The 137496-nt window shown below is 55.3% G+C and overlaps 3 protein-coding genes across 8 annotated transcripts in view; 2 read left to right on the top strand and 1 right to left on the bottom strand.

The window, feature by feature from the left end:
• Positions 1 to 45745: 45745 nt before the first annotated feature.
• Positions 45746 to 114447, top strand: ATP2C1 (ATPase secretory pathway Ca2+ transporting 1). Of its 6 annotated transcripts, none has more exons than XM_068146372.1 (28): positions 45746 to 45835; positions 46369 to 46519; positions 68775 to 68885; positions 69741 to 69857; positions 73206 to 73295; positions 74981 to 75016; positions 76266 to 76327; positions 77188 to 77296; positions 79114 to 79269; positions 80731 to 80799; positions 85195 to 85270; positions 85725 to 85791; positions 87762 to 87886; positions 89722 to 89819; positions 91039 to 91134; positions 91222 to 91311; positions 92711 to 92815; positions 94975 to 95131; positions 97681 to 97851; positions 98575 to 98672; positions 102439 to 102489; positions 103230 to 103396; positions 106753 to 106821; positions 107939 to 108055; positions 109701 to 109848; positions 111629 to 111724; positions 112404 to 112545; positions 113614 to 114447. In XM_068146372.1, the coding sequence occupies exons 2-28, from the start codon at positions 46514 to 46516 to the stop codon at positions 113748 to 113750; spliced, it is 2766 nt and encodes a 921-aa protein (XP_068002473.1). In that variant the 5' UTR covers positions 45746 to 45835; positions 46369 to 46513; the 3' UTR covers positions 113751 to 114447. The 6 variants fall into 6 exon arrangements, with proteins under 6 accessions (XP_068002473.1, XP_068002478.1, XP_068002475.1 ...); XM_068146374.1 differs by having other exon boundaries at positions 45819 to 45835; positions 46445 to 46519; XM_068146373.1 differs by having other exon boundaries at positions 45825 to 45906.
• Positions 114448 to 117458: 3011 nt separating this feature from the next.
• ASTE1 (asteroid homolog 1) lies at positions 117459 to 124159 on the bottom strand. The gene is made up of 4 exons (XM_068146379.1): positions 122837 to 124159; positions 120898 to 121108; positions 119501 to 119696; positions 117459 to 118485 (listed from the first exon to the last, which is right to left on the bottom strand). Exons 1-4 carry the CDS (start codon positions 124115 to 124117, stop codon positions 118194 to 118196), a joined length of 1980 nt encoding a protein of 659 aa, XP_068002480.1. The 5' UTR covers positions 124118 to 124159; the 3' UTR covers positions 117459 to 118193.
• Positions 124160 to 130515: 6356 nt separating this feature from the next.
• NEK11 (NIMA related kinase 11) overlaps positions 130516 to 137496 on the top strand; it is a 21616-nt gene continuing 14635 nt past the window's right edge. Inside the window, exons 1-3 of the mRNA XM_068146370.1 lie at positions 130516 to 130685; positions 136234 to 136399; positions 136903 to 137021. Of these exons, the coding sequence (XP_068002471.1) occupies positions 130516 to 130685; positions 136234 to 136399; positions 136903 to 137021 (455 nt within the window). The remainder of the gene's footprint in view (positions 130686 to 136233; positions 136400 to 136902; positions 137022 to 137496) is intronic.

Genomic DNA, 137496 nt, shown 5'->3' with positions numbered 1-137496 from the left:
TTCTGCTTTAACAGCTCCCCCAAGCAGCTCTATGTGTTTAGGAGGCATTTCAGTGTTTTAAAAGGAACCAGGGTCTATTCCAGGAGCTCAGGCAGATCCCTTACCATTTCAGTGAGCACAGATTGCCAGGAGCTTATTCCAAAAGAGGAAGAAAATGGTTTTGCAGAACAACTTCTTTGTCCTTTTCTTTCCCCTCCTTTTTTTCTCTCTTCGTTTTGGTTGGAGTTTAGTTGGTTGGGTTTTTAAGACCAAGAACTGGGCTTGCTGTGGTTTTGAAGATCAGTGCAAAAGCCTAGCAAGATGCCATTATAGGCTGTTGTATATATGTTGTGGCTTGAATTGTTTCCCCCCTCAAAAAAAATCAGTCATTCACCCCCAGAATGGAGATTCACCCCCAGGAGTCAATCACCAGCCCAGCTCAGAGGTTTGGGAGCAAAATGAAGCCATATGTGCAAAAGGTGAACTGAACAGCAAAGTGTAAAGGGCAATAAACCCATCCTGGATATATTATTATGTTAACTGTCTTTAATGTGACATGAGGTAAAATATGATCTCATAGCAATAATCACAGAATCACCAAGGTTGGAAGAGACCTCAAAGATCATCGAGTCCAACCTGTCACCCAACACCTCATGACTAAACCATGGCACCAAGTGCCACATCCAATCCCCTCTTGAACAGCTCCAACACAACTCAACAACCCCAGAAACACTCCCTTAGACAAAGTCAGCTCTTCCCTCCCCGCCTTCTGTCTCGGTCTGGAGAGGGCAAGAGCCTCAGCTGTATTGAGTATTCCCCTGTTGTGAAATGAGAGGCACAAACCAGGCACAAACCATCAGCAGCTAGGCTATTGATTACACAAATAAAGTGGATGGATCAGAAGGGGAGAGAGAGAACAGAGAGAGAGAGAAGAGAGAGAGAGCATAGGAAAGGAATTATTTTACCACACCCCTCCCCCCCCGCAAGACAGTTTGAGTCTGTGGAGGAAAGGTGCTGCAGGAGATGTTGGGTCTGTAGAGGAGCTGTGGCTGAAGAAGAGATGTTGTCCTCTGGGCAGCCTCTTCAGCTCCAGGAGTTGCAGCAGGCAGAGCTTAGGACATGGAGAGAGGCTTCCTCTTGGTCTGCTTCTTCCAGGCTCCACGGGGATGTCTCTGTCACTTTTTTCTCTCCTTGTATTCTCTCTGTTTTCCTTCAGAGCAGCATTGCCCCAGGCTTTTCCTTCTCAGGGGCATTGTCCCTCTCCTGTGTTTGTCTTCTCCTGTGTTTTCCTTCTCCCCAGCCAGTAGTTGCTCAAGTGGTTAATGCAGCTTTAGGTCAGTTGGCCTCTGCCCATTTCCAGGACAGCTGCACTCCAGTGAGCAATCATTATCCTTTGCTGGGGCACATCTCAGTTCATGATACAGTCACAAGGTGATTTGCATCCAGGAATGGTCCTGATGGGTGGAGGTGATTGTGTATGCGTATTACCGAAGGTATGGATGGCTGTGGCCCAGGTCCATTGCTGTTCCCGAGAGTCATTCCAGTGGCTCTGCCCAATACCCATCAGCTATTGTCTGGGCAAGCAGCAAAGGTGATTTTTGTCTTTGTTGAATCACATCAGAAGAGACAAGATTTTAGTCTCTCACCCCTTCCCCCAGGGAGACTGTATGCAACCAGCTTGCTCCCTCTGCTCCCCTACATCCCCTTCTCCCTGGTACCTCACACACAAAACAAAGATTATCCCAGCAAGGCCACAGAGAGAAAGAGAGAGAAGATACAAGCAGAAGAAACAGTGAAGAGTGAGGAGAAAGAGAAAGAGAAAGAGAAAGAGAAAGAGAAAGAGAAAGAGAAAGACAAAGACAAAGACAAAGACAAAGACAAAGACAAAGAGAGAAAGAGAGAAAGAGAAAGAGAAAGAAAGGGAAAGAGGGAAAGAGAGAGAGAGAGGGGGGGAGAGGAAGAGAAACCACTCTCTGTGTTACAAAATGTAAGCCTCCCAGCACCCCAATGGGATGATCTGTGCCTATCTATCAGTATCATTCTGTCTCCAATCCCTAACATTGTTTGTCCTTCACTCAGAGTCTCTGGGAGCATTCCTGCTTGCAGTGACTGTGTAAGGTAGGTTCCAGCCCTGGCTGTACAGCCCATAGAATAGTATAGACAAGACTAGACTAGACTAGACTAGACCAGGTTGGAAAAGACCTTCAAGATCATTGTGTCCAACCTATCATCCAACACCACCTAAACAACTAACCCATGGCACCAAGCACCCCATCAAGTCTCCTCCTGAACACCTCCAGTGATGGTGACTCCACCACCTCCCCGGGCAGCACATCCCAATGGGCAATCACTCTCTCTGTGTAGAACTTCTTCCTGACATCCAACCTAAACCTCCCCTGGTGCAGCCTGAGACTGTGTCCTCTTGTTCTGGTGCTGGCTGCCTGGGAGAAGAGACCAACCCCCACCTGGCTACAACCTCCCTTCAGGGGATTGTAAAGAGCAAGAAGGTCTCCCCTGAGTCTTCTCTTCTCCAGGCTAAGCAGCCCCAGCTCCCTCAGCCTCTCCTCATAGGGCTTGTGTTGCAAACCCCTCACCTCATGCAAACCCCTCATTGCCCTGGGTCAAGGGTTGACATCACAATCAGTTTTTGCTTCCTCAGAAAGCAATGGAAGGCCAGAATCCATTCTCTGATTCCCCATGCCAGCTCCACAGGGCTTAATTCACTCCAAACCAAGTTGGGGCTGTGTGGTGGGTTGAGAGTCACACACACACATTAACTTTGCCAGGGCAGCTCAGCTGGAAGCCAGTGGAAGCTGCATTGACACTCTGCAATGGGGTGCAGTGAAGATGTGCAAATACCCAGGAGTTACAATCTTCACAGGCATTGACAAACAACACGAGGAGCCCCTGCTGAAGAGGACCAGGGAAACTGCCCCTCTGCTTCCCCCCACCTGCTGTCCAAAAGGGAGAGAGGAGCAGAGAAAAAGCTGCAGTTAGGCTTCACCAAAGCAGTGCAGCCAGGCTCAGGCAGAAGCAGATTCATCACCCTTCAGAGCACGAAGCCAGCAGAGGAGAGATCAGGAGAGGAAGGACTGCTTTGGTACAAGCACTCTTACAGCAGATTATCTCCCCAATGAAACTGTTCAGAACCAGCTCTGCTTTTCCTTTTCACACCCAGCAGTGATTTCTTTGCATTCTCCTACTTTTCTGCTCAAAATCTGTGTGAAAATTTTAAAGGCATAGCCTAAGACTCCCCCCAGCTGCTTTGGAGGGACCATGGAGCACCCCTGGAGGATTCCTCCTCTCAGTTGTTAATTTGAATGTAATCCAGGTCAGTGCTGAGCACTTCAGGCCAGCTCTGTGCTGCCTGACTGCTGTAAAACCAACTCTCTTCCCGGTGGTGATGGCAGCCTCAAACACTGAGTAGGGAGCAGAGGCAATTTTCCTTTCTTAAGCAGAAAGGCACAGGCAGAGCAGCACCACAGAGTTATTCTGTTCCTGGTGCATTTGCCCATGAGGAGAGCTGCAGGAATCCACAAAAATGCCTTTGCTCAGGAGGACAGCAGCAGAGAGTGAGAGCCTGCAGCACAGGAGGCCAAGGGCAGCCTGGGCTGCATCCAAAGCAGTGTGGCCAGAGCTGGAGAGAGGATCCTGCCCCTCTGCTCTGCTCTGGGGAGACCTCACCTGCAGGGCTGGGGCCAGCTCTGGAGCCCTCAACACAGGAAGGACCTGGACCTGATGGAGCTGGTCCAGATAGCCAGGTAAGAACTCTGATAACTAGAGAGAGCTGGGATCCTGGCTGCAACAGCAGCTGCAGTGTGAGAACATCCTCAGGATCAAGCTACACAGAGCATGTCTCTTAAAGTTAGTAGGTTAGCTTCAGCCTGGAGTCACTGCTCTGTCACCTCCTTCAGAATCAGTCAGCAGAGAAAGACACAGAACCAAGATTACCCTCAGAAGGTGGCCATGAGAATGCTCAAGGGGTTGGAGCAGCTCTGCTATGAGGCCAGGCTGAGGGAGCTGGGGGTGTTCAGCCTGGAGAAGAGAAGGCTCCAGGGAGACCTAAGAGCAGCCTGCCAGGACCTGAAGGAGCTACAAGAAGGCTGCAGAGGGACTGTTTGCAAAGGCCTGCAGGGACAGGACCAGGGGCAATGGCTTCAAAGTAGAGCAGAGCAGATTGAGATTGGATGTGAGGAACAAGTTCTGCAGCAGGAGGGTGGTGGAACACTGGCACAGGTTGCCCAGGGAGGTGGCTGAGGCTCCATGCCTGGAGATATTCAAGGTGAGGCTGGACAGGGCTCAGGGCAACCTGATCTAGCTGGGTCTGTGGAGGAAGGCTGCTGCAGCTGTGGCATGGAGGAGATGTTGGGTGTGGGGGGGAAGAGAGCTGCAGCTGTGCATGGAGGAGATGTTGGGTGTGGGGGGGAAGAGAGCTGCAGCTGTGCATGGAGGAGATGTTGGGTGTGTGGGGGAAGAGAGCTGCAGCTGTGCATGGAGGAGATGTTGGGTGTGGGGGGGAAGAGAGCTGCAGCTGTGCATGGAGGAGATGTTGGGTGTGGGGGGGAAGAGAGCTGCAGCTGTAGCATGGAGGAGATGTTGGGTGTGTGGAGGAAGAGAGCTGCAGCTGTGGCATGGAGGAGATGTTGGGTGTGTGGGGGAAGGCTGCTGCAGCTTTGGCATGGAGGAGATGCTGTCCTTAGCTGTGCTGTCCTCTGGGCAACCTCTTCAGCTCCATGAGTTGTGGCAGGCAGAACTTAGGACAGGGAGAGAGGGTTCCTGTTGGTCTGCTTCTTCCAGGCTCCATGGAGATGTCTCTGCCAATTTATGTATCTTGCAGAGAGGATGGAGAGCAGAGGCCTCTGCACATTATTTGCAGGGCAGCTGCAGTCTGTGAGCAATCTTCATCTGTGCACCTTCCAGAGAGTCCTTATGCAGTGGCTCTGCCCAATACCCATCAGCTATTGTCTGGGCAAGCAGCAAAGGTGATTTTATCTTTGCTGGGTCACATCAAGACAGACAAGATTTAGTCTCTCTCAGCTCTCTGCAGGGATTTCTTCTATTATCCAAACCCAGGATGCAATTTTCCCTGTGCTGTGCTGCCCAGAAGCAGGGTGCAGACAGCAAAGTCCAGTGTGAGTGCCTCTCCAGTTTAACCCTTGTGCCCTCTTCAGCCATCCCTGGGTGTTCCTCACAGCTGGGGGAAAACACAAAAGGAGTTTTCTTGCCCTGTTAGCAATCAGTTTCTGACTGCAGGAAGGGTTGAACAACTTGGCCTCTGAATTCATCACTTTATGGCATGTGGCACCTGAGCACAAACTTAGACAGACTTCATCCAAGCAGAGCCCATGGAGGAAACAGTTGAAACACAGTACCACAGTCTCACAGAATCACCAAGGTTGGAAGAGACCTCGAGGATCATCGAGTCCAAGCTGTCACCACAGACCTCATGACTAGACCATGGCACCAAGTGCCACATCCAATCCCCCCTTGAACACCTCCAGGGGTGGGGACTCCACCACCTCCCTGGGCAGCACATCCCAATGACGAACGACTCACTTGGTGAAGAACTTTCTCCTCACCTCCAGCCTAAACCTCCCCTGGCACAGCTTGAGACTGTGTCCTCTTGTTCTGGTGCTGGGTGCCTGGGAGAAGAGAGCAACCCCCACCTGGCTACAACCTCCCTTCAGGGAGTTGGAGAGAGCAATGAGGTCTCCCCTGAGCCTCCTCTTCTCCAGGCTAAGCAACCCCAGCTCCCTCAGCCTCTCCTCACAGGGCTGTGCTCCAGACCCCTCCCCAGCTTTGTTGCCCTTCTCTGGACACCTTCAAGTCTCTCAATGTCCTTCTTAAACTGAGGAGCCCAGAACTGGACACAGGACTCAAGGTGTGGCCTAACCAGTGCAGAGTACAGGGGCACTATGACCTCCCTGCTCCTGCTGGCCACACTCTTCCTGATGCAGGCCAGGATGCCATTGGCCTTCTTGGCCACCTGGGCACACTGCTGGCTCATGTTCAGGCAGCTGTCAATCAGCACCCCCCAGGTCCCTCTCTGTTTGGCAGCTCTCAGCCACTCTGACCCCAGCCTGTAGCACTGCCTGGGGTTGCTGTGGCCAAAGTGCAGCCCCTGACACTTGGACTTGTTGAATGCCATCCTGTTGGCCTCTGCCATCTGTCCAGTCGGTCGAGGTCCCTCTGCAGAGCCTTTCTACCCTCTAACTGACCAACATCTGCCCCCAGCTTGGTGTCATCTGCAAACTTGCTGATGATGGACTCAGTCCCTTCATCCAGATCATCAATGAAGACGTTAAAGAGGATGGGGAGTGCTGCTGATGTTGTCACTTCTCTTTCCACAAATGGTTTTAAATCACAGTTCAGAGGATATTAGGGGCCTCTGGACATCTTCCAGTCCAACCCCCTGCCAGAGCAGGAGCAGAGAATCCAGCACAGCTCACACAGGAACACATCCAGACAGGGCTGCAAAGGCTCCACAGAAGGAGACTCCACAACCTCTCTGGGCAGCCTGCTCCAGGCCTCTGGGACCCTCACAGTCAAGAAGTTCCTCCCCATGCTGAGCTGGAACCTCCTGTGCTGCAGTTTCCATCCATTGCCCTTTGTCCTACCCCAGGGCACAGTGAGCAGAGGCTGTCCCTGTCCCTTCCTTCCTGCCCCCAGCCCTCAGCTATTGATAGACATTGATCAGATCCCTCTCAGCCTTCTCCTTTCCAGACTGAACAGCCCCAGGGCTCTCAGCCTCTCCTCCCCAGGCAGTGCTGCAGTCCTTGCAGCATCCTTGTAGCCTCCCTTGGACTCTCTCCAGCAGATCCCTGTCCCTCCTGAGCTGGGGAGCCCAGAGCTGGATGCAATATTCAAGGTGAGGTCTCAGCAGGGCAGAATAGAGGGGGAGGAGAACCTCCTTCATTCTTGACTTAAATCAGGGATTTAAACTAAGCATTCACACTAATCACTCTCAAAGGAGCCTGTTCCAAAGCTGGCAGGCAGGCAGTGTTCACACAGGATTTGCTGCACACACTCCAAGCATTTGTTTGCACAGTGCTTTGTGGCAAATATAAAAGGGCAAATGCATGAATGAAACCAAACCAGGCTGCAGTGAAGAGCAGAACTGCTGTGCATCCCCTCAGCAGCCTGTCAGGGTGGGCACAGTCACCTCTCAGCTGGCATCTAGCACTTATTTGTGAACAAGAAATCACCTCTGATGTCTGCAAACAAGATCACAGAGTCACAGAGCTGTCAGGGCTGGAAGGGACCTCAAGGCTCAGACAGTCCCAACCCCCCTGCCATGGCCAGGGACACCTCACACCACAGCAGGTTGCTCACAGCCACCTCCAGCCTGGCTGCAAACACCTCCAGGCAGGAGGCTTCCACCACCTCCCTGGGCAACCTGTGCCAGGCTCTCACCACCCTCCTGGGCAACAACTTCTTCCTCACAGCCAATCTCAATCTCCCCACTTCTAGTTTTGCCTGCCTTGTGAGACGAAGGCTTCTTGCACATGCACAGGGGAGTTGATGCACAAACTGCTGAGCAGAGCACTTGGCCCTTACTCTCCAGCAGCTTTCCAGTCACTTGTGTGCTTGCCATTAGCTCCTGCAGCCCCTGTCACTGACAGGACTCACAGTCTCCACACTGGGACAAGCCATGTTTCATGCTGCTGTGGTTTGAGGCTGATTGCCTTTAAGCACCACCGAGTTGTGGACCTGCAGAAGGGGCTACAGAGTCCAGAGGTGCCCCAGGAAGTGTCATCTTTTGTTACTTCATTCCCATCTGTCCATCTGTCCTGCAGCTCTATGAAAATGGACACTTCTGTTTGTTCATAGTGTCATAGTATCAGTCAGGGCTGGAAGGGACCACAAGGATCATCTAGTTCCAACCCCCCTGCCATGGGCAGGGACACCCCACACTACATCAGGCTGCCCACAGCCTCAGCCAGCCTGGGCTTAAACACCTCCAGGGACAGGGCCCCAACCACCTCCCTGGACAACCCATTCCAGGGCTTCACCACTCTCATGGGGAAGAACTTCCTCCTCCCCTCCAGCCTGAATCTCCCCACCTCCAGCTTCATTCCATTCCCCCCTAGTCCTAGCACTGCCTGAGATCCTGAGCAGTCCCTCCCCAGCCTTCCTGTAGCCCCCTTCAGATACTGGAAGGCCACAATGAGGTCACCTGGGAGCCTTCTCTTCTCCAGACTGAACAGCCCCAGCTCCTTCAGTCTGTCCTCACAGGAGAGGTGCTCCAGCCCTCTGCTCATCCTCCTGGCCCTTCTCTGGACACCTTCCAGCACCTCCAGATCCCTCTTGGAATAGGGGCTCCAGAACTGGAGGCAGTACTCCAGGTGGGGTCTCCCCAGAGCTGAGCAGAGGGGGAGGAGAGGAGAGGAGAGGAGAGGAGAGGAGAGGAGAGGAGAGGAGAGGAGAGGAGAGGAGAGGAGAGGAGAGGAGAGGAGGAGAGGAGAGGAGAGGAGAGGAGAGGAAGAGGAGAGGAGAGGAGGAGGAGAGGAGAGGAGAGGAGAGGAGAGGAGAGGAGAGGAGAGGAAGAGGAGAGGAGAGGAGAGGAGAGGAGAGGAGAGGAGAGGAGAGGAGAGGAGAGGAGAGGAGAGGAGAGGAGAGGAGAGGAGAGGAGAGGAGAGGAGAGGAGAGGAGAGGAGAGGAGAGGAGAGAGGAGGAGAGGAGAGGAGAGGAGAGGAGAGGAGAGGAGAGGAGAGGAGAGGAGAGGAGAGGAGGAGAGGAGAGGAGAGGAGAGGAGAGGAGGAGGAGAGGAGAGGAGAGGAGAGGAGAGGGAGAGGAGAGGAGAGGAGAGGAGAGGAGAGGAGAGGAGAGGAGAGGAGAGGAAGAGGAGAGGAGAGGAGAGGAGAGGAGAGGAGAGGAGAGGAGAGGAGAGGAGAGAAACCAGTTTGGAAGAGACCTTCAAGTTCATTGTGTCCAACCTATCATCCAACACCACCTAATCAACTAAACCCATGGCACCAAGCACCCCATCAAGTCTCCTCCTGAAACACCTCTAGGGATGGTGACTCCACCACCTCCCTGGGCAGCACATCCCAATGGGCAATCACTCTCTCTGTATAGAACTTCTTCCTAACCTCCAGCCTAAACCTTCCCTGGCACAGCCTGAGACTGTGTCCTCTTGTTCTGGTGCTGCTTGCCTGGGAGAAGAGACCAACCTCTGCCTGTCTACAACCCCCCTTAAGGCAGTTGTAGAGAGCAATAAGGTCACCCCTGAGGCTCCTCTTCTCCAGGCTAAGCTACCCCCAAATCACCTCCCTTGCCCTGCTGGCCACACTTCTCCTGCTGCAGCCCAGGCTCTGGTTGGCTTTCTGGGCTGCAAGTGCACACTGAGAGCTCCTGGTGAGCTTCTCCTCCCCCAGCACCCCCAAGGGCTCTCTCCTCAGGGCTGCTTTCCAGCCAGTCCCTGCCCAGCCTGGATTTGTGCCTGGGATTTCCCTGGCCCAGCTGCAGGACCCTGCCCTTGGTCTTGTTGAACCTGAACCTGAACCTGTTCTGCCCCTTACCCTCCCTCCCTGCTCTCCTGTACATGTGGGGCCCTGCCTCTGGTTGTGTGGAGAAGGTTTGCAGCCTGGCTCTGGCCTTGGCCAAGCTAATTCTCAGCTGCATCACTGGGGCTTGGTATGGGGGGGTCGAGAGGAATGATGGGGAGGGGTGTTTGAGGCCTGGGGCTTTGGCCTGGGTTGGAGGGAGGCTGTGAGAAGCTTTGGCCTAGTGAGCATTTTTTGGGGTATTGTGGCCAGGGCTGGATATGGATTTGTGTATTTGCTGTGCTTTGTACTGTTGGATGTAGCTCATGGACACATCTGAACTTCCATTTAACCTTCCAATTCTTTCCAGTCCTGTGTGGAGCACTTTCCTTTATCTCCTTGGGGAAGGGTTAAAGAGCTTCTGTCTGCTCTGAAGCCAGAGACACACACTCCACCCTTCTCTCCTCTCCCTGCTTGCTCACTTCACCTGCTTCATTCTGAGACCTGCACAAAGACAAGCAGAAACTCACACATGTGAGTTGGTTATCTCTGTACTGGCACCAGCACTGCCCAATCCATTCATCAGCCACCTGGCTGAGGGCACACAGGGGCACTGGCAGCCAGTTTGCTGATGGCACCAAACTGGGAGCAGTGGTGACACCTCCTCAGGCTGTGCTGCCATCCAGCCAGACCTGGACAGGCTGAGAGCTGGGCAGGGGGGAAATGGAATGGAATCCAACAAGGCAAGGGGAGAGAGTCTGACATCTGGGAAAGAACAGCCCCAGGGACCAGGATAGGTTGGGGACTGAGCTGTTTGGAGAGTAGTGCAGAGGAGAGGGACCTGGGGGTCCTGCTGGACAGAAGGATGCCCATGAGCCAGACAACCTTGTGCCTGTAATGGCCTAACCTGCCTGCTGCCCTAACACAAAAGTGAGGGGAAGAGTAACACACACAACTCAGAGCTGAGATCAAGAGATGAGGTGAGAGTTTAATGTAAGATATCAAACTCACAGGTAGTAATCTGACTAATCTAATGATACAGCACATGATCACCATGGCTGAGCCTATTTGCAGAAGCAGCTCAGTGAGACAGGAAAAACCAGCATGAAACAGCAGCCCAAGGCCAGTGAGGCACCCCACACTCACACCCCTCACCAGCATGCCTGCAGAAAAGAGCCAGCACCCAGGAGCACAGCACCCAGGAGCACAGAACCCAGGAGCAGCAACTGGACCAGGGAGCCTCTCATGCTGCAGTCTGAACTTCAAGCCCCTGTGGTGGAACTTCAACCCACCACAGCCCCATCACACTTTGCTCCAGCCACCACTTTTCATTTTTGAAGCTGGCATGGCTGCAGCATGGTCTGGATAACAGCAGCAGGTTCAACTCAACCCATGGCAGTGGCCAAGAAGGCCAAAGGCATGCTGGGGTGCATTGGAAGGGCTGTGGGGAGTAGGTCAGAGAGGTTCTCTGCCCTGCTGAGGCCACTGCTGGAATATTGTGTCCAGTTCTGGGCCCCTCAGTTCCAGCAGGACCTCAGGGAACTGCTTGAGAGAGTCCAGCACAGAGGCACAGAGCTGCTGCAGGCAGTGGAACATCTCCCTGTGAGGCCAGGCTGAGGGAGCTGGGGCTTGGAGCTTGGAGCACAGGAGCCTGAGGGCTGCCCTCAGTGCTGGGGATAAAGATGTGCAGGGCTGGAGCCAGGCTCTGCTCAGGGATGGCCAAGGACAGCACAAGGGGCACTGGGGGCAAGCTGGAGCAGAGGAGGTGCCAGGGGAACAGAAGGTAAAACTTTGTCCCTGTGAGGGTGCTGGAGCCTGGAGCAGGCTGCCCAGAGAGGTTGTGGAGTCTCCTGCTCTGGAGCCTTTCCAACCCCACCTGGATGTGTTCTGTGTGAGCTGCCCTGGGTGATGCTGCTCTGGCAGGGGGGCTGGGCTGGGTGATCTCTGGAGGTCCCTTCCAGCCCCTAACACTCTGTGATTCTCTGTTCAGAGTCAATAGTCCCCAGGCAAAGCAGAGTGGGTTTCTGTTACCAAGCTCTGCCATGGCTTCTGCCTGGCACTTGTGGGAAGCTCCTCTGCTAAAACTTCATCAGGCAAAAAGGCTCTCAGTGCTTTGTGATCCTGTCACAGGAGCACAGCATTGCCTGGGCAGCTAAGAAGGGAACACCAGTGGCAAGGGAGCCATCAAATGGGCTACCTCTGGACCAGCGTGGGGGTCTGCTATTAATGAATGAAAACACTAGTTAAAGCTTGTATTAAACAACCCAGAGGATAAAGCAAAGCACATATTGATCCCATTGGTAGCTACAGAATGATTGATCAAGGGATTTCAGAGTAAGAGGCAAGTTTTTAAACAGGATGAGATCTTAATTTAGATGAATGTAAGCAATTGCACCAGAGGTGGTTCTCTGGCCAAGGGAAGGCTGCTGGTTAGAGACTGCTGGCTCAGAGAAGAGCTTTGGGGAGCAGGTAATGAATGGGGCACATATCCCAGTGCCATGGAGCTGTCAAAAGACAAATCTCTTGCCTGGCTGCACAGAGAGCAAAAGGGAGGTCATTTGTAGGGCAGTGGCCACAGAACCTGTTCTGTTTCCAGTGTGGCAATACAGGTGTAAAGCCTCCACCTGGTATCCATGTGAGAGAAACTCCTGGATTGGTACTTCAGGGTTGGATGGAAAAGAAATACAGTTTCTAATGGCAATGCAGAGATGAAAGAATCACAGAAGACATCTGGCTGGAAGAGACCTCCAGGCTCAGCCAGGCCAAACTCCACCCAGCACTGCAGGCTCAGCACCAAACCATGGCCCTAAGCACCAGCTCCACACACTGCTTCAACACCTCCAGGGATGGGGACTCCAGCACTGCCCTGGCCACAACATTCCAAGGCCTCAGAACCCTTCCAGGCAAGAAAGATTTCTTAGCATCCAGCCTGAACCTCCCCTGGGGCAGCTTGCAACCATTGCCTCTGCTCCTGGCCCTTGCCACCAAGGAGCAGAGGCTGTCCCCTCCTCACTGCAACCTCCCTGCAGGGAGCTGCAGAGAGCAATGACAGAGCTGTGCACAGCCTCTGAGAGGCACATGGCAGAGTGTGCTCCACTGACAGCCACCTCTCAGCTGTGTGGCACCTAATCAGGCACCCTGCACCCTGTCTGCTGAGAGAGCTGGCAGATGTGCTAGCTAGGCCGCTCTCCATCACTTTCCTCCAGCCCTGGCTCACTGGAGAGGTCCCAGGTGACTGAAACTGGCCAGTGTGGTCCCCATCCACAAGAAGGGTCGGATGGGGGAACCTGGAAACTCCAGGCCTGGAAGCCTGACCTCAGTGCCAGGGAAAGTGATGGAGCAGATTATCCTGGGGGGCAATAACTGCTCCTGAAGGATGGCCAAGGGCTCAGGCCCAGCCAGCATGGATTTAGGAAGGGCAGGTCCTGCCTCTCCAACCTGATCTCCTTCTATGCCCAGGTGACTGCCTGGTGGATGTGGGGCAGGCTGTGGATGTGGTCTGCCTGGACTGCAGCAAGGCCTTTGACACCATCCCCCACAGCAAACTGCTGGCCAAGCTGTCAGCCCCTGGCTTGGACAGCAGCACTCTGAGCTGGGTTAGGAACTGGCTGGAGGCTGAGCCCAGAGAGTGGTGGTGAATGGTGCCACAGCCAGCTGGCAGCCAGGCACCAGTGGTGTGCCCCAGGGATCAGTGCTGGGCCCTGTGCTCTTTAACCTCTTCATTGATGATCTGGATGAGGGGATTGAGTCAGGCATCAGCAAGTTTGCAGATGACACCAAGCTGGGAGCAGATGTTGGTCAGTTAGAGGGCTGAAGGGCTCTGCAGAGGGACCTCGACCGACTGGACAGCTGGGCAGAGGCCAACAGGATGGCATTCAACAAGTCCAAGTGCCAGGGGCTGCACTTTGGCCACAGCAACCCCATGCAGTGCTACAGGCTGGGGTCAGAGTGGCTGAGAGCTGCCAAACAGAGAGGGACCTGGGGGTGCTGATTGACAGCTGCCTGAACATGAGCCAGCAGTGTGCCCAGGTGGCCAGGAGGGCCAATGGCATCCTGGCCTGCATCAGGAACAGTGTGGCCAGCAGGAGCAGGGAAGTCATTGTGCCCCTGTACTCTCCTTTAATTAGGCCACACCTTGAGTCCTGTGTCCAGTTCTGGGCCCCTCAGTTTAAGAAGGACATTGAGAGACTTGAAGGTGTCCAGAGAAGGGCAACAAGGCTGGGGAGAGGCCTTGAGCACAGCCCTGTGAGGAGAGGCTGAGGGAGCTGGGGTTGCTTAGCCTGGAGAAGAGGAGGCTCAGGGGAGACCTCATTGCCCTCTACAACTACCTGAAGGGAGGCTGTAGCCAGGTGGGGGTTGGTCTCTTCTCCCAGGCAACCAGCACCAGAACAAGAGGACACAGTCTCAAGCTGTGCCAGGGGAGGTTTAGACTCGAGATGAGGAGAAAGTTCTTCACCAAGCGAGTCGTTCGTCATTGGAATGTGCTGCCCAGGGAGGTGGTGGAGTCACCACCCCTGGAGGTGTTCAAGAGGGGATTGGATGTGGCACTTGGTGCCATGGTCTAGTCATGAGGTCTGTGTTGATAGGTTGGACTTGATGATCCTCGAGGTCCTTTCCAACCTAAGTGATACTGTGTGATACTGTTGATGCTAACTTCTGAGGTATTTCTGCACGTGGCCAAATGCCTTGGGAAGGAGCTGCTCTGGTCATGGAGTGTGTGGCAATGTGACTGTGGAAGTCTCAGCCTTTATCTACCACATTAGCAACCTGCTCCTGAAAGCTACCAAACTGGATTAGCAGCACCTTCTGATGGTGGGGAAGGCTGCTGGACACGAGGAGTGTGACCAAGGACAGAAGTTTTGAACAATGAGGTCTGCTCTTGGCCTAGATGATGATGATGATGATGATGATGATGATGATGATGATGATGATGATGATGATGATGATGATGATGATTTTAGCTGTGATCTATCTTTTCCAAAAGTGATTTCACAGAATCCATCCAGTTGGAAGAGACCTCCAAGCTCATCCAGTCCAACCCTCCACCCAGCACTACTGAAGGGTCAACATGTCCCCAAGTGCTCAGTCCCCTAGACTGAAGGCTTCTCCAGGCTGAGCACCCCCAGCTCCCTCAGGCTGTTCCCATAGCAGAGCTGCTCCAACCCCCTGAGCATCTTCATGGCCTCCTCTGGACCCTCTCCATCAGGTGCAGGTCCTTCCTGTGTTGAGGACTCCAGAGCTGGCCCCAGCACTGCAGGTGAGGTCTCCCCAGAGCAGAGCAGAGGGGCAGGATCCTCTCTCTCCATCTCTGCCCACACTGCTTTGGATGCAGCCCAGGCTGCCCTTGGCCTCCTGTGCTGCAGTCTCACACTGCCTGCTCCTGCCCAGCTTCTCCCCCACCAGCACCCCCAAGCCCTTCTCCCCACGGCTGCTTTCTATCACTCCTCCCCCAGTCTGTATTGACAGTGAGGATTGTTCTGGCCCAGGTGCAGGACTCTGCCCTTGCTCTTGTTGAACCTCATGAGGTTCAGCTGGGTTCACCTCTGCAGCCTGTCCAGGTCCCTCTGGATGCCATCCTGTCCCTCTGGCACATCCACAGCACTACTCAGCTTGGTGCCATCTGCACACTGCTGATGGTGCCTCCACCCCACTGTTGCTGAAGTGCTGTGGGAGCTGCCAGGCTGCCCTTGGCTCTAGAACATGCTTTAGTTGCTGCTGCTGTTGATCCAGGCCGGGTGCCACGCCAGAGCTGAGGGGTTCAGGCTCTCCTGCTTGCTGTTTTCTGAACACACACCAGGTCATTATTTCAGTCTAAATTGGTTTTGTTCCTGGGTAACACCAAAGTGGTTTAACTTCTCTCTTTTCCTTTTGAATAATTCCTGGCATCAGAAGCCAGGAGACTTCTGTAAGAGACCCACAGGGCACCAGCAGTCTCTGCTCTTCCAGGTGTCAGAGTGGCTGCTGGGACACTTCTGGGCACATTGTTTTAATCCAAAGAAAACAGAATTTGTCACCAAGGCTCTTAAACTAAAACATTCTGCCATCTGATGTTGTAAGCTTCTCTTTGCTTCCCTTGGCTTGTTCCTGCCTCACAGTGGGGTGGAGGGAGGGAGGCAGAACATCAGTGGTAGAGACCTCTGAGTTACTCATCTCAGTACAAGCTCTTGTAGTTAAGGAAACCAGTGTAATGCTTCACTCTGCCATCTCTGCTTCACAGCATCACAGATCCCAGACTCACAGAGTGTCAGGGGTTGGAAGGGACCTCTGGACAGCTTCCAGTCCAACCTCCCTGCCAGAGCAGGAGCAGAGAATCCAGCACAGGTCACACAGGAACACATCCAGACAGGGCTGCAAAGGCTCCAGAGCAGGAGACTCCACAACCTCTCTGGGCAGCCTGCTCCAGGCCTCTGGGACCCTCACAGTCAAGAAGTTCCTCCTCATGCTGAGCTGGAACCTCCTGTGCTGCAGTTTCCATCCACTGCCCCTTGGCCTATCCCAGGGCACAGTGAGCAGAGGCTGTCCCTGTCCCTTCCTTCCTGAGCCCCAGCCCTCAGCTATTGATAGACATTGATCAGATCCCTCTCAGCCTTCTCCTCTCCAGACTGCACAGCCCCAGGGCTCTCAGCCTCTCCTCCCCAGGCAGTGCTGCAGTCCCTGCAGCATCCTCATAGCCCTCCCCTGGACTCTCTCCAGCAGATCCCTGTCCCTCCTGAACTGGGGAGCCCAGAGCTGGATGCAGTATTCCAGCTGAGGTCTCAGCAGGGCAGAGCAGAGGGGGAGGAGAACCTCCCTGGATCCCTAAGGCATTTAAGTGGCTGGTAAAAAACTGTAGGCTTGGGGACAGTGCAAGCAGCATAGGAGAGGAGGGTGCTGAGACCCTGGGCTTAGGCCAGCCTGACATGAGCCTGCTGAGAAATGGTTGATTGCTCTGGAAGAGCTTCATGCACTTCAGAGAAGGGCAGAGGAGTGCCTCCAGGCTGGCATCACTGCTCAGGGAATGGATCAAGCACCGGAGCTTAGCTAAATCAGAGATTACAGAGCAAACCTGGCCTGGTCTTTACAGCACCCACCCCAGCAGAGTGGAGCTTGATGCCTGCACCAACAGGTGAGTCCCTGTCCGTGCCTTCTGCCCTCAGCTTTGCTCCCCTTGCCCTTCTGCCCGCGGTGATCCTGGCCGTGCAAAGTGCCTGCCGTTGAAATCCTCCTGCTGTGCCAGCTGGCTGCTCTCCCTGACACTGCCCTGGCTCTACAGCCACAGCTGTGCTTGGCAACTGCCAGTGCCCCTCCTCTGCCTCTCAGATGGCCAGAGGCCCCCAGCGCCCGCAGATGTGGGAGAGCCCAGGAGCAGTGCTCGTGGCTCGGCAGGGCTCACGCTGCCAGCCAGGGCGGGCCGGGGGCTGTGTGCCGGAGGGGAACTGAAGTGAAGCTGGCAGATCACCTGCTGAGCAGGCCTGGGGCCATGCAGACTGATGGGCTGCAGTGCAAGCAGCACAGCAGTCCTTTAGGAGCACAAAGGGGATCTGCTGAAGGCAGGTTTCCAAGCATGAAGTGTCAGAATAGCTGCCTGTGTGGAGCCTCCAGACCCGAAGGGAAGGGGATGTGTGAGTGGGGTGGGGGGGAGCTCATGCTGCAAACAAACAGCACAGCTTGCCTTGGAGCCCTGCCTGCACCCTGCACAAGGTGGCTGGGGCAGTTTTCTGTGGGTTTGGGTAGACATGAGACCTGGGAGGGATGAATCCTGCCAAGCAGTCACTGTGCCCCACCACGTGGCTCACTTCCCACAAACACATGGAGTCACAGAATCAAGAAGGTTGGAAAAGGCCTCAGGGATCATCAAGTCCAACCTGTCACCTAACATCTAATGACTAGCTAAACCATGGCTCCAAGTGCCACCTCCAATCCCCTCTTGAACACCTCCAGGGACAGGGACTCCACCACCTCCCTGGGCAGCACATCCCAGTGGCCAAATTCTGCTCACAAGGTAAAGAAATTATTGCTATGGTGGTGGTTGTGGTGTGGCTGCTGTGGTTGTAGGTGGTTGGTGGTTGGTGGGTGGTAGTGGTGGTTGGTGGGTGGTAGTGGTGGTTGGTGGTGCTTGTTGTGGGGTTTTGGTGGTGTTTGGTGGTGGGTTTTGGTGGTGGTTGTAGGTGGTGGGTGAGGTGGCGGGAGGTGGTGGGTGGTGGTTGTTGTTGGGGGGGTGGTGGTGGGTGGAGGCTGTTGTTGGGTTTTGGTGATGGTGGTGGTTGGTGGTTGTTGTTGGGTGGTGGTGGTTGTTGGGGTTTGGTGGTGGTGGTGGTTGTTGGTTGTTGGGTGGTGGTGGTTGTTGTTGGGTGGTGGTGGTTGTTGGGTGGTGGTGGTGGGTGGTTGTTGGTTGTTGATTGTTGTTGGGAGGTGGTGGTGGGTGGTGGCTGTTGTTGGTGGGTGGTGGTTGGTGGTTGTTGTTGGGAGGTGGTGGTGGGTAGTGGCTGTTGGGGTTTGATGATGGTGGTTGTTGCGTGGTTGTTGTTGGGTGGTGGTGGTGGTGGGTGGTGGCTGTTGTTGGGGTTTGGTGATGGTGGTGGTTGGTGGTGGTGGTGGCTGTTGTTGGGGTTTGGTGGTGGTAGTTGGTGGTTGGTGGTTGTTATTGGGTGGTGGTGGTGGGTGGTGGGTGGTGGGTGGTGGTGGTGGTGGTTGTTGGGTGGTGGTGGTGGGTGGTTGTTGGTTGTTGATTGTTGTTGGGAGGTGGTGGTGGGTGGTGGCTGTTGTTGGTGGGTGGTGGTTGGTGGTTGTTGTTGGGAGGTGGTGGTGGGTAGTGGCTGTTGGGGTTTGATGATGGTGGTGGGTGGTGGGTGGTGGTTGTTGGTTGTTGTTGGGAGGTGGGGGTGGGTGGTGGCTGTCGGGGTTTGATGATGGTGGTGGTTGTTGTTGATGGTTGTTTGTTGGTTGTTGTTGGGAGGTGGTGGTGGGTGGTGGCTGTTGTTGGGGTTTGATGATGGTGGTTGTTGGTTGTTGTTGGGAGGTGGGGGTGGGTGGTGGCTGTTGTTGGGGTTTGATGATGGTGGTGGGTGGTGGTTGTTGGTTGTTGTTGGGAGGTGGGGGTGGGTGGTGGCTGTTGTTGGGGTTTGATGATGGTGGTGGGTGGTGGTTGTTGGTTGTTGTTGGGAGGTGGGGGTGGGTGGTGGCTGTCGTTGGGGTTTGATGGTAGTGGGTGGTGGTGGTGGTTGGTGGTTGTTGTTGGGAGGTGGTGGTGGGTGGTGGCTGTTGTTGGTGGGTGGTGGTTGGTGGTTGTTGTTGGGAGGTGGTGGTGGGTAGTGGCTGTTGGGGTTTGATGATGGTGGTTGTTGCGTGGTTGTTGTTGGGTGGTGGTGGTGGTGGGTGGTGGCTGTTGTTGGGGTTTGGTGATGGTGGTGGTTGGTGGTGGTGGTGGCTGTTGTTGGGGTTTGGTGGTGGTAGTTGGTGGTTGGTGGTTGTTATTGGGTGGTGGTGGTGGGTGGTGGGTGGTGGGTGGTGGTGGTGGTGGTTGTTGGGTGGTGGTGGTGGGTGGTTGTTGGTTGTTGATTGTTGTTGGGAGGTGGTGGTGGGTGGTGGCTGTTGTTGGTGGGTGGTGGTTGGTGGTTGTTGTTGGGAGGTGGTGGTGGGTAGTGGCTGTTGGGGTTTGATGATGGTGGTGGGTGGTGGGTGGTGGTTGTTGGTTGTTGTTGGGAGGTGGGGGTGGGTGGTGGCTGTCGGGGTTTGATGATGGTGGTGGTTGTTGTTGATGGTTGTTTGTTGGTTGTTGTTGGGAGGTGGTGGTGGGTGGTGGCTGTTGTTGGGGTTTGATGATGGTGGTTGTTGGTTGTTGTTGGGAGGTGGGGGTGGGTGGTGGCTGTTGTTGGGGTTTGATGATGGTGGTGGGTGGTGGTTGTTGGTTGTTGTTGGGAGGTGGGGGTGGGTGGTGGCTGTTGTTGGGGTTTGATGATGGTGGTGGGTGGTGGTTGTTGGTTGTTGTTGGGAGGTGGGGGTGGGTGGTGGCTGTCGTTGGGGTTTGATGGTAGTGGGTGGTGGTGGTGGTTGGTGGTTGTTGTTGGGAGGTGGTGGTGGGTGGTGGCTGTTGTTGGTGGGTGGTGGTTGGTGGTTGTTGTTGGGAGGTGGTGGTGGGTAGTGGCTGTTGGGGTTTGATGATGGTGGTTGTTGCGTGGTTGTTGTTGGGTGGTGGTGGTGGTGGGTGGTGGCTGTTGTTGGGGTTTGGTGATGGTGGTGGTTGGTGGTGGTGGTGGCTGTTGTTGGGGTTTGGTGGTGGTAGTTGGTGGTTGGTGGTTGTTATTGGGTGGTGGTGGTGGGTGGTGGGTGGTGGGTGGTGGTGGTGGTGGTTGTTGGGTGGTGGTGGTGGGTGGTTGTTGGTTGTTGATTGTTGTTGGGAGGTGGTGGTGGGTGGTGGCTGTTGTTGGTGGGTGGTGGTTGGTGGTTGTTGTTGGGAGGTGGTGGTGGGTAGTGGCTGTTGGGGTTTGATGATGGTGGTGGGTGGTGGGTGGTGGTTGTTGGTTGTTGTTGGGAGGTGGGGGTGGGTGGTGGCTGTCGGGGTTTGATGATGGTGGTGGTTGTTGTTGATGGTTGTTTGTTGGTTGTTGTTGGGAGGTGGTGGTGGGTGGTGGCTGTTGTTGGGGTTTGATGATGGTGGTTGTTGGTTGTTGTTGGGAGGTGGGGGTGGGTGGTGGCTGTTGTTGGGGTTTGATGATGGTGGTGGGTGGTGGTTGTTGGTTGTTGTTGGGAGGTGGGGGTGGGTGGTGGCTGTTGTTGGGGTTTGATGATGGTGGTGGGTGGTGGTTGTTGGTTGTTGTTGGGAGGTGGGGGTGGGTGGTGGCTGTCGTTGGGGTTTGATGGTAGTGGGTGGTGGTGGTGGTTGGTGGTTGTTGTTGGGAGGTGGTGGTGGGTGGTGGCTGTCGGGGTTTGATGATGGTGGTGGTTGTTGTTGATGGTTGTTTGTTGGTTGTTGTTGGGAGGTGGTGGTGGGTGGTGGCTGTTGTTGGGGTTTGATGATGGTGGTGGGTGGTGGTTGTTGGTTGTTGTTGGGAGGTGGGGGTGTGTGGTGGCTGTCGTTGGGGTTTGATGGTAGTGGTTGGTGGTGGTGGTTGGTGGTTGTTGTTGGGAGGTGGTGGTGGGTGGTTGGTGGTTGGTGGTTGTTGTTGGGAGGTGGTGGAGGGTGGTGGCTGTCGTTGGGGTTTAATGATGGTGGTGGTTGGTGGTGGTGGTTGGTGGTTGCTGGTTGTTGGTTGTTGTTGGGAGGTGGGGGTGGGTGGTGGCTGTTGTTGGGGTTTGATGATGGTGGTGGGTGGTGGTTGTTGGTTGTTGTTGGGTGGTGGTGGGTGGTGGCTGTTGTTGGGGTTTGATGATGGTGGTGGTTGGTGGTTGTTGGTTGTTGTTGCGTGGTGGTGGGTGGTGGCTGTTGTTGGGGTTTGGTGATGGTGGTGGTTGGTGGTTGTTGGTTGTTGTTGGGTGGGGGTGGGTGGTGGCTGTTGTTGGGGTTTGATGATGGTGGTGGTTGGTGGTTGTTGGTTGTTGTTGCGTGGTGGTGGGTGGTGGCTGTTGTTGGGGTTTGGTGATGGTGGTAGTTGTTGGTGGTTGTTGGTTGTTGTTATTTTTCCTCCCCCCGCTGTGACAGCCAGGAGGTTCCCCCATTAATGCAGCTGTGGCTGGTTAGCCTTTGGCAGCTGCACTGGATCACTTCAGGGCAAGGTCTGTAGCATTAAGCCAAGCTCTGAATAATTTATTGTGGAGAGAAAGATAACACAGCCTGAGCAGAGACTCTGAGCTCACCTCCAGTGGCTGTGGAGTTGTGCTGAGGACTGATGTGCTGGGTTACCCCCAGCCAGAGCCCTGCTTCCCCTGGGGGACAAAAGAAACCTGATCCAGGTGAACAGAGAAGGACTTGGTTGCCCCCTCCCAGCAGGAGGGGTCCCCTGGGTGGTCTCTTGCACTCTCCCTTCCTGTCCAGCAAGCCTATAAACAGGAGAACACTGCTGCCAGTTGCTCTTTCTTCTGCCTCTCCTGCTGGAGAGGACAGCAGCTGCAGCCAGGCTCCTGGCTCTGCCTAGTGGCCAGGCCTGGCCTCTCCCTGCTGCATCCACACTTCTCTAAAGGACTGAGATCCACACAGCCAGGTTGATGCAAGGCCAGCCAGGCTTGGGTTTGTGTATTTCCTATGCACCCTTATTCCTTACCCTTGTAACCCCTCCCTGGTACTGCTGTGTGTCTCACTTGTTAAAAGATTCACTTCCCTGACTTCCAAACCCACTCCAGGTTATTTTTTTGGTAGATTTACTTCCTTATTTTCCCTCCCTACCCTTTCCCCCCCCCTCTTTCTCTCCTTTTTCCTTACCAGGGACAAAGGAGGGGGGGGCAGGGGAGGAGTTCTCAGTTTGCTACCATCTGAGCTCTTAAGCTCCAGTTAAGGCTCAAACCACCTCAACTGAGTTGCATCTCTCAGCACTCAGCTCCTCTCCAGGACTTTGCTGCTTAAAAGATCAACCACAGAAAGGAGGGGAAAAAAAGCCCAACCAAACTTCCCCAACTCTAAAAAGCATAACTGTAGGATGAGAAGTGATGGAAATGTGCTTTGCTGCTTTTGCCACCCACCACAAAAGCCAGGCAAATGTTTACCCATCTTCTGCTGCTCAAAGGTGCAAAGCAGAGAAGGGCTCCCTGAAAGAGAAACACTGACAGGAAAGGAGTTTGAAGGTAAGACTCATGGAATTACAGAATCAGCCAGGTTGGAAAAGACCTCAGAGATCATCAAGTCCAACCTATTACCTAATCCCTAACACCCCCTGACAACTAAACCATGGCTCCAAGTGCCACATCCAATCCCCTCTTGAACACCTCCAGGGATGGGGACTCCACCACCTCCCTGGGAAGCACATTCCCATGGCCAATCTCTCTTCCTGGGAAGAACTTTCTCCTCACCTCCAGCCTAAACTTCCCCTGGCACAGCCTGAGACTGTGTCCTCTTGTTCTGGTGCTGGCTGCCTGGGAGAAGAGACCAACCTCTGCCTGGCTCCAACCTCCCTTCAGGGAGTTGCAGAGAGCAAGAAGGTCTCCCCTGAGCCTCCTCTTCTCCAGGCTAAGCAACCCCAGCTCCTTCAGCCTCTCCTCACAGGGCTGTGCTCCAGACCCCTCCCCAGCTTTGTTGCCCTTCTCTGGACACCTTCCAGCAGCTCAACATCTTTCCTAACCTGAGGGGCCCAGAACTGGACACAGGACTCAAGGTGTGGCCTAACCAGTGCAGTGTACAGGGGCACAATGACCTCCCTGCTCCTGCTGGCCACACTCTTCCTGATGCAGGCCAGGATGCCCTTGGCCTTCTTGGCCCCCTGGGCACACTGCGGGCTCATGTTCAGCCTACCATCAACCAGCACCCCCAGGTCCCTCTCTGCCTGGCTGCTCTCAGCCACTCTGACCCCAGCCTGTAGCACTGCCTGGAGTTGCTGTGGCCAATGTGCAGCACCTGGCACTTGGATGTGTTCAATCTCATGCCCTTGGACTCTGCCCATCTGCCCAGCCTGTCCACCCTCCTACCCTCTCTACCCTCCAGCAGATCAACTCCTGCCCCCAGCTTGGTGTCATCTGCAAGCTTACTGCTGATGGACTCAATGCCCTCATCCAGATCATCAATAAAGATATTGAACAGGCTGGGGCCCAGCACTGATCCCTGGGGGTGGACACCACTTGTGACTGGGATTTGAGGCAAAGGCTCCAACAGCAGGCTAAGCTGTATCTGAGCTTACATTGTTCTGCCCTGTAAGTGGTGCCTTGCAGCTTCAGTTTAGAAAGTGGGGAATGAAAGCAAGCATTAATCTGGCTGGAAGCCACAGAAGAGAGCTGTGCAAAAGGAAAGTGAAATCAGATACTGCAGTTGGTGAAACACAACTGGAGGAGGGGGTATGCTGGAAGCAGCACCTTCCTCACCTCCTCCCTGCAGCTCAGAAAGCCCTCAGAGGCTTTAGGCTTTGCTCCCTGTAGTGACAGGGGCAGGAGAAATCAGGACCTATTTGCTGTGGTTTGATTTGCTGCTGATGACTTTTTTTGTGTGGCAGAATGTTCCTAGCAGAGGTTAGAGCATGAGAACTCACAGCTCACAGGCTCACAGGGTGTTAGGGGTTGGAAGGGACCTCTGGAGAGCTTCCAGTCCAACCCCCTGCCAGAGCAGGAGCAGAGAATCCAGCACAGGTCACACAGGAACACATCCAGACAGGGCTGCAAAGGCTCCACAGAAGGAGACTCCACAACCTCTCTGGCAGCCTGCTCCAGGCCTCTGGGACCCTCACAGTGCAGAAGTTCTTCCTCATGCTGAGCTGGAACCTCCTGTGCTGCAGTTTCCATCCATTGCTCCTTGTCCTATCCCAGGGCACAGTGAGCAGAGGCTGTCCCTGTCCCTTCCTTCCTGACCCCCAGCCCTCAGCTATTGATAGGCATTGATCAGATCCCTCTCAGCCTTCTTCTCTCCAGACTGAACAGCCCCAGGGCTCTCAGCCTTTCAAATGTGCATTTGGCAGAGCTGCCTCTCAGTTCTCCCAGCTCAGGCTGCCCCCGTGGCTCTCACACAGTGGTGATGTGTTGTGGGCCGCCCTGGCTGCCTTGCCTGTCACCAGCTGCTCGGCAGGCAGGGACTGTGCAGCAGCCAGGCTGCTGGGCTGCAGGGAGAGGCAGTCACCATGCACTCGGATCTCCAGCTCCAGATGAGGAAGCCTCTAGGAGCAGTGAAAGAAGCTGCTCAGATGATGGATAGCCTGCTGCCTGAGTCTGTCTTCTGGGTCATAAAGCTTCCTCTCCATGCAGTCTGGAGGCTTGCTTCAACAGCAAAGGACAAGAGGACTAGAGGAAAGGTAGAAGCAAATGAATAAAGCCCTTCCATTGCCATGCTGTGGGTGACCAAGCTCTGTCTCAGGGGGGAGGGTCAGAAGTTGAGCTGGTGTTAGAATGTCAGTATCTAGGTGTGGTGGCCATGATTCAGCTTTGGAGAGCTCTGTGACTGAGCTTTTGCCCTGGGAATCAATCTCTGATGCTGAGGAAATCAGTGGATGCTTAAAGCAGTTGGGGGCTGAGCCTGTGAAGCTTTCAGTTGCCATTACCTGTCTGGGGATGCCAAAACCTGTACTTAACTGCTCTCAGCAGCTGGCTTCGGTGTGATTCCAGCTCATCTTCAGCTGCTCATCTTCATCCCAGCTGGCTGAAGCCATTCTTAGGCTTCCTTTTACTTTTCATCACCTTGAGCCTGCTTTGTGACATGAAGTGAGGTACATTTGAGCATATGAATTATTCCTGGGCATGTGCAGGAGACAAATCAGATTCCCCCTCCCAGCTCTGCTGTGGGCCATAAGCTCCATGCTCTGCTGTGCTCTGGGCTGCAGGGGCTTCACCTGCTGAGAGGTGCTCACTGCTGGGAGACCAGGAGCAGGGACTGGGCTGGATCTGAGCTCTGTGTGTGCAACAAAAGGCTGAACTGGTGGCAGTAGGGCTCTAACAGGGTCTTAAATGTTTCTGAAATGTTGAATTCTGGGCTTGACTGTAACGTGAGTGTCCCCAGGAGAACTGATTTGTGACCCAGAGTATCCCCAGGGAACTGATTTGTCACCTGGAGTATCCCCAGGGAGCTGATTTGTCACCTGGAGTATCCCCAGGGAACTGATTTGTTACCCAGAGTATCCCCAAGGAACTGATTTATTACCTGGAGTATCCCAGGGAGCTGATTTGTCACCTGGAGTATCCCCAAGGAGCTGATTTGTCACCTGGAGTACCCCCAGGGAGCTGATTTGTCACCTGGAGTATCCCCAGGGAACTGATTTGTTACCTGGAGTATCCCAGGGAGCTGATTTGCCACCTGGAGTATCCCAGGGAACTGGTTTGTCACCTGGAGTATCCCAGGGAACTGATTTGTCACCTGGAGTATCCCAGGGAGCTGATTTGTCACCTGGAGTACTCCCTGGGAGCTGATTTGTCACCTGGAGTATCCCCAAGGAGCTGATTTGTCACCTGAAGTATCCCCAGGGAACTGATTTGTTACCTGGAGTATCCCAGGGAGCTGATTTGTCACCTGGAGTACCCCCAGGGAGCTGATTTACCACCTGGGGTATCCCAGGGAACTGATTTGTCACCTGAAGTATCCCCAAGGAACTGATTTATTACCTGGAGTATCCCAGGGAGCTGATTTGTCACCTGGAGTATCCCAGGGAAATGGTTTGCCACCTGGAGTACCCCCAGGGAGCTGATTTATTACCTGGAGTATCCCAGGGAGCTGATTTATTACCTGGAGTATCCCAGGGAGCTGATTTGCCACCTGGAGTATCCCCAGGGAGCTGATTTGTTACCTGGAGTATCCCCAAGGAACTGACTTGTTACCTGAAGTATCCCCAGGGAGCTGATTTGTCACCTGGAGTATCCCAGGGAGCTGCTTTGTCACCTGGAGTATCCCCAGGGAGCTGATTTGTCACCTGGAGTATCCCCAAGGAACTGATTTATTACCTGGAGTATCCCCAGGGAGCTGATTTGTCACCTGGAGTATCCCCAAGGAACTGATTTATTACCTGGAGTATCCCAGGGAGCTGATTTGTTACCTGGAGTATCCCCAGGGAACTGATTTGTCATCTGGAGTATCCTCAGGGAGCTGATTTGTTACCTGGAGTATCCCCAGGGAACTGATTTGTTGCTTGAAGTATCCCAGGGAACTGATTTGTCACCTGGAGTACCCCCAAGGAGCTGATTTGCCACCTGGAGTATCCCAGGGAACTGATTTGTCACCTGAAGTATCCCCAGGGAGCTGATTTGTCACCTGAAGTATCCCCAGGGAGCTGATTTGTCACCTGGAGTATCCCAGGGAACTGATTTGCCACCTGGAGTATCCCAGGGAGCTGATTTGTCACCTGGAGTACCCCCGGGGAGCTGATTTGCCACCTGGAGTATCCCAGGGAGCTGATTTGTCACCTGGAGTATCCCAGGGAACTGGTTTGTCACCTGGAGTACCCCCAGGGAGCTGATTTGTCACCTGGAGTACCCCCAGGGAACTGGTTTGTCACCTGGAGTACCCCCAGGGAGCTGATTTGTCACCTGGAGTACCCCCAGGGAGCTGATTTGTTACCTGAAGTATCCCAGGGAACTGGTTTGTCACCTGGAGTATCCCCAGGGAGCTGATTTGCCACCTGGAGTACCCCCAGGGAGCTGATTTGTCACCTGGAGTATCCCCAGGGAGCTGATTTGTTACCTGGAGTATCCCCAGGGAACTGATTTGTCACCTGGAGTATCCCAGGGAGCTGATTTGCCACCTGGAGTATCCCAGGGAGATGATTTGCCACCTGGAGTATCCCCAGGGAGCTGATTTGTTACCTGAAGTATCCCCAAGGAGCTGATTTGTCACCTGAAGTATCCCCAAGGAACTGATTTGTCACCTGGAGTATCCCCAGGGAGCTGATTTGTTACCTGGAGTATCCCCAGGGAACTGATTTGTCACCTGGAGTATCCCAGGGAGCTGATTTGCCACCTGGAGTATCCCAGGGAGATGATTTGCCACCTGGAGTATCCCCAGGGAGCTGATTTGTTACCTGAAGTATCCCCAAGGAGCTGATTTGTCACCTGAAGTATCCCCAAGGAACTGATTTGTCACCTGGAGTACCCCCAGGGAGCTGATTTGTTACCTGGAGTATCCCCAAGGAGCTGATTTGTTACCTGAAGTATCCCCAAGGAGCTGATTTGTCACCTGAAGTATCCCAGGGAGCTGATATGCCACCTGGAGTATCCCCAGGGAGCTGATTTATTACCTGAAGTATCCCAGGGAACTAGTTTGTCACCTGGAGTACCCCCAGGGAGCTGATTTATTACCTGAAGTATCCCAGGGAGCTGATTTGTCACCTGGAGTACCCCCAGGGAGCTGATTTATTACCTGAAGTATCCCAGGGAGCTGATTTGTCACCTGGAGTATCCCAGGGAGCTGATATGCCACCTGGAGTATCCCCAGGGAGCTGATTTATTACCTGAAGTATCCCAGGGAACTGGTTTGTCACCTGGAGTACCCCCAGGGAGCTGATTTATTACCTGAAGTATCCCAGGGAACTGGTTTGTCACCTGGAGTATCCCAGGGAGATGATTTGCCACCCGGAGGTGCTGCAGTTTCCCAAGGGAATGGAAGTCCCCTGGGGAGGAGGAGGGCTGAGTGTTAGGGGCCAGCTCTGCTGAGTTCCTGTTCCTTCCCCCAGCGCCTGCTGGATGTTCAGTGCTGTGAGGAGCACTCAGGGGCAGCCTGGAGCAGGAGCTGCAGCCCTGCACTCCCGTCGCAGCTCAAGCCCTCTCTGTGCTCCCAAGGCTGTGGGATCTGCCGCTCCTCCCAGGCAGAGCCCAGCCCCCAGGGCCGGACACATTCCTTTGGCATGAGATCCTCGGGAAGGGAAGGGCCGGGGCCAGAGCTGGCGGGGGCTGGGGGCGGGGGAAGGCAGCTCTTGCCGCTTTGCTGCGGCGATGGTCACCGCTGCCTTCCCTGCTGCTGGGGGCTGCCGATGGCCAGCAGCCTCAGCAGCGCTCAGGGGAGCATCCCCTGCCTTCTGCCCGGCTGTGCTCGGCCCGGGCAGGGCTGACCTCACCCGGCACCCCCGCTGGCTGCTCTGACTCCACACGCACGGCCAGAGACGGGCAGCGCACTGAGCCCAGCAGGCTGCCCTGCGCGGGGCTGAGGCTGAGCCTTTCCTTCTGGGGCTCACATTCTTTCATCCAGCAGGGTAAGGCCTTGGGGCCTTTTGCCTGGCCCTGGCTCCGTGCCTTTAAATAAACACTGTCAGTAAACCAGCTGCTTTTCCTTCTTGTGTTCTCAATCCTCCCCCACTGCTGATCTGCACAGGTGCTCAGCTGAGGCTCAGAAGGGCTGCTGGCTCCATGGTAACAGTGCCATTGGCAGGCTCCGTGCAGGCAGTCGCTGTCTGGTGCTCAGAGTGCTGCTTGGGCAGTCACAGGCACCAATCACCAGCAGAAGATGCTTGCAGGGCTGGCTGGACAATAGACACACAGAATCATTGATAGAATCACAGAATCCTTAGCATTGGAAGGGACCTCAAGGCTCAGCCAGTCCCAACCCCCCTGCCATGGCCAGGGACACCTCACACCACAGCAGGTTGCTCACAGCCACATCCAGCCTGGCTGCAAACACCTCCAGCCAGGAGGCTTCCACCACCTCCCTGGGCAACCTGTGCCAGGCTCTCACCACCCTCATGGGGAACAACTTCTTCCTCACATCCAATCTCAATCTCCCCACTTCTAGTTTTGCTCCATCCCCCCCCAGTCCTATCACTCCCTGACACCCTCAAAAGTCCCTCCCCAGCTTTCTTGGAGCCCCCTGCAGATCCTGGAAGGCCACAAGAAGGTCTCCTCAGAGCCTTCTCCTCTCCAGCCTGCACAACACCAACTCTTTCACTCTGTCCTCATAGCAGAGCAGCTCCAGCCCTCTGCTCATCCTCGTGGCCCTTCTCTGGACACCTTCCAGCACCTCCAGAGCCTTCCTGTAATAGAGGCTACAAGAGAAGTGTGGCCAGCAGGGCCAGGGAGGGGATTCTGCCCCTCTGCTCTACTCTGCTGAGACCACAGCTGGAGCTCTGGGGCCAGTTCTGGAGCCTCTGTGCCAGGAAGGCTCTGGAGGTGCTGGAAGGTGTCCAGCACCTCCAGAGCCAGGGCCAGGAGGATGAGCTCTGTCTCTCCCTCTGCCCTGGTAACAGTGGAACTCAGGGAGAGAAGAGTCTCAAAGACATGAAACACCTCCATGCAATGGAAATATGACTGTTAGGAGGGGAAGCTGCCTCTCAGAGCAGCATTTTGTCCGTGATCAGGCAGGGGAGAACACTCATGGGAGAGCACCCATGAGTGCATGGGATGTTGGAGAAGTTCCAGGCAGTGTTGATACCTCTCAGGTATTTAAACCCCACAGCTCAAATCCTACCCCAGAGAAGATAGCTGAGAGAGTCCTGGCCTCTGCTGTCTGCTGGTGTCTGCTTCCCTGCTGCAGCTCAGTCAGTAACAAGTCAGTCACCCAGAGGACACCAGGCAGGATATTCCCAGGGCTGTCACAGGAGATCTCTTCCTTGCCATGAGAACATTTTTGTCTTTCTCAAGCCCACAGGTCAGTCACAATGGTGGAGGTTGAGGCATAGGAGGTTCCAGGTGAACATGAGGAAGGGTCCTTTTCCCTGTGAGGGTGACAGAGGTCTGGAGCAGGCTGCCCAGGGAGGGTTGTGGAGTCTCCCTCCCTGGAGCAATTCAAACCCACCCTGGATGTGTTCCTGTGTGACCTGCTCTAGGTGCCCCTGCTCTGGCAGGGGAGTTGGGCTGGATGAGCTTTGGAGGTGCAGCTTCCAGCCCCTGGCATTCTGTGAGTCTGAGATTCACTGCTTGCTCAGTGAATGTGGGGAGTGGTGTGTGGCAGCACAGCGCTGAGTGGCACCAAGCTGCCTTCCCTGCCAAGCAGGGTCTGAGCTGGGAGCAGGCAGGACTGAAAGGCACCCTGAGGTCTGAGCAGGAGGTGAGTAGGCCTGCTGGAGAACTCCTGCTTTGTTGCCATATGGAATAGGACTGGATTGCATTTCCTGAAATCCTGCTTTTCACTGGGGCACTCTGGGACACCATCTCAGCCAGGTGTGGGCAGGCTCTTCCTTAGGCCACTCTCATGACTGTGGCTTGGCTTAGGGCTGGGGGGGAGTGGAGTGGGCTGACTGCTGCAACTCAAACTGTGCCCTGGAAAGGTCAGAGAGAGACTAAGCTCAGCTTTTGCAGGGCTGTTGGAACAGCTGCTGGAGCAGTGCATGAGAACACAGGTATGTCTGTGCCTGAAAGCCTAGAGAGAAGATGGCAAAGCCAAGCCCCACTGCCTGGGAGAAGAGACCAACCTCTGCCTGGCTACAACCTCCCTTCAGGGAGCTGGAGAGAGCAATAAGGTCACCCCTGAGCCTCCTCTTCTCCAGGCTAAGCAACCCCAGCTCCCTCAGCCTCTCCTCACAGGGCTTGTGTTCCTCACCAGCCCCTCCCCAGCTTTGTTGCCCTTCTCTGGACACCTTCCAGCAAGTCAACCTCCTTCCTAAACTGAGGAGCCCAGAACTGGACACAGGACTCAAGGTGAGGCCTAACCAGTGCAGTGTACAGGGGCAGAATGACCTCCCTGCTCCTGCTGGCCACACTCTTCCTGATGCAGGCCAGGATGCCCTTGGCCCTCTTGGCTGCCTGGGCACACTGCAGGCTCATGTTCAGCCTACCAGTAACTTCTGCTTCATCCATGTTGTCCCTACAGTGTCACAGCCTTCCAGTCAGAGCTGTTTTTTCCCCCTGGATGGATGATTGCCCACAGATGGAGAGATGAGTCAGAAATGTTTAACTCAGCATAGAAACCATAGATATGTGGCTGGAGAGAGATATGGTTAGACTGAACTTACTGATAGATGGAGACATGGGTGCATGACTAAGTCAGTCACAGATGAGACAGGAATCATGGAAATGTGAAATGTTAACTGTCTTTAATGTGACATGAGGTAAAATATGATCTCTTAGCAGTAATATCATAATGTATCTCATAATATGGTAATATTATCATCTCATGGCCTTAAATGTATCACACATTGCATTGGCTTGGGAGGGACCCTCCAAGGTCATCTTGTCCAACCCCCTGCAGGCAGCAGGGACACCTCCAGCTGGATCAGGCTGCCCAGAATACAGATTTAACCAGGCTGGGAAAGACCTCAGAGATCATCAAGTCCAACCAATCACCCAGCACCATCTGATCAACTAAACCATGGCACCAAGTGCCTCATCCAGGCTCTTCCTAAACACCTCCAGGGATGGGGACTCCACCACCTCCCTGGACAGCACATCCCAGTGGCCAATCTCTCTTGCTGGGAAGAACTTCCTAACATCCAGCCTGAACCTCCCCTGGCACAGCTTGAGACTGTGTCCTCTTGTTCTGGTGCTGGCTGCCTGGGAGAAGAGACCAATCCCCACCTGGCTACAACCTCCCTTCAGGTAGCTGGAGAGAGCAAGAAGGTCTCCCCTGAGCCTCCTCTTCTCCAGGCTAAGCAACCCCAGCTCCCTCAGCCTCTCCTCACAGGGCTGTGCTCCAGACCCCTCCCCAGCTTTGTTGCCCTTCTCTGGACACCTTCCAGCATCTCAACATCTTTCCTAACCTGAGGAGCCCAGAACTGGACACAGGACTCAAGGTGTGGCCTCAGCAGTGCTGAGCACAGGGCACAATGACTTCCCTGCTCCTGTTGCTCAGGGACACATCAAGTCTCATCTTGAATGTGTCCAGGGATGGGGACTCCACCACCTCTCTGGGCAACCTGTTCCAGTGTCTCCCCACCCTCACTGTGCAGAACTTTCTCCTGGTGTCCAACCTAACTCTGCCCTGTTCCAGTTTCAAAACACTGCCTCTCATCCTGCCACCACAACCCCTTCTAAAGAGTCCCTCCCCAGTCTTCCTGTAGGTGCCCTGCAGATACTGAAATGCAGCTCTAAGGTCTCCCTGGAGCCTTCTCTTCCCCAGGATGCAAACCCCAACTCTCCCAGCCTGTCCCCATAGCAGAGGTTCTCCAGTCCTGTAATCCTCTCTGTGTCCTCCCTTGGATCCAGTGTATCAGGTCCAGGTCCTTCTTGTGTTGGGGCCCCAGAGTTGGACACATCCCTGCAGGTGAGGTCTCCCCAGAGCAGAGCAGAGGGGCAGGATCCTCTCTCTCCAGCTCTGGCCACACTGCTTTGCATGCAGCCCAGGCTGCCCTTGGCCTTCTGTGCTGCCAGTGCCCATTGCTGGCTCCTCTCCAGCTTCTGCCCCACCAGCACCCCCAAGCTCTTCTCTGCAGGGCTGCTCTCAATCTCATCACCCCCAGCCTGGATTGATGTCAAGGATTGCCTTGACTTGGGTTCAGGACCTTGCACTTTGCCTTCCTGAACTTCATGAGATTCTCCTCAGCCACCTCTGCAGTCTGTGCAGGTCCCCCTGGTTGGCATCCCAACAGGAGCTATGCCTTTGCTTAGGCATAACCAGAGCCCAGGTGGTTTTCACATACTGTGTTGAGGCTGTAGGGTTATGACTGACTTTAGGCTGGGCAAGCCCCTGGCTGACCTCTCCCTGCCAGTTTCTGTAGTCTATAAATGGGGCTGGGTGGTCAGAAGAGATCATCTCAGTATCACAGTCTCACAGTATAACTTAGGTTGGAAAGGACCTCAAGGATCATCGAGTCCAACCTGTCACCACAGACCTCATGGCTAGACCATGGCACCAAGTGCCACATCCAATCCCCTCTGGAACACCTCCAGGGATGGGGACTCCACCACCTCCCTGGGCAGCACATTCCAATGGCTAATGACTCGCTCGGTGAAGAACTTTCTCCTCACCTCGAGTCTAAATCTCCCCTGGCACAGCTTGAGACTGTGTCCTCTTGTTCTGGTGCTGGTTGCCTGGGAGAAGAGGCCAACCCCTTCCTGGCTACAACCTCCTTTCAGGTAGTTGTAGAGGGCAATGAGGTCTCCCCTGAGCCTCCTCTTCTCCAGGCTAAGCAACCCCAGCTCCCTCAGCCTCTCCTCACAGGTGCTCCAGACCCCTCCCCAGCCTTGTTGCCCTTCTCTGGACACCTTCAAGCATCTCAATGTCCTTCTTAAACTGAGGGGCCCAGAACTGGACACAGGACTCAAGGTGTGGCCTAACCAGTGCTGAGCACAGGGCACAATGACTTCCCTGCTCCTGCTGGCCACACTATTCCTAATGGAAGCCAGGATGCCATTGGCCCTCTTGTCCCCCTGGGCACACTGCTGGCTCATGTTCAGGCAGCTGTCAATCAGCACCCCCAGGTCCCTCTCTGCCTGGCTGCTCTCAGCCACTCTGACCCCAGCCTGTAGCTCTGCATGGGGTTGCTGTAGCCAATGTGCAGCCCCTGGCACTTGGACTTGTTGAATGCCATCCTGTTGGACTCTGCCCATCTGTCCAGTCGGTCGAGGTCCCTCTGCAGAGCCCTTCAGCCCTCTCACTGACCAACATCTGCCCCCAGCTTGGTGTCAGCTGCAAACTTGCTGATGACTGACTCAATGCCCTCATCCAGATCATCAATGAAGATGTTAAAGAGGATGGGACCCAGCACTGATCCCTGGGGCACACCACTGGTGCCTGGCTGCCAGCTGGCTGTGGCACCATTCACCACCACTCTCTGGGCTCAGCCTCCAGCCAGTTCCTAACCCAGCACAGAGTGTAGTGGTCCAAGCCAGGAGCTGGAGCTCTCAATAGACCTGGATTCCGTTGGAGGCCTTTAAAGGTGGCATGGGAGCTGCCTAATATTGTCACTGAACAAGAAAGTTCTTTTTCCCTGCTGACTAGGCAGCTGGCATGCTGAATTGGTGCAGAGCATCCCAGCAGGCAGATGGTGGGGGGGAGGGCACCCCGGTGCACGTTTCAAGCCTTTCCCCTCTGGTGCTTCCTGGCTTGTTGCAGATGGACAGAATCCAGCTGATGCCAGCCCCTGATTTACTGGAAGGGAGAGCCAGGGACAACTCAGTGCCCTTTTAACCCTCCTGCTGTGAGTGGCTGGTGGCATAAACCCTCCCAGTTCTTCTGATACAGCAGTAGGGTTTGGCACTCTCATAGGCACTCTTGCCAGCTTCAGCTGGGGCTGTACCCAATGCTTGGTGCTGCATGAACTTGAGTTTGTCATCTACTATTTAATGTAAAAGCAAGGCTGAAGATGATTCATGGATCCCTAGAATACCAGGTTGGAAGGGACCCCAAGGATCCCAAGGATCACCCAGTCCAACCTTTCAGAGTAAGAATAGAGTAGAAATGAGCTGGCCCAGTTCCCTCTAAGCTGGGCCTTGAACCTGTCTCATGCAGGGGAATCCACCTCCTGCCTTGGGAGTTTGTTCCAATGGTTAACAGCTCCAATGGTGAAAAGAAATGTTCTGCCATCCAGCTCAAATCTCCCCAGTAGCAGCCTGTCCCCATCACCCTTCTCTTTGCCATGGCACTCTGCACACAGTGAGTCTCCCTCCTCAAGATAGCCACTCTTGTACCTGATAGAATCATAGAGTCACAGAAGGGTCTGGGCTGGAAGGGACCTCCACAGCTCATCCAGTCCAACCCCCTGCACTCAGCAGGGACATCCCCAGCTAGATCAGGTTGCCCACAGCCCTGTCCAGCCTCACCTTGAGTATCTCCAGCCATGGAACCTCAACCACCTCCCTGGGCAACCTGTGCCAGTGTTCCACCACCCTCCTGCTGCAGAACTTGTTCCTCACATCCAATCTCAATCTGCTCTGCTCTAGTTTGAAGCCATTGCCCCTGGTCCTGTCCCTGCAGGCCTTTGCAAACAGTCTCTCTGCAGCCTTCTTGTAGTCCCTTCAGGTCCTGGCAGGCTGCTCTTAGGTCTCCCTGGAGCCTTCTCTTCTCCAGGCTGCACACCCCTAGCTCCCTCAGCCTGTCCTTGTAGCAGAGCTGCTCCAACCCCCTGAGCATTTCTGTGACCTCCTCCTGATCCTCTCCAGCAGGTCCAGGTCCTTCCTGTGTTGAGGGCTCCAGAGCTGTACACAGTACTCCAGCTGAAATCTCAGCAGAGCAGAGCCAAGGGTCAGAATCACCTCTCTGGATCTCTGGCAGTGCTGCTTTGGCTGCAGCCCAGGCTGCCCTTGGCCTCCTGTGCTGCAGTCTCACACTGCCTGCTCCTGCCCAGCTTCTCCCCCACCAGCACCCCCAAGTCCTTTTCCTCAGGGCTGCTTTCTAACATCATCTCCCCCAGTCTGTATTGATTGTGAGGATTGTTCTGTCCACTTGTACATGGTTAGGAGGTCTCCCCTAGGGCAACAAAGCTGGGGAGGGGTCTGGAGCACAGCCCTGTGAGGAGAGGCTGAGGGAGCTGGCGTTGCTTGCCTGGAGAAGAGGAGGCTCAGGGGAGACCTTCTTGATTTCTCCAACTCCCTGAAGGGAGGTTGTAGCCAGGTGGGGGTTGGTCTCTTCCCCAAGGCAACCAGCACCAGAACAAGAGGACACAGTTTCAAGCTGTGCCAGGGGAGGTTTAGGCTGGATGTGAGGAAGAAATTCTTCCCAGGAAGAGAGATTGGCCACTGGATGTGCTTCCCAGGGAGGTGGTAGGGTGGATGTCCCTGGAAGTTTTTAAGAAGAGCCTGGCTGAGGCACTTGGTGCCATGGTCTGGTTGATTAGTTAGGGTTGGGTGATTGGTTGGAGTTGATGATCTTGGAAGCCTCTTCCAGCCTGGCTGATTCTGTGATTCTCCAGGATGAACCAACACAGCTTCCTTCAGGTGAAGATGCTGCTGGAAAACTTTCTGCCACCTGTTTTCCCAAGGCAGACAGGAGCCTTTTGTACTTCTGTGCAGGAGCTGTTTGGGTTTTAACCTCCCTGTGCTAGAGTTTGATGTTCCTCAGCAGCATGGGGACACTTGCTTCCACCTTCACTTTGTAGCTGGGTAGGGAGCCAAGGCCAGAACAGCCCTGTTAAGTTTGGGTACTTTTACTACAAGTACTCTACTATGTTTCTATGTGTTACATAACCTATGTGCAGTCTTTGCTCCTCTCCTTGCAGCCTTCCTGTTGGATGCTATTAAGAATGCCTCTGAGCACAGCTTCAGTCTCTCTGTGCAGCACTTGGGGCTTGCTATCAGCAAATGTGCAGATGACACCAAGCTGGGAGCAGATGTTGGTCAGTTAGAGAGCTGAAGGGCTCTGCAGAGGGACCTCGACTGACTGGACAGATGGGCAGAGTCCAGCAGAATGTCATTCAACAAGTCCAAGTGCCAGGGGCTGCACTTTGGCCACAGCAACCCCAGGCAGAGCTACAGGCTGGGGTCAGAGTGGCTGAGAGCAGCCAAACAGAGAGGGACCTGGGGGTGCTGATTGACAGCTGCCTAAACATGAGCCAGCAGTGTGCCCAGGGGGACAAGAAGGCCAATGGCATCCTGGCCTGCATCAGGAACAGTGTGGCCAGCAGGAGCAGGGAGGTCATTGTGCCCCTGTACTCTGCATTGGTTAGGCCACACCTTGAGTCCTGTGTCCAGTTCTGGGACCTCAGTTTAAGAAGGACATTGAGAGACTTGAAGGTGTCCAGAGAAGGGCAACAAGGCTGGGGAGGGGTCTGGAGCACAGCCCTGTGAGGAGAGGCTGAGGGAGCTGGGGTTGCTTAGCCTGGAGAAGAGGAGACTCAGGGGAGACCTCATTGCTCTCTACAACTCCCTGAAGGGAGGTTGTAGCCAGGCAGAGGTTGGTCTCTTCTCCCAGGCAACCGGCACCAGAACAAGAGGACACAGTCTCAAGCTGTGCCAGGGGAGGTTTAGACTGGAGGTGAGGAGAAAGTTCTTCATGGAGAGAGTCATTTATCATTGGAATGTTCTGCCCAGGGAGGTGGTGGAGTCACCATCCCTGGAGGTGTTCAAGAGGGGATAGGATGTGACACTTGGTGCCATGGTCTAGCCATGAGGTCTGTGGTGACAGGTTGGACTGGATGATCCTCAAGGTCTCTTCCAACTTTGGTGATACTGTGAGACTGTGAGACTGTGACACCTGCAGGCTTCTTGTGCCAGCTTCAAGAGAAACTTGTTCCATTAATAGCCTTTATCAATAACCTCTACCATCTTTAGATATGTGACCTGGGACCACTTTTTTTTGACATAAGGGAGGAAAAAAGTCCTCTGAATGCCTGCCTTCACTTGTCTTCCAGGTTATGGAAACAAAAAGGCCAGGGGAACTCTCTTGTAAACCAAAGGCTTCTGATGTGTAGCTCCCAGGCTGAAAAGCCACCACACACTTTCACTTGATAAAGCTTTTGGCTCAGAGTCTGAGTAAAGTCACCCAGCCTACCACACTCAGCTTCAGTGTTTCATCAAACAAATGATCTCACTCTTGCCAGGAGCTGAAGTCTTCTAACTACATAAACATCTGTTTGGTAAGTGCCAGCTCCTTACTGAGCTGCTTTACCCCCACTGGTAGGCTTGAGGAAGGATTTCCAAGTGCAGAGAGACTTGGCAACCTTACCTGGCTCTCATGGATGCAGCAGTCCTGAAATTCTTGGCTCTTTGGTCTTGAATCAGGTGAAACTATAGTTCTTCCCTCCCTCTGGGCTTTTGAGCTGTTCATAGCTGCATTGTTGGTATGTCTTTGCTCTCCACCAGGACTGAGAGTGTGAGCATGCAGCACAGGCAGTGCTGTGCAGTGGCAGCCTGGGCTGAATCCACAGCAGCATGGCCAGAGAGGGAATACTGCCCCTCTGCTCTGCTCTGCAATGCTGTATTCAGCTATGGAGCTCTCAATGCAGGGAGGGCACGGACCTAATTACTTGATTAGATGGTGTTGGATGATAGGTTGGATGCGATGATCTTGAAGGTCTCTTCCAACCTGGTCTGGTCTATTCTATTCTATTCTATTCTATTCTATTCTATTCTATTCTATTCTATTCTATTCTATTCTATTCTTTCTATCCTATTCTAATGGAGGAGGTCATCAGAAGGGTTGGAGCAGGGGGTTGGAGCAGCTGTGGTGTGAGCACAGGCTGAGGGAGCTGGGAGTGTTCAGACTGGAGAAGAGGAAGTTCCGGGTAGACCTCAGAGCAGCCTGCCAGTACCTGAAAGGGCTACAAGAAGGCTGCAGAGAGACTGTTAGCAAAGGCCTGCAGGGACAGGAGCAGGGGCAATGGCTTCAAACTAGAGCAGAGCAGATTGAGATTGGATGTGAGGAACAAGTTCTGCAGCAGGAGGGTGGTGGAACACTGGCACAGGTTGCCCAGGGAGGTGGTTGAGGCTCCATCCCTGGAGATATTCCAGGTGAGGCTGGACAGGGCTGTGGGCAACCTGATCTAGCTGGGGATGTCCCTGCTGAGTGCAGAGGGTTTGGCCTGGATGAGCTGTGGAGGTCCCTTCCAGCCTAGCCCAGCCCAGGGGGTATTCTCCTTTCTTGCTGAACACACTGCAATCATCCTTTGACAAGACACAAACCTTTGCAAGGCAGCAGTCTTCCTGCTGTGCTTGAGCCATACCTGGCTGCAGAGGAAGGATGCCTTTGCCCTGCAGCAGAAACCCTCATGAGGCATGTTGCATGCATCAGCTAAGGCTCCTCACAGCACATTGCTGTTATAGAGCACTCTCTCCTGGGATGTGTCTCTGGGCTGTCCTCTCCAGATGTCTTGGGCTGGAGAGGGCAAGAGCCTCAGCTGTATTGAATATTCCCATGCTGTGAAATGAGAGGCACAAACCAGGCCAAAACATCAACAGCTAGGCTATTGATTACACAAATAAAGTGGATGGATCAGAGGGGGAGAGAGAAAATAGAGAGAAAGAAGAGAGAGAGAAGAGGAATTATATTACCACACCACTCACCCCCCTACCCCCACCACCCCCCAAGACAGTTTGAGTCTGTGGAGGGAAGGTTCTGCAGGAGATGTTGGGTCTGTAGAGGAAGGCTGCTGAGACTGGCTGGAGAAGAGATGTGGTCCTCTGGGCAGCCTCTTCAGCTCCAGGAGTTGCAGCAGGCGGAACTTAGGACAGGGAGAGAGGGTTTGGTCTGCTTCTTCCAGGCTCTATATCTTTACAAGTTTGTAAATATATGTCTATAAAATAAGTGGTTTATACAAATATATATATTTTATGTATACACAGACTTCTGAAAACATTTACATTTTATGTGAGATTGCCATGGGGTTTCCTCTGCATCCCTCTCAGAGCTGAGGTGTTTGCTGCTCTCAGCTGTCAGTTGATATACTTTATATCTACATAGCTATATAGGTATATAGATATGGGTATATAGAATACACACACATACATACTGGACCTCAGCAAGGCCTTTGCCACTGTCCCCCACAGCTAACTCCTGGCCAAGCTGTCAGCCCCTGGCTTGGACAGCAGCTCTCTGAGCTGGGTTAGGAACTGGCTGGAGGCTGAGCAGAGAGTGGTGGTGAATGGTGCCACAGCCAGCTGGCAGCCAGGCACCAGTGGTGTGCCCCAGGGAGCAGTGCTGGGCCCTGTGCTCTTTAACATCTTTATTGATGATCTGAATGAAGGCATTGAGTCCATCAGCAGTAAATTTGCAGATGACAGCAAGCTGGGGGCAGGAGTTGATCTGCTGGAGGGTAGAGAGGCTCTGCAGAGGGACCTGGACAGGCTGGACAGATGGGCAGAGTCCAAGGGCAGGAGATTGAACACATCCAAGTGCCAGGTGCTGCACATTGGCCACAGCAACCCCAGGCAGTGCTACAGGCTGGGGTCAGAGTGGCTGAGAGCAGCCAGGCAGAGAGGGACCTGGGGGTGCTGGTTGATGGTAGGCTGAACATGAGCCTGCAGAGTGCCCAGGCAGCCAAGAGGGCCAATGGCATCCTGGCCTGCATCAGGAAGAGTGTGGCCAGCAGGAGCAGGGAGGTCATTGTGCCCCTGTACACTGCACTGGTTAGGCCACACCTTGAGTCCTGTGTCCAGTTCTGGGCTCCTCAGTTTAGGAAGGAGGTTGAGCTGCTGGAATGTGTCCAGAGAAGGGCAACACCTCCAGGGATGGTGACTCCACCACCTCCCCAGGCAGCACATTCCAATGGCTAACAACTCTCTCTGGGAAGAACTTTCTCCTCACCTCCAGCCTGAACCTCCCCTGGCACAGCTTGAGACTGTGTCCTCTTGTTCTGATGCTGGGTGCCTGGGAGAAGAGACCAACCCCCACCTGGCTACAACCTCCCTTCAGGTAGTTGTAGAGGGCAATGAGGTCTCCCCTGAGCCTCCTCTTCTCCAGGCTAAGCAACCCCAGCTCCCTCAGCCTCTCCTCACAGGGCTGTGCTCAAGGCCTCTCCCCAGCCTTGTTGCCCTTCTCTGGACACCTTCAAGTCTCTCAATGTCCTTCTTAAACTGAGGGACCCAGAAGACATTCAGAATCAGGCTGGATGGGGCTCTGGGAAACCTGATCTAGTTCAAGATGTCCCTGCTCGCTGCAGGGGAGTTGGACTAGATCAGCTTCAAAGCCAAAACATAACAAAGTCAGAAAATAACAACTCGCAGTAGATGTCATTAGCATTACTCATCACTGGCAGGACTTAAACAAAGCAATCTTTAGAAGGGTCCTTTGGAAGCATCTGGAAGCTCATTCTGGAGCAACCAGGGTTTCAAATGATGCTATGGTCTGAAAAGTGACTTTACCAGAGTTCTGTATCATAGATCATAGAATCACAGACTGGGCTGGGGTGGAAGGGATCTCCAAAGCTCATCCAGTCCAACCCCTCTGCACTCAGCAGGGACATCCTCCACTAGATCAGGTCGCCCAGAGCCCTGTCCATCCTCACCTTTAATACCTCCAGCCATGGAGCCTCAACCACCTCCCTGGGCAACCTGTGCCAGTGTTCCACCACCCTCCTGCTGCAGAACTTCTTCCTCACATCCAATCTCAATCTGCTCTGCTCTACTTTGAAGCCATTGCCCCTGGTCCTGTCCCTGCAGGTTTTTGTAATGAAGTCTAAATATGCTGTGGATGCAAAACAGTATCAGGGTCTGTAGGCCTTGGGGTTTTTATTCATGAAGACATTTGGGTTTTTCACATTTAGCATTAACATCTGCTACTGAGAGCAAGAGCTGTCTGTAACAAAGCGACTGCACCTTTTCTGCGCCAGTTCTGTGTTCACATTGGGGCATCATAGAATCACAGGCTCACAGAACGCTAGGGGTTGGAAGGGACCTCAAAAACTCATCTAGTCCAAGCCACCTGCCAGAGCAGGGACATCTAGAACAGGTCACACAGGAACACATCCAGGCAGGTTTTGTCTATCTCCAGAGAAGGAAACTCCACACCCCCCCTGGGCAGCCTGCTCCAGGCCTCTAGAACCCTCAGAGTCAAAAAACTCTTCCTCCTGTTTCCATGGCACTTCCTCTGCCTCAGCTTCCACCACTGCCCCTTGTGCTGGCATTGGGCAGCACCCAGCAGAGCCTGGCTCCAGCCTCTGGGCACTCCCCCTGCACATCTTGAGCAACAGCAAGGAGCTCACCCTCAGGCTCCTCCTCTCCAAGCCTAAGAGCCCTCAGCTCCCTCAGGCTCTCCTCACAGGGAGATCTTCCACTGCCTGCAGCAGCTCTGTGGCTCTGTGCTGCACTCATTCAATCAGTTCCCTGAGGTCCTTCTTGAGCTGAGGGGCCCAGAACTGGACACAATACTCCAGATGCAGCCTAGCATCCCAGAGCTAGCATCACAAGTCGGTCCCCACAGTTCTTTGCCTTTGCAGACAAGTTAACAGCAGTGTCTTGGAGAAGAGCCACGGCTCCAGTGACAGTGCTACCTGCTGGTGGTAGGATCCTTCCTGGAGCAGCCATGGAGATGGCATTCAGGTGGTGTGGCAGCTCCATGGGGCAGGTCAGAAATGATGCATTGGGCATCCTCACACAATTAACCTGCTTGGTATCTTATTTCCCCACATGTCAACAGCTGAAGCCCACATTTTCAATCACCACTTGGAACTTCTCTTCACCTCTCAACACTGAGGCAAATTCCTATTATTTTAGCACTCATCTTCGTCTCCAAGAGCTTCAAGAAAAGGCAGAGAGATCTCTAAACTCCCCTTGTTCAGCTGAGGGATTCAAGAGGCATGCTATTATGGGTTGGCAAATTAAAGTGTTTAACATTTTGTTCTGCTAAACAAACTGACAGAGACTGATTTGGATTCCTTCTGCTGCTGAGAGAAAAACCAAGGCAAGGTGACAGGTTGTTAATCATCAGCTGTCAACGCAGCTGCACTTCTCCACGTTGTCACTCTTCCTTGGAAACCTGTAAAGCCTCCAATTAGCATCTCTCCATTAGGTTTTGTCCTTGGAAGGCAAAAGGCATTTTCTGCTTGCTGGGTATCACACCTGGATAGAAACTGCACTATCTCAGGGGAAGCTACTTCTCTTTAAAATCTCCCACAGCAGAGGAACTGTAGTTTCTAACCAGGCCCCTTTGGTGCTGGGTAAAGAGTGGAATTGGTAAAGTTTTGGGTTTTTTTTCTTCACAGTACTTAACCAGTGGTAAGGGCTGGTGGCTACATTTCTGGTAGCTAAACCCAGGTTTGATGAAGAATCATAGAACAGCTTAGGCTGAAAGAGGCCTTCCAAGTGCCAGGGGCTGCACATTGGCCACAACAACCCCATGCAGTGCTACAGGCTGGGGGCAGAGTGGCTGAGAGCAGCCAGGCAGAGAGGGACCTGGGGGTGCTGGTCGATAGCAGGCTGAACATGAGTCTGCAGTGTGCCCAGGCAGCCAAGAGGGCCAAGGGCATCCTGGCCTGCATCAGGAAGAGTGTGGCCAGCAGGAGCAGGGAGGTCATTCTGCCCCTGTACACTGCACTGGTTAGGCCACACCTTGAGTCCTGTGTCCAGTTCTGGGCCCCTCAGTTTAGGAAGGAGGTTGACTTGCTGGAACGAGTCCAGAGAAGAGCAACAAAGTTGGTGAGGGGTTTGGAGCACAGCCCTGGGAGGAGAGGCTGAGGGAGCTGGGGTTGCTCAGCCTGGAGAAGAGGAGACTCAGGGGTGACCTTATCACTCTCTACAACTACCTGAAGGGAGGTTGTAGCCAGGCGGAGGTTGGTCTCTTCTCCCAGGCAGCCAGCACCAGAACAAGAGGACACAGTCTCAGATTGCGCCAGGGGAGGTTCAGGTTGGATGTTAGGAAGAAGTTCTACACAGAGAGAGTGATTGCCCATTGGAATGGGCTGCCTGGGGAGGTGGTGGAGTCATCATCATTGGAGGTGTTCAGGAGGAGACTTGATGGGGTGCTTGGTGCCATGGGTTAGTTGTTTGGGTGGGTTGGATCGGTTGATGGGTTGGACTTGATGATCTTGAAGGTCTCTTCCAACCTGGTTTGGTTTATTCTAAATTCTAAATACTCCAACCCCCCTGCCACGGGCAGGGACACCTCTCAACCAGCCCAGGTTACTCAAGGCCCCATCCAGCCTGGCCTTGAACATCTCCAGGGAGGTTCCATCCACAACCCGTCTGGACAACCCATTCCAGAGTCTTGTCACCCTTGCAATGAAGAGTTCCTTGCTAAGATCCAATCAAAACCTATTCTCCTTCAATTTCAAACCATTTCTCCTTGTCCCATGGGTGGGCACTCTTGCAAAAAGTCCCTCTGCAGCCTTCCTGCAGGATCCCTTCAGGTACTGGCAGGCAGCTCTAAGGTCAGGCCAGTCCCAGGCACAAACACAAAGTGGGTGCAGAGTGGACTGAGAGCCGCCCCAAAGAGAAGGACTTGGGGGTGTTGAACGTTGAGAAGCTCCCCTTGAGCCGGCAGTGCCCTCATGCAGTCCGGAAGGCAGCATCAGGAGGAGTGTGGCCAGCAGATCAAGAGAGGTGATTTTCCCCCTTTACTCTGCTTTTGTGAGACTCTGACCTCCAATACTCTTCCAGTTCTGGTGATCCCACTGTAGGAGGTTCATAGATTTGTTGGAACAAGCCCAGAGGAGGCCACCAAGATGGTCCAGGGGCTGGAGCAGCTCTCCTGTGAGCACAGGCTGAGGGAGCTGGGGGTGTTCAGCTTGGAGAGGAGAAGGCTCCAGGGGGACCTTAGAGCCAGGCCTGCTTCTAAAGCCTGTCAAGGTCCCTTTGGATGGATCCCTGCCCTCATGGGAGTCCAGGATACCACACAACTGGGGCTTATTTTAGTGTTTTTTATGTTTGGTAGCATTTGAAGCGCCCTGGTAAATGTCTGCAGCTCAATGCACAGCCGCTGCCCTCTGCGGCACCCAGCTGCGCACCTGTCCTGCTGCGGGGCACGGCGGGCAGGGCTCTGCGGGCAGCGCTCTGCGGGCAGCACTCTCTGCGGGCAGCGCTCTCTGCGGGCAGGGCTCTGCGGGCAGCGCTCTGCGGGCAGCGCTCTCTGTGGGCAGCGCTCTCTGCGGGCAGCGCTCTGTGGGCAGCGCTCTCTGCGGGCAGCGCTCTGCGGGCAGGGCTCTGCGGGCAGCGCTCCCTGCGGGCAGCGCTCTCTGCAGGCAGCGCTCTGCGGGCAGGGCTCTGCGGGCAGCACTCTCTGCGGGCAGCGCTCTGCGGGCAGCGCTCTGCGGGCAGGGCTCTGCGGGCAGCGCTCTCTGCGGGCAGCGCTCTGCGGGCAGCGCTCTGCGGGCAGCGCTCTCTGCGGGCAGCGCTCTGCGGGCAGGGCTCTCTGCGGGCAGGGCTCTCTGCGGGCAGCGCTCTCTGCGGGCAGGGCTCTGCGGGCAGCGCTCTGCGGGCAGGGCTCTGCGGGCAGCACTCTCTGCGGGCAGCGCTCTGCGGGCAGCGCTCTGCGGGCAGGGCTCTGCGGGCAGCGCTCTCTGCGGGCAGCGCTCTGCGGGCAGCGCTCTGCGGGCAGCGCTCTCTGCGGGCAGCGCTCTGCGGGCAGGGCTCTCTGCGGGCAGGGCTCTCTGCGGGCAGCGCTCTCTGCGGGCAGGGCTCTGCGGGCAGCGCTCTGCGGGCAGGGCTCTGCGGGCAGCACTCTCTGCGGGCAGCGCTCTGCGGGCAGCGCTCTGCGGGCAGGGCTCTGCGGGCAGCGCTCTCTGCGGGCAGCGCTCTGCGGGCAGCGCTCTCTGCGGGCAGGGCTCTGCGGGCAGCGCTCTCTGCGGGCAGCGCTCTCTGCGGGCAGCGCTCTGCGGGCAGGGCTCTGCGGGCAGCGCTCTCTGCGGGCAGCGCTCTCTGCGGGCAGCGCGCTGCGGGCAGCGCTCTCTGCGGGCAGCGCTCTCTGCGGGCAGCGCTCTCTGCGGGCAGCGCTCTGCAGCCGCCGGCCGTTGCCGGGCCCGGGCCGCGCTCGACTGTTGGCGGAGCGCCCCCGCAGCAGAGCCCAGGCGCTGCTCCCCGTTCCCGGAGCGCCGCCCGCAGCTCCCTGTCCTTCCCGGTAACCTGTTGTCTCTGCCCAAGCCGCGGGATGAGGAGACCCTGCCGCGGAGGTGGCCACCGGAGGAGATCACGGGAGGTCGGCAGCCGGGGTCGTCCCTAGAGCTCCCCCAAGCAGCGGCCGGGGCCTATTTTCAAGGCTCGCCCCGCTGTACCGGGGCTCCCTGTGGCTGAGCCTCATGTCCCCAGCTCCGGGCTGGGGCACGCAGGGTCCAGCATCCCCTCCCGCTCGGGCTCTGGGGGCGCAGGGCGCCGGTACACGCAGGCCGAGCCGAGCCGAGCCGAGCCGAGCCGAGCCGAGCCGAGCCGAGCCGAGCCGAGCCGAGCCGAGCCGAGCCGAGCCGAGCCGAGACGAGCCGAGCCGAGCCGAGCCGAGCCGAGCCGAGCCGAGCCGAGCCGAGCCGAGCCGAGCCGAGCCGAGCCGAGCCGCCCTGCCCTTCCGCCGCGCCGCCCCGCCCCGTCCGCTGCCGCCCGCGGAAGTGAGCGGAGCGGGAACGCGGCCGTGCCGCCGCAGCCCCGACCACGGCCGTGGGAGCGCGGCCAGGCGACGGCGACGAGCGGCGGTGAGGGGCCGCGGCCGGCGTCTCAGCACGGCGCCGCCATCCCCGGCTCCCCGCGGCGGCTGCGCCTCGGGGTGAGCGGGAGGGCCGCGGCGGGGGCTGCGGCGGCCGAGGCAGCCGCGGCGGGGCGGGGGCCGCCGCGCTCCGCGACCCTCCGCGACCCCCCGCGACCCTCCGCTTTCCTCGCCGCGCCCCCGCCGCGGTCCGCGGGGTGCGGGCGGGGGCTGGAGCCGGGGTGAGGCGTTACGTTGGGCCGGTGCGCGGCCCCTCCCCGGGCGGGTCGCGGCTGCTCGGGGCGCTGGTGGCGAGGCGAGGCGAGGCGGCGGCGCTGCTGCCCGCTCTGCGCTGCTGCCTGCTCTCCGCTGCCGGAGCCGCTGGGCCACTGATCTGGGTCCTCTGCGGGCTGCCTCTGTGCGTGTGCCAGCGCCGCGCTGCCCTGAGGGGAGAGGCGGTGGCGACCTGCAGGGTCCGCCCGTCGCGTTCTATTTTTGTCACCGTCATTTTGTTTCCACCTTTAGCGTTGGTTTCTCTTGCAGATGTTGCTGCAGGTGGGGGCAAAGGGAGCAGTGTGATTGCCTGGCATCTTGGGGCATCTCTCTCTTCACCTTTCAGCTCCCGCTCCGGCGCTGCTGTTGCTAAAGAGTTTTGTAACTATCGACTCAAGTACAATTTCGATGGAAAATGAAGGTAAAGGTCTCATCCGAGTCGCTGACCTCACTGGAGCTGAGAGGAGTTTTGCATGCAATGTGGTGACAGCTCCGACGGGTGCGTGTGCAGGTTTCACCCTGCCGGGGGCTCGCAGGGTTGCTCTCTCTCCGTGTCGTGGTAGGAATCCTGACCTGTAGCTTGCAGCTGAAGAGCCATTGTTTCCCTTCATTGGCACTGCTGCTTGCTGAACTAATTCTGAGACGGATTGTCTTGTCTCTTGGCAGGTGTTCAGGAGGCCCGTTGCATGGTTGTAGCGCTCTCTGTGCTTGGGGTGGAAATCCCTGATCTATGGAGGGATTGCTAAGCATTGGGTGCTTGGTGCTTGCTTTGATGATGTGACTTTGTGTCTTGAAGGGTGAAATTGAGAAGCATCGGTTGCATTGCCTGTTAAAATATTTCCGTGCATGTTTTGTGCTCTTGAATGACTTCTCTTGGTACCAAAGCCTTGTGTTGCACCACTCCAAGGGTCTGGTGTCTGTAAGCTCTCTGTACTGCCTGCAAGGAGTTGCTCTATTTCCTCCTTGACTAGGTAGGAAATGACTTAATCTGGGGAGGTATTTCAGCTCTTCTGTGTTGGTCCTCAGCTGGAGCTCTGGGAACCTTGAAAGCCCCTTGGCTCCATTGGCAGTAGTGGCTGTGAGCTTAACTGGTGGGGGAAAAAACCCCATCAATGACTTTTCAGTTGTTGTTTTCTTCCTCTTGGAGTGCAGGAAACCTCTGAAATGTGTTCCTGTTGTTGCTGTATGTGTCAGAAAAGAGCTGTCAGTGCTTCCTCCCACTTGTGTCAACTGGATTCTTTGAAGGTGGTTTATTTTTTGGAGGTGGCTACTGGATTTCCTTTGCTCCCTGAGCTCTCCCAGCTCCTTTTCCTCCCCCTCCCCGTTTGAAGGAGGGTGCCTTTGGAAGGGTTTGACTTACAGAGGCAGGTTGAAGTTGTGGGGCAGGGCTAACTGCATTGTTTGCTGCAGCTGGATGTTGTCCTGCTTCCAAATAGCTGCATGACTGGAAAGCTGTGGTCGTTGTGGAGAGCAGGCTGTGCTGAAGGCTATGTAGATTGCCATAGTTACCATTTTAGCAGCCTTTTTGCACCCTCATGGTAGAATTTTCTTGGTGGTGTTGGTCATTCCAGCTGAAGAGCAGGGGAAGGCGTGGGGCAGGAGGAGCTGCGGAGCCTGGGGGAGGGTTTGCCGATGTTTCTTTGCTGTGAGGGGCTGGAGAGCTGCCTGAGCGGTGGTGGTGCCTCAGCCTGGGGCAGGTAGAAGGTTTCCCCCCGGGGTGGGGGAAGCAGAGCAGGTTTAGAATAGAACAGAATAAACCAGGTTGGAAGAGACCTTCAAGATCCTTTATTGCCGTTGGGTAGCAGTACAGTTGCAGGGGGGGAAAGTGTAGCTCTGAGGTCGGTGTGCTGAAGCCAAAGCAGCCAGAAGGCTGCTGCTGCCTCTTGGTTCTCTTGCCTTTTACATTGTATCTGGTGGCTGGAGTTTGAATGGAGTTGCATGTGGTCTGACTGCCCAGCCTAAGGCTGCTGGTAGCACCAGGCTGGCGTTTCTGAAGTTTCACAGAGCAGCTTAGGCTGGCAGAGACTTCAGAGATGATCTGCTCCAGCCTTCCTGCCAGGGGCAGGGATGCCTCTCAGCTAGCCCCATCCAACCTGGCCTTGAGCCTGTCTCCAGGGAGAGGCCATCCACAGCCTCTCTGGACAATCCATTCCAGGCTCTTGCCACCTTTGTAGTTTCTGATGGAATACCTGAACTCTGTGTAAGAATTACTAATGCTTCTGCAACAGAAGGAATGTGAACCACCCCAGCTTTACCTAGGGGAAACATAACCCACAGGAGGTTCAGATGCATCTTTCAAAGGCTGAAAGAAATGCCATGGTTTGGTGAGGGCTTTCAGAACGGAGAGGGGCTCCTGGGGCTGGGGGAAGGGCTGAACTTGAGTGTGGATAACAAAAAGGCTGAGCTGCTTCTCTTAATATTGGAATAGTTTCCTCTTCAGAGTTTCCATGTGTGTCCCCTCCCCCATCTCATAGCTGCATCTCCAGCCAGGCACATGTCTGCAGCTATTTGCTCTGCTTTGCTGTTCTTGCTATCTCTGAACTCTTTCTGTCCAGGAGACATTCTCAGAGAGCTAGACACCAGCAGCCTGCATTTGGGAACCTCTCAGCACTCCTGAGAGGATCCATAATGTGCTTTCTCCAGGAGACAGTTGAAGGAGCTCTGTAGAACAAAGATTGCAGACAGAATGTCTTTATGAGTGAGGTTTGCTTTGCAAGTTTCTGTTTGAAAGGCTTTTTGAGTTTGGATATTGAGCAAGAGGAGGCAGATTTGTATCTCTTTCCATTTGGATGAATGTTCAAGATTGTGGAGTGATGAACTGCTTGGAAAGCTGCTGCTTTCCTGTGGTAATTCAGTGTGCATAAGAGTATGGAAAGCTGGGGGTGTGGTTGGCAGTCACTGACTGGGAGGCTCCCTCAGTGAGTCTGCAGATGACACCAGGCTGGGTGGCTGTGTCCAGCTGCTAGAGGCTGGGGAAGCTTCACAGCAGGACCTGGACAGGTGAGAGCCATGGGCCAAGGCTCACTGGAGGAAGTTCAATAAGGCCAAGGGCCAGGTCCTGCACCTGGGTCACAACAAGCCCATGGGGAGCTCCAGACCTGGGGATGTGTGGCTGGAAAGCTGCAGCTGGGAGAGGGACCTGGGGGTGTTGGGTGGCAGTCACTGAGCAGGAGGCAGCAGTGCCCAGGGGGCCAAGAAAGCCAAAGGCATCCTGGCCTGGGTCAGAAGCAGGGTGGGCAGCAGGGCCAGGGAGGGGATCATCCCCCTGTGCTCAGCACTGGGGAGGCCACAGCTGGAGTGCTGTGTTCAGCTCTGGGCCCTCCCTGCAGGAAGGACACTGAGGGGCTGGAGCCTGTGCAGAGCAGGGCAGGCAGGCTGGAGAAGGGCCTGGAGCCCCTGGGCTAGAGGAGGGGCTGAGGGAGCTGGGGGTGTTGAGGCTGGAGAAGAGGAGGCTGAGGGAGACCTCCTTGCTCTCTGCAGCTCCCTGCAGGGAGGTTGCAGTGAGGAGGGGACAGCCTCTGCTCCTTGGTGTCAAGGGCCAGGAGCAGAGGCAATGGTTGCAAGCTGCCCCAGGGGAGGTTCAGGCTGGCTGCTAGGAAATCTTTCTTGCCTGGAAGGGTTCTGAGGCCTTGGAATGTTGTGGCCAGGGCAGTGCTGGAGTCCCCATCCCTGGAGGTGTTGAAGCAGTGTGTGGAGCTGGTGCTTAGGGCCATGGTTTGGTGCTGAGCCTGCAGTGCTGGGTGGAGGTTGGCCTGGCTGAGCCTGGAGGTCTCTTCCAGGTGGATGTGCTCTGTGATTCTGTGATTTTTGGCTCTCTCCCTTTTTACCTTGGGTCACTTTCAGTAATTTTCTATGGTCACAGTCAGATTTGTTTCTTTGCTTTCCTTGCCATCTTTTGCCTATTGACAGCTCCTCCCTTCTCCTGAGCACTGTCTCGTAGAAGGCTGCCTTGCAGTAGAAAAAGAGAGAATGCAGTTGAGGTTACATCAGCCTTGAGCCTTTCTGCTGTGAGGGCAGTCTGTGATTGCAGCTACAAACCCTTCAACAGGACCTTTTGTTGCCAAGGCCTTCTGCAGCATTTGTTTTCCTATCAGAAGAGGTCACAACAAGGTTTTCCCACCTGTCAATCCAAAAGATTTCCCCCAGCCCATGTGGGACTTTGGCACATAAACTCAGAGCACAATCCAAGTACTGCAAGCACCATGTGGAGGTTCTGAAATCCTCCTCCATTTTCATTGTTTTGAGCCCTAGTTAATTGCAGCTAATCTTCAAAGACTCCTCTTAACTCCATCCTGCAGTCTGTCAGCAGTGATTTCAGGGTAGTGCTGATAATTGGGTGAGTAATCAAGACACAAGTCAAGGAAAAAGTCCTTTGGTCCTTCAGCTAGTACTGAGATGACAAAGGATTGGGGTGCCTGCACTGGAGGTGCTTTTCCTGGTGAGTTTCATGGTTATCTTAAATGGTACAAAAGGGCTTAGATGCTAAGGGAGCAGGCTGAAGATGAGTGAATAGCTCTGGGGTTTGGGGCAGTGAGTTACAGAATCAGCCAGGTTGGAAAAGACCTTTGAGACCATCAAGCCCAACCTGTCACCCAGCACCATCTGATCAGCTAAACCATGGCACCAAGTGCCTCAGCCAGGCTCTTCCTAAACACCTCCAGGGATGGGGACTCCACCACCTCCCTGGGCAGCACATCACAATGGCTAACAACTCTCTCTGGGAAGAACTTTCTCCTCACCTCCAGACTAAACCTCCCCTGGCACAGCTTGAGACTGTGTCCTCTTGTTCTGGTGCTGGGTGCCTGGGAGAAAAGACCAACCCCCACCTGGCTACAACCTCCCTGCAGGGAGTTGGAGAGAGCAATGAGGTCTCCCCTGAGCCTCCTCTTCTCCAGGCTAAGCAACCCCAGCTCCCTCAGCCTCTCCTCCCAGGGCTGTGCTCCAGACCCCTCCCCAGCCTTGTTGCCCTTCTCTGGACACCTTCAAGTCTCTCAATGTCCTTCCTAAACTGAGGGGCCCAGAACTGGACACAGGACTCAAGGTGTGGCCTAACCAGTGCAGTGTACAGGGGCAGAATGACTTCCCTGCTCCTGCTGGCCACACTGTTCCTGATGCAGGCCAGGATGCCCTTGGCCTTCTTGGCCACCTGGGCACACTGCTGGCTCATGTTCAGCCTACCATCAACCAGCACCCCCAGGTCCCTCTCTGTTTGGCAGCTCTTAGCCACTCTGACCCCAGTTCCAGCAGGTAGCTTCCTGCCTTTCAGCAGTGCTCTGGTAAGTGCTAAGTTGACACAGCTCTGACCTTGCATTGCAAACACAGCTGGTGAGGTGGGCTTGGGCCTTTCTCCCTACTCTCAGGTTGATAGAAGGAGAGCAAATGGCCTGAAACTGTGCCAGGGGAGGGTTAGGTTGGAGATGAGGAAAAATGTCTTTGCTGCAAGAATGGTCAGGGACTGGCAGAGGCTGCCCAGGGAGGTGGTGCAGTCCCCATGGCTGGAGGTGTTCAAGAACCCTGTGGCCATGGCACCTGGGGACAGGCTTTGGTGGCCATGGTGGGGTTGGGTTGCTGGTTGGTCTGGGTGATCTTGGAGGGCTTTGCCAACCCAAACAATGCAATGGTGCTGTGAATTCTTTCTAATTGAGTGGTCAGTGTCATCTCCCCATCTGTTGTTTGGCTGGTGAAGCATTAGGCTGCTTTAGGCTTTCCCCTCTTTTCCCCCATGCAGATCCCTCAGAAATGTTAATCTTTGATAATCTGCTGCCTACTTGAGTTTAGATGTTGCAGGAAGGATGTTGAGTCATTTTGCTTTGTAGCTCTGTTTCATGGAGAGACCATGGCTGATTCTCTGAGTCAGGAAAGACAGTGGTGGAAGGAGCAGGCAGGCAGCTCCCAGGGTGGCTGATCTAGCAGGAGAGGAACAGATCAGTTCCCAGGGTGGCTGATCTAGCAGGAGAGGAACAGATCAGTTCCCAGGGTGGCTGATCTAGCAGGAGAGGAACAGATCAGTTCCCAGGGTGGCTGATCTAGCAGGAGAGGAGCAGATCAGTGCCCAGGGTGGCTGATCTAGCAGGAGAGGAGCAGATCAGTGCCCAGGGTGGCTGATCTAGCAGGAGAGGAGCAGATCAGTGCCCAGGGTGGCTGATCTAGCAGGAGAGGAGCAGATCAGTGCCCAGGGTGGCTGATCTAGCAGGAGAGGAGCAGATCAGTGCCCAGGGTGGCTGATCTAGCAGGAGAGGAGCAGATCAGTGCCCAGGGTGGCTGATCTAGCAGGAGAGGAGCAGATCAGTGCCCAGGGTGGCTGATCTAGCAGGAGAGGAGCAGATCAGTGCCCAGGGTGGCTGATCTAGCAGGAGAGGAGCAGATCAGTGCCCAGGGTGGCTGATCTAGCAGGAGAGGAGCAGATCAGTGCCCAGGGTGGCTGGTCTAGCAGGAGAGGAGCAGATCAGTGCCCAGGGTGGCTGGTCTAGCAGGAGAGGAGCAGATCAGTGCCCAGGGTGGCTGATCTAGCAGGAGAGGAGCAGATCAGTGCCCAGGGTGGCTGATCTAGCAGGAGAGGAGCAGATCAGTGCCCAGGGTGGCTGATCTAGCAGGAGAGGAGCAGATCAGTGCCCAGGGTGGCTGATCTAGCAGGAGAGGAGCAGATCAGTGCCCAGGGTGGCTGATCTAGCAGGAGAGGAACAGATCAGTGCCCAGGGTGGCTGATCTAGCAGGAGAGGAACAGATCTGTTTTTACCTGCTCTTTGGTGGCAGGTGTGGTGGTGCTGGGATCTCTGCTGGATGAACTGCTCTTGCTGCTGAAAGAAGGCAACTCTCAGCAAGTTCACTTCCCAGGGTAGCTAACCTGACAGGAGAGAGAGAGATCTGTTTTTTACCTGCTCTTTGGTGGCAGGTGTGGTGGTGCTGGGATCTCTGCTGGATGAACTGCTCTCCTTGCTGCTGAAAGAAGGCAACTCTCAGCAAGTTCCTGCTGCCTGTGGTGGTGACTGTCAGGGTGGCTGAGTTTGTCTATCTTGGCAGGAGCTTAGCCCAGCCCTTCTGTCCCCTTGCCCCATTGGAGCCCTCTCTGTTGAGTTAGTGAATTGAATAGGCTCAAAGTCTCCACTTAATCAGTGGGGGCCAAAGGGGTGAGACCTGCTCCTTTCAGCATGGGCCAGGCCCTTGGGGTGACTCAGTTCTTCTGCAGGTGTAGCTTCAGCTCAGTAGAAGCAGACAGCAGGGGAGTGTTGTGAGATGGAACAAGTTGGTGATGAGCAGGTCTAGTTGTGAGACCTGCTCTGGAGTTTGGGCAAGAGTGCACAGGGCACCTCACTGGCACTGGGTGACACCCTTGGCACTTGCAGTGTGGTTTGTAGAAGCTGCAAGGAGTGATAAAGGCAGAGAAGGCAAATAAGATACAACCACCAAGGTGTGAATCTGGGACAAGCCTCTGTGGCTAGTTCCTTGGTTTGCTCTAAACAGCTGGAAGGGATAAAATGGCTCATGGGGGCTAGCAAAGGCAGCCTCTGGAATCTTGGGCAAAGGCTTTTGAACTCTTTTCACTGCATAGGTTTTCTGCAGCAAGGTTGCTGCTTTGTTGATCCAGAGTCTGGCTGGAGGCCTGTGTCTAGTGGGTCCCTCAGGAGTCTGTACTGGGACCAGCACTGTTCAACATATTCATCAGTGACCTGGCTGAGGGCACAGGAGACCCTGCCAGCAGGTTTGCTGAAGACACAGATCTGGAAGCAATTATGCCACCATCCAGCCAGACCTGGACAGGCTGAGAGCTGGGCAGGGGGAAATGGAATGGAACCCAACAAGGGCAAGGGGAGAGCCTGGCACCTGGCAAAGAACAACCCCATGGAGCAGGAGAGGCTGGGGACTGAGCTGCTGGAGAGCAAAGCAGAGGAGAGGGATCTGGTGATCCTGGTGGGCAGAAGGATGTCCATGAGCCAGCAATGTGCCCTTGTGGCCAAGAAGGCCAAGGGCATCCTGGGGTGCATTAGAAGGGCTGTGGGGAGTAGGTCAGAGAGGTTTCCTCCCCCTCTACTCTGCCCTGCTGAGGCCACATCTGGAATATTGTGTCCAGTTCTGGGCCCCTCAGCTCAAGAAGGACCTCAGGGAACTGCTTGAGAGAGTCCAGCACAGAGGCACAGAGCTGCTGCAGGCAGTGGAACATCTCCCTGGGAGGCCAGGCTGAGGGAACTGGGGCTTGGAGCAGAGGAGCCTGAGGGCTGCCCTCATGGCTGGGGATAAAGATGTGCAGGGCTGGAGCCAGGCTCTGCTCAGGCCAAGGGGCACTGGGGGCAAGCTGGAGCAGAGGAGGTTTTCTCCATAAACCCTTTTCCCTGTGAAGGTGACAGAGCCCTGGAGCAGGCTGCCAGGTTGCCCATGAGCAGCTTGGGGAGGCTCCTTCCCTGGAGACCTTCAAAACCCACCTGATGTGTGCCTGGGTGACCTGCCCTGGGTGCTCCTGCTCTGGCAGGGGGCTTGGTTTGGGTGATGTCTGGAGGTCTCTTCCAACCCCTAACATTCTGTGGTCCTAGGAAAGTTTCATCCTGGGAACTTTGTAAGCAGTGAGTTCAGGGCTTTGGATTAGCATTTGTTTGTGTCCCGTCCTGGAGTGACTGCAGGGCTGTCACGGACAGAATCCAGGAGCTGTCCTGGAGCTTCAGCAAGCCTTCCTGCTGGTGTGTTTGCTTGGCAGCCCCAGTCTGCAGGTGTCATGGGCAGGCTGGTGGTGTAGCACAGGCTGCTCAAGTCCTTTGTCAGGCTTTGCTGTTCAGGTGCTGGCCTTCATTTTGTGAAGCTCAGCGCTTCAAAGTGGTAGCAGACAGGAGCGCTCTGCTGGAGAGCAGCCAGGTGATCTGCTTTCCAAGCTGAAATGTTCGCTTCTAGAAAGCTAGCAACACTCAGGCAAGATGAATGAGTGAGCCTTAGGATCAAAGTCTTTTGGCCTTCAGCTTCCAACCCCCTCCATGTGAGGCAGGACTTAAGCAGAGGTGGAAGCCCTTTGGAGCCGAGCGAGATGCGGCCATCGGTGCTCGGTTGCCGTGGGGCTCTGGTGCTGGTTCGATCATCCCAGTGTGTGCTCAGCACTCTGTATCCTTCTGTTCTTGTGCTTAACACAGAGCCACACAGGGCCAGGCTGCAGGGGACCCCAGGGCTCACCTGCTCCAACCTGTCCAGGTGGTGCTGCAGTTGCAGGGAGCTGCCCCAGCCCCCTGGCAAGCTGAGTCTTACACTGCCCAGGGTAGGGGACTGCACTGCTGCCCTGGGGAGATGATTCCAGTCCCTGACTGTGCTCATGGGGAACCATTTCCTCCTGCAGTCCAAAGGGAATCTCCCCAGCAGTACCTTGTCCCCACCAGCCCTTGTCTGCTCCAGGGCACTCCTTGTACCAGGGGAGTCTCCATGCTCCTGGCAGCCACCCTTTATGTCCTGTATCCATGGCAATAAGGTCTCCCCTCAGCCTGCTCTGCTGAAGGCTGAGCAAGCCCAGCCCTCAGCCTTTCCTCCCAGGGCAGGGCTGCCAGGCCTCTGATCATTCTCTTGGCCTTTTCTGGATGCTTCCCATCCTGTTCACATCTCTTGTACAGCAGGGACCAAAAGTGCAGGCAGTGCTCCAGGTGTGGTCTAAGCAGCACTGAGTGGGACAGTGACTTCTCTGTCCCTGTTGGTGATGCACCCAGCACCCTGTTGGCTTTCTTTGCCCCTGCAGCTCACTTGTGCTGAGCTTGTTGTCCACCAAGACCCCCAGGTGCCTCTCCTCAGGGCTGCTCTCCAGCCAGGTGGATCCCAGTCTGAGCTGCATTCCTGGGCCATGCATTCCCAGGTGCAAGACCCTGCACTTGACCCCACTGAATGCTGTAAGGTTCTTGCCAGCTCACTCCTGCAGCCTGCCCAGGGCTTCCTGGAGCGTGGCTCTCCCTCTGGAGCATCAGCCTCCCTGCTCATCTTGCTGTCATCTGCAAACTTCATCAGGATGCTCTTGATCCCAGCATCCAGATTGCTCATGAAGATCCTGAACAGTGTTCAGCCCAATGCTGATCCCCAGTATCCAAGTTCTGAGCCAGGAGCTGCCCAGCTCCAAAGGCCAGGGAAGATCTTTCAGCCCTGCCCAAGGAGTCAATAAAAATGCTCCACACTGGTTGGAAGCTGGAATGGAAACTCTGTTCACAAAGACACACAGAAGGCATTCAGGTAGAAGGAGCACACCTGAGCCTACCAGGTCAGAGCCTGCCAGAAGCCTCCACCCCCCTCAGCCTCACAGCCCAGGAGCAGCCAAACTGCTGCCCCCAGCCCCAGGCCTGCTGCAGGCTTCCCCAGGCCCTGGGCTGCAGCTGGAGATTCACTGCCAGCCAAGGCCAGGAGAAAGCCTCTGCCCCACACCCCATGAGATAACAGCACAGGGCCTGAGATGGAGAGAAGAGAGAGAGCTTTGGCTGTGCACTGCCTGCAACAGAGAGAGAGAGGGAACAGAGCAGAAGAACAGATTGCAATGTCCTGGGGCAAGCTGCCTGTGCCCCTGGGGCTCTCCAGCCTCTGGAGGCCTTTCCCTTGTGGCTGTACCAATCAACTCTTGACTGCCCCTAACCTACCACACCTAGGGGACCCCACTTGTGCCTGGCTGCCAGGCTGAGAGGGAGCCATGGACTGCCGCCCTCTGGGTAGGGGCTGGCAGGCAGTTCCCCCCCTGCCCCACAGCCCACTTGCCTAGGCCATAAGCTGTGGGTTGCTGTAGGAGGAGGTGATGGGGCAGTGCCTGGGTAATTGAAGCCTCCCAGGAGAAGCAGGTTTGGTTGACCTGAAGCTTGCTTAAGGGCCTCAAGAATGCCTTCCTTGGCTGTGTCAGCTTGGTTCAGGGGTTGGTAACAGATGCTGCTGTAAGGCCTCCCTTGGAGACAGCCCTTCTGCTTCTGACCCAGGGCATTCCATGCAGCTTCCACACCTGCCAGAGCTGACTGCACTGCTTCCAGGCTTCTCTTGCCTAGGTGACAGCAAATGCAGGAAATGTTCAAAGAGACTTTCCCAGTGTTCAAGGAGGGGGTTTCTGAACAGGAAAAACTCAAGCTCCATATCTTGGCCAAGCAGATGCAGATTGCTCTGGGGTTTGGCAGTGCATTCTCAGTAACTCTGATGCCATCTCAAGGCTTTTGGCAGCCAGGCTTTAAGTTCATCCCAGTGTCTCCTCCAGAGCAGGCAGGAGTGCTCTGAATGCTTAGGCTTAGGGGTTGGGCTTGGGGGTTAGAGTTAGGCTTGGGCTTGGTGGTGATTTGAATGCAAGGTTTGAATGTTCCGTGGCTTCTACTCCACCAGTGGGCTGGGGGGAAGGCATGGTGGTGTTGAGGGGTGAGTCTGAAGCTGTGGTGGGTTGAAATTCCCCCCACCTAATTTGGAGAACTGCCCCCAAAGCAGAATTGCCAGCCCAGGTGAGTCTGGGCTGGGAGCAAGTGAAGCTGCAGTGACAGGCAAACTGCAGCCTGGGAACATGCAATGCAATGAGGGTGTGCAAAAGAGACAAGGTTTGCATAGATTTGCAACCTATAAACTGCACAAGGACTCCTCTGGACAAAAAGCCTTTGACACTGTCCCCCACAGCAAACTCCTGGCCAAGCTGTCAGCCCCTGGCTTGGACAGCAGCACTCTGAGCTGGGTTAGGAACTGGCTGGAGGCTGAGCCCAGAGAGTGGTGGTGAATGGTGCCACAGCCAGCTGGCAGCCAGGCACCAGTGGTGTGCCCCAGGGAGCAGTGCTGGGCCCTGTGCTCTTTAACATCTTCATTGATGATCTGGATGAGGGCATTGAGTCCATCATCAGTAAATGTGCAGATGACACCAAGCTGGGGGCAGGAGTTGATCTGCTGGAGGGTAGAGAGGCTCTGCAGAGGGACCTTGCCAGGCTGGACAGATGGGCAGAGGCCAAGAGCAGGAGATTGAACACATCCAAGTGCCAGGTGCTGCACATTGGCCACAACAACCCCAGGCAGTGCTACAGGCTGGGGTCAGAGTGGCTGAGAGCAGCCAGGCAGAGGGTCCTGGGGGTGCTGGTCAATGGTAGGCTGAACATGAGCCTGCAGTGTGCCCAGGCAGCCAAGAGGGCCAAGGGCATCCTGGCCTGCATCAGGAAGAGTGTGGCCAGCAGGAGCAGGGAGGTCATTCTGCCCCTGTACACTGCACTGGTTAGGCCACACCTTGAGTCCTGTGTCCAGTTCTGGGCCCCTCAGTTTAGGAAGGAGGTTGACTTGCTGGAAGGTGTCCAGAGAAGGGCAACAAAGCTGGGGAGGGGTCTGGAGCACAGCCCTGTGAGGAGAGGCTGAGGGAGCTGGGGTTGCTTAGCCTGGAGAAGAGGAGGCTCAGGGGAGACCTTCTTGCTCTCTACAACTCCCTGAAGGGAGGTTGTAGCCAGGTGGGGGTTGGTCTCTTCTCCCAGGCAGCCAGCACCAGAACAAGAGGACACAGTCTCAGGCTGTGCCAGGGGAGGTTTAGGCTGGAGGTTAGGAAGAAGTTCTTCATAGAGAGAGTGATTGCCCATTGGGATGTGCTGCCCAGGGAGGTGATGGAGTCACCATCACTGGAGGTGTTCAGGAGGAGACTTGCTGGGGTGCTTGGTGCCATGGGTTAGTTGATTAGGTGGTGTTGGATTGGTTGATAGGTTGGACACGATGATCTGTGAGGTCTCTTCCTACCTGGTTTATTATTACTATTAAAACCAGGGAGCTACCAATAGCTTCCCCCTCTCTGTCCCATTTCCCTCCTGTACAATGGAAAAGAGAAAGGAGAAGGGCAGAGAGTAGCTTGGTAGTTACTTAGCCACAAGAAGAGCACAGCCAAGGTCAGCAGCAGCCAAGCCAAAGCCACCAGCTGGTGTCAGCTGGAGCAGAGAAAGAGAGAGAATAGTTCATACAACCAACTCTGTGTTAGTTATCAGACCAATGGCATTAGTTAGACCTCATCATTATTCTCCCTTTACATCCAAGGGTAATTCATTTACATTCTGCCACTTCCTACTCAAGAGCTGTGGAAGATTTCCCAGGCAGCAGCCTGAGCCTGCCACAGAAGTGTGCAGCACTGCAGGCAGGTCAGGCATCATTCTGTTGTGAAGGACTGCTCTAGCTGGGCAGCAGGCAGCTGTCATTCACAAGGCATGCAAGATCACCGCAGGGAATACACTCTGATGACAGAAGATCAGCTCTTTGCTGTCCTGCTGGGAATGGAACAGAATAGAATTAACCAGGTTCGAAAAGACCTTTGAGATCATCAAGTCCAACCTATCACCCAGCACCATCTGATCAACTGAACCATGGCACCAAGTGCCACATCCAGGCTCTTCTGAAACACCTCCAGGGCTGGGGACTCCACCACCTCCCTGGGCAGTGCATTCCCATGGCCAGTCTCTCTTGCTGGGAAGAACTTTCTCCTCACCTCCAGCCTAAACCTCCCCTGGCACAGCTTGAGACTGTGTCCTCTTGTTCTGGTGCTGGCTGCCTGGGAGAAGAGACCAACCCCCACCTGGCTACAACCTCCCTTCAGGTAGTTGGAGAGAGCAATGAGGTCTCCCCTGAGCCTCCTCTTCTTCAGGCTAAGCAACCCCAGCTCCCTCAGCCTCTCCTCACAGGGCTGTGCTCCAGACCCCTCCCCAGCTTTGTTGCCCTTCTCTGGACACCTTCCAGCAGCTCAACATCTTTCCTAACCTGAGGAGCCCAGAACTGGACACAGGACTCAAGGTGTGGCCTAACCAGTGCAGTGCTGAGCACAGGGGCAGACACTGAACAGGCTGGGGCCCAGCACTGCTCCCTGGGGCACACCACTGGTGCCTGGCTGCCAGCTGGCTGTGGCACCATTCACCACCACTCTCTGGGCTCAGCCTCCAGCCAGTTCCTAACCCAGCTCAGAGTGCTGCTGTCCAAGCCAGGGGCTGACAGCTTGGCCAGGAGTTTGCTGTGGGGGATGGTGTCAAAGGCCTTGCTGGAGTCCAGGCAGACCACATCCACAGCCTGCCCCACATCCACCAGGCAGTCACCTGGGCATGGAAGGAGATCAGGTTGGAGAGGCAGGACCTGCCCTTCCTAAACCCATGCTGGCTGGGCCTGAGCCCTTGGCCATCCTGTGAGTGCTGTGTGATTGCACTCAGGATGACTGTTCCATGATCTTGCCTGGCTGACAGGCCTGGAATTCCCTGGCTCCTCCACCTGACCCTTCCTGTGGATGGGCATCACCTTGGCAGCTTCCAGCCTCTGCTGAGCTGCATTCATAGAGCCATAGAATCCCAGGTTGGAAGGCACCCCAGGGATCACCCAGTCCAACCTTCCAGGGTAAGAACAGAGCTGGAATGAGCTGGCCCAGCACCCTGCCAAGCTGGGCCTTCAACCTATCTCATGTGGGGGAATCCACCTCCTCCCTTGGGACTCTATCCCAGTGGTTAACAGCTCCAATGAATGCAAATGTTTCTGGCACCCAGTCTGAGTGTCCCCAGCAGTCACTCCCCCTCCCCATGCCAGCTACCCTCTGTGTGGTTTGCCATGGTTAGGTGGGCTCCCCTAAGCCTTCCCTTCTCCAGGCTGGAGAACCCTTGCTCCCTCAGCCTTCCTTCAGGTGCCAGGGCTTCCAGGCCTCTCCTCATTCTTGTGGCCCTTCTCTGCACCCTCTCCAGCCTGTCACATCCCTCCTGTACAGCAGGGACCAAAGCTGTGCCCAGTGCTCAAGGTGTGGCCTGCCCAGCACTGAGCAGAGTGGGACAAGGCCATCTTGATCCCTGCTGCTGACACCCTGCCGCCCCCTGGCCCCTGCCGCCCCCTGGCCCCTGCCGCCCCCTGGCCCCTGCCGCCCCCTGGCCCCTGCCGCCCCCTGGCCCCTGCCGCCCCCTGGCCCCTGCCGCCCCCTGGCCCCTGCCGCCCCCTGGCCCCTGCCGCCCCCTGGCCCCTGCCGCTGAGCTGTGCTGCTTCCCTTCCTGGGGGTGCAGTTACAAACACCCAGAGGAGGCAGCTGTGCTGTGGGTGCTGGAGATGTTTCTCAGGGGAGGGGGTGTTCAGAAGGGGCTTTTAGCCCTTCAGGTAGTCAGGAGGTGTTGGGTGGCAGGTTGGGCTTGATGATCTTTGAGGGCTCTTCCAACCTTATTGATTCCATGGTTATTTCTGTGGTAATCCTTGAGCTTTGCAGGTGATTAGTTGGGTGTTGAATGGAACATCTTAGTCTGCTCTGCCTGAAGGAGAAGGGATTGAGGGCAGGTCTCCTCTTCAGTATTTTGCACCTTTTAAGACTGGGCACAGCCTGGGACTCTGGGGGGTTGGTGTCAGCATTCAGCTCTGGGTCTGGTTGCTCAGAGAGGTAGAAGTGTTGTGTACCAAGGAGTCCAGCTCTGCCTCACAGCTGCTGGGTGGCCATGGTGACAACCCCCACCTCTGCTGCAGGAAGACTTGAGCCCAAGGCAGGGCCTCTCAGGCTGATGGGGCAGCTTGCTCTCTTGCTTTGGGTACTCCTGCTCCTCTGATTAGCCTGAGGAAGCAGCACACAAAACTCTGACCTTCCAGGAGAGCAATGACTCTGCCAGGAGAACTCATTAATGCTCATCAATATTTCTCCTTCCTTCTGGCTTTTTGAGAGAGAGAGCTGGGGTGTGTGTGTGTGCCTCCTTTGATGTGAGGGCTCCTGCTCAATGTAAAGTGCTGTTGGGTAGGAGGAAATGTCTCTGGCTGTTAGAACACAGGGCTGCAGCCACTCCCTGCAAGTGCAAAAGGGCCATGCTCTTTCCAAAGGGCTCCATCCCAATGAAGGCAGCAGAGTGTAAGCACAGAGCCTGCAAACATGCTCCTTACCCTGAGCAAACAGTGCCTGGTAGAAAACAAGCAGCTCATTAGGCTGCAGGCTCTTGGGCTGGGAAGCAGCAGCTCTTTGCAGTGGCAGGGCCGTGGCTGAGCCCTGGGAGAGCCTTGGCACGGTGCTGTGGCTCTGAGAAAGCAGCCTTGCTGCCCCAGAAGGAGTTCAGAGTGTGATGCTGCCTGATCAGGATCTTCACATGTGGAGGGTGTGATGCTTAGTGTCAGCTGTGCAGATGTGGAGATCTTGCACAGACTCACAGAAAAGCCCAGCTGGGAGAGCCCTCCAGGCTCAGCCAGGCCAACCTCCACCCAGCACTGCAGGCTCAGCACCAAACCATGGCCCTAAGCACCAGCTCCACACACTGCTTCAACACCTCCAGGGATGGGGACTCCAGCACTGCCCTGGCCACAACATTCCAAGGCCTCAGAACCCTTCCAGGCAAGAAAGATTTCCTAGCATCCAGCCTGAACCTCCCCTGGGGCAGCTTGCAAACATTGCCTCTGCTCCTGGCCCTTGCCACCCAGGAGCAGAGGCTGTCCCCTCCTCACTGCAACCTCCCTGCAGGGAGCTGCAGAGAGCAAGGAGGTCTCCCTCAGCCTCCTCTTCTCCAGCCTCAACACCCCCAGCTCCCTCAGCCCCTCCTCTAGCCCAGGGGCTCCAGGCCCTTCTCCAGCCTGGCTGCCCTGCTCTGCACAGGCTCCAGCCCCTCAGTGGCCTTCCTGCAGGGAGGGCCCAGAGCTGAACACAGCACTGCAGCTGTGGCCTCCCCAGTGCTGAGCACAGGGGGATGATCCCCTCCCTGGCCCTGCTGCCCACCCTGCTTCTGACCCAGGCCAGGATGCCTTTGGCTTTCTTGGCCCCCTGGGCACTGCTGCCTCATGCTCAGTGACTGCCAACCAGCATCTCCAGGTCCCATTCTGAGTCACAGCTTTCTAGCCACCAATGGTTGGGATTTGGGGTTCAGCAGGACACCTTTGTGCTGTATTTGTTAAGGTAAGCCTAGCAGAATGTAGAAGTTGTAGAGTTAGGTTGGCAGAGTTAGGTTGGACACCAGGAGGAAGTTCTGCACAGTGAGGCTGGGGAGACACTGGAACAGGCTGCCCAGGGAGGTGGTTGAGGCTTTGTCCCTGGAGACATTCAAGGTCAGCCTGGCTGTGTCCCTGGGCAGCCTGCTCTAGCTGGAGCTGTCCCTGCTGCCTGCAGGAGAAACTGACCTTGGAAGGTCCCTTCCAACACAGTGCAGTCTGTGTGCAGCCCTCTGGGCTGGAGTGGCTGCATCAGGCCCTCACTGGTGTGCTGAACTCAGGGTTTGCCACCAGCTGATCTGCTCAGGTGTTGCTCTGGAGCTGTGTTGGGGTTCTGCTGAGCTCCCCAGCAGCTCTGGTTGATCACAGCCTGTGCCAATTCCTGAGCCCCCCGGGCTCCTCAGCCAGCTCTGCTGAGAGCCTGGCTGGGCACTCACAGGGGTTCTCATACCTGAGCTTCCAGAGTTCTGAGGCTCATGAGAGAAGCTGCTAATTGAGAACAGGAGGAGATGTGTCTTGGACTTCATCACACACCAGGTGCACACAGCTCCGTCAGTGCAGACTGTATGGATGAAGTCTTCCCAAAGATGACTTCCAGTTTCATGCACATCATAGTAAAATACAGGTAAATGAGTTCTGAAGCCAAGGATGATGTGGAGGTGCTGGAAGGTGTCCAGAGAAGGGCCAGGAGGGTGATTAGAGGCCTGGAGCTGCTCTGAGGACAGACTGAGAGAGTTGGGGTTGTGCAGGCTGGAGAGGAAAAGGCTCCCAGGAGACCTTCTTGTGGCCTTCCAGGATCTGCAGGGGGCTCCAAGAAAGCTGGGGAGGGACTTTTGAGGGTGTCAGGGAGTGATAGGACTGGGGGGAGATGGAGCAAAACTAGAAGTGGGGAGATTGAGATTGGCTGTGAGGAAGAAGTTGTTGCCCAGGAGCATGGTGAGAGCCTGGCACAGGTTGCCCAGGGAGGTGGTGGAAGCCTCCTGCCTGGAGGTGTTTGCAGCCAGGCTGGAGGTGGCTGTGAGCAACCTGCTGTGGTGTGAGGTGTCCCTGGCCATGGCAGGGGAGCTGGAGCTGGCTGAGCCTTGAGGTCCCTTCCAGCCCTGACAGTTCTGTGATGCTGTAAGACATTAGTAAGAGATGCACTTGAGGTGAGTGTGTAGTTTGTCTGCAGCTTTGTGGACCTGAGGGAGCTGGGTTTCAGTCACTGTATTCACCACACTTCCAGCTGCTTCTGCTGCTGTTGGAGCTGCTGAGTCTCTCTGGGAGTGGAATTCCTGGTGGGATTTCCTGCAGGAGATGACATCATAGTCAGTGCCACTTTGGGTGCTGCTGGTTCCTGCCTGGTCTGGAGGCTCTTGGTCTGCTCTTCTCTGCCCTGCCTCCACATCTGTCATCCTGGCATGCATCCAGGCTGTGTCTGGGTGTGCAGCTGGTGTGGGCAAGAGTCAGTGCTTGTGCCTGCCTGCCCCCTGCCCAGCAGCTCAGAGCCCTACCCTGGATGGCCCTGCCCTGCCTCTCAGTCTCCAGAGCTGCCTTCTTAGACCTGCAGTGAGGGAGCAAGTCCTGCTGCTCCCTGCTCCACTGGGGGCTAGGGGCACCTCTGGGCTTCCAGGGGTTTCTCTTAGGAAGTGAGAGCAGCAGAGTTCCAGTGCTTGCACTTCTGCTCTTGGTTCCCTTGGGCCCCTGGGATGAAGGCTTTGTGGAGCCTGTTTAGGCAGGCAGCCAGAAGAAGGAAGGTTGAGTGGAGGTCATCTCAGCTGTTTGAGTGTGTGGCCAGCCATGTGTCACACCTGGCTGGGGCACAGAGCTGCTGGGCTCTTCTCTGGGGTCATCCTGAAGACCTTTCTCAGAGGTTTGAAGCCTCAGGATCTATAGAGGAGATTTACAGGATCACTGTGGCTGGAAAAGATCTCTGAGACCAAGTCCAGCCTGTGACCCAACACCACCACAGCAGCGGAGCACCAAGTGCACATCCAGGCTCCTCTTAAACATCTCCAGGCACAGTGACTCCACCACCTCCCTGGGCAGCACATCCCAGTGGCTGATTCCCTGTCCCTGAGGAAGTGCTTCCTAGCATCCAACCTAACCCTCCCCTGACACAGCTCCAGGCCATGCCCTCTCCTCTTGTCACCAGGTGCCTGGGAGCAGAGCCTGACCCCCACCTGGCTACAGCTTCCCTTCAGGTAGTTGTAGAGTGTGGTAAGGTCCCCCCTGAGCCTCCTCTTCTCCAGGCTGCACACCCCCAGCTCCCTCAGCCTCTGCTCCTCAGCCTTTCCCTCCAGTCCCTTCCCCAGGCTGGTTGCTCTCCTCTGGACCTGCTGCAGCACCTCAAGATCCTTCCTGCAGTGAGGGCCCAGAGCTGCAGACAGAGCTCCAGGTGAGGCCTCAGCAGTGCCCAGCACAGGGCAGAATTCCATCCCTGCTGCTGCTGCCACACTGCTCCTGACCCAAGCCAGGATGCCCTTCGCCTTCTGTGCCCCTGGGCACACTGCTGGCTCCTGTGCAGCTGCTGTCCCCCAGCACTGCCAGGTCCCTCCCTGCCAGCTGCTCTCCAGCTACCCGTCCCCAGTCTGTAGCCTGCATGGGCTTGATGTGGCCAAAGGGAAGGAGCCTGCCCTTGGCCTTGTGGAATCTCACACCACTGGCCTCAGCACAGCCACCCAGCCTGGCCAGGTCCCTCTGCAGCCCCCTCCTGCTCTGCAGGAGCTCCACACTGCCTCCCATCTTGGTGTCACCTGCAAATCACTAATGGTTGACTGGATCCCCACACCCAGGTCATCCATAAAGATGTTGGCTAGAGCTGGGCCCAGTGCTGGTCACGGGGGGACACTCCTGGTCAGCAGGCACCAGCTGGCTGCAGCACTCTCTGTGCCTGCTCTCCAGCCAGTTTCTAACCCAGCCAAGGGCAATAATGAGTTTTGGAACTAAACCCAGCTGCTCCCATTCTGGGCAAGTGAAAGGGGAAGGCCAGTTCTGTGATGTCCATCTTTGGTGCCTGCCAGCTGGTGGAGGGGGCAGGAGTGTGTGGCACAGTGCATGAGTTACAGAGTGTGGGTGCAGTATGGCAGGGAGAAGGAAGAGAATGCCTGCAGCTGCTGCTCTGCTGGACAGGAACTGGGGAACTCAGAGTGAGCAGGAAGGAAGAGAATGCCTGCAGCTGCTGCTCTGCTGGACAGGAACTGGGGAACTCAGAGTGAGCAGGAAGGAAGGAAGAGAATGCCTGCAGCTGCTGCTCTGCTGGACAGGAACTGGGGAACTCAGAGTGAGCAGGAAGGAAGAGAATGCCTGCAGCTGCTGCTCTGCTGGACAGGAACTGGGGAACTCAGCAGTGGAAGGAAGGAAGAGAATGCCTGCAGCTGCTGCTCTGCTGGACAGGAACTGGGGAACTCAGAGTGAGCAGGAAGGAAGAGAATGCCTGCAGCTGCTGCTCTGCTGGACAGGAACTGGGGAACTCAGAGTGAGCAGGAAGGAAGGAAGAGAATGCCTGCAGCTGCTGCTCTGCTGGGCAGGAACTGGGGAACTCAGAGTGAGCAGGAAGGCAGAGAATGCCTGCAGCTGCTGCTCTGCTGGACAGGAACTGGGGAACTCAGAGTGAGCAGGAAGGAAGGAAGAGAATGCCTGCAGCTGCTGCTCTGCTGGACAGGAACTGGGGAACTCAGAGTGAGCAGGAAGGAAGAGAATGCCTGCAGCTGCTGCTCTGCTGGACAGGAACTGGGGAACTCAGCAGTGGAAGGAAGGAAGAGAATGCCTGCAGCTGCTGCTCTGCTGGACAGGAACTGGGGAACTCAGAGTGAGCAGGAAGGAAGAGAATGCCTGCAGCTGCTGCTCTGCTGGACAGGAACTGGGGAACTCAGAGTGAGCAGGAAGGAAGGAAGAGAATGCCTGCAGCTGCTGCTCTGCTGGGCAGGAACTGGGGAACTCAGAGTGAGCAGGAAGGAAGAGAATGCCTGCAGCTGCTGCTCTGCTGGACAGGAACTGGGGAACTCAGCAGTGGAAGGAAGGAAGAGAATGCCTGCAGCTGCTGTTCTCCTGGACAGGAACTGGGGATCTCAGCAGTGAGCAGGAAGGAAGAGAATGCCTGCAGCTGCTGCTCTGCTGGACTGGAACTGGGGAACTCAGAGTGAGCAGGAAGGAAGAGAATGCCTGCAGCTGCTGCTCTGCTGGACAGGAACTGGGGAACTCAGAGTGAGCAGGAAGGAAGAGAATGCCTGCAGCTGCTGCTGTGCTGGACAGGAACTGGGGAACTCAGAGTGAGCAGGAAGGAAGAGAATGCCTGCAGCTGCTGCTCTGCTGGACAGGAACTGGGGAACTCAGCAGTGGAAGGAAGGAAGAGAATGCCTGCAGCTGCTGTTCTCCTGGACAGGAACTGGGGATCTCAGCAGTGAGCAGGAAGGAAGAGAATGCCTGCAGCTGCTGCTCTGCTGGACTGGAACTGGGGAACTCAGAGTGAGCAGGAAGGCAGAGAATGCCTGCAGCTGCTGCTCTGCTGGACAGGAACTGGGGATCTCAGAGTGAGCAGGAAGGAAGAGAATGCCTGCAGCTGCTGCTCTGCTGGACAGGAACTGGGGATCTCAGAGTGAGCAGGAAGGAAGAGAATGCCTGCAGCTGCTCTTGTGCTGAACAAGAACTGGGGAACTCAGCAGTGGAAGGAAGGCAGAGAATGCCTGCAGCTGCTGCTCTGCTGGACAGGAACTGGGGAACTCAGCAGTGAGCAGGAAGGAAGAGAATGCCTGCAGCTGCTGCTCTGCTGGACAGGAACTGGGGAACTCAGCAGTGAGCAGGAAGGAAGAGAATGCCTGCAGCTGCTGCTCTGCTGGACAGGAACTGGGGATCTCAGAGTGAGCAGGAAGGCAGAGAATGCCTGCAGCTGCTCTTGTGCTGAACAAGAACTGGGGAACTCAGCAGTGGAAGGAAGGCAGAGAATGCCTGCAGCTGCTGCTCTGCTGGACAGGAACTGGGGAACTCAGCAGTGGAAGGAAGGCAGAGAATGCCTGCAGCTGCTGCTCTGCTGGACAGGAACTGGGGAACTCAGCAGTGGAAGGAAGGCAGAGAATGCCTGCAGCTGCTGCTCTGCTGGACAGGAACTGGGGAACTCAGCAGTGAGCAGGAAGGATGAGAATGCCTGCAGCTACTACTCTCCTAAACAAGAGCTGGGGAACTCAGCAGTGAGAAGGAAGGCAGAGAATCCCTGCAGCTACTACTCTCTTAAACAAGAGCTGGGGAACTCAGCAGTGAGAAGGAAGGAAGAGAATCCCTGCAGCTACTCCTCTCCTAAGCAAGAGCTGGGGACCTGCAGCTGCCTTAATTACCAAGGCAGTGCTGAGCTGTGTGATCAGTGCTGCAGTTCCCAAAGTTCCAGGTTCCTAGGCTGAGAGGCAAACCTGACTTTTTCCCACCCTGCCTTGCAGCTTTGTGCTGTGGTCAGGTTGTGCCTTCCCTGCGTGCGGTGCTGCTCTGCTCTGCTTGGAGGGTCTCTCAGTGTCATTTCTCCTTTGTGCACAAGGAGGGTCCTGCTTAGCTCACCTTCATTCTGGAGGAGAAAGTAGGGGCAGGGAGTGGAATTTACCTGGAGTGATTGTTTTCTGCCCTGGTGTTGCTGATAATGAGCTTAAGGCTTATGAATGTATTGAGGGTTAGGATCTTTGTCGTCACCGCAGGTGTGGGTACAGAACTTTGCCTGCTGCCTGCCCAATGTTCTCTGCTGTCATTGCAGGTGGCACTGCATGCAGCCAAGCTGAATTGTGGGGCTAGCTATTTTTCTGAAGTGCATCAGTACTGCCTTGCTCTTGCCTGTGTTGTTTGAGATGAAATCTTGCTGCTCTCCTTCCCTTCAGGCTTTGGTTTTTGTTTCTTAGGTTGCACGTCTTCAAAAACTCCCTGATGGTGACAATGAGACAATGATTCCTGTACTGTCCTCCAAAAAAGCAAGTGAGCTGCCAGTTGATGAAGTAGCCAGCATCCTGCAAGTGAGTGGGGCTGCATCTCTGGGGGGATGGTGGGGAGGTGGTACCCAGCAGTGTCCATTTGCTGTGGGGAGTTCCTGTCCTTGAAGGGCTGTCCAGGGTCGTGCGCTTTGCTGTTAGCTGTTGGCTGCTTCTAAAAGCATCTTGGGGACTAAAGGCTCTGATCTCTGTCAGCTTCCAAAAGATTGGGTATTTGGAGGGGGTCTGAGATATAAATCCAAAATATTTGGGTTTCTGTGTGCCTTGAAAATTGCTTTTTGTTGATAGAAATCTCCCAGGCTCAGCCCTCCCCTCAGCCTCGGCTGTGTTTCCAGAGCTGCTGTTTCATGGCCCCGAGGGATCCTTGATGTCCTTAATTGCTTTGGGTAGCCTCCATTGGAAGTGAAGGACCTGGAAGGCTGCCCACTGCCTGATTCATGAACCATTCAACCTGGGCTCATTGTCATGATAGATGCTCTCTTTTCCTTTGCTGTCTGCTGGACTGTTTGAGGAGTGCACCCTGGGAGATGTGGGGCGGTGACAGCTCCGGACTGCAGAGCTAGCACCGTCGTCTGCCCGAGGAGCTGACCTCCTGACACAACCCTCCACAGTCTGAGCCAGGCCCACAGCTTGTGGAGGAGTTGGCTGCAGGGAGGATTGGCAATCTCTGGCTGTGGTGCTGAATCTCTTCAGCAGCACCAAACGGAGTCTGAAGGCAGGAGAGATGCTCCTTAGCTTTGTCACGCAGACATGGGTCCCCAGGTTGTCTTGGTGATGGAGGCCAAATCCAAGGCTGCATTTGGGCTGCTGGAATTTATTTTGGAGCCAGGCTTCTCAGTGGCATTGCTGACTGTGTTCCCTTCTCCATGTTTTGCTTAGGCCAATCTTCAGCATGGCTTAAAGAACTGTGAAGTGTGTCACCGCCGGGCGTTCCACGGCTGGAATGAGTTTGACATCAGTGAAGATGAACCACTGTGGAAAAAGTACATTGCCCAGGTGAAGCTCTGCCCCCTTCTGCTTTCAGTCTTGCTCAGTAGCTGTGCTCTCTCAGGATAGTCAGGAGGTCTTGGGTGACAGGTTGGACTTGATGAGCTTTGAGGTCTTTTCCAGCCTTACTGATTCTATTGATTGATTCGATTGACATGGACCTGATGGAACAGGTCCAGAGGAAGGCCACAAAAATGCTCAGGGGGTTGGAGCAGCTCTGCTGTGAGGACAGGCTGAGGGAGCTGGGGGTGTGCAGCCTGGAGGAGAGAAGGCTCCAGGGAGACCTAAGAGCAGCCTGCCAGTACCTGAAGGGGGCTGCAAGAAGGCTGCAGAGAGACTGCTTGCAAAGGCCTGCAGGGACAGGACCGGGGGGCAATGGCTTCAGACTAGAGCAGAGCAGATTGAGATTGGATGTGAGGAACAAGTTCTGCACCAGGAGGGTGGCGGAACACTGGCAGAGGTTGCCCAGGGAGGTGGCTGAGGCTCCATGGCTGGAGATATTCCAGGTGAGGCTGGAGAGGGCTCTGGGCAACCTGATCTAGGTGGGGATGTCCCTGCTGAGTGCAAGGGGATTGGACTGGATGAGCTTTGGAGGTCCCTTCCAACCCAGACCCTTCTGTGATGCTATATTGCTTAGCTAGCTGGTGCTTTCATGTGGGGATATGCCTTGGGTGTGCTCAAGGCAGGTCTTCAAGAAGAAAAACCAGCAGCTACCTTTTGTAGGAATCATTTAGTCCTGGTGCAGTAGTAGCTGTGATGAGCCAGGAGAGTGAGGGGAACTTTGATCTGTTTTGATTGGAGAAGCCCTTTCAGCTCACCCAGTCCAACAACTCCCTACCTCTGCCCAGGCTGAGGCTAACCCATGGCCCTCAGCACCACAGCTCTGCCTCTTGGAAACACCTCCAGGGATGGGGATGCCACCACCTCCCTGGGCAGCCTGTGCCAGAGTCTGAGAACCCTTTCTGTCAAGAAGCTTCCTCTAATGTCCAGTCTCAGCCCCCACAGTGCAACTTGAGGCCATTTCCTCTCCTGCTGTCTCTTGTGACTAGGTGAAGAGAGGCTTTCAGTGATTCTTCTCATGGCTTTATAGGGAAGCTAAAGCAATGTGGCTAAGTTTGAACCTGGTTCTTTAGCCATTACTGAGCACCTCTGCAGCTGATGGAGTGGATTCCTCGGGACCATAACTAGTTACTTTGCTCCTGTGAGATCCCACCTGGAATACTGTGTCCAGTTCTGGTGTCCCCATCACAGGAAGGACATCTGTGAGTTCAGAGGAGGGCCACAAAGATGATCCAAGGGATGGAGCATCTCTGCTGTGAGGATAGGCTGAGGGAGCTGGGGGTGTTCAGCCTGGAGGAGAGCTGACCTTAGAGCTGCCTTCCAAGAGCTGGAGGGATCCTACAGCAAGGCTGCAGAGAGACTTTTCCTGAGGGTGTCTGGAGCCAGGCTAAGGGGGAATGGTTTGAAGCTGAGGCAGAGCAAGGTTAGACTGGAGCTGAGGAAGAAGTTCTTCAGTCCCAGGGTGGTGAGACTGGCACAGGCTGCCCAGGGAGGCTGTGGCTGCCTCCTCCCTGGAGTTAGTCAAAGACAGGTTGGATGAAGCATTGAGCAGCCAAGTGTAGTTGAGAGATGTCCCTGCCCATGGCAGGGGGGGTGGAATAGCTGACTTCTTTCAAGCTGAGCCATGCTATGAGTCTGATAAGAGTGGGGAACACTAAGAGCAGTCACTCAGAGCTTCTACAATTTATAGTTAATTCACCTATTGGAAAAGAAGTTACAGGTAGATGCCAGTGGGTTAATGATAGGGTTGGGTCTCAAATGTGTGTCCTGAGGAGCCCAGGGGTCCCATTCCCATTTAGCCTGCAGGGTCAGACAGAGGTGCATGTGGCTGTTGGTAGATTCTTGGTGTGGAGTGTGAAGAGCTTGCTACAAGGGCATTGCCAAAAGCAGACCTGCTGCCTGTGAGCTGAGGGTAGAGGTGTGCCCAGCCCCCACCCCAGTGGGAAGCACAGCTGGCAAAAGTCAAGGGTGACTTCTTAGTCCCTTTCTTTTCCCTCTCAGAGTGATTTAGCAGGTGTACAGCAGCACATGCAGCTGCTCAGGCTGGTGTGGGGGTGTTGCTGCTGCCCACCCCCCAGCTACACAAGCTCTTCACAGGCAGCTTTTGCAGAGAGGATGTTTTGAGTGAATTTGTGATGTTGACCATGTTGGTCTGGGTGTTCCTCCTCCTGGTCTGAGGGGCACTTCAGTCAAGTTCTGGAGCAAACCCTGAGGTGACAGATGGTTAATTCTAGAGTGGAGGGACTGCAGAGGTCCTGGGTGCTCTGCTCACACCAGCAGCACTGATGGATGGCAGCAGCACTGCCTGGCTGGCCTCTGACCTGCTGCCTTTCTGTTCCCACCTCTGGTGCCAGACCAGGTACAGCACTTTGCAGTGTTCTTCACTTTAAGTGCAGGAATGGAGTCTGGAGAAGACTGAGAGGGATCTGATCAATGTCTATCAATAGCTGAGGGCTGGGGGTCAGGAAGGAAGGGACAGGGACAGCCTCTGCTCACTGTGCCCTGGGGTAGGACAAGGGGCAATGGATGGAAACTGCAGCACAGGAGGTTCCAGCTCAGCATGAGGAGGAACTTCTGCACTGTGAGGGTCCCAGAGGCCTGGAGCAGGCTGCCCAGAGAGGTTGTGGAGTCTCCTGTGGAGCCTTTGCAGCCCTGTCTGGATGTGTTCCTGTGTGACCTGTGCTGGATTCTCTGCTCCTGCTCTGGCAGGGGGTTGGACTGGAAGCTCTCCAGAGGTCTGTTCCAACCCCTGGCATCCTGTGAGCTGTGATCTGTGATCCTGTGGATGTTACTTTTTGGCAAGAGCCCTCAAGAAGAGGCAATGCTAGCAGCCAGCTGTCCTGTAGAAGCAAGAGCCTTTATTATTTGTGCCTCAGGAACAGGAAGAAAGTATTTTATCTTGTCAAAGAAATCATGAGTTGAAAGTTCTGAACCCTTCTGCTGGCTTCATCAGCTGCTGGGAACAGAATCAAAGCATCCTGAATGTACTTCAGGCTTCCTTTTGTGTATTTAAGTGCAGTGTAAACAAATACAGGAGATGAATCTTTTTGTCTTACAAATGTGAGTCAAGTGTAAGAGGCAGTTGTGTCCTCTGTCTGTTAACTGCAGCCTGGGAGGATTAAAACCCCCTCAGGGAAACATCTGGGCTGCACAGGCACAGCTGCTTTGCACTGCTGGCTTAGGAGCATTCTCACTCTGGAAGAGAGATGCAGAAGTGCTCTGGGGGGGAGGGGTGGTGTAGGTAAAGTGCTTTTGCTGCCAGGAGTGTTGCTGAATTACTGTTGTGTTTCATTGCAGTTTAAGAATCCTCTCATCATGCTCCTCCTGGCATCTGCAGTCATCAGTGTTTTAATGCATCAGTTTGATGATGCTGTCAGTATCACTGTGGTAAGGAACTGAAATCCTCCCTCTGTGGGCACTGCTCCAGGAGGTGGGGCCCTGGGAATGGCAGTGTGGGGTGGGGCTGCTTGGCTCTAGGTGATGAATTGGCTTGGGGTGCTGTCATCAAACCTCTTTCATTTGTGCCTGGGCTTTGCTCTTCTGCCCTTGGCCAGCAGCAGTAATACAGATGAGAGTGATGATCTGCCTGCAGCCTGCATCTTCACTCTTGCCCTGCCTGGCATGGCTGCCTCTGGGCATGTGTTCAGAGGGACAATTTTTGCTGCCTGCTGTGCAAGTTTTGCCTTAAGTTATGCTTTGATTTCAAATTGAGCCCAGCATTAAGCCCTCTGTGAATGTACTTGCAGGATGGAAAATGGGCAAGAGCAATGGAAGCTGAGCTCTCCAGACAGAGCACAGCAAGACAGAGGCTGAGAGAATACCTTAGAGGAGTTGGCAGGTGAAAAGGCTGCTGAGCTAGGGAGCCAGGCCTAGCACTGCTATCCAGTTGTCACTGCAAATGGGCAGAGATCATCCCTTTGGTCTCTCTTTTGGTGGCAGACAACTGAAAACTTGGGGTTCTGTATGCTCAGAGGCAAAGCCTTGCTGTGCATGCCTGGCAGAGCTGCATGCTGCCTCTGTTCAGTTTTCCTCTGGTGACTGAGGCAGCTGGAGGCTTGCTGCTAGCCCCTCTGATGCCTCAGAGAGGTGCTTGTTCTGGGGCAAGCAAACCATCTGTCTTCTTCAGGAAAAAGCCATGCTCCAGTGTCAGTTTGGAGTGGCCTGGGGTGTTTGTGAGTTGGATTTGGGTGAATGGTGGTAGTGTGGAATGTATTTCATTCTTGTGGCTGCCAGTTGAATTCAGCTGAGAGTGGATTGAAGGGAAGGGGATGCTTGCTTCACACAGCAGTCATTGAGCTTTGCTGCTTCCTCTGACACCTTCCCTTCATTTACTCACTTCCATGGCACCTGCCTGCAAGCCCCAGGCTGCCTGTGTTGCAGTCTGGTGCCCAGAGCTGTGTGTGCTATGGGAGGCTGCACAGGCTTCCTGAGGAGGCCTTGGCACTGCCATTGAATAGTTCCCAATGGGCACCTGGTGGTTTGCTGTGTTTGTGTGGGATCTCTGGCACCTTGGCTCTTGGGGAGGTGCTCAGTGTCCTGCCCCACTCCTTGGGCATCTTGGGCAGAGTTCCTGAGCCTCATCCTCTTCTCATTCTCCTTGCCAGGCTATTTTATGGTCCCCAGCTGTTCTTCAGCCTGCTCAAGCCTTCAGCTTGTTCTTAAGTCTTCCTGTTGTCTGACTCCTTGAAGGCAGCCACAGCTGTGGTGCTCTGTGGCAGCCATGTCTCACTCCCAACCTTTGTTAGCCATGTTTTTGTTTCTCATGGGTCCCTCTCACTGCTGCCTGTTGCTCACCAGCAGAGGCAGCTTTTCTTTCCAAATGACTGCCCAGTTAAGCTGATTTTCCTACAATAAGACTATCAAGCTGTTGGACATCACCAGAGCAGACACAGGCAGAGGATGAGGTTGCTTTGGTGACAGAGCCAAGGGATGCTGAGTGATTTGGAGCATGGGGTGCTTCCAAATCACCTCCTTGATATGTCAGTGTGCTGTGGCTGAGCAAGGCCAGAGAGGATCAGTTACTTCCATGGCCTTGGAATTCCTTTGTGTCACCACTTTCTCTTTTCTTGCAGGCAATACTGATTGTTGTTACAGTTGCCTTCGTTCAGGTAAGACAGCTGCTGCAGCAAGGTCACTCACTGCTTTTGTGTCAACTTCTGCCTCTGAAGCTGAAGGAGTTCTGCTAGGAATGGTTGAGTTTGACAGCTCTGTGCTCATCCAAGTCTTCTGCCTTTCCTGAAGGCCAGGAGTTCCTCTGCTATAGCTGCACTGGCAGCACTGTTGGTTAGCCCTAAGGAGAGCTTGGAAAGCAGCACTCAGAATTGTTGGGGTTAGCCCTAAAGGAGAGCTTGGGAAGCAGCACTCAGAATTGTTTGGGTTAGCCCTAAAGGAGAGCTTGGGAAGCAGCACTCAGAATTGTTGGTTAGCCCTAAAGGAGAGCTTGGGAAGCAGCACTCAGAATTGTTGGGGTTAGCCCTAAAGGAGAGCTTGGGAAGCAGCACTCAGAATTGTTGGTTAGCCCTAAAGGAGAGCTTGGGAAGCAGCACTCAGAATTGTTGGTTAGCCCTAAAGGAGAGCTTGGGAAGCAGCACTCAGAATTGTTGGTTAGCTCTAAAGGAGAGCTTGGGAAGCAGCACTCAGAATTGTTGGTTAGCCCTAAAGGAGAGCTTGGGAAGCAGCACTCAGAATTGTTGGGGTTAGCCCTAAAGGAGAGCTTGGGAAGCAGCACTCAGAGTAAACAGTGTAAAAGTACTGAAATGTTTAACTTCCTCAAGAAGAGGTCTTGGGGAATGTAGCTCTGGCTTCAGTTTTGTAGAGAAAGGGAGAAACAAAAAATCCAAAGGATCTTGGAAGCAATTTCCTGAAGTCATTAAGTAAGAGTTGTGTCAACACTCAGTGTGTGCCTAAGCCCAGCCTGCTTGGTGCCTGTGCTTCCTAGCTGAGTTTACCTTAACTCTAAGCTGTTGATTGAGCTGGAGATGAGCTGTGCTGCCTTGGGTCTCCAGGGGCTCAAAGCCTGACCACAGCAGTTTTGCTGCAGTGGAGAACTCAGAGCTTCTCCTGTCTGATCCTTGCTGGTGTCACCAAGCCCTGAGGATCCTGAAGGGAAGTGCTGAGGGCCTGTGCTGCTCTCCCAGCAGATCTGCACATTCCCAGTGCTCAGAGCATGTTTGCTTTTTAAACTGTCTGACATGGAACTAACTGCTGAAGGGCATCTCCCATCTGGTTGTTTGGAGTGTTGCTTTACGACAGCTTTGCTAGCAAGATGCTTGCAGTACCTGTCCACGGTGGTGGGTGCCTGCTGCCTGCTGCAGAGATATTGCCTGCCTGATGGTTTGTTTTTCAATGTCTCTGCAGGAGTACAGATCAGAAAAGTCTCTTGAAGAGCTTAGTAAACTTGTGCCTCCAGAATGCCACTGGTATGTATCTGCCTGTCCTTGCTGCCCTACATTCAGCCCCTCTAATCTGAACTGAGTCCCTGGACAAGGTGTGACCAAATGCCCACGTTTGTATCAAGCTCCTGTACTCACTTAAAGCCTGCCTGGCTTTTGCTCACATTGAAGATTGTTTCATGAGCCTGGAGGCTGCCTCCTCATTGTTCCCCTCTGACCCCTTTGAAGGGTGCTGCTGATGTGTAACTCCTAAGAAACAGGATGCAGTGGGTTGAAATTAGCCCCCCCCAGATGGAAACTGCCCGAGCAGCTCAGTTGGAAGCAAGTGCAGCTGTGTTTACAAACAGGGCTGCAGTCTGGGAATCTGAAATGCCAGGAAGATGTACAAAATAGACAAGATTTACACAAGAACCCCCCTGGGCAAATCCAGGGGGTGACCAACAGCTTCCCCCACCCTGTACAAGGTAAAAGGGAGAGGAGCAGAGAGTAGCTGTTAGTACTTAGCCACAAGAAGAACGCAGCCAAGGTCAGCAACAGCCAAGCCAAAGCCACCAGCTGGTATCAGCTGGAGTGATGAGCTGAGAAGAGCAAGAGTGAGTGAGTGAGTTATTAGTTAGTTAGTTTCCACAACTAACTTTGTGTTAGTTCTCAGACCAGTGGCATTAGCTGGACCTTGTCTTTACCTCCCCTTGACATCCAATGGTCACTGACTTACAATCTGCCACTTCCTACTCAAGGTCTGAGCAAAATGTCCTAGGCCCAGCCCAGAGCTGCCACCCAGAATTAGAGCAAGAGCTTGCTGGAGGCTGCAGCACTGCAGTGCCATTCAGCTCTTCTCAGATGGGGTGGCAGAGGAGGCTGAGTGCTGTGCCTGTCCTTGCCTGCAGTGTCCGGGAGGGCCGGCTGGAGCACACCCTGGCGCGGGACCTGGTGCCCGGGGACACCGTCTGCCTGGCCGTGGGGGACAGGGTCCCGGCTGACCTCCGCTTGTTTGAGGTGGGTGCCTCAGGCTGCTCCCTCGGTAAGTGCTGTGGGCCAGAGGGGAAGAGAAGACAGCCACTGAACCCACAGCAAGTCCTGTTAGTTGGAACTCACAGCAACCCCAGGCAGTGCTACAGGCTGGGGTCAGAGTGGCTGAGAGGGGCCTGGGGGTACTGGTCAATGGTAGGCTGAACATGAGCCAGCAGTGTGCCCAGGCAGCCAAGAGGGCCAGTGGCATCCTGGCCTGCATCAGGAAGAGTGTGGCCAGCAGGAGCAGGGAGGTCATTCTGCCCCTGTACACTGCACTGGTTAGGCCACACCTTGAGTCCTGTGTCCAGTTCTGGGCTCCTCAGTTTAGGAAGGAGGTTGAGCTGCTGGAAGGTGTCCAGAGAAGGGCAACAAAGCTGGGGAGGGGTCTGGAGCACAGCCCTGTGAGGAGAGGCTGAGGGAGCTGGGGTTGCTTAGCCTGGAGAGGAGGAGACTTAGGGGTGACCTTCTTGCACTCTCCAACTCCCTGAAGGGAGGCTGTAGCCAGGCAGAGGTTGGTCTCTTCTCCCAGGCAGCCAGCACCAGAACAAGAGGACACAGTCTCAAGCTGTGCCAGGGGAGGTTTAGGTTGGATGTTAGGAAGAAGTTCTACACAGAGAGAGAGATTGCCCATTGGAATGTGCTGCCCAGGGAGGTGGTGGAGTCACCATCCCTGGAGGTGTTCAGGAGGAGACTTGCTGGGGTGCTTGGTGCCATGGGTTAGTTGATTAGGTGGTGTTGGACGATAGGTTGGACTCAATGATCTTGAAGGTCTCTTCCAACCTGGTCTATTCTATTCACAACTGTTCTGGTAGAAGGTGTCAGGTAATCACTTTTGGGACAAAGTGCTGTGTGAGAGCCTGCAGGGCACATCCTGCCTGACTAACCTGCTGGCCTCCTGCAAGAGAGCTGCAGCTCTGGGGGCTATGGGAGGAGCAGCTGACATCACCTGTCTGGCCTTGTGCACGGCATCTGCTGCTGTCCTGCATGACATCCTTATCTCTGAGATGGAGACCCATGGCTTGATGGATGGACCACCTGAACTGGCCAGAAGGGCAGACTCAAAGGCTTCTGATCAATGGCTTGATGTCCATTGATTGCTCCCCACTGGTGGGGACCAGCGACAGGTGGAGTTCCTCAGGGATCTGTGCTGGCTGCAGTGCTGTTTAACATCTTTGTCAGTGATGTGGACAGTAGGACTGAGGCACCCTCAGCAGGTTTGTGGATGGCACCATGCTGTGTGGTGTCCTGGACTCACTTGAGGGCAGGGATACATCCAGAAGGATCTTGACAGTTCTTCAGTATGAGAGTAGTGAGACCATGGAACAGGTTGCCCAGGGAGGTTGTGGATATCTCCCTCCTGGAAGTGTTTAAGGCCAGGCTGGATGAGGCCTTGAGCAGCTGAGTCCAGTTGAGAGCTGTCCCTGCCCATGGCAGGAGGTTGGAGTCAATGATCTCTGAGGTCCCTTCCAACCTGAGCCATTCTGTGGTTCCCCAGCTGAGCAGCCCCAGCTCTTGGAGCCTGTCCTTGCAGGAGAGGTGCTCCAGCCCTGTGATTTGTCTGGCCCCTGCAGCACAGTTAGTACCTGAGCAGGTGTTTGGGGTGACTGCAAAGCCTTCCTCCTGCCCTCAGCAGCTGGTGCAGCAATTGCTGTTGCTCAGAAGCTCACAACATGCTCTGATGGCAGCCTGCTTGGGCCTCAGAGGGGGAAGCAGGAATGGCAGTAGGGGTTGCTTGGCTGTCTGTAGCCCTGCACCAGTGAGCTCCAGAGCTGTAATGCTTTGTACCTGTGTTGCTTTCCCAGGCTGTGGACCTCTCCATCGATGAATCCAGTCTCACAGGTGAGACAGCTCCTTGCTCCAAGTCCACAGCTCCTCAGCCAGCAGCAACCAATGGAGACCTTACCTCCAGGAGCAATATTGCCTTCATGGGAACACTGGTCAGATGTGGGAAAGCAAAGGTAAAATCTGTTGCCAGGGAGGTGTGTGTTCTCCCTTTTCAGCTGATTTGAAGCAGTTCTTACTTGTAAGGCTCTCCTGTCCATTGAGAAATGGACTTGAGTGTCCATGGCTGCTTTGAGGCTCCTGAGACAGCAGGAATGGAGCAGAGATGAAAATGTTTGCTGAAGAAGACTTTGCTGTGGCACACTGCAGAGCTGCTCTCATTCTGCTTCTTCAGACACAGAAAACAAACCTGAGGCTGGGAGAGAGAGGGAGCAGGTGATGGGAAACTCTTCCATCTGGGCTGTGGCATTTGGCTTCTAAAACTCCATTCCTGTGTCTGAGCCTCTGCAGCTCTTGGTAGTGTTGGGAAGCTGTTGCCTGTTTGCTTCACGGGAGCACAGCTCCTAGCAAAAACATTCCCTGATGGTGCCGAGAATTATATAGACCAAGCTGACAAAGGGGAGCAGGCTGAAGGGCCTGGGCCCACTGCTGAGCCTAGCATCTGCAGTGATGATCTGGATGAGGGCATTGAGTCAGTCATCAGCAAGTTTGCAGCTGACACCAAGTTAGGAGCAGATGTTGGTCAGTTAGAGGGCTGAAGGGCTCTGCAGAGGGACCTTGCCAGGCTGGACAGATGGGCAGAGTCCAACAGGATGGCATTCAACAAGTCCAAGTGCCAGGTTCTGCACCTTGGCCACAGCAACCCCATGCAGAGCTACAAGCTGGGGTCAGAGTGGCTGAGAGCTGCCAAACAGAGAGGGACCTGGGGGTGCTGATTGACAGCTGCCTAAACATGAGCCAGAGGGGGCCAAGAAGGCCAATGGCATCCTGGCCTGCATCAGGAACAGTGTGGCCAGCAGGAGCAGGGAAGTCATTGTGCCCTGTGCTCTGCACTGGTTAGGCCACACCTTGAGTCCTGTGTCCAGTTCTGGGCCCCTCAGTTTAAGAAGGACATTGAGAGACTTGAAGGTGTCCAGAGAAGGGCAACAAGGCTGGGGAGGGGTCTGGAGCACAGCCCTGTGAGGAGAGGCTGAGGGAGCTGGGGTTGCTTAGCCTGGAGAAGAGGAGGCTCAGCGGAGACCTCATTGCTCTCTCCAACTCCCTGAAGGGAGGTTGTAGCCAGGTGGGGACTGGCCTCTTCTCCCAGGCACCCAGCACCAGAACAAGAGGACACAATCTCGAGCTGTGCCAGGGGAAGTTTAGTCTGGAGGTGAGGAGAAAGTTCTTCACTGAGAGAGTTGTTAGCCATTGGAATGTGCTGCCCAGGGAGGTGGTGGAATCCCCATCCCTGGAGGTGTTCAAGAGGGGATTGGATGTGGCACTAGGAGCCATGGTTTAATCATGGGGGCTCTTGTGACAGTTTGGACTTGATGATCTTTGAGGTCTGTTCCAACCTTGGTGATTCTGTGGTGCTGTGACAGGAAAATGAAACTCCAGGTTTGAATTGGTTTCATTTTTGCCTCTTGTTTTTTTTTCAGGGGATAGTTATTGGAACAGGAGAAAACTCTGAATTTGGGGAGGTTTTCAAAATGATGCAAGCAGAAGAGGTAAGATTGCTACTTGGGAGCAGAAATGCATCTGTGAGAGCCTGTTTGGGGGATGAGAGTTGAATGGCTGCCCCAGAAACTGAAGCTTAATTAGCCTGGTTTAGGGTTTTTCCCTCAGTGTGGCATTAACCCTTGAACTGAACAGGGGAACTGAGCTCAGGGCAGCAAAATGCCCACAGCTGCCCTCCAGATGTCAACCTGGGAAGTGTTACTCATGGCAGAAAGCTCACTGCAGGAGGTGGATGTCAGGGGTTTGTGAGCTGTGCTTGTGCCAAAGGGGTTTGTGTGGCAGATCTGTGTGCACAGCACTCAGCTTTCCCTTGGTTAGCAGCATGATTTGGGGCTGGGTTAGGGGACTGTCTCCTGCTGCTTCCTCATCTCCACCTTACCCTTTTATAAGCTTCCTCTGACTCTGGTCCATCAAACTCCCACTCCAGGAGCTTCCTCTGACTCTTGCCCATCAAACTCCCACTCTAGGAGCTTCCTCTGACTCTTGCCCATCAAACTCCCACTCTAGGAGCTTCCTCTGACTCTTGCCCATCAAACTCCCACTCTAGGAGCTTCCTCTGACCCTGGTCCGTCAAACTCCCACTCCAGGAGCTTCCTCTGACTCTGGTCCATCAAACTCCCACTCTAGGAGCTTCCTCTGACTCTGGTCCATCAAACTCCCACTCTAGGAGCTTCATCTGACTCTGGTCCATCAAACTCCCACTCCAGGAGCTTCCTCTGACCCTGGTCCATCAAACTCCCACTCCAGGAGCTTCCTCTGACTCTGGTCCATCAAACTCCCACTCCAGGAGCTTCCTCTGACTCTGGTCCATCAAACTCCCACTCCAGGAGCTTCCTCTGACCCTGGTCCATCAAACTCCCACTCCAGGAGCTTCCTCTGATCCTGGTCCATCAAACTCCCACTCCAGGAGCTTCCTCTGACTCTGGTCCATCAAACTCCCACTCTAGGAGCTTCCTCTGACCCTGGTCCATCAAACTCCCACTCTAGGAGCTTCCTCTGACCCTGGTCCATCAAACTCCCACTCCAGGAGCTTCCTCTGACCCTGGTCCATCAAACTCCCACTCTAGGAGCTTCCTCTGACCCTGGTCCATCAAACTCCCACTCCAGGAGCTTCCTCTGACCCTGGTCCATCAAACTCCCACAGTGATTGCTCTCTGCTGCACATGGGATCCCCATGGGAACTCAGGCTCTTGAGTGCTGTGTGTGGCTGGGGCCATCTAGGCTCTGCTCTGGCTGCCTGGGCAGTGTAGGGGCAGAGGGAGACCATTGCTCTCCAGCTGCCAGGACTCAGCAGGCAGAGTCCAGGCACTTCTTGCTTGCCCACATAGTCCCAGCTCTGAAATCTGCCCAAAGGGGCTGGCTGAGGGCATCAGCTAGGAGCACAGCAGCAGCTTCATGCAGTGAGCCTCACTCCACCCCTCAAGGCAGCACTGCTGTGCAGTCACCAAGGGGCAGTCTGCTTTAATCCCCCTGGGAGGGAGATGTGATCAGCTCCTCAGTGCCATTTATTCTTGTGACAAGTGGAGTTGTTAGTGACAGAAGTGGACAAGACCAAGAGCCCTGGGTGACCACTCCACACCAGCAAGGGTCTGACACAGCAGAGCACTGCAGGGCTGATTTTTATCTTTATATTACAGTCAAGGTGGGGGTTGGTCTCTTCTCCCAGGCAGCCAGCACCAGAACAAGAGGACACAGTCTCAAGCTGTGCCAGGGAAGGTTTAGGCTGGAGGTGAGGAAGAAATTCTTCCCAGCAAGAGAGATTGGCCATTGGAATGTGCTACCCAGGGAGGTGGTGGAGTCACCATCCCTGGGGGTGTTTAGGAAGAGCCTGGCTGAGGCACTTGGAGCCATGGTTTGGTTGGTCAGATGGTGCTGGGTGATAGGTTGGACTTGATGATCTCAAAGGTCTTTTCCTACCTGGTTAATTCTGTATTCTGACAACTGATTTGATAGTTTGGAAGGGTGGAGTGACTCACACTGACAGCAGCTTTCTCCTCCAGAGTGCACCACTGCCTTCAGAACCTGTTGAATCAAAGATGATTTGGCAGTGGCCCTGGGTTCTGGCTTAAGGACTGAGTGTCCTGTCAGAGGGGTAAATTCCTCCAGGATACAGAGAGTACCAAGGGGCTGGATGGCACATCCCAGAGGCAGGACACAGGAAACTGAGATTTGCTATTGCATCCCATAATCCTGCATCCCTACTCCTGCATCCCTGCATAAGCAGACTCACAGCTCTGTGTCACCTCTCTCTTCTCCCAGCTGCTGTCACCTCTGGGGCTGTGGGGGACTGCAGCCTGCTCAGCAAACTCTTTTCTTGCTGTGCCATGGGGGCCTGGGGGGCCTGTGCTGGGGGGGGACAGGTTGGCCTATTCTGGGCCTACTGAGGCTTAGTGTGGGGAAGAGGCTTGGTCTGGTTGAGAGCTGGTGAGCCCAGCTGGAAAACTAGGCCTAAACTGGTTCTGATTGTGTGTATTAGGATGCTTGAAGGTGTCCAGAGAAGGCTGGGGAGGGGTCTGGAGCACAGCCCTGTGAGGAGAGGCTGAGGGAGCTGGGGTTGCTTAGCCTGGAGAAGAGGAGACTCAGGGGAGACCTCATTGCTCTCTCCAACTCCCTGAAGGGAGGTTGTAGCCAGGTGGGGGTTGGTCTCTTCTCCCAGGCACCCAGCACCAGAACAAGAGGACACAGTCTCAAGCTGTGCCAGGGGAGGTTTAGGCTGGAGGTGAGGAGAAAGTTCTTCCCAGAGAGAGTTGTTAGCTGTTGGAATGTGCTGCCCAGGGAGGTGGTGGAGTCCCCATCCCTGGAGGTGTTCAGAAAAGGACTGGCTGTGGCACTTGGAGCCATGGTTCAGTTGTCAGGAGGTGTTAGGCATTAGGTGACAGGTTGGACTTGCTGATCTCTGAGGTCTCTCCAGCCTGGCTGAGTCTGTGCTTCTGTGTATCCCTTTCTCTGAAAACCTTTTGTGTTGTGGGCTGTTTGTAAACAGTGTTTCTGTTGGAGCTCCAGTTCTGTGCCAGTGTGCCTTGGGGTTGGGGTTGTTTTGGCCACCCCTCCTGCAGTGTCCTGCACCACATGTGGAACCCCCCAGACTCACTGGCAGCCTCTGCAACAGTCCACACTTCATGGCTTGTTTGCACTTGGTCCAAGTGAAAGCCTTTGCTCTGTGTCCCCATCTCCTTTTGCTGCCTTCTCTCTTTGGCACAAGAGTGCCTCAGTATTTCCTTGGGTTCCTGCTTGGCTAAAGTGAGCTTTCTGGAGAGGATGAAGAGATTCCTTTTGAAGCACCTGCCAGGGCTCTGGTGCCTCTGCCTTGACAAGGTGGGTTTATTCTGCCTGCCAAGGGCTGTGCAGTGGTGGAAGGAGTGCAGTGGCTTTGGACTTGCTGCTGTTTATTCAGTTGTTAATAAGGGCTTTGGTAAGACTGCTTGGATTAGATGTGTTGGAGACCTCCCCAGGCTCCCCATTTCATGGAAGTCTTCTGAAGAAGAAGGCAACTTTGCTGTGACACACTGCAGAGCTGCTCTCATTCTGCTTCTTCAGACACAGAAAGCTAACCTGAGGCTGGGGGAGAGAGGCAGCAGGTGCTGGGACACTCTTCCATCCAGCATGTGGCATTTAGCTTCTAAAACTCCTTTCCTGTGTTTGAGCCTCTGCAGCTCAAGTGCAGCAATGTGGTCTGGCAGCTGCATCTCCTTGTCTGACAGGGTGTGCCAGTGTGAGGCTGCTGGTGCCTTTAGGAACCACAAAGCCATAGCCCTCCAGAGGAGCCAGAGTGCCCAGGAGGTGGGCTGGAAGATGTGTTTCATCCCCACAAGTCCTGCATGCCTAGAAATCTGCCTGCAAAGTCAAGTTTCTTGCCTTTTCCCTCCCTCTGTCCTCCCAGGAAGGACTCCCAGGCTCTTACCTCTCTTGGTGGGGGAGTGAGGCCTGGTGTTGGGCTTGGCAAAGCTGCCAGTTGGGCCTGGGGCTGCTTAACTGGGGCCTGGAGCTGCCAAGCCAAATCTTAGCTGCATCACAGTGCTGTGGTATGGAGGGTAGGGAGGGGGCATGAAGGCCTGGGTTGGTTGGCCTGGTTTCAAGGGAGGTTTGGGTGAAGCTTTGGCTTAATGTGGCTCTGTGTTAAGCCCAGACTGTGGATTCTGTGTGTTTGAGCTGCTTTGTACTGCTGTGTGCAGTTGTGGATGGCCTTTCCATCTAAACTTCCCATCCTCTCCCATCCTGTGGGTGAGTGATTCTCTTCTGCCCCTTCTGGCAGAGGTAGAAGAGCTTCTGTCTGGCTCTAAACCATGACACAGGGTCTTCCCATTGCTCCTGTGAAGTAAGGGCTGATACAGGTCATGGGTTTTAGCCTGCACTTGCTGACTGCTGCCTGCCTTCCATTCCTCCAGGCTCCAAAGACCCCTCTGCAGAAGAGCATGGATCTGCTGGGAAAGCAACTTTCCCTGTATTCCTTTGGGATCATAGGTAAGAGCAGCTGTGTGCAAGAGTGACAAGCTGTGGTGCAACTGGAGCTGCCAGCTAGGCTTGGGAAGGAAGGAGGGTTATTGTTCTCTTCATGAAATACTCTGGCTCCTCCTTTGTTGATCACTTGAAGTTCATGCCACTGATCACCTGAAGGTTCCTCAGGTGGCACAGCTTTCCACATGAGTGTCCCCTTGCTCCCTCTGCACACACTTGTGCCCTCTGAATGCTTCCTTTGGAGCTGCTGGGACAGCTGGGCAGCTTGGCTGGCAGAAGCACTCTTCACTTTTGCCCCCCCCCCTCCAAGTGGGATCATGTTTTGGCAGTGGAAGAAGTGGAAGTGGTCTACAGTTAGTGCCATGCTGAGCCCAAGCTCAGCTGTGTTGGCTGTGTGCACGCCTTCAGGCTGCAGCAGGAGCTGGCTCTGTGTTTATCCTGAGCTCTGTTTGCTTTCCAGGTGTTATTATGCTGGTTGGCTGGCTGCAGGGCAAGCACATCCTTGATATGTTCACAATTGGTGTGAGGTAAGAGTCTGGAGTTGAAGCACTGCAGCAAGACCTCAACTGCAGAGAGACCTTGCCAGGCTGGACAGATGGGCAGAGGCCAAGGGCAGGAGACTGAACACATCCAAGTGCCAGGTGCTGCACATTGGCCACAACAACCCCAGGCAGTGTCAGAGTGGCTGAGAGCAGCCAGGCAGAAAGGGGTCTGGGGGGTAGTGTTTGACAGCAATTGAACATGAGCCTGCAGTGTGCCCAGGCAGCCAGGAGGGCCAATGGCATCCTGGCCTGCATCAGGAAGAGTGTGGCCAGCAGGAGCAGGGAGGTCATTCTGCCCCTGTACACTGCACTGGTTAGGCCACACCTTGAGTCCTGTGTCCAGCTCTGGGCCCCTCAGGTTAGGAAGGAGGTTGAGCTGCTGGAAGGTGTCCAGAGAAGGGCAACAAGGCTGGGGAGGGGTCTGGAGCACAGCCCTGTGAGGAGAGGCTGAGGGAGCTGGGGTTGCTTAGCCTGGAGAAGAGGAGGCTCAGGGGAGACCTTCTTGCTCTCTGCAACTCCCTGAAGGGAGGTTGTAGCCAGGTGGGGGTTGGTCTCTTCTCCCAGGCACCCAGCACCAGAACAAGAGGACACAGTCTCAGGCTGTGCCAGGGGAGGTTTAGGCTGGAGGTTAGGAAGAAGTTCTACACAGAGAGAGTGATTGCCCTTTGGGATGTGCTGCCCAGGGAGGTGGTGGAGTCACCATCACTGGAGGTGTTCAGGAGGAGACTTGATGGGGTGCTTGGTGCCATGGGTTAGTTGGTTGGGTGGTGTTGGATGACAGGTTGGACTTGATGATCTTGAAGGTCTTTTCCAGTCTGGTGTGGTCTGGTCTGGTCTATTCTATTCTATTCTATTCTATTCTATTCTATTCTATTTGTCTGAAAGTTAATGATGCCTCTCACAGCATCCTTGCACAGCCTGCTGTGCAGGGCATCAGAGGGAGCTGAGGGGACTGCAGGCCTTCTGGTCTCTGGTTTGTTCCATCCTTTAGGGTGTTAGGGGAACTTGATGGCAGGGTGTTGTCTGCTGGGAACAGCCCTGAAGGGAGCTGCTCTCACTCTGCCCTCTGAGAGAAGCTGCTGAGTTGCTCAGGACCCAGGAGTGCCCAAGGCAGAGCTGTCTTTGAATGACAGGGTCACTCTCTGCAGAGTGGGGAGGGGGGAGACAGAGAGAACCCACCAGGAACTGCACCTCTGAGCATTGTGTAGTGAGTTCATTGTAGCATCATTAACACTGAGCACTGTTTAATGAGTTACTGTGATAATCATTCTTTACCATGAGGGTGGTGGAACACTGGCACAGGTTGCCCAGGGAGGTGGTTGAGGCTCCATGGCTGGAGGTATTCAAGGTGAGGCTGGACAGGGCTGTGGGCAACCTGATCTAGTGGAGGATGTCCCTGCTGAGTGCAGAGGGCTTGGGCTGGATGAATTCTGGAGCTCCCTTCCAACCCAGAGCATTCTATGCTAACACTGAGCACTGGCTGATGAGCTGCTGTGAAGCCCTTAACACTGTTAGCAGAGGTTTTACTCATCTTTTAGTGACCTTCCATGCCATCCTTACACTTGGTTTGCTGCCATGTGATGATGAGGAAGTGACAGGAGTGGTTCCCACTGCTGTTGAGTGCTGGCTGCAGAGGCAGGGCTGCTTTGCACAGTGCTGCTTTGCACAGTGCTAATGAGTGCAAACCAGATGTACAAAGGGTTTCTCCACCTCCCTCCCTTATTTCCCTGTGTAGGCATAAGGAGGAGTAGGAATGCCCAAGATGTGCACTGTGCTGCTGTCTGCAGTGTGCATCTTACAATGCCTGGAGTGCAGCTGGAATCACCTGGCAGCTGCTGCTTCTCCCCTCTGACCTCACTGACCAGGCAGCTGCAGCAGCAGTGCTGTGGGGGGAGTGCATGGTGGCAGTGTACTGGTGTGGGATGCCCTCAGAGCTGTCTTCACTTCCATTCCAGCTTGGCTGTGGCTGCAATCCCTGAAGGACTCCCAATTGTGGTGACAGTGACCCTGGCCCTGGGGGTGATGAGGATGGTGAAGAAAAGAGCAATTGTGAAGAAGCTGCCAATTGTGGAGACTCTAGGTAGGAGTGCCCTGGGGGGTGTTTGGATACAGGTGAACACAAGTATTGATCAACATGGGGAGCCCCAGAGCTGGGGATGGGTGGCTGGAGAGCTGCAGCTGGGAGAGGGACCTGGGAGTGTTGGGTGGCAGTCCCTGAGCAGGAGGCAGCAGTGCCCAGGGGGCAAGAAAGCCAAAGGCATCCTGGCCTGGGTCAGAAGCAGGGTGGGCAGCAGGGCCAGGGAGGGGATCATCCCCCTGTGCTCAGCACTGGGGAGGCCACAGCTGGAGTGCTGTGTTCAGCTCTGGGCCCTCCCTGCAGGAAGGACACTGAGGGGCTGGAGCCTGTGCAGAGCAGGGCAGCCAGGCTGGAGAAGGGCCTGGAGCCCCTGGGCTAGAGGAGGGGCTGAGGGAGCTGGGGGTGTTGAGGCTGGAGAAGAGGAGGCTGAGGGAGACCTCCTTGCTCTCTGCAGCTCCCTGCAGGGAGGTTGCAGTGAGGAGGGGACAGCCTCTGCTCCTGGGTGTCAAGGGCCAGGAGCAGAGGCAATGGTTGCAAGCTGCCCCAGGGGAGGTTCAGGCTGGATGCTAGGAAATCTTTCTTGCCTGGAAGGGTTCTGAGGCCTTGGAATGTTGTGGCCAGGGCAGTGCTGGAGTCCCCATCCCTGGAGGTGTTGAAGCAGTGTGTGGAGCTGGTGCTTAGGGCCATGGTTTGGTGCTGAGCCTGCAGTGCTGGGTGGATGTGTTCTGTCATTCTGGGATATAAAACACAGGACATGCCAATAGAAACAGGAATGCTGAGCTAAACTGTTCAGCTGCACTTCAGGCTCTGGCTGCATTCAAAGAAGGGAAATGTTGTTGGCAGTGCCTCTGGCAGAGGCTCATTGGTGTTGCCAGGGGCTGTGGTGCTTGTTGGAGTCCTGCTGTCATGATGCTGCAGCTCCCTTGCAGAGGCAGAGGGCACAGACAACTCTCCCCTCTCTGTCATCTTGCTACATGCATAGGTCTAGTTGCAGGTCACATTTGTGTGGCAGGGAGTGTGGGTGGCATTAGGCAGGTGCTGTACTAGTAATGAAGCAGGAGGAGTGCTGCAAAGCAGGCCCTTGCTGCTCCTCCTCAGCAGCAGGCACCAGTGAGATGGCAGGAAGGCAGCTGGAGTGCAGCAGAACAAAATGAAGCAGAGGAGGTGAATGGAAGCACTTCTGGGACCCCTCACCACAGGAGAGACATTGAGTTGCTGCAGTGTCCAGGGCAGGGCAATGAGGCTGGGGAGGAGCAGCTGAGGCAGCTGGGGGTGTTCAGTGTGGAGGGGGCTGAGGGGAGACCTCATTGCTCTCTACAGCTCCCTGAAAGGAGGCTGCAGTGAGGTAGGGTTGGGCTCTGCTCCCTAGTCTTAGGTGATAGGAGAGGAAATGGCCTGGAGTTGTGCCAGGGGAGGCTTAGGTTGGAGATGAGGAAAATTCTCTTTGCTGCCAGAGTGGTCAGGGCCTGGCAGGGGCTGCCCAGGGAGGTGGTGCAGTCCCCATGGCTGGAGGGGTTCAAGAAGCCTGTGGCCATGGCTCCTGGGAAGGTGGTTGAGTGGCCATGGTGGGGCTGGGTTGCTGGCTGCTCTGGGAGGTCTTTTCCAACCAAAACAATTCTCTGATTCTCTGGCTGCTGAGCAGCTGTGGATTGGGCATTTTGACTTTGCCCTGTATTTTGTAGCTCATTGCTCAGAGTTGTGAAGAGCCTCACAGAGCTGTTCAGGAGAGCTGGAACTTGTCTGTCTGTCCTTCCCCTCCCTCTGGGTTTTCAGAACACAGCTGAGGGATTGCTGGAGCTTGGTTTGCCTTCAATCCTTCTGTGAATTGATTGTTTCAGGTTGCTGCAATGTCATCTGTTCAGACAAAACTGGAACTCTGACCAAGAATGAGATGACTGTTACCCAGATTGTCACTGCAGATGGGCAGCATGCTGAGGTAGGTGTGGGGGGAGACTCTGCACAGGTCTCCTTTTTCCTTGGTGGTGGGGAGCGGTGAGACAGGCAGGGAGAGGAGCAGTTAGAGCATGCATTTGGAAGAGAAGAAAGCAAGCTTGTGTAACAGGGCAGGGAAAGAGCATGCCCTGCATTGCAGGTCCTGCACCTGGCTCACAACAACCCCATGGGGAGCTCCAGAGCTGGGGATGTGTGGCTGGAAAGCTGCAGCTGGGAGAGGGACCTGGGGGTGTTGGGTGGCAGTCCCTGAGCAGGAGGCAGCAGTGCCCAGGGGGCCAAGAAAGCCAAAGGCATCCTGGCCTGGGTCAGAAGCAGGGTGGGCAGCAGGGCCAGGGAGGGGATCATCCCCCTGTGCTCAGCACTGGGGAGGCCACAGCTGGAGTGCTGTGTTCAGCTCTGGGCCCTCCCTGCAGGAAGGCCACTGAGGGGCTGGAGCCTGTGCAGAGCAGGGCAGGCAGGCTGGAGAAGGGCCTGGAGCCCCTGGGCTAGAGGAGGGGCTGAGGGAGCTGGGGGTGTTGAGGCTGGAGAAGAGGAGGCTGAGGGAGACCTCCTTGCTCTCTGCAGCTCCCTGCAGGGAGGTTGCAGTGAGGAGGGGACAGCCTCTGCTCCTGGGTGTCAAGGGCCAGGAGCAGAGGCAATGGTTGCAAGCTGCCCCAGGGGAGGTTCAGACTGGATGCTAGGAAATCTTTCTTGCCTGGAAGGGTTCTGAGGCCTTGGAATGTTGTGGCCAGGGCAGTGCTGGAGTCCCCATCCCTGGAGGTGTTGAAGCAGTGTGTGGAGCTGGTGCTTAGGGCCATGGTTTGGTGCTGAGCCTGCAGTGCTGGGTGGAGGTTGGCCTGGCTGAGCCTGGAGGTCTCTCCCAGCCTGATGTGTTCTGTGAGTCTGTAACAGGGGAAGGGAAGAACATGCACTGCATTTAATGGGGTAAGGGACTGACATGCACTGCATTCACCTGTGCTAGGAATAAAACTGGTGCATTACCAGGAGTCTCTCATCCCTCACCTGCCCTCAGCATTTGCACTCCTCAGCCTCCTGCCTGCTCTGTAGGAAGCTGAGTGGGAGAATCCATTCACACTGAGCCAACCCATTGTGAAGGGCCTGTCAAAAACACTCTGAGCTTGCAGTAAAAAGCTGAGTTGAAACCAGTGCCTGCCCCTGGGGCCTGTTGCACTGCAAGCTGCCTCTGTCTGTTTGTCCTGCAGGTTACTGGAGTGGGCTACAACAGGTTTGGAGAGGTGCTGCTGGAGGGGGAGGTGATTCACGGTTACAACAACCCTTCCATCAGCAAGGTGGTGGAGGTAAGGCCCTGGCACAGAGAGCTGGGCAGCACAAGAGCTTTCCATGGCATTGACTTTGTCTTCTCTCCTGCCCTGCTCCCCTCCTAGGCTGGCTGTGTGTGCAATGATGCTCTGATCAGGAACAACACCCTGATGGGGAAGCCGACGGAAGGGGCTCTGATCGCGCTGGCCATGAAGGTGTGTGCCTGCTGCCGGGCTCAGGGCAGCTGTCTAGGAGCCTTTGGCACTCTGGAAGATGAGTGGCACCTGTGCTGGTTAACAGTTTTATCATGATACAGACAGTGGGGTGGAGGCACCATCAGCAGTGTGCAGATGGCACCAAGCTGAGTGGTGCAGCTGATGAGCCAGAGGGACAGGATGGCATCCAGAGGGACCTGGACAGGCTGCAGAGGTGAACCCAGCTGAACCTCACAAGGTTCAACAAGAGCAAGGGCAGAGTCCTGCACCTGGGCCAGAATCCTCACTGTCAATACAGACTGGGGGAGGAGTGATAGAAAGCAGCCCTGGGGAGAAGGGCTTGGGGGTGCTGGTGGGGGAGAAGCTGGGCAGGAGCAGGCAGTGTGAGACTGCAGCACAGGAGGCCAAGGGCAGCCTGGGCTGCACCCAAAGCAGTGTGGCCAGAGCTGGAGAGAAGGAATTCTGCTCTGCTCTGGGGAGACCTCACCAGGAATGTGGTGATCCTGCTTTGGTAGGGGGGTGATGATCTCTGGAGGTCCCTTCCAAGCTCTGCTGTACTGTGGTACTGTGATGCTGCAAACTAGAGCAGTGCTCTTGAGAAAAACATTGTGGAGGTGAAAGTGGCCTTGACCTGAGTAGTGACTGCTGACTGGGATGATGTTGTGACTAGAGAGAGGTGAGGCAGGCAGTTAATAACATTGTAAATAGCTTCTTAATTTGGCTCTGCCACACACATGACTATCCAACAAGTTCTGCATGGGACAGCAATGTGCCCTGGGGGCCAAGAAGGCCAATGGGGGCCTGGGGAGCATTCAGAGGAGTGTGGCCAGCACAGCCAGGGAGGTTCTCCTCCCCCTCTGCTCTGCCCTGCTGAGACCTCACCTGGAATATTGCATCCAGTTCTGGGCTCCCCAGCTCAGGAGGGACAGGGATCTGATGGAGAGAGTCCAAGGGAGGGCTACAAGGATGCTGCAGGGACTGCAGCACTGCCTGGGGAGGAGAGGCTGAGAGCCCTGGGGCTGTTCAGTCTGCAGAGGAGAAGGCTGAGAGGGATCTGATCAATGTCTATCAATAGGTGAGGGCTGGGGGTCAGGAAGGAAGGGACAGGCACAGCCTCTGCTCACTGTGCCCTGGGATAGGCCAAGGAGCAATGGATGGAAACTGCAGCACAGGAGGTTCTACCTCAACATGAAGAGGAACTTCTTGACTGTGAGGGTGCCAGAGGCCTGGAGCAGGCTGCCCAGAGAGGTTGTGGAGTCTCCTTCTGTGGAGCCTTTGCAGCCCTGTCTGGATGTGTTCCTGTGTGACCTGTGCTGGATTCTCTGCTCCTGCTCTGGCAGTCTACAAATGGCTTAGCTGCTGGACAGGAGCTGCCTGACAAGAGTGCTGTTCTCTGCAGATGGGTTTGGATGGAGTCCAGGAGGACTACATAAGGAAGGCTGAGTATCCCTTCAGCTCAGAGCAGAAATGGATGGCTGTTAAATGTGTTCACAGGACACAGCAGGTAAGCTTCAGTGACTGCTCCCCTGTGCACTGGCTGTGGAGGCTGCTGCCTGCCTTGCCTAACCTCTTCATGTTTCAGGGCAGGGCAGGCTGGTGGTGGTGCACAGGGCTGGGGATGTGGATGCAGCTGGTGTTCCATCAGCTGTGCAGCTGGTCAGAGCTTGAGCTAAGACCTTTAAATCTCTCTGTAGGTTTAATTTCTCTCCTCAGCATGACCTCCTTCAGCATACAACTGTGACCTGTCTAATGTGTGATGTCTGCTGAGATGAGAGTGTGATTATTAGGTTGGCACTTTTCACATGGCCACTTTGGAACACACCTGAATAGACACAGGCAAAGGAGCAGGTGCTCAGGTTTAGAAGCTGGCCTGCTCTCAGTAGAAACCCACACAGGTCAGAAGGGAAGGAAAGGAACACTCAAAGCCCTGGTTTGGGATAAGGAGTTGAATGGAAATAATCCCATGAGCAGATCCTGAGCTCTTCCCCAGCCACCATCCCATGTGCAGATCCTGAGCTCTTCCCCAGCCACCATCCCATGTGCAGATCCTGAGCTCTTCCCCAGCCACCATCCCATGTGCAGATCCTGAGCTGTTTCCCAGCCACCATCCCATGTGCAGATCCTGAGCTCTTCCCCAGCCACCATCCCATGAGCAGATCCTCAGCCCTTCCCCAGCCACCATCCCATGTGCAGATCCTGAGCTCTTCCCCAGCCACCATCCCATGATCAGATCCTGAGCTGTTCCCCAGCCACAGTCCCATGATCAGATCCTGAGCTCTTCCCCAGCCACCATCCCATGTGCAGATCCTGAGCTCTTCCCCAGCCACCATCCCAGGAGCAGATCCTGAGCTCTTCCCCAGCCACAGTCCCATGAGCAGATCCTGAGCTCTTCCCCAGCCACCATCCCATGATCAGATCCTGAGCTGTTCCCCAGCCACAGTCCCATGATCAGATCCTGAGCTCTTCCCCAGCCACAATCCCATGAGCAGATCCTGAGCTGTTCCCCAGCCACCATCCCAGGAGCAGATCCTGAGCTCTTCCCCAGCCACAGTCCCATGAGCAGATCCTGAGCTCTTCCCCAGCCACCATCCCAGGAGCAGATCCTGAGCTGTTTCCCAGCCACCATCCCATGAGCAGATCCTGAGCTCTTCCCCAGCCACAATCCCATGAGCAGATCCTGAGCTGTTCCCCAGCCACCATCCCAGGAGCAGATCCTGAGCTCTTCCCCAGCCACAGTCCCATGAGCAGATCCTGAGCTCTTCCCCAGCCACAGTCCCTTGTGCAGATCCTGAGCTTTTCCCCAGCCACAGTCCCTTGTGCAGATCCTGAGCTCTTCCCCAGCCACAATCCCATGAGCAGATCCTGAGCTCTTCCCCAGCCACCATCCCATGAGCAGATCCTGAGCTCTTCCCCAGCCACCATCCCAGGAGCAGATCCTGAGCCCTTCCCCAGCCACAGTCCCTTGTGCAGATCCCAGAACAGCCAAAGCAGAAGCAGCAGTGGAAGGCAGCCACAACACAGCCCCAGCCTGCAGCCAGCCCAGCAGAAACTCCCAACAGCCAAAGCCAAGCAGCAGCAGGAAGCAGAGCAGGAAGCCTCTCATGTGCCAGTCTGAAGTCCAAGCTGCACTCTGCTGGTGCAGAGCCTCTCCCCTGTGAAGAGAGGCTGAGAGCCCTGTTCCGTCTGGCTGCTTAGTGTGGAGAAGAGAAGGCTGTGAGGGACCTGATCAATGTCTATCAATAGCTGAGGGCTGGGGGTCCAGAGAGGGGGCCAAGCTCTTTTCAGTGTGCACAGTAATAAGGAACAATGGAGACAAACTGGAACGTGGAGGGTTTGACCTCAACATGAGGAGGAACTTTGGTGTGAGGCTGCTGGAGGCCTGGAGCAGGCTGCCCAGAGAGGTTGTGGAGTCTCCTGCTCTGCAGACTTTCCAAGCCCACCTGGATGTGTCCCCCTGTGGGGCCTCCCCTGGGTGCTGCTGCTCTGGCAGGGGTTTGGGCTGGATGATCTCTGGGGGTCCTTCCAGTCCCTTACCTTGTGTGATCCTGTGCAGCTGGCAGGGTGGCAGCAGGGGCCTGGGTGTGGGCAGCAGCTGAGGCCAGGGCTGTGTGTGTGAGCTGCTCTCACACAAGCCCTGCACACCACATTGCTTTCTTCTTCCAGGACAAGCCTGAAGTGTGCTTCATGAAAGGTGCTTATGAACAGGTCATCAAGTACTGTACATCCTATAACTGTAAGGGGCAGACCCTACCTCTTGTGCAGCAGCAGAGGGAGCAGTACCAGCAAGAGAAGGCATCAATGGGCTCTGCAGGACTTAGGGGTAAGGCTGTTTCAGTCTCTCAGCTTGTATCAAACGGCACTGGTTGTTTTAGAGGCCAAGCAAAACCCCCAGGAGTGGTTTCTATGTTCAGGGAGTGCCACAGGGTTGTTCAGTGCTCCTTGGAAGTGAAGGTTTGGAGAGGCAGGTGCAGTTGCCTAGGGCCTGTGTGCATGGGTAAAGCACAAAGGCACTGCTGGGGTCTGTCACCTCTTGCATGGGACCATGCCTGGCCACTCCAGAGCTACCTAGGAGCTTCTGTGTTGCAAGAGACATTGCCTCTGGGGACTTCCATCAGGTGTGAATGTGCTCATTGCTTTATTTCCTTGGCTCCTGGCACCTGTGGTGGGTTGAAATTCCCTCCCCCCCCCCATTAAATTGGCAGAGCAGCTCAGCTGGAGGCCAATGAAGCTGCATTGACAAGCAGAACTACACTCTGCCGTGGAGTGCAATGGATGTGTACAGAAGATCCAGGGTTTACCACACCTACAGCTTATGAACAGCACAAGAACCCCCCTGGACAAAACCAGGGGAGACAGCAGCAGCTTCCCCACCCCCTGCCCCCTTCCCTTGTACACCATAGAGGAGAGAGGAAAGCAGAGGGGTGTTTGAGACCCTCAGCCACAGCAAAGAACACAGCCCAGGCCAGCAGATGCCAGCAGGAGCCCAAGTTAGTATCTGCTGGAGCAAGGAAGGCAACAAGAGAGCAAGGAGGTTAGTCAAACCTTGCTTTGGTAGCAGTCTCTCCAGGGGGCTTGTTCAGAGCTGATCATTGCTTTCCCTGTTGCACCCAGGGCTGAGTTGTTTACCTGCCACCACTTTCTGTTCAAGATGTGTGGGAAACTGCCAGGGCACAGCCTGGCACTACCCCAGCACCTCTGTGAGTGAGGGTGGCACAGCTGGCTGCAGGTGCTGTGGTAGTTAGCCTGCAAGGGGAGGAGCTGGGCAGGCAGTGCTTTTCACAAGGAGATTGGTAGGAGGTGGTTGTGGGCAAGCCTTGCACCTGGCTGGAGATGAGCCAGTGTGTGCCCAGCTGGCCAAGGAGGCCACCAGCATCCTGGCCTGGGTCAGCAATGCTCTGGCCAGCAGGGCCAGGGAAGTGACTGTCCCCTGTCCACTGGTGAGGCCATGGCTTGAGTACTGGGTTCAGTGTTGAGCCACAAGGACACTGAGGGGCTGGAGCAGGCCCAGAGAAGGGCAACACAGCTGGGGAAGGGTCTGGAGAACAGGGCTGGGGAGGAGCAGCTGAGGGGGCTGGGGGTGTTCAGTGCGGAGGGGGCCTGGGGGGAGACCTCTTTGCCCTCTGCAGCTCCCTGAAAGGAGGTTGCAGTGAGGTGGAGGTTGGTCTCTTCTCCCTGGTAACAAGTGATGGGGTGAGAGGAAATGGCCTGAAATGTGCCAGGGCAGCCTTAGGGTGGAGATGAGGAAGAATGTCCTTGCTGCCAGGGTGGTCAGGGACTGGCAGGGGCTGCCCAGGGAGGGGGTGCAGTCCCCATCCCTGGGGGTGTTCAAGGGGCCTGTGGCCATGGCACCTGGGGACAGGCTTTGGTGGCCTTGGTGGTGCTGGTTGCTGGCTGGGCTGGGTGAGCTCAGCCTGGGCTGTATGGTTGGTGCCTTTGGCCTCTGCAGAGAGCCCTCTAGGCCGTGGGGCAGCCCTTGCAGGGTTCTCTGGAGGCAGGGGCAGTGTGTGGCTCAGGAAAGGGCTGGGGTGCAAAGGAGTGGAACTGAGAACATGTGCCGGGGGGGGGGCTCCGCTGGTGCCGGGAGGGGGGGGTCCTGGGGCCAGGGTGGGGGGGGTCTGCTGATGCTGGGGAGGGGGGGGGTCCCCTGGTGCTGAGGGAGGGGGTATCTCCTGGGGTCAGGAGGTGGGGGGTCCCCTGGTGCCGGGGGGTGTCTCCTGGTGCTGTGGGGGGGGGTCCCCTGGTGCCAGAGGGGGTTTCCTGGGGCCGGGAGGGGTGGGCTCCTGGTGGTGGGGTTTTTCAGTCAGGCTTTGTTTCTGCTTCAGTCCAACCTCAACCTGCGTGCAGGGTAGTGTTGAAAAACGGGAGTTTGCTTTTCCCTTCCAACCCTGCTGAGACTTAAACATCTTTGAGGGGAGGGTCTGCTGTAAGAGACATCCCAGACAATGTTTGGCACAGCCTGGAGGAAGGCTGCCTCTGGAAGAGGGAAAAAGTGAGAGCAGGAAACAGAACCTGCCGAAAGCAATCCTGCCTCTCATCCTCCTGCATGAAAGAGGCCACAAAGCCAGCTGCTCTTCTCCTTCCTCACACTGAGAGAGTAACCTTCACCTGGGAGCCAGCAGAGCAGGCCCTTTGCAGGGCTGGGGTGCATGTGCTTGGTGAGGAGATGAGAGGAAGCCTGGAGCAGGAGCAGGCTGTTGTGAGTCCTCAAGGTGACAGCCACTGCTCCCCAGGGCTGGAAACAGAGCATGGCAGCTGCCCTGCCTTGCCCAATTCTGAGCTGCCAGTTCCCAGCAGGTGGTGTGAGTGCTGATGGAAACATTCATTTCAGATCTTAACTGGAGGGTTTTGTCCCCCTTTGTCTCCTCCAAGTTCTGGCCTTGGCTGCTGGGCCTGAGTTAGGGCAGTTGACCTTCCTGGGGCTGGTGGGAATCATCGACCCTCCACGGACCGGCGTGAAGGAAGCTGTTACTACCCTGATCACCTCAGGAGTTGCCATCAAGATGATCACTGGGGATTCCCAGGAGACTGCAGTTGCCATTGGTATGAACAACCCACTGCCTTTGCTCCTCTCTTGTGCTGAGTTAATTGCTGTGAAGTGTGGCCTGGTGAGAGCTCCGTGCCCGGGGTCACTGTGGCACAGTGGTGTTAGGAGGAAGGAGAAGCCCCAGCCCCAGCCCCCTGGCCTGGAGTGCTGCTTTGGGCTCCTTACTGTGCCTCCCCAGGTCAGTTTTCATTCTCTGCCCTGTATCTTTGAACTGTGAATTTCTTGGAGAGGAAAAGAGAAGTGGGGAGATTGAGATTGGCTGTGAGGAAGAAGTTGTTCCCCATGAGGGTGGTGAGAGCCTGGCACAAGTTGCCCAGGGAGGTGGTGGAAGCCTCCTGCCTGGAGGTGTTTGCAGCCAGGCTGGATGTGGCTGTAGTGTGAGGTGTCCCTGCCCATTGCAGGGGGTTGGAAGTGTCTGAGCCTTGAGGTCCCTTCCAGCCCTGCCAGCTCTCTGTTGTGTGACTGAGCTGTGGTGTTGCTACAGAACCTGACCCCTGCAGACCTAAATGATGCAGGGAAACAAACTCCTGATGAGAGCAGGCACTGGAGCATGTCCTTGTTACTTCCTGCAGCACACTGGGCCAGCAAGGAGTTAAGGTGTTTCACACCTACTATTTCCTGCAGCATTTCAGGTTTAAAACAAGAGGCCTAAGCAGCTGTGCTGTTAGGGTGTTCAGAGGGTGATCTCTTACAGTGACTTCTTTCTTCTCTGTTCCCAGCCAGCCGACTAGGATTGTATTCCAAAAATTCCCAGGCCATCTCTGGAGAAGAAATAGATGACCTGGATATTCAGCAGCTCTCCCAAATTACACCAAAGGTCTGTCTGGGTAGAGTTCTGTCCTGAGAAATGCTTTTTTCTGGGGAAAGCTAAAGCAGAACTTCAGCTGCAGCCTGGTTCTGACACAAGCAGGTGACCCAGGGAATGGCCAGAGGCTTCTAGTGCCCAGCCCAGACTCTCTCAGCCTGACCACAGTGCCAGGCAAGATCATGGAGCAGTCATCCTGAGTGCAATCACACAGCACTCACAGGATGGCCAAGGGCTCAGGCCCAGCCAGCATGGATTTAGGAAGGGCAGGTCCTGCCTGACCAACCTGATCTCCTTCCATGCCCAGGTGACTGCCTGGTGGATGTGGGGCAGGCTGTGGATGTGGTCTGCCTGGACTCCAGCAAGGCCTTTGACACCATCCCCCACAGCAAACTCCTGGCCAAGCTGTCAGCCCCTGGCTTGGACAGCAGCTCTCTGAGCTGGGTTAGGAACTGGCTGGAGGCTGAGCCCAGAGAGTGGTGGTGAATGGTGCCACAGCCAGCTGGCAGCCAGGCACCAGTGGTGTGCCCCAGGGAGCAGTGCTGGGCCCTGTGCTCTTTAACATCTTCATTGATGATCTGGATGAGGGCTGAGTCAGTTATCAGTACATTTGCTGACAACACCAAGCTGGGGCAGGAGTTGATCTGCTGGAGGGTAGAGAGGCTCTGCAGAGGGACCTGGACAGGCTGGACAGATGGGCAGAGTCCAAGGGCAGGAGATTGAACACATCCAAGTGCCAGGTTCTGCACATTGGCCACAACAACCCCAGGCAGTGCTACAGGCTGGGGTCAGAGTGGCTGAGAGCAGCCAGGCAGAGAGGGACCTGGGGGTGCTGGGTGGCACAAGTCTCTGGGTGGCACTGGGTCCCTTGGGATGCAGGCCCCAGCAGGAGGTGGCAGGCCCAGACCAGGTGGCACTGGGCTGAGTGCCTGGTCCCCAGCTCACAGCAGCAGCAAACAGCTCCCCCAGGCAGCAAGGGGGAGGCAAGAGGGAGCACAGGCAGTGACCCTCCCTTACCTGGGGTGGAGACAGGAAATGGCAGTGCAGTAAACATGAGCCTGGGACCCCTCTCCTGTGTCCCTGCCCACCTGGGCCCCCCTGCCACCCACCTAGGGAGTCAGGTCTGCCCAAGGGGTTGAGTTTCCCCCCACCCCCTGCAGGCCTTTACCCCAACACCCTCCCTGTGCAGCTCCTTAGGGGAGCTGTCTGCCTCTTCAGTGGGTTTTGATGGACCTGGGGTGACAGGTGGAGAAGTTTCAAAGGGTTAATTATCAGCTTATTGCTGAATACTTCTCAGTTACTGAGCAGAAGTGCTGGCTGCTGGTGAGGCTCTGAGTGTGAGGCCAGCATCAGGAGCAACCCAGGCTCAGGCTTGGCTGTGTTGCTAGATTCATGCTGCTCTGTCTGTGAAGGACTGCAGCATGCTTGAGTCTGATGAGAGCAAGCCAGAGGCCAGGCTTTGCAACCATCCAAGTGCCAGGTGCTGCACATTGGCCACAACAACCCCAGGCAGTGCTGCAGGCTGGGGTCAGAGTGGCTGAGAGCAGCCAGGCAGAGAGGGACCTGGGGGTGCTGATTGACAGCTGCCTAAACATGAGCCAGCAGTGTGCCCAGGTGGCCAAGAGGGCCAATGGCATCCTGGCCTGCATCAGGAACAGTGTGGCCAGCAGGAGCAGGGAGCTCATTCTGCCCCTGTACACTGCACTGGTTAGGCCACACCTTGAGTCCTGTGTCCAGTTCTGGGCCACTCAGTTTAGGAAGGAGGTTGACTTGCTGGAAGGAGTCCAGAGAAGGGCAACAAAGGTGGGGAGGGGTCTGGAGCACAGCCCTGTGAGGAGAGGCTGAGGGAGCTGGGGTTGCTTAGCCTGGAGAAGAGGAGGCTCAGGGGAGACCTTCTTGCTCTCTGCAACTGCCTGCAGGGAGGTTGTAGCCAGGTGGGGGTTGGTCTCTTCTCCCAGGCAGCCAGCACCAGAACAAGAGGACACAGTCTCAGGCTGTGCCAGGGGAGATTTACACTGGAGGTGAGGAAGAAGTTCTACAGAGAGAGAGAGATTGCCCATTGGGATGTGCTGCCCAGGGAGGTGGTGGAGTCACCACCCCTGGAGGTGTTTAGGAAGAGCCTGGATGGGGTGCTTTGTGCCATGAGTTATTTGACCAGATGGTGCTGGGTGATCAAGTTGGACTTGGTGATCTCTGAGGTCTTTTCCCACCTGGTTAATTCTGTTCTATACTAAATGTGCACATCAGCCTTGTGTCTTCTTTGGGGACTCACAGAAGCAAACTGAGAAATAGAAAGGGTGTCCCAGAGAGTCATTTCTGGTTCACTTGGGGAGAAGGAAGTCCAGCTCAGCCACAGGCAGCACACTGGGTGTGTGAGTGAGGGCTGTGCACCTTCAGTGACTGCAATATCACAGTATCACTAAGGTTGGAAGAGACCTCGAGGATCATCGAGTCCAACCTGTCACCACAGACCTCATGACTAGACCATGGCACCAAGTGCCACATCCAATCCCCTCTTGAACACCTCCAGGGATGGGGACTCCACCACCTCCCTGGGCAGCACATCCCAAGGGCCAACAACTCTCTCAGTGAAGAACTTTCTCCTCACCTCCAGCCTAAACCTCCCCTGGCACAGCTTGAGACTGTGTCCTCTTGTTCTGCTGCTGGTTGCCTGGGAGAAGAGACCAACCCCCACCTGGCTACAACCTCCCTTCAGGGAGTTGTAGAGGGCAATGAGGTCTCCCCTGAGCCTCCTCTTCTCCAGGCTAAGCAACCCCAGCTCCCTCAGCCTCTCCTCACAGGGCTGTGCTCCAGACCCCTCCCCAGCCTTGTTGCCCTTCTCTGGACACCTTCAAGTCTCTCAATGTTCTTCCTAACCTGAGGGGCCCAGAACTGGACACAGGACTCAAGGTGTGGCCTCTGTGCATGCCTGAGCCAAGTCCTGTCTTAGGTGAGAGGCATTCAGTTAAAGTCAGCTGAACAGTCACCCAGAGGGCTCTCAGGGGAGAAGTCTGACTCCTCTGAGGGGGTCTCAGGGGAGAAGTCTGACTCCTCTGAGGGGGTCTCAGGGGAGAAGTCTGACTCCTCTGAGGGGGTCTCAGGGGAGAAGTCTGACTCCTCTGAGGGGGTCTCAGGGGAGAAGTCTGACTCCTCTGAGGGGGTCCCAGGGGAGAAGTCTGACTCCTCTGAGGGGTCTCAGGGGAGAAGTCTGACTCCTCATCCAGCCTCTTGGAAAGCAGATGGGAGTGCCAGGTGTGGCATTCATGGAAAGCTGAGCTCCATGTGATCCAATTTCAATTTACAGGGAAGATCACAGGCCCAACAAAGCTGAACTCCTCCTGGCATGGAGCCTTTATTGATGAGCGTTAAAGCTGCCACCTCTTATTGATCTGCTCTAGGAAACGGTGGAACTGCAGCCCCCTGAGGCCCCTGCCACTGGCAAAGGACAGGAACTGTGGAGTCAGCATGGCAGTCACCTGTGTGAGTGGAGGCAGGGAGGCCAGCAGCAGGTTCCTTCCCCATTTCAGGAGGTTTTTAGGTTGCCTTTTCCATCTTGAAATGGGGCAGCACCGACTTGGGTTACCAGGCCGTGCTTTGACTCTGCCCTGGGCTGAATCAGTGCCCTGTTGAAAACCCAGCTTGCTCATGCTTCAGCTGTAGAGCCAGTGAGTGCTGCTGGCCAGTGAGAGGATGGTTTTCACCCTCTAGCTGTACAGAATCCCCTGCAGTTCCTCACACCTCTCAAGGTTTCACTGCTCCTTCCTTGTGCTTCCCACAGGTCGCAGTCTTTTACCGCGCCAGTCCCCGCCACAAGCTGAAGATTATCAAGGTATGTCCCAGCTGCTGGGCTGGTGCTGTGGCTGCTGCTCTGCTGCCTCTTGCTCAGCTCCAGCCAGCTGCAGGGTCTCAGGATGGAATCAGGCAGGAATTTGGTTTGGGAGTGAAGTGGATTTGGAGGTGCTGCCAAGAGAAGTGCGCAGTGCCCGCAGGGGAAGGGCAGCTGCCGGCAGGCAACATCGCACTGCCTCCTGTGTAGGCAGCTGGGGGGGGTGGAGGTTCTGTGTCACACTGCTGCTGAATTGCCTAGGAACCTGCAAGGGGTGGGTTGGTGATGCTGCCAGAAGAAGAGAAAAGGGCAGTGACTGTCAAGCAGGGCCTGTGGTAACGTTGCCATGCAGAAGGTAGCAGAGGTGGCACGGCTGGAAGGGTCACTACAGCAGCGAGGAGGAGAAGGGAGGCAACCCCTGAGGCAGCTGGGAGGCACTGGGCATTTTGAGAGGGTGACAGTGTTCAAATAGAAATACAGGACCCTCTTCCTTTCTCTGGAGCTCTTTGCTGTCTCTGAAGGGCAGCTGTGGTACAGCTTTAGAATGGAGGCTGCCTGATGAGTAGGTGCAGTGGAACCCTCAGGTCATGCATCAGAACTCACTGCCTTACAGAGAGCTGCATGCTGGGGAAGGGTTTCACAGCACAGTTACAAGCAGTGGGGGGGTGGGTGTGCAATCATCAAGCTTGTACCTGTCTCTTGTAGGATGAGTTACTTGACTTGAGCTCTCTCCCTCCCCCCAGTCCCTGCAGAACAACGGTGCAGTGGTGGCCATGACAGGAGATGGAGTCAACGACGCTGTCGCCCTGAAGGCTGCGGACATCGGCGTGGCCATGGGGCAGGCTGGGACTGATGTCTGCAAGGAGGCAGCAGACATGATCCTGGTGGATGATGATTTCCAGACTATAATGTAGGTGGCATTTCTCTGCATTGTGCCCTGCAGTTTCAGCAAGGGCTTGCCTGGGTTGACACCCAAAGCAGTGCCCCAGCCTTGGCAGTGCAGCAGCTCTTGGTGAGCTCTCCACCACGGCAGGACAGTCCCCTTGGTGGGGATCAGCTGAGATAGCCTCTTGAAAAGGAGCTGGGAACACACTTGTAGAAAGGGCATCTAAGCATTTCTGCCTTTGTCTGGATGCCCAGGGAAGAATTGACATGTTTAGACCTTTTGCTGCTTTGATCTTGCACCTAAATCATAGTATCATAGAATCAGTCAGGGTTGGAAGGGACCACAAGGATCATCCAGTTCCAACCCCCCTGCCATGGGCAGGGACACCCCACACTAGATCAGCCTGGCCACAGCCTCAGCCAGCCTGGGCTTAAACATCTCCAGGGACGGGGCCTCAACCACCTCCCTGGACAACCCATTCCAGGGCTTCACCACTCTCATGGGGAAGAACTTCCTCCTCCCCTCCAGCCTGAATCTCCCCACCTCCAGCTTCATTCCATTCCCCCCAGTCCTATCACTGCCTGAGATCCTGAGCAGTCCCTCCCCAGCCTTTCTGTAGGCCCCTTCAGATCCTGGAAGGCCACAATGAGGTCACCTGGGAGCCTTCTCTTCTGCAGACTGAACAGCCCCAGCTCCTTCAGTCTGTCCTCACAGGAGAGGTGCTCCAGCCCTCTGCTCATCCTCCTGGCCCTTCTCTGGACACCTTCCAGCACCTCCACATCCCTCTTGTCATAGGGGCTCCAGAACTGGAGGCAGGACTCCAGGTGGGGTCTCCCCAGAGCTGAGCAGAGGGGGAGAATCACCTCCCTTGCCCTGCTGGCCACACTTCTCCTGATGCAGCCCAGGCTCTGATTGGCTTTCTGGGCTGCAAGTGCACACTGAGAGCTCCTGGTGAGCTTCTCCTCCCCCAGCACCCCCAAGTCTCTCTCCTCAGGGCTGCTTTCCAGCCACTCACTGCCCAGCCTGGATTTGTGCCTGGGATTGCCTCCACCCAGCTGCAGAACCCTGCCCTTGCTCTTGTTGAACCTCCTGAGGTTGGCTTGTGCCCACCTCTCCAGCCTGTCCAGCTCCCTCTGGATGGCCTCCCTTCCCTCCAGCTGTCTGCTGCACCACACAGCTTGGTGTCATCAGCAAACCTGCTGAGGGTGCACTCAGTGCCACTGTCCATGGCACCCACAAAGATGTTGAACAAGCCTGGTCCCAGGACTGATCCCTGAGGGACTCTGCTTGTCCCTGGCCTCCACTAGGACATGGAGCCATGGACAGCCACTCTTTGGGTGCAGCCATCAAGCCAGTTCCTTATCCATCTAGTGGTCACCCCTCACACCCATGTGTCACCAGCCTGGAGACCAGGATGTGGTGGGGACAGAGTCAAAGGCTTTGCTCAGCTCCAGGCAAACGACAGCAGCTGCTCTCCCCTCAGCTATTGATGTTGTCACCTGCTCATAGAAGGCCACCAGGTTGGTCAGGCAGGTGTGAGGAGCAGGAGGGGGTGCAGACTGGTGGAATTCCAGCAGCAGCATACCTGGAAACAGAGCTGAGGTGAAAGTGTGGGGCTGTCAGCTGTCACTTGGATCCAGCTTGGTTGCATTTTTTCACTTCAGAAGCATAAATCCCAGATACAAAACCAGAGAGAAAGTTCCTCTTGGTAAAGACAAACCCACACAGCCCTGTGTTTGCTTTCAACTCCTTCATTGTGGCATTTCAGGAGAGGAGCAGAAGCCATTGAAGCAGTGCAGGTGAGAAGTTGCCACCTTCTGGGAGCCACCTCTTGTGTTGCTCTGTCAAGAGAGCAGAGCTGAGCCTCTCTGGCTCTGCAGTTCATGCCCCTGCCTTTGGCAGGCAGTGCTGCTGGCAGAGCTGGTGTGCTCCCCACTGACATCAGCCTTCATCTGGAGTCTAGGCAGCAGTCTCAGAACACTTGAGTTTGTCTCAAACCCCCTGGGAAGCAGAGGTACAGCCTAAGGAGACAGGATAAGGCAGCAGTAGCTCAGAAGAGGGTGACCTGGGAGGTAAAAGCTTCCAAGGCACTGTGGTGCAAGGAGAAAAGGGAATTGCTTTAAGACACTCAGCCCATAGGAGGGCTGTCTGTGGGAAGTGCTTGGCTTGGGCTCCAGGAGGATTCTGCTGGACTGCTTCAGCCAGGTTTGCTCACTCAGGTTGTCAGAAGGAGAATGAAGAGTGGTGAACACTGCTGGGAAAAAAGATTGGAGCTGCCCTAGTTCTGCAGCCCTGCCCAGCCTCTCCAAGTTGTGTCTTAAAGTTACAAAAGGGATCAGAGGCTCACAGGATGTTGGGAGGGACCTCTGGGGAGCTTCCAGTCCAAGCCTCTGCCAGAGCAGGAGCAGAGAATCCAGCACAGGTCACACAGGAACACATCCAGACAGGGCTGCAAAGGCTCCAGAGCAGGAGACTCCACAACCTCTCTGGGCAGCCTGCTCCAGGCCTCTGGGACCCTCACAGTCAAGAAGTTCCTCCTCATGTTGAGCTGGAACCTCCTGTGCTGCAGTTTCCATCCATTGCTCCTTGTCCTACCCCAGGGCACAGTGAGCAGAGGCTGTCCCTGTCCCTTCCTTCCTGACCCCCAGCCCTCAGCTATTGATAGACATTGATCAGATCCCTCTCAGCCTTCCCCTCTCCAGACTGAACAGCCCCAGGGCTCTCAGCCTCTCCTCCCCAGGCAGTGCTGCAGTCCCTGCAGCATCCTTGTAGCCCTGCCTTGGACTCTCTCCAGCAGATCCCTGTCCCTCCTGAGCTGGGGAGCCCAGAGCTGGATGCAATATTCTAGGAGTGCTAATTAATTGTTCCTGGCTCTTGGGGCAGTGGAAGAAGGAAATGAGCCTCATGTGCAGCAGAGCCACTTGACCTAGATGTCAGCAAACCCTTCCTGCCCACTCCAGCTTGCAGCAGTGTGCTAGGCACGTTGCAGCAGTGGGCACTGCCCATGCCTCATGGGGGTGCAGCAAGGGTAGGTGGCCATGCTGTGCTGCTGAGGGCTTGGAACAGGATCTCATGGGGGGGTGGGGAGAGGCTGTTAGGGGCTTGGTTTGGCTTTGAAATAATCTAACTTGAATTGAGAAGCCTCCTGGAGGGGGAGTGGTGAATCTTGCCCAGGGGGGAGTGGAGTTCATTACATTCCATTTTGAAAGCCCCCACTGCTGTGGGGGATCTGAAAACCAATGGCTGCCAGAGTCAGCAGGGCAGGGCTCCCCTTTGTGTCCTGCCATTTGTGTGGCTGCTTACACTGAGAGCTTGCTGGGGGTTCTTTTGAGCTGCCCTGGCTTGGACTGCAGTGATGTGCTGTTTGTTTTTGATTGCAGGTCTGCAATTGAAGAGGGTAAAGGAATTTATAATAACATAAAAAACTTTGTTAGATTTCAGCTGAGCACGTAAGTGAAACCCTGCCTCTCTGCCCACAGCTTCTCCCAGCCTGCCCCTGGCACAGGGCTGCTGCAGCCCTCGCCCAGCCTGCTGCCAGCCTCTGCCCGGCGCTTCCCAGTGCTCTGCAGTGGGTGCCTGGCTTCATGGCTAAGGCACCAAGTGCAACAAGCAGCCCTCTGGCTTGGGCACAGCTCCTGCTCCCCTCTGAGGAGTCAGGAGAAGCAGCACAGTTCCCCCTGGCTCCTTGGTGAAAGGAATCGTTCCTTCCTGAGGCAGGGCCTGGGTATCAGCTGGAGAGAAACAGGGTGGGGGGAGGTTAGTTGCTGTGTCCTCCATGGCCTGCTCTGTGGCATGCCACAGCTCTGGGAGGCTGCCTCCTCCTGCCTGCACACCAGGATCCCTGGGGCAGCTACATGGTGTGAGACACAAGGTCCTTGAACCTTAGTCCAAGTGTTTGTGTCCAAGAGTTTAGTCTGTGGCTGTGCTGGGTTCAGGAGCATGCTCCTCCTCTCTGCCACCCTGTTCATGTGCTCTCTAGAGGCCTGCATGGCACTGGAGAGCAGCCAGGCAGGGCAGTGTTTGCTGCTCTCATGGGAGTGCTATCTGCAGGGGGTGGGCAGTGAGTGACCCTTTTCCTCCTGGCCCCCTTTGCAGGGAGGGCACAGCAGGTTCAGGGAAGCACCACGGGCAGAGCTGCTGTGAGCTGTGCTCCCTGCTTGGTGGTCATGGAACCACTTCCTCCTGCACTGCAAGCTCTTGGTGCCTCCTTGCTTGGAGAGGTTTCTACCACCAAGCCCACAGGCACCTCCAGTCTGTTGGCAGGCCTCCTCTGCAGGGTTTTGTGGGGCCCCTGGGGGAGGGCCTTGCCTGATCAGCCTTAGCCTGATTGGGGTAAGATGCAGAGTGCTGACTTTCCTTGCCAAAGCAGTGCTTCTTGAGGAGTGCCAAAGTGTTCTGAATGCATTCCTGCTCTGCCTTCAGGGCTGGGCTCGTGTCAGTCCTGGGTGACAGGGGCAGGGCCTGGAGCTGCTCTCAGGCAGTCATAGTGCTGATTACAAAGCAGTTAGCAGTGCCTCTTCAGTCGTGTTTCATGCTGACAGCTGTGAAAATGGATTCTCTCAACAGGAGTATAGCAGCACTGACTTTAATCTCACTGGCTACATTAATGAACTTTCCTAATCCTCTCAATGCCATGCAGATCTTATGGATCAATATTATCATGGATGGGCCCCCAGCTCAAAGGTAAGCAATTAGTCAGAGAGCTTTGTAGTCCTCTTGTGTAGCAACAAGTCCTGCACCAGGAGGCTGCTGGAACACTGGCACAGGTTGCCCCAGGGAGGTGCTTGAGGCTCCATCCCTGGAGATCAGAGAATCAATAAGGTTAGAAAGGACCTCAGAGGTCATCAAGTCCAAGCTGTCACCCAACACCTCCTGACAACTAAACCATGGCTCCAAGTGCCACATCCAATCCCCTCTTGAACCCCTCCAGGGATGGGGACTCCACCACCTCCCTGGGCAGCACATCCCAATGGCTAACAACTCTCTCAGTGAAGAACTTTCTCCTCACCTTGAGCCAAGGTGAGGCTGGACAGGGCTGTGGGCAACCTGATCTAGTTGGGGATGTCCCTGCTGAGTGCAGGGGGTTGGACTGGGTGAGCTTTGGAGCTCCCTTCCAGCCCAGCCCAGTCTGTGATGTTGTGAGGAAGATGGCTGCTGGGACAAGAGACTCTGTGCAGCTCTGGTGACCTGTTTCTGAAATGGCAAAGTTCCCCTGTGCACTGCAGTGTTTGCAGGGTAGCTCTGTGTTCATGCTCTCTGCTTTGCTTTGGTATCTGCTGGTAATTGAGAGAGCTGCCATGGGCAGATGTGCCCAGACAGGATTTTGGCTTCCTTCTGGGTTCTTAGAATCACAGAATCAACCAGGTTGAAAAGACCTCAGAGATCAGCAAGTCCAACCTATCACCTAATCCCTAACACCTCCTGACAACTGAACCATAGCTCCAAGTGCCACAGCCAAGCCTTCCCTGAACACCTCCAGGGATGGGGACTCCACCACCTCCCTGGGCAGCACATCCCAATGGCCAATCTCTCTTGCTGGGAAGAACTTTCTCCTCACCTCCAGCCTAAACCTCCCCTGGCACAGCTTGAGACTGTGTCCTCTTGTTCTGGTGCTGGCTGCCTGGGAGAAGAGACCAACCCCCACCTGGCTACAACCACCTTTCAGGTAGTTGTAGAGGGCAATGAGGTCACCCCTGAGCCTCCTCTTCTCCAGGCTAAGCAACCCCAGCTCCCTCAGCCTCTCCTCACAGGGCTGTGCTCCAGACCCCTCCCCAGCTTTGTTGCCCTTCTCTGGACACCTTCCAGCAAGTCAACCTCCTTCCTAAACTGAGGAGCCCAGAACTGGAGACAGGACTGAAGGTGTGGCCTGAGCAGTGCTGAGCACAGGGCAGGATGACCTCCCTGCCCCTGCTGGCCACACTTCCTCTGAGCTCCTTTGCTGCAGACTGCTGGTGAAGGGAGAGGTGGGAAGGAGCTCGCAGTAGATTCCTTGGCTAGGTGGAGCACAGTAACAGCCATGGGAGACATCACTTAAGCTGCAGCTTCCTTTACCATGGGCACTGGGCCTCCCAGTGCTGTCAGTTGCCTGTGTGCTCTCACCCAGCAGGGTTACAGGAGTTGCTGTCACCACACACAGCTCAGTTTTCTGACAGTGGATTTTCCCTCTGCTGCTTGCAGGGTGTGGTGCACAAGGAGGTGATTCTGAGGCTCTGAGGAGGAGATAAAAACACCCACCCCCATCTACTGGTGACTTGGGGTTCTGTTTTGCTGATGACAGAGTGAGGTTTGTAGTTGTTGTGCTGACTAATGTGACCTCTGCCCTGCTCAGCCTCGGGGTGGAGCCTGTGGATAGAGATGTTATCCGGAAGCCCCCCAGGAACGTGAAGGACAGCATCCTGACCAAGAACCTGGTGGTGAAGATCCTGGTCTCAGCTGTCATCATTGTCTGTGGCACACTCTTTGTCTTCTGGAGAGAGGTAGGTCTGGCAGGAGGACACAGCTCACAGCACTGACAAGCTGGCTGGATGTGGCTGTGAGCAGCCTGCTGTAGTGTGAGGGGTCCCTGCCCGTGGCAGGGGGTTGGAAGTGGCTGATCCTGGAGGTGCCTCCCAGCCCTGGCACTGCTGGGATTCCATGAGTCAGAAGAGGTTCCTACCAGCAGCTGGAATTGGGAATCTCTATCATAGTATCATAGGGTTGGAAGGGACCACAAGGATCATCTAGTTCCAACCCCCCTGCCATGGGCAGGGACACCCCACACTAGATCAGCCTGGCCACAGCCTCAACCAGACTGGGCTTAAACACCTCCAGGGACAGGGCCCCAACCACCTCCCTGGACAACCCATTCCAGGGCTTCACCACTCTCATGGGGAAGAACTTCCTCCTCCCCTCCAGCCTCAATCTCCCCACCTCCAGCTTCATTCCATTCCCCCTAGTCCTATCACTGCCTGAGATCCTGAGCAGTCCCTCCCCAGCCTTCCTGTAGCCCCCTTCAGATCCTGGAAGGCCACAATGAGGTCACCTGGGAGCCTTCTCTTCTGCAGACTGAACAGCCCCAACTCCTTCAGTCTGTCCTCACAGGGGAGGTGCTCCAGCCCTCTGATCAACTTCCTTTTGTCCATGCTCAGTTATTGCTTCCCTGGTGCAGGGGAGCTGAATGCATCACACTGTCCCAGTGCATTAGAGGTTGGAAGGCACCTCCAGAGATCACTGGGTCCAAGCCCCTGCCAAAGCAGCATCACCCAGGCTAGTCCCCTGGTAGTTGGATACCCTATGAGGTATCATGAGGTGCCACTGGGCACCACCCCAGTGCTGTAGAGTTCCAGAAATGCAGAGGGCAGAGAGTCTCAGAAGTCCTTTATTGCTGAGCTGTAGAATCCCCAAAACTACAGAGCCTGAGTCCCACTCACAGCAGCAGTCCTGGGAGCCCCTCACAGATGAAGCAGCTAACAGAGGCAGAAGTCCTGAGTATATCCCTGGCAGCATCCCTGACCAGAGAGATCCCTGAGGCCCTGACCAGAAGCAGCTGACTAACAGAAGTCCCTGGCAGCCCCAGACCCCCCAGGCTGCTCCTAGCCTGAGTCCCTAATGCCCAGCTCTCCCTTGCAGCTCAGAGTGGCTGTTTGCTCTACTCTGTTGCCAGTCCCTTACCCAGTAACACCCAACCACATCTCATCCCAGTGAGAGCTGCCAGCATGCCAGGGAGGTGGCTCCTGTAGCATGTTCCCCTCCAAGGGTGCCAAGGTGAGGCTGCTGTTCTTGGCTCACATGGAATGTGACTGGCCTGCTCTGCACAGCTAAGGAACCCTGCACTCTGCACAGGGCCAGCAGCAGCGCTCGGCGCGGTGGCCGCAGCCCTCGGTACCCAGGCAGGGGGGAAGGCTTTTGGGAGCAGCTGTTGAAGAGCAGAGTTTTCCTCCTCACTCTGTGTTTTCAGCCTCTGCCACATTCAGATCTCCTTTGGAAGCAGTGGCCTATAGAGGGTGTGATGGTTTAGGGGCTGGATGCCTTTAGAACCACAAAGTTAGACCTGCAGGAGGCCCAGAGTGTGCAGGAGGTGGGGCAGGAGGTGTGCCAGGAGGGGTATTGCACTCCCAGAAGCCCTGCATCCCTATACAGCTGGCCATGGCAGGGGGGGTTTGGACTGGCTGAGCCTTGAGGTCCCCTCCAGCCCTGGCAGTTCTGGGGCTCTGACCCATTGTGTGATGCCAAGCTCAGCTGGGGGCCTGTAGCTCAAGGCCTGTTCTGTTGTTGCAGCTGAGAGACAACGTGATCACCCCCCGAGACACAACCATGACCTTCACCTGCTTTGTGTTCTTTGACATGTTCAATGCCTTGAGTTCCAGGTCTCAGGTGAGTGAGCTGCTGCTTTGCAGAGGGTAAGCACAGCAGCTCTCCTGGAGGGGGGACCTTGCTGTGTTGCCTGCAAGCTTCCCTCACAGCTGCTGTTCAGCTTCAGAGCTTCACATACTTAGCAGGGCAGACAAGGCTTAGCTTCCTTCCTTGGTTTGGGTGCTGCAGAGCTGCAGGGAGTGCTGCTGTCCTGGCACAAGCCAGGACAAGTTATGACAAGCTGGAGCATGGTTGGCCTCTCACTGCTGTTCACACTTGGGTGGCTTTCTCCCTGAGAACCCAGCATCCCTGCCAGCCCCTGACACCTCCTGAAGGCCTTCACCTGCCCCTGAAGCCACCAGGCAAGGGGAGAGTCTTAAACCCTTCTTTCTGGCTGCATTTTGGGTTCAAGGCACTGTTGTGCTGGCTGGAGAGAAGGGCACTGCCAGCCTGCATCACTGGCCTGCAGGCTGCTCCCCAGCAGGGAACACTTCCAGTGCAGAGGGCACTGCTGCTGCGCTGGAGCTCAGCCAGCCGGCCGGGGCTGCGCAGGCAGCCTGTGGCCTCTCGCTTAGCAAAGGGAAGAGGCTCAGGGCCTTGTCCTGGCTGATCCCAAGGGTCAGCAGTGAACCTTGACATGTCTCACACAGCCTGGGTGCCCAGCTGGGCGGCTCTGAGCCCTGTCTGCTTGATCCTGCAGGCCAAGTCGGTGTTTGAGATCGGACTCTGCAGCAACAGGATGTTCTGCTACGCCGTGCTGGGCTCCATCATGGGGCAGCTGCTGGTGGTGTACTTCCCTCCACTGCAGAAGGTTTTCCAGACAGAGAGCCTCAGTGTCCTGGGTAAGCACAGCTCCCTTTCCCACAGGCTGGACACTGTGGCCTCAGCTGGATGGGCTCAGCTGGTGATCCTGCAGGAGCCCTCTCTGGCTGTTGGTATCACAGCAAGGGATGGGAGCCTGCAGCTGGCTTGGGCTGGGTTGAGCTGTTCTGTTTGGGAGCCCCGACTGCAGTGCCTGAGCTGTGCAGCTGCTCAGTGCCTGCTCAGCTGCCTCATGCATGCTCAGGTTCTTTAGCAGACATTTTGCTGCAGGCAAAAAACCCCAAAGCAGAGCCTGCTGGAGCTGTGCAGCAGCACTGATGCTGCTATTCAGCAAGTGTTCATGCAATCAGTAAGGTTGGAAAAGGCCTCAGAGATCAAGTCCAAGCTGTCACCCAACACCTCCTGACTACTAAACCATGGCTCCAAGGGCCACATCCAGTCCCCTGCTGAACACCTCCAGGGATGGGGACTCCACCACCTCCCTGGGCAGCACATCCCAATGGCCACTCCCTTAGTTAGAAATCCTCATCCTTCCTGTGGCCTTCCAGTATCTGAAGGGGGCTCCAAGAAGGCTGGGGAGGGACTGCTCAGGATCTCAGGTGGTGATAGGACTAGGGGGAATGGAATGAAGCTGAAGGTGGGGAGATTCAGGCTGGAGGGGAGGAGGAAGTTCTTCCCCATGAGAGTGGTGAAGCCCTGGAATGGGTTGTCCAGGGAGGTGGTTGGGGCCCTGTCCCTGGAGGTGTTTAAGCCCAGGCTGGCTGAGGCTGTGGCCAGGCTGATCTAGTGTGGGGTGTCCCTGCCCATGGCAGGGGGGGTGGAACTGGCTGATCCTTGTGGTCCCTTCCAACCATGACTGATCCTGTGATCCTATGGTTTGTGTCTAAGCTCTGCACCTTCACTTCCTGGTGCTGCCCAGGTGGATCCTTGCTTCCCTGTGCCCTGAGGCTGCCCTGCTGTGCTGGGTTGGAGACTCCCCCAGCGCCCAACTGCCACACGTGGGGGCTGGGAGGCACTGGGCAGGCCCTGCTCTGCTGTGAATCTGCCCTGGGCAGCAGGTTTGAACAAGGCCACTCCTCTCTCTGCAGATCTCCTGTTCCTGCTGGGCCTGACCTCCTCTGTGTGCATCGTGAGTGAGGTGATCAAGAGGCTGGAGAGGAGCAGGGAGAAGGTGCCGAAGCGGGGCAGCTCCGCGCCGCCCGCCGCCTCCTTCCTGGACGTATGATGCATATTGCATCCTCCCTCTGCGCAGCCAGGAGGGCAGGAGAGAGCAAGGCCAGTAGGGAGGAGCAGGACACCCTCAGGGGCTCTGGACAAGCCCTCCCCTTTCCCTGGCTAAGGAGGAAGGTCTCTGTTTCAGGACTGTTTAGGATTTGCCTCCCAGCTGGGGGAGCAGCAAAGGAATTTATGCAACTTCGGTAACCTCCTTCCTCAGACCTCAGTTTCCTGTGGCTGGGGGCTGGGGGCCTGGGGGGGAGGGGGGTAATTTAAAGAAAGACCTAAGCCCAAGCCCCATTTCTGCACTTCAGAGCTAGGACTGTGTACAATCCTCCTCCTAGAGATCAATATTGGAGTTGGTTTTTATTTAAACATTGTTCACTTTCACTCGGGGAGGGAGGGGAAGGGAGGGGAGGGGAAGGGGGAGGGGAGGGACTTTGCTACTAACCCCAGGAGAAAAGAGGCTTCCCCAGGCACTGCAGGGGCTGGGCTGTCACAGGGGGGGCATCTTCTAGCTACTGTATTTATTGACTTCACCCTGCAGCTGTGTGAGGGGCTCAGCCCCTCCTGCTGCTCTGGTTTTTGTATGCCCAGGGGTGTTTTGCACAGGGGGGGGCTGCTGCCAGGTCACTGTTCTGCTTTTCTCTCTTCTCTGTGATTCAGAAGCCTACTCTGCAATTTGAAGTAAATGTTTGCTTTTCTTAGCAGTGTGGTCTGTGCTTCAGGAGGGGCATTTGCAGCAGGGCAGCAGCACACTGCTGGGGAGAGCTGGCAGAGGGCCCTTGGGTGGTGTCTTGGTCCAGGGGGACTGCTTAGACCCACAGGAGTGCTGCTGAGGCAGGAGGCACTGAGAGGGTTTGTAGTGTGTGGAGTTAGGAAGTGAGGGCAAAGGTCTCCCATGGCAAATGGTTTGGGGAAAGCAGAGTCTGCAGCCTTCAGCTGCTAAGCCTTAGCTTCACTCAGAGCACCACAGAGTGGCTCAGGTTGGAAGGGACCTCAGAGCTCAGCTGCTCCAACCTCCTGCCATGGCAGGGACAGCTCTCACTTAGACTCTGCTGCTCAAGGCCTCATCCAACCTGGCCTTGAACACCACAGCCTCCCTGGGCAGCCTGTGCCAGTCTCACCAGCCTCACACTGAAGAACTTCTTCCTCAGCTCCACTCTAACCCTGCTCTGCCTCAGCTTCAAACCATTCCCCCTTGGCCTGGCTCAGACACCCTCAGCAAAAGTCTCTCTGCAGCCTTGCTGCAGGATCCCTTCAGGTGCTGGCAGGCAGCTGAGGTCCCCCTGGAGTCCTTTTCTCCAGGCTGCACAGCCCCAGCTCCCTCAGCCTGGCCTCATGGCAGCGCTGCTCCAGCCTTTGGATCATCCCTGTGGCTTCTCCTCCAGGGGTTTGACTGCTCTGTGCTTGGTGCTTTCTCTAGCAGTCCCAGGTAAGCACAGATGAATGCCAGTTGGTCCTCTCAGCATGGAAGTGCTGTGCCAAGACTCACCAGAGCTTGCCAGGGGCCCTCCCCCAGCCCCAGGCTCCTGTTCTGCACAAGGTATTTCAGTCTGGACAGGCAAGGATGCTTCCTCCTCTTCTGAGCAGTTTGCTGTGGCAGGGTGAGTGTCACAGGCTGCCCCTGCCTCCAGCTGTGCCACACTGAGCTTTGCTGTGCTTGTGCTGAAGAACTTCTTCCTCAGCTCCAGTCCAACCCTGCTCTGCCTCAGCTTCAAACCATTGCCCCTTGGCCTGGCTCCAGACCCCTCAGGAAATGTCCCTCTGCAGCCTTCCTGCAGGAGCCCTTCAGGGACCCCCTCAGAGTCTTGTCCAGGCTGACCAAGCCCAGGTCCCTCAGCCTCTCCTCACAGCAGAGGTGCTCCAGGGGTTTCAGTCTGGCCAGGAAATGACCTCTCCACCTCCTTCCCACCCCAGTTTGCTGTGGCAGGGTGAGTGTCCCAGGGTGTGAGTGACTCCAGCTGTGCCACACTAAGCTTGGCTGTGCTTCCCCATGCAGGATGGAACAGTGGCAAGCTATCAAGTCCAGCTCAGTCTCACTGCTGCCAGTTCCACTGCCCTCTGGCTCCACTCTTGCTCATTCCACCTAGCAGCAGCTGGCAGAGCTCTGTCTCCACAGCAGCTGCAGCCCTAGTGGGCATGAGGCAGCAGTGTGTGTGGGGTCAGCACAGCAGCAGCAGCAAGGCAGTGCAGCTGCCCTCAGGAAAGCAGGGAGTCAGCTTGGCAGCTGTACTAAGCAGAGAGCTTTCCCTTGGCACACAGCTGAGTGAAAAGCTGCAGGGAGTCACCAAGGAGAGCTGCAGCACTCCCCTGGACTCCTGCCTGCTCAGCCTGCAGTCAGGCACTCTTGTTTCCAGCACAGAGGAGCAGTGTTTGCAGAGAGGTGTCCCTGTGTCATCAGCCACAAAGAGGAGCTGAATCCTGCCCTGAGAACATGTTGCCAGTGCAGCAGCTCTCACTCACTGAGCCAGCACTCCCAGAGCAGTCTCCAACTGCCCTGTGCCAGCAGCAGCCCTTTCCAGCCAGAGGTGGAACACTGGAGGAGCTTCTGAGCTGCCTGCTTCATACACTCCTGGAATGGCTTGGGTTGGAAGGGACCTCAAAGCTCAGCCAGCTCCAACCCCCTGCCAGGGGCAGGGACACCTCCCACCAGCACAGGCTGCTCAAGGCCTCATCCAGCCTGGCCCTGAACACCTCCAGGGAGGAGGCAGCCACAGCCTCCCTGCACAACTGGTACCAGTGTCTCCCCACCCTCACTGCATCTCCACTCTCTCTCCCCTCTCCCAGCTCAAAGCCATTGTTCCCCATCCTGGCACTCCCAGCCCTTGTCACAAGTCCCTCCCCAGCTCTCCTGCAGCCCTTCAGCTACTGCAAGGCTGCTCTGAGGTCTCCCTGGAGCCTGCTCTTCCCCAGGCTGAACAGCCCCAGCTCTCCCAGCCTGTCCCCACAGAGGATGTTCTCAGCCCTCTGAGCATCTTAGTGACCTCCTCTGGACCCTCTCCAGCAGCTCCAGGTCCTTGTGTTGGGCAGTGACAAGAAGCTGAAGCTCCATCATGAGCACAGCTCAGTGCCTGTAATGCTCCAAGCACAACCTCCTTGTCCCCAGGCAGAGGCAGTGATCCTGCCAGAGCTTTAAACTTGGCAACTTCCATTTGAGTCTGATCTGCAAGGCTGCAGTCACCTCAAACCCCTCAAACCTTCTTGAGGGAGATGCCTGAGGGGCTTGAGTGCACCCTCAGCAGGCTCCTGCTGAAACACAACTGGGGGTGGGGGCTGACAGCCCTCAGGCTGTGCTGCCATCCCACCAGAGCTGGACAGGCTGAGAGCTGGCTGCAGGCAAACCTCAGGAAGATCAGTAAGGACAAGTGCAGAGTCCTGCAGCTAGGAAGGAACTACAGCAGGCACCAGGACAGGTTAGAGGCTGCCCTGCTGGAGAGCAGCTCCATGGAGAAAGACCTTGGAGTGCTGGTGGGCAGCAAGTTCTGCATGGGACAGCAATGTGCCCTGGGGGCCAAGAGAGCCAATGGCATCCTGGGGTGCAGCAAGAGAAGTGTGGCCAGCAGGGCTGGGGAGGTTCTGCTGCCCCTCTGCTCTGCCCTGCTGAGACCACAGCTGCAATCCTGTGTCCAGTGCTGGGCTCCCCAGTTCCAGAGAGACAGAGACCTGCTGGAGAGAGTCCAAGGGAGAGCCAGGAGGATGCTTAGGGGCCTTGAGCATCTCCCCTGTGAAGAGAGACTGAGAGCCCTGGGGCTGTTTAGTCTGGAGAGAAGAAGGCTGAGAGGGATCTGATCAATGCCTATCAATAGCTGAGGGCTGGGGGTCAGGTGGAGGGGGCCAAGCTCTTTTCAGTGGTGCACAGCAGTAAGATAAGAAACAGTGGAGGCAAACTGGAACAGAGAAGGTTTCAGCTCAGCATGAGGAGAAACTTCTTTGGTGTGAGGGTGCTGGAGGCCTGGAGCAGGCTGCCCAGAGAGGTTGTGGAGTCTCCTGCTCTGGAGGCTTTCCAACCCCACCTGGATGTGTTCTGTGTGCCCTGCCCTGGGTGATGCTGCTCTGGCAGGGGGCTTGGGCTGGATCATAGAATCAATAAGGTTGGAAAAGACCTCAGAGATCATCAAGTCCAAGCTGTCACCCAGCACCTCCTGTGGCTCCAAGTGCCACATCCAATCCCCTCTTGAACACCTCCAGGGATGGGGACTCCAAATGATCACTGGAGGTCCCTGCCAAGCTCCCATGTGCTGTGGTACAGCCAGGAAAAGGAACTCCTCAGGACCAGCCCAGCTCTGCAACACTCAGCAGCTCCATCCCTTTCAAGGCACAATAAAGCAGTTCCAGGCAGCAGCTCTTAGAGGAGTGTCAGTCACAACCCCTCAGTAAAAGCCAGGGAGCCCTGAGGCAGCTCCCAGCCCATGCCATGGCTGCCCTCTGCACCCTGCCAGGGCTGATGCTGTCAGTCCTCCCCTTGCAGGGCTGCAAACCTGTTCCCAGAGCAGAGCTGCTGAGCTCCTGGCCCAGCACACCTGGCAGGCTTTTTCTTCTTCCCAGATGCTTTCTTCTTTCTGCAGGACCCAGCTGGGGCTGTGGCCATCTTCTGGAAGGCTGGAGCTACAGCTGCCTCCACTGTCCTGAGCAGGAGCTGATAGAGCCCAGCCAGTCTCTGGGAGGCACTGAAGAGGTTTTCCACTGAGGCTGCTGACTTCAGCTCTTGGCAGAGCCTGTGGACCAGGGTCCCACTGTAGAGCCTGCTCAAGGGAAGGGGAGAAGCCTTTAGCAGGAGCATGCAGGGGCAATGGCTAAGGAAAAAGCCAGCAGCAGGCTCCTGGGGGACACCTCCTCTGCCCAGGGCCCTGCTCCATGTCAGTGTCCTTAAAGGAGGTTATGTGCTGTCCTGAACTCCTTTGGCTATAGACTCACAGGATGGGTTGGGTTGCAAGGGACATCACCCAGTTCCAACCCCCTGCCATGGGCAGGGACACCTCCACCAGCCCAGGCTGCTCAAGGCCTCATCCAGCCTGGCCTTGAACCCCTCCAGGGAGGAGGCAGCCACAGCCTCCCTGGGCAGCCTGTCCCAGAGTCTAACCACCCTCACTTCAAAGGATTTCTTCCCAACATCCAAACCTGCCCTCCTTGACATGAAATCCACTCCCTCTGACCCAACCACTACAAGCTCCTGCAGAAAGTCCCTTCCCAGCTTTCCTGGAGGGGCAACAAAAGCTTCAGGAATGCTAAGGAACCTCCTCCCAGAATGACTCCATGATCCTGGTGCCAAAGGAGTTTAACACAGAACATGAACATGCTCAGAGGGTTGGAGCAGGCTGAGGGAGCTGGGGGTGTTCAGCCTGGAGAAGAGAAGGCTCCAGGGAGACCTAAGAGCAGCCTGCCAGGACCTGAAGGGGGCTACAAGAAGGCTGCAGAGGGACTGCTTGCAAAGGCCTGCAGGGACAGGACCAGGGGCAATGGCTTCAAAGTAGAGCAGAGCAGATTGAGATTGGATGTGAGGAACAAGTTCTGCACCAGGAGGGTGGTGGAACACTGGCACAGGTTGCCCAGGGAGGTGCTTGAGGCTCCATGGCTGGAGATATTCCAGGTGAGGCTGGAGAGGGCTGTGGGCAACCTGATCTGGCTGGGGATGTCCCTGCTGAGTGCAAGGGGTTGGACTGGATGAGCTCTGGAGCTCCTTTCTGGCCTGGACTATTCTATGACAAGCACCATGGGGCCAGGGGTGGTGTGGAGAGCAGGTCTCTGAGCCATCCTTACCTACTCAGGTCTGGCTCAGCCAGGGGAGCAGAGAGGAGCTGGTTCAGGTACAGTCCCATCTGCAGACAGCACTGCCACTGGCAGAAGCTGTGAGCAGCATCCAGGTCAAACTCTTCTCTTGGCAGTTGCTTTTCCTTCCACTTCACAAACTGGTTGTAAGCCACACTGTCATCTTCAGCAGGGGACACTGGGGGGCCTGGGGGAGAAATGGAAGCTGGATGTAAATCAGCAGTGCAAGAGGAAGCTGCCATCTCCAGGGGCTCCAGACCCCAGCTCCCTTTCAGGAAGCATCAGTAGCATCTTCAGATTGCTCAGGCTGGGCATTAGAGCCAAACCTGAGTGAGAATGGAAGTGCAGGGATGTGCCTGGGCCTGCAGTCAGGAGCTGTGTCTCAGGCCCTCTGCTGCCCTGTCAGCAGTATTTGCATGGCAGGAGCTAAAGGAAGTCTTTCTCCTTGGCCAGCCATGGCAGGAGGCCCAGAGGCAATGCCTGCACAGCTCTGCAGGGTAGGAAGAGCACTCAAACAATGTCTGATGTTCAGTGCTTCCAGCCCCTCACCAAGCACAGGGGAAGGTGCTGACACTCCTCAGCAGCTCCAAGTCCAGGGGACAGAAGAGTCACAGCCAGGAGCTGTTCTCTTTGCTGCACAACTAAGGTAAGCTGCAGGTTTCATTTCTTTGTACACTTTGACAGCTCCAAAGAAGTCAGTTCCAGAGAGCACACTGATGAGGCTCAACAAGAGCAAGGGCAGGGTCCTGCACCTGGGCTGGAACAATCCCCACTGTCAGTACAGACTGGGGGAGGAGGGGATTGAAACAGCCCTGAGGAGAAGGAGAAGCTGGGCAGGAGCAGGCAGTGTGAGCCTGCAGCACAGGAGGCCAAGGGCAACCTGGGCTGCATCCAAAGCAGTGTGGCCAGAGGTGGACAGAGGATCCTGCCCCTCTACTCTGCTCTGGGGAGACCTCACCTGCAGGGCTGGGGCCAGCTCTGGAGCCTTCAATGCAGGAAGGACCTGGACCTGCTGGAGAGGGTCCAGAGGAGGCCACAAAAATGCTCAGGGGGTTGGAGCAGCTCTGCTGTGAGGGAGCTGGGGGTGTTCAGCCTGGGGAAGAGAAGGCTCCAGGGAGACCTAAAGGGTCTCCAATAGCTGCAGGGGGGTTGGAGTGGATGAGCTTTGGGGGTGCCTCCCAACCCAGCCCATCCTGGGGCTGTGTGTCACTGCTGTACCTACAGAGCATGGAGCTGAGGGCCTGCTCTGCTTCCCTGCTCTGCATCAGTGCCCAGGGTGTGCTACCCCAGGGCAACTCATCTGGGGCTGGACAACTTGTCCCCAGTGGGGAGAGGTGAAGGAGGGGGGAGCAGCTGAACACCTAGGGCTGCAGCCTTTGCAGACCTACCTGCATGAGCTGTTGTCCTGTGCAGCTCTCCAGCCACCAGCATGAGAAGCAGAGCCTTCAGCTGATGGCTCTTCACTGGGGGCTCTGAGCAGCGCAGCCAGTAGCAGGTGACAGCAGCAGGGAGCTGCAGGTGGCTGGGGACAGCTGCCAGGGAGCTCATCTGCACCCCCAGAGTCTCCAGCAGGAGGGCCTGGCGGCAGGACAGCGGCACCTGGCAGCAGAGAGAGAAGGCTGAGTGGCAGAATGAAAGCAGGAAGCTTCCCCTGCTGGGGGCAACCCCCCACAGGCAAAGGAGCTGGGGGCTCAAGGAGCCACTGCCTGCCTTGGGGGAAAGGAAAAGGCCAAGGCTCAGGGATGCTCTGCAGGGGAGATGTGTTTGAGGCCTTACAAACTGCACAGCTGAAGGGCTCTGCAGAGGGACCTCAGCCAGCTGGGCAGATGGGCAGAGGCCAACAGGATGGCATCCAACAAGTCCAAGTGCCAGGGGCTGCACTTTGGCCACAGCAACCCCATGCAGAGCTACAGGCTGGGGTCAGAGTGGCTGAGAGCAGCCAGACAGAGAGGGACCTGGGGGTGCTGATTGGCAGCTGCCTGAACATGAGCCAGCAGTGTGCCCAGGTGGCCAAGAAGGCCAATGGCATCCTGGCCTGCATCAGGAAGAGTGTGGCCAGCAGGAGCAGGGAAGTCCTTGTGCCCTGTGCTCAGCACTGCTCAGGCCACACCTTGAGTCCTGTGTCCAGTTCTGGGCTCCTCAGCATAGGAAGGAGGTTGAGCTGCTGGAAGGTGTCCAGAGAAGGGCAACAAGGCTGGGGAGGGGTCTGGAGCACAGCCCTGTGAGGAGAGGCTGAGGGAGCTGGGGTTGCTTAGCCTGGAGAGGAGGAGGCTCAGGGGAGACCTTCTTGCTCTCTACAACTCCCTGAAGGGAGGTTGTAGCCAGGTGGGGGTTGGTCTCTTCTCCCAGGCAGCCAGCACCAGAACAAGAGGACACAGTCTCAAGCTGTGCCAGGGGAAGTTTAGGCTGGAGGTGAGGAGAAAGTTCTTCCCAGAGAGAGTGACTGCCCATTGGGATGTGCTGCCCAGGGAGGTGGTGGAGTCCCCATCCCTGGAGGTGTTCAAGAGGGGATTGGATGTGGCTGAGGCTGCTTCCTGAGTGCTGGGTTCAGTTTTGGGGCCCTCACTCCAAGGAGGACATCAAGGGCTGGAGCAGGTCCAGAGAAAGGCAACAAAGCTGGGGGAGGGTCTGGAGCACAGGCTGGGGAGGAGCAGCTGAGGGAGCTGGGGATGTTTAGAGTGGAGAAGAGGAGGCTGAGGGAGACCTCATTGCTCTCTACAGCTCCCTGAAAGGAGGTTGCAGTGAGGTGGAGGTTGGTCTCTTCTCCCTGGTCTCAGGTGATAGGAGCAGAAATGGCCTGGAATCGTGCCAGGGGAGGCTTAGGCTGGAGATAAGGAACAATTCTTTTGCTGCAGGAGTGGTGAGGGACTGGCACAGGATGCCCAGGGAGGTGGTGGAGTCCCTGGAGGTGTTCAAGAAACCTGTGGCCATGGCACCTGGGGTCTGGTTCAGTGGCCATGGTGGGGCTGGGCTCAGAGATGGCCCCAGAGGCACTTCTGTGAGCCCCTGAAGTTCTGGGGTGGCACCTTGCACTCCTCTGTCATGAAAAGCTGAGCTCCTGAGTGTCAGTGCAACAGCAAAGCAAGGATGAAGGGAGGGCTCTGCAGAGAAGCTGCAGGCCAGGCCACAGGCACACTCAGCCAGGCTGTCAGTGGGGACAGGAAGGGAGGGAGGTGCAGCCCCTGAGCTGTCAGAGGCCACGGTGCCTCTGCATGAAGCTGCTACTGAAGGGGCTGCGTTCAGGCAGGACAGTCAGCAGCTGGCCAGCCCGCTGCTGCCCCCCACGGGAGGAACGCCTCCCTGGGACCTGCCCTGCCAAGCATTTACCTCCGTTAACGTGTCCAAAGGGAAAGGGTCGCCGCACAGCTCAGTGGGCACGCTGGCTGCCCGGACGTTTGCTCTGTGCACGGTCGTTTGGAGCCTGCCAAACTCGCACACGACGGGCGGCTGGGCGGCGGCGCGGCCCCGCGGCTCCCGCAGCAGCAGTCCGTAGATCACCTGCCGGATGGGCAGGGCCGCGCCGTGCGCGCTCGGCCGCCGCATGTTCTCCACTTGAACACGCAGGAAGATAGACCGCAGCACCAAGACGTTGCTGACGAAGGGGTCCAGCCGCCCCCGCGCCAGAGCGCTCCGCACCCACTGCGGCAGGCCCGCGCTGCCGGCGGCCGCGCACTCGTACCTGCCGCCCGCGAAGAAGTCCTCCAGCTTCACCTCCGAGGGAGCGTAGTCCTCCATCGCCGCGCACAGCAGCTGCCGCACCTCTTCCCTGCGGCGCGCCTGCAGGTGCTCCAGCACGCCGTCGAGGGCCTGGGCGGGCCGCGGGAACTGCGCCAGCCAGCGGAGCAGCGCCCGGAGGCGGCCGTGCCTGGCCCCGCCGCCCGCCGCCAGCCGCGCCCGGCTGTAGAACGCCTCCAGGCGGGCCAGGCACACGTAGTCGTTGCCGCTCATGACGGCGAAGAGGGGCAGCAGGCTCTTGTGGAGGGGAGCGAAGTGCTCGCAGAATCTCTCCACGGAGAAGCGGCGGGCGGGCACGTAGCAGCCCCGCGGCTCCTCAGCGGCGCCGACGCTCTGCCACTGGAAGTGGTTCAGGGGGCAGTAGCCGCCCGGCAGATCGAAGACGCAGAAGTCGCTGTCGAGGGAGAGGACGGGGCAGCCCCAGCGGCTGGCCAGCCCGGCGATCTCGCGGTCGGCCTCGGCGAAGCACTGCACGAAGGGCACGGCGAGGCGGCGCAGCGCCTGCACGAAGGCCTCGCGGGTCAGCAGCGGCGCCACCTGCCCGCCGCCGCCCCGGGACAGGCTGCAGGCCTTCCGCAGCCGATCGGCCGCGCGCTCCCGCAGCAGCGGCAGCTTCCTGTCGCTGGGGTCGCGGCCGCCGTCCAGCACTACGAAGGGCGAGATGCGGCAGCGCCGCAGGCTGTCGAAGAACTCGCTCACCGCCGCCGCGAAAGAGCCGTAGTCGCCGCCGCGCCGCAAGTCGGAGTCAGAGGCGAAGCAGAGGTAGTGGTAGAGGCTGCTGCCGTCAACGACCAACTTGGTATCCCTCACCTGCAGCTCCGTGAAGAACGAGTCGCGCTCTTCCACGAAGCTCTTCAGGCCCAACACGCCCATCGCCCCCGCGGCGCTACCCGCCAGCAACTGCCCGCCGCCGGAAGTGGCCTTCAATCAGCGAGAGGACTCCACCAATCGCGGCTCCGCGCTGCCGGAAGTGGCTCTGGGGGATGAATGAGGACTTCACCAATCGCGGCTCTTCTGCTGCTACCCGCCTAGTGAGCTCAGCGCGCCTGCGCGGCACCTCCCGGCGGCATCTCCCGGCGGCATCTCCCGGCGGCGTCTCCTAGCGACGGCGTCTCCTAGCGACAGCGTCCCCTCGCTACAGCGTCCCCTCGCGACAGCGTCTGCTGGCGGCGGCTGGCGGCGGCGGGCGCGTCACGGCTCGCGGCAGGCTCCGGCTCCGGCTCCGGCTCCGGCTCCGGCTCCGGCTCCGGCTCCGGCACAGGTAGGAGCTGCCGCCGTCGCCCCTGCTGCTGCCGCGCCTGCTGCCGCTGGGTTGCGGCCGAGGCTGGCAGCGCCGGGCCGGGGGAGCCGGAGGGTCCGGCCGCCTCAGCCCTCCGGCGCCGCAGCGGCAGGAGGCTGCGAGGGAGTCGCTAGCCGCTGGCGGGGTCGGAGGGGTCCTTCCACGGGAGGTGAGGAGGGGCCCTGGCGGGAGGCCTGCTGCGCTCCCCCGTGTGTGACGGCAGCGGGGGGTGTGTGCGCGCAGGCCCTGGGGTGGTGATTGTCACAGACTGGGCTGGGCTGGAAGGGAGCTCCAAACTCACCCAGCCCAACCCCCCGCACTCAGCAGGGACATCCCCAGCTAGATCAGGCTGCCCAGAGCCCTCTCCAGCCTCACCTTGAGTATCTCCAGCCATGGAGCCTCAACCACCTCCCTGGGCAACCTGTGCCAGTGTTCCACCACCCTCCTGGTGCAGAACTTGTTCCTCACATCCAATCTCAATCTGCTCTGCTCCAGTCTGAAGCCATTGCCCCTTGGCCTTTGCAAACAGTCTCTCTCCTGCCCTCCCAGGTCATCCTGGCAGATCTTGGCTTTGCCAGTGTGGCTCAGGGATATTGATGTTAATATTAATTAGTCTCTTTCCTAGTCAAGCACTCTAACCTGCAGCTGCCAGCACCTTTGCTAGCGCTGCTACTCATCAAATCTTGGTTATCCTTTCCAGGGGCAGCAGCAGTGAAAAACTGAGCCACCTGGGAAGATGTTGCCCTGCCCTTGGCTTAGGTTCATGAAGATGTGCAGAAATCACAGCAGAGCCAGAGTGCAGGAGTGAAGTGGGGGAAAAGGAGCAAAAGCCCAGGACAACTCAGTTGTTCTCATTTTCAAACACCTTACTGGAGCAGGCCAGGGAAGTTAGGAGAAGGGAAGAAAATTTGTGTCTCAATGAAAGACCTTCAGCATTTGGAATCACAGAGTGGATTTGGGTGGGAGACACCTTTCAGATCATCCAGTTGCACCCTTGGCCCAGCACTGCCAGGTCACCACCAAACCATGTGAATTTGTGGACAACACCAAGCTGGGGGCAGGGGTTGATCTTCTGGAGTGTAGAGAGGCTCTGCAGAGGGACCTGGACAGGCTGGACAGATGGGCAGAGGCCAAGGGCAGGAGATTGAACACATCCAAGTGCCAGGTGCTGCACATTGGCCACAGCAACCCCAGGCAGTGCTACAGGCTGGGGTCAGAGTGGCTGAGAGCAGCCAGGCAGAGAGGGACCTGGGGGTGCTGGTTGATGGTAGACTCAACATGAGCCTGCAGTGTGCCCAGGCAGCCAAGAGGGCCAATGGCATCCTGGCCTGCATCAGGAACAGTGTGGCCAGCAGGAGCAGGGAGGTCATTCTGCCCCTGTACACTGCACTGGTTAGGCCACACCTTGAGTCCTGTGTCCACTTCTGGGCTCCTCAGTTTAGGAAGGAGGTTGACTTGCTGGAAGGTGTCCAGAGAAGGGCAACAAAGCTGGGGAGGGGTTTGGAGCACAGCCCTGTGAGGAGAGGCTGAGGGAGCTGGGGTTGCTTAGCCTGGAGAAGAGGAGACTCAGGGGAGACCTCATTGCTCTCTCCAACTCCCTGAAGGGAGGTTGGAACCAGGTGGGGGTTGGTCTCTTCTCCCAGGCAGCCAGCACCAGAACAAGAGGACACAGTCTCAAGCTGTGCCAGGGGAGGTTTAGGCTGGAGGTGAGGAAGAAATTCTTCCCAGCAAGAGAGTGATTGCCCATTGGGATGTGCTGCCCAGGGAGGTGGTGGAGTCACCATCCCTGGAGGTGTTCAGGAGGAGACTTGATGGGGTGCTTGGTGCCATGGGTTAGTTGATTAGGTGGTGTTGGATGATAGGTTGGACACGATGATCTTGAAGGTCTCTTCCAACCTGGTCTGGTCTATTCTATTCTATTCTATTCTATTCTATTCTATTCTATTCTATTCTATTCTATTCTATTCTATTCTATTCTATTCTATTCTATTCTATTCTATTCTATTCTATTCTGTTCTATTCATGTCCCCCAGCACCACATCCCCACATCTTTGGAACCCCTGCAGGGGTGGGGACTCCCCCACTGCCCTGGGCAGCCTGGAAGCCTTGCAGCCCTCAAGGGGCAGCAGTTGTTCCCCAGTAAATAAAGTTGTTCTGAGCCCGTGGTCAGTGATTTGAAGGCACAGATTTGCTAGAGCTTTGCCCCTGGAGTCCCTGTGTGTGCAGAAGTGGCAGCTGAGGCAGGGATGCCACATCGGAGGTCAGGTGTTAGAAAGGTAGGTGAGGAGAGGTTTACTGCAGCAGAGGAGACATGAAGACCTCTGGGGAGAACTGGGGCTTACTGAAAGCCTTGCAGGCTTGTGAATGGCCACAAGGCTTTAATGAGCAGAAGATCTTGGCACACCACACAGAAGCTATGAAGTCAGCACTGAAACAGCTGATGAATTCTGGGGGGCAAATGAAGGAGGAGATAAAACCACTCTGCAGTAATGGAATGCACCAGTGAGGTCCCTGATGACTGAAACTGGCCAATGTGGTCCCCATCCATAGGAAGGGTCGGATGGAGGAACCTGGAAACTCCAGGCCTGGCAGCCTGACCTCAGTGCCAGGGAAAGTGATGGAGCAGATTATCCTGGGGGCAATAACTGCACCTGAAGGATGGCCAAGGGCTCAGGCCCAGCCAGCATGGGTTTAGGAAGGGCAGGTCCTGCCTCTCCAACCTGATCTCCTTCTATGCCCAGGTGACTGCCTGGTGGGTGTGGGGCAGGCTGTGGATGTGGTCTGCCTGGACTGCAGCAAGGCCTTTGACACCATCCCCCACAGCAAACTCCTGGCCAAGCTGTCAGCCCCTGGCTTGGACAGCAGCACTCTGAGCTGGGTTAGGAACTGGCTGGAGGCTGAGCCCAGAGAGTGGTGGTGAATGGTGCCACAGCCAGCTGGCAGCCAGGCACCAGTGGTGTGCCCCAGGGATCAGTGCTGGGCCCTGTGCTCTTTAACTTCCTCATCGATGATCTGGATGAGGGGATTGAGTCAGTCATCAGCAAGTTTGCAGATGACACCAAGCTGGGAGCAGATGTTGGTCAGTTAGAGGGCTGAAGGGCTCTGCAGAGGGACCTCGACCGACTGGGCAGATGGGCAGAGGCCAACAGGATGGCATTCAACAAGTCCAAGTGCCAGGGGCTGCACTTTGGCCACAGCAACCCCATGCAGAGCTACAGGCTGGGGTCAGAGTGGCTGAGAGCTGCCAAACAGAGAGGGACCTGGGGGTGTTGATTGACAGCTCGCTGAACATGAGCCAGCAGTGTGCCCAGGGGGCCAAGAAGGCCAAGGGCATCCTGGCCTGCATTAGGAAGAGTGTGGCCAGCAGGAGCAGGGAGGTCATTGTGCTCCTGGATTCTGCATTGGTTAGGCCACACCTTGAGTCCTGTGTCCAGTTCTGGGCCCCTCAGTTTAAGAAGGACATTGAGAGACTTGAAGGTGTCCAGAGAAGGGCAACAAGGCTGGGGAGAGGCCTTGAGCACAGCCCTGTGAGGAGAGGCTGAGGGAGCTGGGGTTGCTTAGCCTGGAGAAGAGGAGGCTCAGGGGAGACCTCATTGCCCTCTCCAACTCCCTGAAGGGAGGTTGTAGCCAGGTGGGGGTTGGTCTCTTCTCCCAGGCAGCCAGCACCAGAACAAGAGGACACAGTCTCAAGCTGTGCCAGGGAAGTTTAGGCTGGAGGTGAGGAGAAAGTTCTTCCCAGAGAGAGTTGTTAGCCATTGGAATGTGCTGCCCAGGGAGGTGGTGGAGTCCCCATCCCTGGAGGTGTTCCAGAGGGGATTGGATGTGGCACTTGGTGCCATGGTCTAGTCATGAGGTCTGTGGTGACAGGTTGGACTTGATGATCCTCGAGGTCTCTTCCAACCTTGGTGACACTGTGAGACTGTGAAAATTGTGGCTTCTCTACAGTTATGAAGTTATTCATTAAATGATACAACTGATACAAATTAAATGAGGCCATTATATAAAATGATACTCAAATTGTCCAAGTTATGTGACTTAAATGATGCTGTTGTTAACATGATGCACAGAATCCTGAGGCCTGTGTCCTGAAATGCAGAACATTCTACTGTCAGCTCCCTGAGAGGAGGCTGTGGAGAGGTTGGTGCTGGTCTCTTCTCCCAGATAATTAGTGACAGAGCAAGAGGGAATGGCCTCTAGCTGCAGCAGGGCAGGGGTAGACTGGACAGTAGGAAACATTTGTTCCCAGCCAGAGTGGTCAGGGATTGGCAGAGGCTGCCCAGGGAGGTGGTGGAGTCCCCAAGCCTGGCTGTGTTTCAAGGTGGTTTGGATGTGGTGCTTGGGGCTATGGTTTAGGGGTGAGCCTTGTAGAGCAGGGTCAGTGGTTGGGCTTGGTGCTCCCAGGGGGCTTTTCCAGCCTGAATGATTCTGTGATTCTGTGAAAGACAATTGAGGAAGAATACCCTGGTTAGGGGAACTGTTGGTTGTGGTTTGCACCTAGCTGACCTGGCTCAAAGCACTTCAACTTTGACATGAATTAACATCTAAGCACCCCTCTGCAGAAGGGATTCACTTCATAGTGTCATAGTATCAGTCAGGGCTGGAAGGGACCACAAGGATCATCTAGTTCCAACCCCCCTGCCATGGGCAGGGACACCCCACACTAGATCAGCCTGGACAGAGCCTCCTCCAGCCTGGGCTTAAACACCTCCAGGGACAGGGCCCCAACCACCTCCCTGCACAACCCATTCCAGGGCTTCACCACTCTCATGGGGAAGAACTTCCTCCTCACCTCTAGCCTCAATCTCCCCACCTCCAGCTTCATTCCATTCCCCCTAGTCCTATCACTGCCTGAGATCCTGAGCAGTCCCTCCCCAGCCTTCCTGTAGCCCCCTTCAGATACTGGAAGGCCACAATGAGGTCACCTGGGAGCCTTCTCTTCTCCAGACTGAACAGCCCCAACTCCTTCAGTCTGTCCTCATAGGAGAGGTGCTCCAGCCCTCTGCTCATCCTCCTGGCCCTTCTCTGGACACCTTCCAGCACCTCCAGATCCCTCTTGTCATAGGGGCTCCAGAACTGGAGGCAGTACTCTAGGTGGGGTCTCCCCAGAGCTGAGCAGAGGGGGCTCCTCCTGAGGTTGGCTTGTGCCCACCTCTCCAGCCTGTCCAGGTCCCTCTGGATGGATCCCTTCCCTCCAGCTGTCTGCTGCACCACACAGCTTGGTGTCATCAGCAAACTTGCTGAGGGTGCACTCAGTGCCACTGTCCATGGCACCCACACAGATGTTGAACTTCAGGCTGTCCAGAGGAAGGCTGACTGTGTCCTGTATGCATTTTCTGGAGTGTCTTTCTCAAGCCTACTCACAGCTCAGCAACTAAATTGTTCTGTGTAATTAGCTGGAGCACCTCTCCTATGGAGACAGCCTGAGAGAGTTGGGCTTGTGCAGGCTGGAGAGGAGAAGGCTCCCAGGAGACCTTCTGGTGGCCTTCCAGGATCTGCAGGGGGCTCCAAGAAAGCTGGGGAGGGACTTTGGAGGGTGTCAGGGAGGGATAGGACTGGGAGGGATGGAGCAAGACTAGAAGTGGGGAGATTGAGATTGGCTGTGAGGAAGAAGTTGTTCCCCATGAGGGTGGTGAGAGCCTGGCCCAGGTTGCCCAGGGAGGTGGTGGAAGCCTCCTGCCTGGAGGTGTTTGCAGCCAGGCTGGCTGTGGCTGTGAGCAACCTGCTGGAGTGTGAGGTGTCCCTGGCCATGGCAGGGGGTTGGGACTGGCTGAGCCTTAAGGTCCCTTCCAATTCTGTAATTTGTGTCTTGCTGCAAGCCCAAACTCCAAACACTAGCACAGAGTTAGAGGAGGCTCTTGGAAGGATAATGCATTGACAAATAACACTGTGGAGTGTTTTCTGTTTCCAGGCTTGCCTGTGGACCTCCAGGGAAGAGTAGGAGGTGTTGCAAGCTGCCTCCCAGAGCAATCTGTGTCCTTTCTGCCACACAGACATGCTGAAATTTCAAGAAGCTGCTAAGCCTGTGGCTGCTGGCAGGCTGCATTCTGCCTGCTCAGGAGCTGTGGTTGCAAGGAGATACAGCTTTGTGAGGAAGCTTGGCAGTGGAAGCTTTGGAAATGTCTATCTGGTTTCTGACAGAAGGGCAAAGCAAGGAGAGGAATTGTAAGTAATCCCTTCCCAGGCTGTAAGGGAAAATGCCTGGGCCATATTTCTTGCACTGCAGATGTCTTCTTCCTGTCTCATCTCTCAGTGTGGTGCTCCAGCACAGCCTAAGCTGCTCAGCCTTAGTGAGGACAAGATGGGAGCAGGCTTTCATAGGATCACAGACTGGGCTGGGTTGGAAGGGACCTCCAAAGCTCATCCAGTCCCACCCCCTCTGCACTCAGCAGGGACATCCCCAGCTAGATCAGGTTGCCCACAGCCCTGTCCAGCTTCACCTTGAATATCTCCAGGCATGGAGCCTCAACCACCTCCCTGGGCAACCTGTGCCAGTGTTCCACCACCCTCCTGCTGCAGAACTTGTTCCTCACATCCAATCTCAATCTGCTCTGCTCTAGTTTGAAGCCATTGCCCCTGGTCCTGTCCCTGCAGGCCTTTGCAAGCAGTCTCTCTGCAGCCTTCTTGCAGACCCCTTCAGGTATTGGCAGGCTGCTGTTAGGTCTCCCTGGAGCCTTCTCTTCTCCAGGCTGCACTCCCCCAGCTCCCTCAGCCTGTCTTTATGCTGACTCAGCATTCCAGCTGTACCTGGTTCAGTCTGTTTGTCTGGCCTGTTTATCTTTTGTCTGCCTGTGCTTTTATCTGAGGCTTTCCTCCTTTACTCATGCAGACAGAATGCAAAATCCCAGCCTCCCCTCCCCATGGTGCTGTGCACCTCTGGAGATCTTGATCCATCACCAGTGAATCCACACCCAGCTTAGCTCTCCCCACTCCCCTGCCTTGGAGAACTACTGCTGGGAGGTACACTCTGTGGAAAGGGCCCTCAGAGCTGAGGTCAATGTTGTCATTGTCCTGACAGGGAGCAGAGCAGAAGGGTGTGCTGGGTTTCATGGATTGGTTCTTCTTTTTACCAACATGGTTTATTAAGGGCTTAAAGTTAATCATTTGTGAGTTGTCCTTTCATAGCTCTGCCATAGTTCAGCTATGGTCAGTGATAGTCCAGCTATAGTCATTGACACTCCACCTATAGTCATTGACAGTTCAGCTATAGTCATTGACAGTCCAGCTATAGTCATTGACAGTTCAGCTATAGTCATTGACAGTCCAGCTATAGTCATTGACAGTTCAGCTATAGTCATTGACAGTCCAGCTATAGTCATTGACAGTTCAGCTATAGTCATTGACAGTTCAGCTATAGTCATTGACAGTCCAGCTATAGTCATTGACAGTTCAGCTATAGTCATTGACAGTCCAGCTATAGTCATTGACAGTTCAGCTATAGTCATTGACAGTCCACCTATAGTCATTGACAGTCCAGCTATAGTCATTGACAGTTCAGCTATAGTCATTGATAGTTCAGCTATAGTCAGTGACCGTTCAGCTATAGTCATTGATAGTTCAGCTATAGTCATTGACAGTTCAGCTATAGTCATTGACAGTTCAGCTATAGTCATTGACAGTTCAGCTATAGTCATTGACAGTTCAGCTATAGTCATTGACAGTCCAGCTATAGTCATTGACAGTTCAGCTATAGTCATTGACAGTCCAGCTATAGTCATTGACAGTTCAGCTATAGTCATTGACAGTCCACCTATAGTCATTGACAGTCCAGCTATAGTCATTGACAGTTCAGCTATAGTCATTGATAGTTCAGCTATAGTCAGTGACCGTTCAGCTATAGTCATTGATAGTTCAGCTATAGTCATTGACAGTTCAGCTATAGTCATTGACAGTTCAGCTATAGTCATTGACAGTTCAGCTATAGTCATTGACAGTTCAGCTATAGTCATTGATAGTCCAGCTATAGTCATTGATAGTCCAGCTATAGTCATTGACAGTTCAGCTATAGTCATTGACAGTCCAGCTATAGTCATTGACAGTTCAGCTATAGTCATTGATAGTTCAGCTATAGTCATTGATAGTCCAGCTATAGTCATTGACAGTTCAGCTATAGTCATTGACAGTTCAGCTATAGTCAGTGACAGTCCAGCTATAGTCAGTGACAGTCCAGCTATAGTCATTGATAGTTCAGCTATAGTCATTGATAGTCCAGCTATAGTCATTGACAGTTCAGCTATAGCCATTGACAGTTCAGCTATAGTCATTGACAGTCCAGCTATAGTCATTGATAGTCCAGCTATAGTCATTGACAGTTCAGCTATAGTCAGTGACAGTTCAGCTATAGTCATTGATAGTTCAGCTATAGTCATTGACAGTTCAGCTATAGTCATTGACAGTTCAGCTATAGTCATTGATAGTTCAGCTATAGTCATTGACAGTTCAGCTATAGTCAGTGACAGTTCAGCTATAGTCATTGACAGTTCAGCTATAGTTTTGATAGTTCAGCTATAGTCATTGATAGTTCAGCTATAGTCATTGACAGTCCAGCTATAGTCATTGACAGTTCAGCTATAGTCATTGATAGTTCAGCTATAGTCATTGACAGTTCAGCTATAGTCATTGATAGTTCAGTTATAGTTATTGATAGTTCAGCTATAGTCAGTGACAGTCCAGCTATAGTCATTGACAGTTCAGCTATAGTCATTGATAGTCCAGCTATAGTCATTGGTAGATCAGCTATAGTCATTGACAGTCCAGCTATAGTCATTGACAGTTCAGCTATAGTCATTGATAGTCCAGCTATAGTCATTGGTAGTTCAGCTATAGTCATTGACAGTCCAGCTATAGTCATTGACAGTTCAGCTATAGTCATTGATAGTTCAGCTATAGTCATTGACAGTTCAGCTATAGTCATTGATAGTTCAGTTATAGTTATTGATAGTTCAGCTATAGTCAGTGACAGTTCAGCTATAGTCATTGGTAGTTCAGCTATAGTCATTGACAGTCCAGCTATAGTCATTGACAGTTCAGCTATAGTCATTGATAGTTCAGCTATAGTCATTGACAGTTCAGCTATAGTCAGTGACAGTTCAGCTATAGTCATTGACAGTTCAGCTATAGTCATTGACAGTTCAGCTATAGTTTTGATAGTTCAGCTATAGTCATTGATAGTTCAGCTATAGTCATTGATAGATCAGCTATAGTCATTGATAATTCAGCTATAGCCATTGACAGTTCAGCTATAGTCATTGACAGTCCAGCTATAGTCATTGACAGTTCAGCTATAGTCATTGATAGTTCAGCTATAGTCATTGACAGTTCAGCTATAGTCAGTGACAGTTCAGCTATAGTCATTGACAGTTCAGCTATAGTCATTGATAGTTCAGCTATAGTCATTGATAGTTCAGCTATAGTCATTGATAGATCAGCTATAGTCATTGATAATTCAGCTATAGCCATTGACAGTTCAGCTATAGTCAGTGACAGTCCAGCTATAGTCATTGATAGTTCAGTTATAGTTATTGATAGTTCAGCTATAGTCATTGACAGTTCAGCTATAGTCATTGATAGTCCAGCTATAGTCATTGACAGTTCAGCTATAGTCATTGATAGTTCAGCTATAGTCATTGACAGTCCAGCTATAGTCATTGACAGTTCAGCTATAGTCATTGATAGTTCAGCTATAGTCATTGACAGTTCAGCTATAGTCAGTGACAGTTCAGCTATAGTCATTGACAGTTCAGCTATAGTCATTGATAGTTCAGCTATAGTCATTGATAGTTCAGCTATAGTCATTGATAGATCAGCTATAGTCATTGATAATTCAGCTATAGCCATTGACAGTTCAGCTATAGTCAGTGACAGTCCAGCTATAGTCATTGATAGTTCAGTTATAGTTATTGATAGTTCAGCTATAGTCATTGACAGTTCAACTACAGTCATTGATAGTCCAGCTATAGTCATTGATAGTCCAGCTATAGTCAGTGACAGTCCAGCTATAGTCATTGATAGTTCAGTTACAGTTATTGATAGTTCAGCTATAGTCATTGACAGTTCAAGTACGGTCATTGATAGTTCAGCTATAGTCATTGATAGTCCAGCTATAGTCATTGATAGTTCAGCTATAGTCAGTGACAGTCCAGCTATAGTTATTGATAGGCCAGCTATAGTCATTGACAGTTCAGCTATAGTCATTGACAGTTCAGCTATAGTCATTGATAGTTCAGCTATAGTCATTGACAGTCCAGCTATAGTCATTGACAGTTCAGCTATAGCCATTGACAGTTCAGCTATAGTCAGTGACAGTCCAGCTATAGTCATTGACAGTTCAACTATAGTCATTGATAGTCCAGCTATAGTCATTGATAGTTCAGCTATAGTCATTGACAGTCCAGCTATAGTCATTGACAGTCCAGCTATAGTCATTGATAGTCCAGCTATAGCCATTGACAGTTCAGCTATAGCCATTGACAGTTCAGCTATAGTCATTGACAGTTCAGCTATAGTCAGTGACAGTCCAGCTATAGTCATTGACAGTTCAACTATAGTCATTGATAGTCCAGCTATAGTCATTGATAGTTCAGCTATAGTCATTGATAGTCCAGCTATAGTCATTGATAGTTCAGCTATAGTCATTGACAGTCCAGCTATAGTCATTGACAGTTCAGCTATAGTCATTGACAGTCCAGCTATAGTCATTGACAGTTCAGCTATAGTCATTGATAGTTCAGCTATAGTCATTGATAGTTCAGCTATAGTCATTGACAGTCCAGCTATAGTCATTGACAGTTCAGCTATAGTCATTGATAGTTCAGCTATAGTCATTGATAGTTCAGCTATAGTCATTGACAGTTCAGCTATAGTCAGTGACAGTCCAGCTATAGTCAGTGACCGTTCAGCTATAGTCATTGACAGTTCAGCTATAGTCATTGATAGTTCAGCTATAGTCAGTGACAGTCCAGCTATAGTCAGTGACCGTTCAGCTATAGTCATTGATAGTTCAGCTATAGTCATTGACAGTTCAGCTATAGTCAGTGAAAGTCCAGCTGGAGTTATTGACAGTTCAGGTATGATGTGTGCCTCATCCAGGCTCTTCCTAAACACCTCCAGGGATGGGGACTCCACCACCTCCCCAGGCAGCACATTCCAATGGCCAATCTCTCTTGCTGGGAAGAATTCCTTCCTAACATCCAGCCTGAACCTCCCCTGGCACAGCTTGAGACTGTGTCCTCTTGTTCTGGTTCTGGCTGCCTGGGAGAAGAGACCAACCCCCACCTGGCTACAACCTCCCTTCAGGGAGTTGGAGAGAGCAAGAAGGTCTCCCCTGAGCCTCCTCTTCTCCAGGCTAAGCAACCCCAGCTCCCTCAGCCTCTCCTCACAGGGCTGTGCTCCAGACCCCTCCCCAGCCTCCTTGCCCTTCCCTGGACACTCTCCATGAGCCAGATGTTTGTGCAGTGCAGAGGGCACTGAGCCAAGCCTTGTGCCATGAGTTTCTGCAGGAGACTGCTGGGGAAGGCAGTGTGAAAGGCTGTACCAAAGCCCAGGCAGGCAATGCCCATGGCCCTTCCCTCAGCTGCTGGGCACCTCCTGGCCTCCCCTTGCCAAATGACCTAATGCAGGTTTGGTTTTGCAGCTTAAGAAACGAGGGTGAGAGGCTTCATATTTGATATTTTTCTGGGTTTATTGAGACAAAGCTTTCTCTTTTTTCCTCTAGAAAGGTTCTGAAGGAAATCTCTGTTGGAGGCCTGAAGCCTAATGAAACCGTTGAAGCCAACCTGGAAGCAGAGCTGCTCTCCAGGTTGGAGCATCCTGCCATCCTGAAGTTCCACACCAGCTTCTTGGAGCGAGACAGCTTCTGCATCGTCACTGAGTACTGTGAGGTGAGGCCTGGCAGCTTCCTCTGGCAGTAGAGGTGCATGGCAGCAGGCTTGTCAAGATCTCTTCCAACCTGGTCTGGTCCATTCCAATCCATTCCATTCCATTCCATTCCACTCCACTCCACTCCACTCCACTCCACTCCACTCCACTCCACTCCACTCCACTCCACTCCACTCCACTCCACTCCACTCTACTCTGCTCTATTCTAGCTGAGGATGTCCCTGCTGACTGCAGGGAGTGTTGGACTGGACGTGCTCTGCAGGTCCCTTCTGACCTGGACCATCCTATGATTCCCTGTGCAGCCAGAGACCTCCTGCTCAGCTGTGTGTGCTTCTGGTGCTGGGGGGCTTCAGAGTTCTTGTGCAAGTGTTCCTTTTGCAGCCAGCATGGTAGGGAGCTTGAAGGTCTGAGAAAGTGGAGGGAGTGCTGTGCTGTGCTGTGCTGAAGGAGAAGGGATTGAGAGACACTGCCCTGAAATGTACAGACCTGTTGTGATGTTTTCCAGGGTGGAGATCTGGACTCTAAAATTCAAGAGTACAAAGAATCTGGGAAGATGTTCACTCAGAAGCAGATCCTGGACTGGTTTATACAGTTGTTACTTGGAGTCAGCTACATGCATGAAAGGTACAGACACTGTGGGAGCCTTGTCTGGGGAGGGGGCTGAGCAGGCTCAGCCCTGCCCAGGGGTGTGTTGTATACCTAAGGTGTAACTAATCAGCTACCCTGCAAGCACCTTCTCTACTCCGTCTCCCAGCAGGGCAGTGGTAGATGTCCTTCAGTGCTAGGCACAGTCAGGTCAGGTTTCAAGAATCTGAGACAAAGCTGTTTGTCCCCAGCTGGTGGTGGGAAAGGGAGGCTGCAAAAGCCAGCTCTGCTTTTCCTTTTCCCTTACTGCTCCTCTTTGCTAAGTTCTTCTTACCTTCCACACTAACACTGGAGAAATGTGAACTCCTGGCCTCCTAGTCCACATACCAGGCAGATGGCACCAAGCTGAGTGGTGCTGCTGATGTGCCAGAGGGACAGGATGGCATCCAGAGGGACCTGGACAGGCTGCAGAGGTGAACCCAGCTGAACCTCACAAGGTTCAACAAGAGCAAGG

This window comes from Melanerpes formicivorus, unplaced genomic scaffold, assembly GCF_026170545.1.
Source record: "Melanerpes formicivorus ecotype bairdi unplaced genomic scaffold, bMelFor1.0.p_v2 SCAF_13, whole genome shotgun sequence".
Lineage (NCBI taxonomy): Eukaryota > Metazoa > Chordata > Aves > Piciformes > Picidae > Melanerpes > Melanerpes formicivorus.
Note: the sequence above shows the minus strand (reverse complement) of the source record. Positions and strands in the feature narration are given on the sequence as shown.

Bases quoted from the DNA above. Each gene is read 5' to 3' on its own strand.
- ATP2C1 (XM_068146372.1), top strand. The intron at 69,858-73,205 runs GTGAAGCTCTGC...GTTTCATTGCAG, and splicing joins GGAAAAAGTACATTGCCCAG to TTTAAGAATCCTCTCATCAT. The intron at 98,673-102,438 runs GTCTGTCTGGGT...TGCTTCCCACAG, and splicing joins TCTCCCAAATTACACCAAAG to GTCGCAGTCTTTTACCGCGC.
- ASTE1 (XM_068146379.1), bottom strand. From the start codon at position 124,117: ATGGGCGTGTTGGGCCTGAAGAGCTTCGTGGAAGAGCGCGACTCGTTC. The intron at 119,697-120,897 runs GTAGGTCTGCAA...TTTCTCCCCCAG, and splicing joins CAGGACAACAGCTCATGCAG to GCCCCCCAGTGTCCCCTGCT. The intron at 118,486-119,500 runs GTAAGGATGGCT...TCCCTTGAGCAG, and splicing joins GCTGAGCCAGACCTGAGTAG to GCTCTACAGTGGGACCCTGG.